General features: G+C 44.5%; 3 protein-coding genes, 1 long non-coding RNA gene and 10 other non-coding genes across 17 annotated transcripts; 2 read left to right on the top strand and 12 right to left on the bottom strand.

The window, feature by feature from the left end:
• Positions 1-30,434: 30,434 nt before the first annotated feature.
• On the bottom strand, positions 30,435-34,243 carry LOC115146846 (uncharacterized). 4 transcript variants are annotated; one of them, XR_010460016.1, is made up of 12 exons: positions 33,997-34,243; positions 33,641-33,706; positions 33,329-33,349; positions 33,066-33,116; positions 32,778-32,827; positions 32,506-32,544; positions 32,076-32,141; positions 31,731-31,779; positions 31,454-31,503; positions 31,192-31,242; positions 30,929-30,984; positions 30,435-30,718 (listed from the first exon to the last, which is right to left on the bottom strand). It is a non-coding gene; the product is annotated as an uncharacterized LOC115146846 (long non-coding RNA). The 4 variants fall into 4 exon arrangements; XR_003866232.2 differs by having other exon boundaries at positions 31,731-31,776; XR_010460018.1 differs by having other exon boundaries at positions 30,929-30,980; positions 31,731-31,776.
• On the bottom strand, positions 30,788-30,861 carry LOC115101509 (small nucleolar RNA SNORD65). Its single transcript, XR_003859313.1, has one exon. It is a non-coding gene; the product is annotated as a small nucleolar RNA SNORD65 (small nucleolar RNA).
• Positions 31,056-31,130, bottom strand: LOC115101508 (small nucleolar RNA SNORD65). Its single transcript, XR_003859312.2, has one exon. It is a non-coding gene; the product is annotated as a small nucleolar RNA SNORD65 (small nucleolar RNA).
• Positions 31,323-31,397, bottom strand: LOC115101514 (small nucleolar RNA SNORD65). The gene has a single exon (XR_003859318.1). It is a non-coding gene; the product is annotated as a small nucleolar RNA SNORD65 (small nucleolar RNA).
• Positions 31,607-31,681, bottom strand: LOC115101513 (small nucleolar RNA SNORD65). The gene has a single exon (XR_003859317.1). It is a non-coding gene; the product is annotated as a small nucleolar RNA SNORD65 (small nucleolar RNA).
• LOC115101498 (small nucleolar RNA SNORD49) lies at positions 31,861-31,928 on the bottom strand. Its single transcript, XR_003859302.1, has one exon. It is a non-coding gene; the product is annotated as a small nucleolar RNA SNORD49 (small nucleolar RNA).
• Positions 32,266-32,339, bottom strand: LOC115101496 (small nucleolar RNA SNORD49). Its single transcript, XR_003859300.1, has one exon. It is a non-coding gene; the product is annotated as a small nucleolar RNA SNORD49 (small nucleolar RNA).
• Positions 32,646-32,720, bottom strand: LOC115101511 (small nucleolar RNA SNORD65). The gene has a single exon (XR_003859315.1). It is a non-coding gene; the product is annotated as a small nucleolar RNA SNORD65 (small nucleolar RNA).
• LOC115101507 (small nucleolar RNA SNORD65) lies at positions 32,931-33,005 on the bottom strand. Its single transcript, XR_003859311.1, has one exon. It is a non-coding gene; the product is annotated as a small nucleolar RNA SNORD65 (small nucleolar RNA).
• LOC115101512 (small nucleolar RNA SNORD65) lies at positions 33,197-33,271 on the bottom strand. Its single transcript, XR_003859316.1, has one exon. It is a non-coding gene; the product is annotated as a small nucleolar RNA SNORD65 (small nucleolar RNA).
• LOC115101497 (small nucleolar RNA SNORD49) lies at positions 33,846-33,912 on the bottom strand. Its single transcript, XR_003859301.1, has one exon. It is a non-coding gene; the product is annotated as a small nucleolar RNA SNORD49 (small nucleolar RNA).
• Positions 34,244-35,825: 1,582 nt separating the features above from the next.
• Positions 35,826-40,473, top strand: rab34b (RAB34, member RAS oncogene family b). The gene is made up of 10 exons (XM_029689079.2): positions 35,826-35,898; positions 37,093-37,184; positions 37,269-37,334; positions 38,509-38,610; positions 38,735-38,799; positions 38,913-38,964; positions 39,104-39,185; positions 39,294-39,384; positions 39,592-39,699; positions 39,792-40,473. Exons 1-10 carry the CDS (start codon positions 35,851-35,853, stop codon positions 39,851-39,853), a joined length of 768 nt encoding a protein of 255 aa, XP_029544939.1. The 5' UTR covers positions 35,826-35,850; the 3' UTR covers positions 39,854-40,473.
• A 7,114-nt stretch (positions 40,474-47,587) lies between these two features.
• Positions 47,588-93,033, bottom strand: supt6h (SPT6 homolog, histone chaperone and transcription elongation factor). The gene is made up of 39 exons (XM_065004927.1): positions 92,914-93,033; positions 92,027-92,134; positions 91,694-91,861; positions 91,373-91,446; positions 90,868-91,069; positions 90,643-90,724; positions 89,727-89,985; positions 89,521-89,622; positions 88,746-88,859; positions 88,163-88,252; positions 87,847-87,989; positions 85,918-86,072; positions 85,537-85,647; positions 85,035-85,164; positions 84,492-84,642; positions 81,935-82,089; positions 80,339-80,534; positions 79,585-79,727; positions 79,326-79,443; positions 74,131-74,207; positions 73,793-73,928; positions 71,987-72,124; positions 71,680-71,847; positions 69,619-69,746; positions 68,557-68,764; positions 67,849-67,996; positions 62,774-62,916; positions 61,840-61,980; positions 61,433-61,628; positions 60,856-61,001; positions 60,245-60,337; positions 60,001-60,114; positions 59,289-59,413; positions 58,167-58,279; positions 56,644-56,721; positions 56,300-56,487; positions 54,695-54,924; positions 48,962-54,394; positions 47,588-48,865 (listed from the first exon to the last, which is right to left on the bottom strand). The coding sequence occupies exons 2-38, from the start codon at positions 92,121-92,123 to the stop codon at positions 54,205-54,207; spliced, it is 5,250 nt and encodes a 1,749-aa protein (XP_064860999.1). The 5' UTR covers positions 92,124-92,134; positions 92,914-93,033; the 3' UTR covers positions 47,588-48,865; positions 48,962-54,204.
• Positions 93,034-93,303: 270 nt separating this feature from the next.
• On the top strand, positions 93,304-97,540 carry sdf2 (stromal cell-derived factor 2). The gene is made up of 3 exons (XM_029655749.2): positions 93,304-93,541; positions 93,719-93,915; positions 96,667-97,540. The coding sequence occupies exons 1-3, from the start codon at positions 93,367-93,369 to the stop codon at positions 96,967-96,969; spliced, it is 675 nt and encodes a 224-aa protein (XP_029511609.1). The 5' UTR covers positions 93,304-93,366; the 3' UTR covers positions 96,970-97,540.
• The last annotated feature ends 15,585 nt before the right edge of the window (positions 97,541-113,125 follow it).

Genomic DNA, 113,125 nt, shown 5'->3' with positions numbered 1-113,125 from the left:
GACCATTCTTGAGACACACATGAAACTGTTGAGCGTGGAAAACCCCAGCAGCGTTGCAGTTCTTTACACACTCAAACCGGTGCGCCTCGCACCTACTACCATACCCCCGGTGCCCATTCAATTGTCTAAAGGCTTAAAAATCTGTCTGTAACCGCCCTTTTCATCTACACTGACTGAAAGTGGATTTAAAAAGTGACATCAATAAGGGGTCATAGTTTTCACCAGGATTCACCTGGTCAGTCTATGTTATGGAAAGTGCAGGTGTTCTTAATGTTTAGTACACTCAGTGACTCTATAGTTTACTTCTCATATTCTCACCCATGGCCATGACCCAAAATACAGAAATGAAGAGGCGCTGATAGAATGCAATTTATTTAATTATACTTTGGAATAGTAAACCTTGCTGCCTCCCTGTATTCCCTCTCACTATTCCTCCAGGGATTAAACCAGGCAGAATTGACAAGGCTAAGCAGGAATACTGATTATATTTGGAGGCTCCTCAGAGGACTCTGTAGGGTGGCACCATGGGGTAGCCGGAGGATGGCTAGTTTCTATCCTCTTCTGGGTACATTGACTTCAATACAAAACCTAGGAGGCTCGTGGTTCTCACCCCATTCTATAGACTTACACAGTAATGATTAATTATTAACTTCTGGAGGACGTCCTCCAACCTATCTGAGCTCTTAGAACATGAACTGACATGTTTCCCAGCCAATCAAAGGATCAGAGAATTAATCTAGTGCTGAAAGCACAAGCCACCGCTAGCTAGCACTACAGTGCATAAAATGTGGTGAGTAGTTGACTCAGAGAAAGACAATAGTTGAACAGTTTTGAACAAATTAATTTCTTTTAAAAAATGAAGGAGAATCGAGAGGAGAGAGAGCTACAGTTGAAGTCGGAAGTTTACAAACACTTAGGTTGGAGTCATAAAAACTTGTTTTTCAACCACTCCACAAATTTCTTGTTAACAAACTATAGTTAGGACATCTACTTTGTGCATGACACAAGTCATTTTTCCAATAATTGTTCACTTAATTCGCTGTATCACAATTCCAGTGGGTCAGAAGTTAACAAACACTAAGTTGACTGTGCCTTTAAACAGCTTGGAAAGTTCCAGAAAATTATGTCATGACTTTAGAAGCTTCTGATAGGCTAATTGACATCATTTGAGTCAATTGGAGATTTATCTATGGATGTATTTCAAGGCCTACTTTCAAACTCAGTTTCTCTTTGCTTGACATCATGGGAAAATCAAAAGAAATCAGCCAAGACCTCAGAAAAAGTGTAAGTGTAAAAAGTGTAGACCTCCACAAGTCTGGTTCATCCTTGGAGCAAAATCCAAATGGCTCAAGGTACCACGTTCATCTGTACAAACAATAGTACGCAAGTATAAACATCATAGGACCACGCAGCCATCATACGGCTCAGGTAGAAGACACATTTAGTCTCCTAGAGATGAACGTACTTTGGTGCAAAAAGTGCTAATCAATCCCAGAACAACAGCAAAGGACCTTGTGAAGATGCTGGAGGAAACCGGTACAAAAGTATCTATATCCACAGTAAAACAAGTCCTATATCAACATAACCTGAAAGGCCGCTCAGCAAGGAAGAAGCCACTGCTCCAAAACCCCCATAAAAAAGTCAGACTACGGTTTGCAACTGCACATGGGGACAAAGATCATACTTTTTGGAGAAATGTCCTTTGGTCTGATGAAACAAAAATAGAACTGTTTGGCCATAATGACCATCGTTATGTTTGGAGGAAAAAGGGGGAGGCTTGCAAGCCGAAGAACACCATCCCAACCGTGAAGCACGGGGGTGGCAGCATCATGTTGTGGGGGTGCTTTGCTGCAGGAGGAACTGGTGCAATTCACAAAATAGATGGCATCATGAGGCAGGAACATTATGTGGATATATTGAAGCAACATCTCAAGACATCAGTCAGGAAGTTAAAGCTTGGTCGCAAATGGGTCTTCCAAATGGACAAGCATACTTCCAAAGTTGTGGCAAAATGGCTTAAGGACAACAAAGTCAAGGTATTGGAGTGGCCATCACAAAGCCCTGACTTCAATCCTATAGAAAATTTGTGGGCAGAACTGAAAAATTGTGTGCGAGCAAGGAGGCATGCAAACCTGACTCAGTTACACCAGCTCTGTCAGGAGGAATGGGCCAAAATTCCCCCAACTTATTGTGGGAAGCTTGTGGAAGGCTACCCAAAACATTTTTATCCAAGTTAAACAATTTAAAGGCAATGCTACAAAATACAAATTGAGTGTATGTAATCTTCTGACACACTGTGAATGTGATGAAAGTAATAAAAACTTAAATAAATAATTATTTCTACTCTTATTCTGACAATTCACATTTTTAAAATAAAGTGGTGATCCTAACTGACCTAAGAGAGGGAATTTTTACTAGAATTAAATGTCAGGAATTGTGAAAAACTGAGTTTAAATGTATTTGCCTAAGGTGTATGTAAACTTCCGACTTCAACTGTACATTACTAAATCCATGTCACTTTCAATTAGATAGCGAATGCAGTTAGCTAGGTTAGCCTAGTCAAATACCCAGCTCAAACAGAGAGGAATGCTATGTTAGCTAGCTGGCTATAACAGAGGGATGCTATGTTAGCTAGCTGGCTATAACAGAGGGATGCTATGTTAGCTAGCTGGCTATAACAGAGGGATGCTATGTTAGCTGGCTATAACAGACGGATGCTATGTTAGCTAGCTGGCTAGGGCTATCCAACACTGGAACTCTTCCAAGTCAATGTAAGCTTTTTAAATTAATTCATTGCCACGGTGGACCGCCGGTGTAACTTCTAAACAGCTTGTTAGCTGTACACTGTACTGCATTATTGTAGCAGGTTTATTTTTTTTTACCTTGATTTAAACAGGGTGTCACATTGAGATTAAAAATCAATTTTACAAGAGAGCCCTGTACACATTAAAATAAAAACGGAATTTTAAAACAACATATACAGTCTTCCCAGCTCTGCAGATTTTGCTGTGAGGAGGCAGAGTCATTAGATCATTTATTTTGGTATTGTCCATATGTAGCTCGTTTGGTCACAGGTCCAGGAAAGGCTGAGGAATTACAACATTTGCCTTGAAGTAACGCTGCAGACAGCAATACTGGGTGATTTGAAAAACCATAGTCAATCATTCAATAATATAATTATTTTAGCAAAACAAAATATTTTTCATTTACAATCTGTAGAAGCTATGAGAAGAGGAAGGTTCAATTCTTTAGTGAAGCATCAACAGCACAGTTGAAAAATATATGGCAAATAGAAATCCAAAATGGATGATGTTGAGAGACAGATGGGAGGGGTTGAATGGAGCTGAAGGGTGGGACTAATAACAAGATAACCAATGTAAAACATACGGGGTCTGTAAAAGGTATATAGGTTCAGAACTTTTGTGAAATAGCACAGTTTCAAATAGAAATAAAACTGGATGGACATCAGAAATAGAGGAAGGACTAAAAATAAACAAAATATAAATATTGTAAAATAGATTGTGTCTGTAAAATGTGTATAAGATATATATACCGAAGGTAGAAGCCTAAGTGTTTGTTGGTTTACTCCAATTGGGGGAAGGGTGGTAGGTTTTGCGGGGAATAATAAAGGTATATATTTTTTAAAGTATGTCTATATAGGTATGTGTATATATGTGTATGCATGCGTGTATGTATATGGATATATATATATATATATATATATATATATATATATATATATATATTTACCCAAAAAATATGGGGGATTGGAAATGATGCAGACAATTACATTGCTGGAAGCAACATTCTTTCCGCAATATTAAGCTGATCCACCAAATGTTTTAAACCTAAATTGTACATTTTCATTCATAGGCTAGGTTGTAGCAACCTCATGATGGGAACAGGGAAAAGTAGAGTAACATGTAGTAGCCTAAACCTATCGCTGTTACATTGAGCTGGGTGAATGGAATATGAATGACAGTCATCCATTATGCTGTAATAGAAATAAGGCCATGCTCACACAAAAAAGGAAAACGTCCCCCGTCATCTTAAATGTCACCGACTGCCACTGATTTACACTAGGATATTTATTTAGCTGCCACTAGTACATAGAGATTGTCATCATAAAACCTAGTTTATTTTTATGGTTTATATTATACAGTATTGCAAAATGTAATAAAGTTTCATTGATGTAATAAAGTTTCATAGATAAGCAGACCTTATTAGGAGACGAGGTATTATAAACGTGTGTGTGTGTGTGTGTGCGTGCGCGCATCCTATTATCTTAAACTTCGGAATATGCACTAAAACATACACAAGGAGGCTCCTCTAGCTTTTTGGGGTGTTTTTAAACCACTTACAGTATCTACCATGCTGATTAACACACCAGGGGTCTAAAAGAGGACATAAAGGCAGGCTACACAGTTCTTTATGGCCTACAGAATACTGTATATCACCGTTTTATCGGATTTTATCCTATAGTTTATAATTCAAACCATTCTATCATTTTAAAATAAATCATTCCTTGTCTATTTTTTTTATTGAATTATAAAGAATCAATTGCAGTTAAGGCAGAATTATAAAATCAGCAAAAAAAAGAAAACGTGGATCAACTGGTGGCAGGGTATCCTAGTGGTTAGAGCGTTGGACTAGTAACCGAAAGGTTGCAAGTTCGAATCCCTGAGCTGACAAGGTCAAAATCTGTCATTCTGCCCCTGAACAGGCAGTTAACCCACTGTTCCTAGGCCGTCATTGAAAATAAGAATTTGTTCTTAACTGACTTGCCTAGTTAAATAAAGGTAAAACAAAAATAAATAAAAAACAAGAAACACACTGCGAACAGGACCAAGAATCACAACGACGGGCAGTGCAGGCACAGTTTTATTTATATTTATTTAACTAGGCAAGTCAGTTAGGAATAAATTATTATTTTACAATGGCAGCCTACCCCGGCCAAACCTTCCCATAACCCGGACCCATACAACGCCCGGACAACGCTGGGCCAATTGTGCCCTGTCCTGCCCTATGAGACTACCGATCACAGCCAGTTGTGATACGGCCTAGGATCAAACCAGGGTCTGTAGTGACACCTCTAGCACTGAGACGCAGTGCCTTAGACCGCAGCGCCACTCAGGAGAGTTAGCAAGCCAAAGAATGCAGGCTGAATACAACAACACGTTGTCCTGATGAAAGACCCACAACCTTCAACAGAAATACAGTTTTTGGATACTGGGTTGATCATTGCACTCTAAAACACCTTGGTAATCTGCCCAGCTCTATAATTAATGTCTTGCACATGTTCAAGGTCCCAAGTAGCAAAGCAATTCCACAGCATTAACCAACTATGTTTGATTGTAGGGAAAGAAAAAATATATATTTGAAGTTCAAATCAAATCAAATGTTATTTGTCACATACACATGGTTAGCAGATGTTAATGCGAGTGTAGCGAAAGTTGTGTAGTTGTGTAGCGAAAGTTGCTCTCCTTTGAAGGTTGTGGGTCATCCAGCAGGACAATGACTTATAGCACACATCCAAAAGCACCCAAGAATGGTTCAAGAAAAAATACTGGACTGTTCAAATCACATTTTATTGGTCACTTATGGAAGTATTCACACCCCTTGACTTTTCCCACATGCTATGTTACAGCCTGAATTTATAATGTATTGCATTGAGATTTTGTGTCAGTGGCAAACACACAATACCCTATAATGTCACAGTGGAATTATGTATTTATTTATTTTCACAGTAGAATTCTGATGTTTTATACTTCTGAACTTATTTAGACTTGCCATAACAAAGGAGTTGAAAACTTATTGACTGAAGACATTTCAGCTTTTCATTTTTTATTTATTTGTAAAAGTACATAATTCCGTATAATTCCACATAAATTGTGCAATAATAGTGTTCAACATGATTTTTGAATGACACACATACAGTTATCTGTAAGGTCAAAGACCAGGGAGGTTTTCCAATGCCTAGCATAAATGGGTACTTATTGGTAGGCATTGAATATCCCGTTGAGCATGGTGAAGTTATTAATTACACTTCGGATGGTGTATCAATACACCCAGTTGCTACAAAGATACAGGAGTCCTTCCTAACTCAGTTGCCGGAGAGGAAGGAAACCACTCAGGGATTTCACCATGAGGCCAATGGTGACTTTAAAAGAGTAACAGAGTTTAATGGCTGTGATAGGAGATAACTGAGGATGGATCATCATTGTAGTTACTCCACAATACTAACCTCAGTGACAGAGGGAAAAGAAGGATGCCTGTACAAAATTAAAAAATGTTCCAAAACATGCATCCTGTTTTCAATAAGGCACTAAAGTAAAACAGCAAAAAACTTTGTCTTGAATACAAAGCGTTATGTTTGGGGCAAATCCAACTGTTACGGATACAGTTATCCTGTGTGTGTGTCCTGTGTGTGTGTTTCTTTTCTCTCCTTCTCCCCTCACAGGTGAAAATCATCACTCCCCAATCAGTCAACAATCAATCATCAATCAGAAGACACACCTCCTCCTATTTCCTACCCTATCACAGTTCCTTCCCCATGGTTTAAAAACCCCATCATTTGTTTGTTCTAGAGCAATCTCTAGCTCAATCTCTCTGTAAATGCCATGTCTGTAGGTCTCTGTGTTTCACTCTCGCTTTGTGTCTTAACCTCTCTTTTGTTTGAGCACCTCCATAGCACTTTCATCACCTGTGAGTATTGTTTTTGGTTATGGTGTTTGTGGGAAAAGGGGGAAACCAAGACATGTCGCCCATGGGCATACACTACCCGTAGGTGAACTTTGTTAAATACACTAGTTAGAACTGGGCGGACCACCCACTGTATTTTTGGTTAGTTAGTTAGCTGTTGTTAAAGTAGGCTAGTCTAGCTTAGGGGTGTTTTGGATGCTTATTGTTTCTTTCCTTGGGTCCAGCTCAGCCCCTTTTCCTGCTCCCCCCATTACCGTGTGTTTATAAATAAACCTAGAGTTTGACGGTAGATTTCTGTTGTCGTGGTTATTTCGTGCACACTTTTACTTTGTCACAATAATAATTTGCATGAGTTATGTTACGGGTCTCATTACCATCCCCCCTAGACTGTCGGGCCAAAAGGGATTCGTAACATAAGTGGGGGCTCGTCCGGGATCTGTCATAACTGACACCCATGCCGCTCATGTAGATTGTTGTAGTGGTATAGTTCAGTGTTGAGCGTCATAGCTGAAGTAGCATTAGTGTTTGCTATTTTCTTTGGCACTTGTGAAGTAGTGTGAAATGACTACTTTTGATTTGAGATCCTTTTTGGATAACCCTTCGTGGGAGGTTTTTGACAAATGTCGTAGAGTTGATTTAATGACCTTGGCTGACCATTATTCAGTATCGATTCCGCAGAGTTTAGTTAAGGCGGAGGTTAAACAGCTAGTATTAAATGTATTGTTGGAAGAGCAGGTGCTTGTGTTACCGCTGCCTGAGCCTACTACCCCTGTAGGGGATGTTGCTGCTCCTGTGAGCCCATTGGTGTCTGATAATGAGGGCGAGGCTAAAACACCAGCCACATTGTCCCGTTTTGATCCACTCTCCCCACTGTCAAATGGTGATGCCAGGAGGGATGTCCGTTTAGCACAGTTCCAACTGGAGGTGGAAGAGAGCCCAAATTAGGCGAGAGACTCTCCAGTTGGAGATGTGCAAAATAGAGGCAGAAAAAGAACGAGAACAACGGCATTTGGAGATGTGTAAAATTGAGGCAGACAGAGAACAAAGGCAGTTGGAGTTCAAAATGCGCCAGATGGAACTGGAGGCAGAGACAGCGAGGCTAGCCTCCGGTCCTACTGTGCCTGTTTGTGAGCCGTCCTCACCTGCTGTGTCCTCAAACACGTTTGACATTAGTAGGCAGATTGCCTTAGTACCTTTGTTCAGAGAGTCAGAGGTTGACTCCTATTTTTGTGTATTTGAGCGTATAGCCGTAGCATTGAAATGGCCTGAAGAGGTATGGTGCCTATTACTTCAGTGTAAATTAACTGGTAAAGCCCAAGAGGTTTTGTCAGCGCTACCTCTGGAGGACAGTTTGAATTATGAAGTGGTCAAAGCTACTGTTCTTCGTGCCTATGAGCTTGTGCCTGAGGCATACCGACAGAGATTTAGGTCTCATAGAAAGTCTTCTAGTAAGACTTATGTGGAATTTGCTAGAGACAAGGGAAATCTGTTTGATAAATGGCATGCTGCTAGTAAGGTAACTGATTTCAACTCTCTCCGGGAGTTAATCTTGTTGGAAGAGTTTAAAAATTGCTTACCCGAACGCATTGTAGTTTACCTAAACGAACAGAAAGTATCCTCCCTGGCAGAAGCGTCTGTGTTGGCAGACGAATTTGTGTTGACGCACAAGCGTGTGTTTTCGGCTCAAACTGAGAGTAGAGCTACTGAGTTTCCTACCTTTAGCCCTAGTCGGCCAGCAGTAGTATATCAAGCACGCCAGAAGAATGAGCGTCCCTGTTTCTATTGTCATAAAGTAGGACATATGATTAATGATTGCTTCCTGCTTAAACGCAAACAAGGGATGCCTCTTCGTGCCAAGCCACCAACAGGTGTTGCTCTAATTCGTACGGTTGTGAGGTCTGCAACAAAACAGGTGCCTCAGGGTAACTGTAGTTTGAAAGTCTCAGTCCCCGACCGCAGTTATGAACCATTCATTTTCGAGGGGTTTGTGTCCCTAACGAATGACGAAGCGTCTCAGCGACCGGTTAAAATCCTTAGAGATACTGGTGCGGCGCAGTCATTTATATTGTCTGATGTGTTGCCCTTATCTGACGATACATACTGTGGTTCCAGTGTGATAGTGCAGGGTATTGAAATGGGTTTTGTCCCAGTGCCATTGCACTTTGTGAAAGTACACTCTGAGTTAATCAGTGGAATATTCAGAGTGGGGTACGCCCTATGTTGCCAGTGAAAGGTGTGACCTTTATAATGGGTAACGATATTGCCGGAGGAAAGGTAGTACCCGTATTGGAAGTATTGGATAAAAGTGACCACTCTCTCTCGAATGAGCTGGCACAGAGTTATCCACATGTGTTCCCCGCTTGTGCTGTCACTCGTGCTCAGGCACGACAAGAGGGTGACGTGATAGATTTGTCGAACACTGTTCTGTTCAAAGAGGTTGATCAAGAAGATGGATTGTGTGATACCTCTGAGAAGCTGATCACCTCTGACAAACAGCCCAGGAAAGAAGCAAAGAACGTTGAACTTATTGCTGATGCAATACAGTTACCAGTCACTCGTGAGCAGCTGATTGCTAACCAAAAGGTTGACAACAAGCTTGCTAAATGTTTTTCTAGTGTTGTCTCATTGGAAGATGTGAAGAAGAAGAACGTGGCTTACTTCATTGATGGTAATCTCCTCATGCGTAAATGGAAATCCCATGTTGACGCGGATGGAGATTGGAATGCTGTTTACCAAATAGTGATTCCTACAGCCTTTTGACAAAATGTGTTATCCCTTGCTCATGATCACCAGTGGTCTGGTCATTTAGGAATCACAAAAACTTATGATCGGATCCTTCGACATTTCTTTTGGCCGGGTTTAAAACAAGATGTGGCTCAGTTCTGTCGGACATGCCACACATGTCAGATAACAGGAAAACCAAATCAGGTTATTCCTCCCGCTCCTCTTTGTCCCATACCTGTCATAGGTGAACCATTCGAGCATGTGGTGGTTGATTGTGTCGGACCGTTACCAAGACAAAATCGGGTAACCAGTTTTTGTTAACGATAATGTGTATGGCTACAAGATACCCCGAGGCCATTCCTCTGAGAAGGATTACAGCCCCGGTAGTGAGTAAAGCCTTAATAAAATTCTTCACGACATTCGGGTTACCTAGGGTGGTACAAAGCGATCAAGGTACCAATTTCCTATCCAAGCTCTTCAAGCAGGTGTTAAAATCCTTGTCAATTACGCACCGTGTGTCAGCGCCTATCACCCAGAGTCTCAGGGTGCACTTGAAAGATGGCATCAGACACTGAAGTCTATGCTACGTAAATATTGTTTGGAATCTGAGAAAGATTGGGATGAGGGAGTTCCTCTAGTTTTGTTTGCTGCTCGTGAAACTGTGCAGGAGTCCCTAGGTTTCAGCCCGGCTGAACTGGTGTTTGGTCACACAGTGAGAGGACCAATGAAAGTCCTTAAAGAACAGTTCTTGTCCCAAGAGTTGTGTACCAGAGATGAGAATGTGTTGGACTACGTTAGTCGCTTTCGTGAGCGCCTACACCAAGCTTGTGCTCTCGCAAAGGAAGCTCTGTCTTCCTCACAGAGGAGCATGAAAAGACACTATGATAAAGAGGCTGTTTCTCATCCACTACAGCCAGGTGACCAAGTACTGGTGTTATTACCTGTTCCAGGATCTTCACTGTCAGCACGTTTCTCAGGTCCTTATTTAATTGAAAAGAAAATAAGTGAAACTGACTATGTGCTTCAAACTCCTGATAGACAACGCCAATCTCGTGTGTGTCACATTAACATTAACACACCCGACCCATCACACAGTTAGAGAGTTCAAAAACAGAGGAAGGTACTGCTGTCTCCTCTGCTACTACTGCTATGATAGTGGACTGTCATATTGATGATGTTGATGGCTTGGAGTTGCGCAATACTCAGCAGCAGTGTGTTAGATTGCCCAACTCAGAAATGTTGCTGTCTATCCAATCCGGTCTGGTTCATTTAACGGATGGACAGGCCAATGATATTGTGAGGCTACTACACAGTTTTCCATGTCTCTTTAATGACGTTCCTACTCGCACAAATGTGTTGGAACATGACATTAATGTTGGAAATGCTACACCTATCAAGCAACACCCATATCGTATCAACGCTTCCAAGAGGAAGATAATGAGGAATGAGGTGAAATATTTGTTGGAGAATGACCTGGCTAAGCCAAGTTCAAGCCCTTGGAGTTCTCCTTGCATTTTGGTTCCTAAACCTGATGGTACGTCCAGGTTATGTACGGATTATCGAAAGGTAAATTCTGTCACAATGCCAGATTCGTTCCCGTTACCCCGACTGGACGACTGTATCGACACTATTGGTGCTGCTAAGTATGTAACCAAGTTAGACCTCTTAAAAGGTTACTGGCAGGTTCCGTTAACTTCACGTGCTTCTGAGATTTCTGCCTTTGTGACCCCAGACAACTTCCTACAGTACTCAGTCATGGCTTTTGGGATGCGAAATGCACCAGCCACTTTCCAACGACTGGTTAACTCCGTATTAGCTGGCGTTCCTAATTGTAGTGCATACCTTGATGACCTAGTGATTTATTCGTCTGAGTGGTCAGATCATGTTGACTCGCTAAGGGTAGTATGTGAACGGTTGGCAGCTGCTTCTCTAACCCTGAACTTGGCAAAGTGCGAGTTTGGGAAGGCTACTGTTACCTATCTCGGTAAAGAGGTTGGCCATGGACAGGTGCGCCCTGTTGATGCCAAGGTCTTGGCTATAACTGCATTCCCTGCACCTACCACCAGACGAGAGCTACGCCGCTTTTTAGGGATGGTTGGCTACTACCGTAGCTTCTGTAAGAACTTCTCTGCGGTAGTTGCTCCATTGACCGATTTGCTTAGTCCAGCTAGATCATTTGTGTGGACCCCTGATTGTAAGAGAGCTTTTGAATCAGCGAAAGCACTCTTATGTAGTACACCTGTACTTGCTGCTCCAGATTTTGAACAACCGTTCAAACTTGAGGTAGATGCTAGTGCCAGAGGTGCTGGTGCTGTTCTACTGCAGCAGGACAAGAGTGGAGTGGATCATCCCGTTTGTTATTTTTCACGTAAATTTAATAAATGTCAAACAAACTATGCGACAATAGAACAAGAAGCTCTTGCTTTGTTGTTGGCTCTGCAATACTTTGAAGTATATATTGGTTCCAGTGCCCTACCCGTGATTGTATATACTGACCATAACCCCTTAGTTTTTCTCCACCGAATGTACAACCAGAACCAGCGCCTTATGCGTTGGGCGCTGATTGTACAAAATTATAATTTGGAGATCCGCCACAAAAAGGGTTCTGATAATGTGTTGGCAGATGCTTTGTCTCGTGTGTGAAAATTATTTCTGTATGTTTTGCAAGGTTGTTGCTTTGTGATGAGTATTCATTGACATACTGTAGTCGCAGCCCCTAGGGTTGCTCTTTTAAGGGTGGGAGTGTTACGGATACAGTTATCCTGTGTGTGTGTCCTGTGTGTGTGTTTCTTTTCTCTCCTTCTCCCCTCACAGGTGAAAATCATCACTCCCCAATCAGTCAACAATCAATCATCAATCAGAAGACACACCTCCTCCTATTTCCTACCCTATCACAGTTCCTTCCCCATGGTTTAAAAACCCCATCATTTGTTAGTTCTAGAGCAATCTCTAGCTCAATCTCTCTGTAAATGCCATGTCTGTAGGTCTCTGTGTTTCACTCTCGCTTTGTGTCTTAACCTCTCTTTTGTTTGAGCACCTCCATAGCACTTTGTCATCACCTGTGAGTATTGTTTTTGGTTATGGTGTTTGTGGGAAAAGGGGGAAACCAAGACAAGTCGCCCATGGGCATACACTACCCGTAGGTGAACTTTGTTAAATACACTAGTTAGAACTGGGCGGACCACCCACTGTATTTTTGGTTAGTTAGTTAGCTGTTGTTAAAGTAGGCTAGTCTAGCTTAGGGGTGTTTTGGATGCTTATTGTTTCTTTCCTTGGGTCCAGCTCAGCCCCTTTTCCTGCTCCCCCCATTACCGTGTGTTTATAAATAAACCTAGAGTTTGACGGTAGATTTCTGTTGTCGTGGTTATTTCGTGCACACTTTTACTTTGTCACAATAATAATTTGCATGAGTTATGTTACGGGTCTCATTACCATCCCCCTAGACTGTCGGGCCAAAAGGGATTCGTAACACCAACACACCACTGAGTACCACTCTTCATATTTTCAAGCATGGTATGTTTGAGGGGTATTTTATTAGCTGTTGCGAAAGCAGCAGAAAAAAAAGTTGGTGGTGGCTGCATCATGTTAGTTTTTTCCTTAGCTCTATTCCTAAATGGAATAGAGCTAAGCACATGCAAAATGATAGAGGAAAACCTGGTTCAGTCTGCTTTCCACCAGACACAGGGAAATTAATTCACCTTTCAGCAGGAGAAAAAAAACACATGGCAAAATATACACTGGAGTTGCCTACACTGGAGTTGCCTACTAAGACAACATTGTATGTTCCTGAGTGGAGTAGTTACAGGTTTGACTTAAATGGTCTTGAAAATCTACGGCAAGACATGAAAATGGCTGTCTAGCAATGATCAACAACCAATTTGACAGAGTTAAGGATTTTAAACGTAATAATGTACGAACATTGTACAATCCAGGTGTGCAAAGCTGTTTACATCTTGCCCCGCTACTGAATGGACAAGTGTGTTTGTAACGCAAGATGGAGGAGAGCCTGCTTCTCATGAGATGTTTTTGTTACTTTTTCCTCAACTTGTTTCTCTAACCTTATAGCAAGTCAAGCTAGTTGTACTGCAGTGCAGCTAGCTAGCTAGCTAGCTAAAAGCTAGGCTAGGTTGAAGATACCATTGTAGCTAGCTTGACCTGCAGGGGGTGTGACTACGTATGTAAATCGGATATTTCTGTATTTCATTTTCAATCAATTTGCCTATTTTTAAAAACATGTTTTCACTTTGTCATTATAGGTTATTGTGTGTAGATGGGTGAGAAAAAAATGTATTTAATCTATTTTGAATTCAACTGTAACACCTGAATAAGTCAAGGGGAATCAATACTTTCTGAAGGAACTGTACACTCTTAGAAGGTAGAACCATTTTTGGTTCTAGGTAGAACCCTTTTTGGTTTCATGTTCCACAGGGATGCTGGCCCATTTTGACTCCAATGCTTCCCACAGTTGTGTCAAGTTGGCTGGTTGTGGATCTCTACTCCATATATCTTGTTCCATCTCCTCCAACAGATGCTCAATATCTGGTGACTGGGCAGGCCAATGCAGTAAGCTAAATTCACTGTCATGATTGTGGAACCATTCCTGGACAATCCTAGCCTTGGGGCATGGGGCATTATCCTGCTGAAAAAAAATACATTTGCATATGGTTTCACTGTTGCCATGAAGGGGTGCACCTGATTGGCAATGATGTTCAGATATCTTGTGGCATGCAAACATTGCTCCACTTTTATCAAGGGGCCCAATGTGTGCCATGAAAACACACCCCACACCATCACATCACCACCAGCCTGCAATGTTGACATGCGGCATGATGGATGCATGTACTCGTGGTTTTCTCCATACCCTAGTCCTCCCATTGTTGTAAAACAGCAGGAACCGGGATTCTTCAGACCAGGCAATGTTTTTCCAATTCTCCAGTCTCCAGTGTTTTAGTTCCAAGGCCAATGTAACCACAGTGTCTTGTTTTTTGCTGAAAGAAGTGATACTCTGTCAGGTCGTCGGCTGTCACACCCCATTCGGGTCAGATACCACGAGTTGTGCATTCTTTTATGGGTCTTTGGACACCAATGTTGTACTGGACTGTCAGTTGACGAACTGTAGCCCGTCTGTGGCTCGGCACAATTCGTGTCAGCCTCCTTTGTCCTCTTTCATCAATTACCTATTTCTGGCCGGATGTTCTTTGGGTGATGGACCATTCTTGATACAAACGGGAAACTGTTGAGAGGTAAAACCCCACATACTGGTCCATGTTGACACCAATGCTTCCCACAGTTGTCTGAAGTTGGCTGGATGTCCATTGGGTGGGGGACCATTCTCGATACAAACGGGAAACTGTTGAGAGGTAAAACCCCACATACTGGTCCATGTTGACACCAATGCTTCCCACAGTTGTCTGAAGTTGGCTGGATGTCCATTGGGTGGGGGACCATTCTCGATACAAACGGGAAACTGTTGAGAGGGAAAAACCCAGCAGCTTGATACTTTTTATTTAACACTTATTTGACTGAGACATTCTTATTATCACTATGACCAGGGGAATAGTTACAGGGGAAAGGGGGGGGGGTGAATGAGCCAATTGGGCAAGACAAAATATTGAAGTGCCTTTGAAAGGCATATTGTACGATAATAGGTGCCAGGCGCACCGGTTTGTGTCAAGAACTGCAACGCTTTGGGGAAACTGTTGAGTGTGAAAAACCCAGCAGTGTTGCAGTTCTGACACAAACCGGTGCACCTGGCACCTACTACCATATCCCTTTCAAAGACACTTAAATATTTTGTCTTGCCCAATTGCCTCATTCATCCCCCCTCCTTTCCCCCTCTGAATGGCACACATACATAATCCATGTCTCAAGGCGTATAAATCCTTCTTTAACCCGTCTCCTCCCCTAACATCAATAAGGGACCATAGCTTTCACCTGGATTCACCTAGTCAGTCTATGACATGGATTTGAGGCTCTTCTGAGGGCAAAAGGTGGTGCAACTCAATATTAGGAAGGTGTTCCTAATGTTTTGTCCACAGTGTATATGTATATAATGGTGTGTGTATAGACAGGGTGGACAGTATATGAATAGGAAATGTGTGTACAGCCGTAGTTATATAGGATGAGCCTTGACTAGAATACAGTATATACATATGAAGTGCGTAGTGACCAGCAGTCTCTAAGGTGCAAGGTAGAGTAGCAGGTGGTGGCCAGCTTGTAACAGTGATTAATTTCAGGGCAGGGTACTGAGCGGAGACCTTGTAGTGGTGACTATTTAACAGTCTGTTGGCCTGGAGATAGAAGCTGTTTTTCAGTCTCGGTCCCAGCTTTGATGCACCTACTGTCTCCGACTTCTAGATAATAGCGGGGTGAACAGGCCATGGTTCGTGTGGCTGAGGCCCTTGATGATCTTCTTGGCCTTCCTGTGACACCAGGTGCTATAGATATTCTGGAGGGCAGGAAGTGTGCTCCCGGTGATGCGCTGGGCTGAGCCCTCAGGAGAGCCCTGAGGGTGGTATGGCAATTGCAGACGGTACAATGGCCGTACCAGGCAGTGATACAGCCCGACAGGATACTCTCAACGGTGCATCTGTAGGGTCTTAGGGGCAAAGCCGATTTTCCTCACCATCCTGAGGTTGAAGAGGGCTGTTGCCAGCTAACTAATCATATTTAAATGATTACACAAATATCTTGCAACCAATATAATGTTATATATATGGGGGATACAACCATCCCAGCTCTGCAGATTTTGCTGCGGAGAACCAGAATCATTAGATAATTTGTTTTGGTACTGTCCATATACAGTATAGCTTGTTTTTGGTCGCAGGTTCAGGAATTGCTGAAGAATTGCAACATTTACCTGGAGTTAACTCTGCAAATAGCACTGCTGGTTGATTTGAAAAGTCATCGTCAATCAATCAATAATATAATAATACATTTACCTGGAGTTAACTCTGCAAATAGCACTGCTGGTTGATTTGAAAAGTCATAGTCAATCAATCGCTAATATAATAATACTTTTAGCAAAACAATTGATCTTGAGAATAGAATGGTTCACACAGTTGAGAATAGAATGGTTCACACAGTTGAGAATAGAATGGTTCACACAGTTGAGAATAGAATGGTTCACACAGTTGAGAATAGAATGGTTCACACAGTTGAGAATAGAATGGTTCACACAGTTGAGAATAGAATGGTTCACACAGTTGAGAATAGAATGGTTCACACAGTTGAGAATAGAATGGTTCACACAGTTGAAAAATATATATGGCAAATAGCTGGCTCTAACTGGATGATGTTAAGAGATAGATGGGAGGGGATGAGTGAAGCTGAAGGGTGTGACTAAAAACAACATGATAACTAATATAAAATATACTCTCCGTAAAATGTATATAGGTTCAGAACCTTTGTGAAATAGCACAGTTAAAAATAGATGGCAAAAATACAAATATTGGCACTCTTGCACTTTTTTCAAATCACTCACAATTTTCCCTAAAAATAAGATGAAATTCACCAAATTCTTTATTTCACTGTTTAATATTACAGAACCTTTGTTTTTGATTCAGAACTTAATATATCAATTTAAATCGGAAAATCAACAGAAGTGACTAAATGATTGACAACCCAGACATAATAATTGGGAGCACACGCTTTGGTCAAATTAACTGCAATCAAGTGCATCCTATATTCATCGATAAGCTTCCTGTACCTCTGAACTGGCAGTTTGGTCCACTCCTCATGTTTCCCAGATTTTAAGGGTGCCTTCACCCAACTGCTGTTTTCAGATCTCTCCACAAGTTTTCAACAGGATTTAGATCTGGACTCAATGCTGGCCACTTCAGAACAGTCCAGCGTTTTGTCTTGAACCATTCCTTGGGTACTTTTTGAAGTGTATTTGGGGTGGATGGAGACCCAGCTTTCTGACACTGGGTCCGACATTACGCTCAAACATGCCCTGGTATTCTCCTGATTTCATGATGACATGTACACATTCAAGTCACCCATTGCCAGGGGCAGTGGGAAAGACACACTTGATTACCATGTGTAGATAAAACCAATGTCAATCAGATAGTGATCGGATCATTTTGATCTGATGACAACGAACACATGTTAATGCAAGGTGTAACCACAGTTAAAGACTAGCCAAATGGCTCGATCCCGGATAAGGATATTGACATTGCTGATTACAACATCTTCAGGTGTGACAGCCATATGAGGAGGAGGAGGGAGAGGGGAAGAGCTGAAAAAAAGTGTGACTTTGATAAAATAGTGCTTGATCAATCTAATGACTATGTAGTGTGTTTGGCATTGTCATCTTTGAAGGAGGAATAGAAGCAGCTGGGAGACTTGGAGAACTACTTGAATCAAAGAGTGCTGGTTCTCAATTACAACCCCCAAATCTGGTGCAGAAAAGTGGTTTCACTCCGGTAAGGTAACCACCCTAACCAGACAAACCATATGTCTGTTCCTGGACTTCAACAAATCATACAAAGTCTTGCATTCTGCATTGCATCAATTCCAGACAAACTCATCACTGCGTCCTCCATCCATGTCTATGAGAGAGGGACACTGTTAGGTCCCAAGTTTGAACTGCCATCAATGCCAGGTGTCCCCACCATCAAGAGTCTGGAGCATGACTGTGTCCATGTGCAAATATACCCTCCCAACCTTGGGGTCAAGTCTGTGAAGTCGTACCAGGTTTTGTACCAGGCTGTGCAGGCTGAATCTGAGTGGACAGAGGTCAAAGCTGATACTACCACTAACCAGGTCACCATCAGACGTTTGAACCCCTATAAAGACTACCGGTTCAGCTGCAGGGCGCAGTGTAGACCTGGCGTGAGCCTCTCCAGTGACTGGACATAATACTCCAGGACCCGGCCATGTAGCCACAGAGACAATAATAGAATCTGAAAGTATCAGAGTGAACTGGGACATTCCTACCATGGTGGGAGACAATGTTGAGGTCATAGGCTATGAGGTTGACAACAGAGAGTGTACAAAGGCTGTTGACAATAAGATGTGGCACACCATCAAAACCACCACCAGAGAGTGCACACTGGAAGGTCTAAAGCCTGAAACTGTGGTGAGGTAGTGAAGTTTGCTCAGTCCTGAGACTGAATTGAACACTGTCAGGATGTCTGACTCACCAAAAGTAAAACGTTTGACAGACGCAAAAAGTGATAAATTCCTGGACCAATCAGAGACGTTGCAGAAAGGCAACCTCTCAATCCATAAGCTTGCATTGAGGAAGATAAATGTGTTGATAAGAGTTTTCGCCAGTACATGTTTAGGAGGCAAGCGGAGAAAGTAAATAACAAGGTATTCCTGCTTTTGGGGTCCACAGGTGAAGAAAAACCACTCTGGTTTGATCAACTACATTCTCGGGGTAAAGTGGGAAGATCACTACCCCTTTAAGCTCATCCATGAGGTGACCAACAGGTCACAGGCTGAGAGCCAGACTTCAATCGTAACATCATACGAGCTCTACAACCAGCCAGGCTTTCAGATTTCATATTCGCTGACCATTATTGACACAACAGGGTTCGGAGACACCAGAGGGGTGGTGGAGAAAGTACTCAATTGTCATACTTGAGTAAAAGTCAAAGTAGATGCTATACGTCAAATTCCTTATATTAAGCAAACAAGACTGCACGATTATTATTATTATTACATTTTTTTACGGGCAGCTAGGAGCACACTCCAACACTCAGACATCATTTACAAACACAGTATTTGTGTTAGGTGAGTCTGCCAGATCAGAGGCAGTAGAAATGACAACACATTATTATTGATAAGTGCGTGAATTGGACCATAATTCCATCCTGCCTGAGCATTCGAAATGTAATGAGTACTTTTTAGTGTCAGGGAAAATGTATGGGTGTAAAAAAGTACATATTTTCTTTAGGATTGTAGTGAAATAAAAGTAAAAGTTGTCAAAAATATAAATAATAAAGTGAAGTACAGATACCCCACAAAACTACTTAAGTAGTAGTAGTATTTTTACTTAAAGGACAACTTCACCCAAAAACTATCTTTTTGTATTTGTTTCAATAGTCCATTATTGACATTGTCCCAAAATGTTTTGATTGTCAGCAATCAACTTTTCAAGATATGTAACTTTCAAAATACATAAATCATCCCCGTATGATGCATTTTGCGTCATTTGATGCTGCCTTTAGCTCTCATTCTTGAAAAGGTTGGAGACCCCTGCTTTGACCCAGATACAATGCTTTCGGTTTTAGATGTGTTCAAGACCAGTTTATTGTTAATTACCCATTCTGACACTGACTGTAACACCTTACTAAGAGTCTCAGTGAGCTCACTGACTGTAACACCTTACTAAGAGTCTCAGTGAGCTCACTGGCTGTAACACCTTACTAAGAGTCTCAGTGAGCTCACTGGCTGTAGGTGCTGATGTGTAGAGTGTTTAATTCCCCATTCTGACACTGACTGTAACACCTTACTAAGAGTCTCAGTGAGCTCACTGACTGTAACACCTTACTAAGAGTCTCAGTGAGCTCACTGACTGTAACACCTTACTAAGAGTCTCAGTGAGCTCACTGGCTGTAGGTGCTGATGTGTAGAGTGTTTAATTCCCCATTCTGACACTGACTGTAACACCTTACTAAGAGTCTCAGTGAGCTCACTGACTGTAACACCTTACTAAGAGTCTCAGTGAGCTCACTGGCTGTAGGTGCTGATGTGTAGAGTGTTTAATTCCCCATTCTGACACTGACTGTAACACCTTACTAAGAGTCTCAGTGAGCTCACTGACTGTAACACCTTACTAAGAGTCTCAGTGAGCTCACTGGCTGTAGGTGCTGATGTGTAGAGTGTTTAATTCCCCATTCTGACACTGACTGTAACACCTTACTAAGAGTCTCAGTGAGCTCACTGACTGTAACACCTTACTAAGAGTCTCAGTGAGCTCACTGGCTGTAGGTGCTGATGTGTAGAGTGTTTAATTCCCCATTCTGACACTGACTGTAACACCTTACTAAGAGTCTCAGTGAGCTCACTGGCTGTAGGTGCTGATGTGTAGAGTGTGCAATCATCAGCACACTCTATAGTAAAAAAAAAGCTTCTATATAGTGAGTTTTTTTCAATAACCAATTATGATCAATAACGTCAAAGGCTGCATTGAAATCTAACAATACAGCTCCAACTATCATCTTGTTATTTATTTATTTATTTTAGCCAATCATCAGTCCGTGTATCAGTCAATGCAGTACAAGTTGAGCACCCTTCCCTATATGCATGCTGAGACTGAGTAATTAACTTGTTCTTTAAAAAATATAATTGTATTTGTTCAAAGACAATTCTCTCCATCAGTTTACTAAGAACAGGCAGAAAAATAATTGGGCAGCTGTTAGAGCCAGCAAAGGGTGCTTTACTATTTTTAGGTAGTGGAATTATTTTAGCTTTCTTCCACGCCTGTGGACATACGCTCCTTTAGGTTTTGGTTAAAGACATGGCAAATAGGGGCGGCAATACAGTCTGCTACCATTCTCATCGTTTCCCATCTAGGTTGTCTATACCTGGTTGCTTACAGTGCATTTGGAAAGTATACAGACCTATTTGATTTTTTTTCCAGATTTTGTTACGTTACAGCTTTATTCCATCTATACACAATACCCCATAATGACACAGCAAAAACAGGTTTTTAGTTTTAGGAGGTATTGTGTGTAGATTGATGAGGGGGAAAAACGATTTAATCTATTTTAGAATAAGGCTGTAACGTAACAAAATGTGGAAAAAGTCAAGGGGTCTGAATACTTTACAAATGCACTGTATCATTATTGATGGATAACGACCGTTTTTCCACACCAACTTGTCCGAATTCAAAACGGCAATCCTTCTCTTTCATTATTAGATATTTAAATCACATCAAATTGTATTTGTCACATGCGCCAAATACAAAATGCTTACTTTCAAGCCCTTAACCATCAATGCAGTTCAAGAAATAGAGTTAAGAAAATATTTACTAAACTAAAGTGAGAAAAAAAAGAAAATAAAGAAAATTGCATAACAATAACGAGGCTATCGGGGTATCAGTACCGAGTCAATGTGCGGGGGTACAGGTTAGCCGAGGTCATTGTAAAGTGACTACACATAGAAAATAAACAGCGAGTAGCAGCAGTGTTAAAACAAAGGGGTCAATGTAAATAGTCCGGGTGGCCATTTGATTAATTGTTCAGCAGTTTTATGGCTTGGGGGTAGAAGTTATTGAGGAGTTTTTTGGTTCTAGACTTGGAGCTTCGGTACTGCTTGCCATGCGGTAGCAGAGAGAACAGTCTATGACTTGGGTGACTGGAGTCTATGACAATTTTTGGGGCCTTCCTCTGACACATTTGTTTTGTTAAGTTTAGTCACAACATTTCTCAATTATTTGACCCTGCTGGTCATCTATGAACATTTGAACATCTTGGCCATGTTCTGTTATAATCTCCACCCGGCACAGCCAGAAGAGGACTGGCCACCCCTCATAGCCTGGTTCCTCTCTAGGTTTCTTCCTAGGTTCTGGCCTTTCTAGGGAGTTTTTCCTAGCCACCATGCTTCTACACCTGCATTGCTTGCTGTTTGGGGTTTTAGGCTGGGTTTCTGTACAGCACCTTGAGATATCAGCTGATGTAAGAAGGGCTTTATAAATACATTTGATTTGACAATATGTCAACCAATCACCTGAGCAGGCTGACATGTTTGCCACTGTCACGTCCACTCCCCCTCTTTGGTCTACTAACCACCGGTCCTGGCAACCCATCCTTATGCACACCTGGCAACCTTTATTATGCACAATTGCGCCTCATTAGGCACACCTGGACTTCATCACCTCCCTGATGACTTCCCCTTTATCTAGCACTCTGTTGTTATCACCCACCAGGCTATATTGTTTATGTTTCCATGTTTAGACGATTTTCTTTCTTTGTCCTTAAACTCACTAATTGCACTTGCTTCCTGACTCACTGAGTCTACGTTACAGCATCCTTTCTTTGAAACATATGTTTCAATCAATGTTCTCACGGTTAGTTTCTTAACTGGTGCATGTTTGTCAACAATTGGTAATAATAATATTACAAATAATCAAAGTGGTGCATCTGGATTCTCCTCCTTATACACATCTTACATCTTTAACAAAACATTTTGTATGAATTCTTATAAATAACTTTAGTCGGTACTTTGGCTTTCCTTGTTATTGTCACAATGTTATGGTAAATGTTTCAACCCCTAAATTGACATTCAGTATTACTGAATCAAACATTGTGTGACGTGTCTATTCTTTATATTCAAAGATGACTTATTACTGACTAACATGATTTAAAACATTTTGTATTGACATAAACCTCTGACAAAATGTGCATATAGAAATAATACTATTGATTTCAATGACTGTAAGGAATGTTCTTAACTACATTGTTGAAAATGGGTTTATTTATTGCCAATTGAACATTTGTTCTTATGCATGTATTACTTCCACTGTCAATGTCCAAGTAAATTTTTTAGTATTTAAAAAAAAGGCCGATCACATAATTCATATCTTAGGGGAAGAACGGTGTGTGTTAAAAAGGTTCACCTCGTTCAATTTAAAATCTGTTTTAGAAAAAGAAGTTGGATTGATAATCATGTAACGTTGTCTAATACCTAGAAGGGATCAAAAGGGCCTTTATTTATTGGTTTACATACACAAAGCATCAAGACATGACGGAGACAATAGTTTGAATGTGCCGTCTGACTTGTGCAACCATAAATTGACTTAGCAGTCTCGACTTTCAGTCAACTGGGCCAAACCGAAGGTGATGAACTTCAGTCGAGACAAGCCACTCACTTCCTGGAATGTAGCGCCCTCTATGCTTCACCCAGGGGAATGCTACACAATAAGGGTAGGTCCCATGGTTTGGTGATTTGAGATCTGGGTCCTTTTGTATGAAGCATCTCAGTTGGAGTGTTGATCTAGGATCTCAGTTGAATTTCTGATTATAAACAAGATTACAATGGACAGAGGTGCCTGAGTCAAAAAAATAGTGAAACAATAAAAAATATATAATTTTCTAATCACATGTCACATGAGCCGAATACAACATTAATTACAAGCCCTTAACCAACAATGCAGTTTTAAGAAAATACCTGAAAAAGTAAGAGATAACAAATAATTAAAGAGCAGCAGTAAAATAACAACGGGGCTACCGGTACAGAATCAATATGTGGTGGCACCGGTGTACTTTTTAGATTCTCAATATGTTCACGTCACCAAATAATTGATTAAAGCACACTGTTTTGCAATTCAGGTCTACAGTACCCTCAACAGCACTCTCTGGGGTAGCCGGAGGATAGCTAGGTTCCGTCCTCCTTTGGGTACATTGACTTCACTACAAATGCTAGGAGTTTCATGGTTCTCACCCATTTCTATAGACTTACACAGTAATTATGACAACTTCCGGAGGACGTCCTCCAACCTATCAGAGCTATTGCAGTATGAGCTGACATGTAGTCGACCCAATCAAAGGATCAGAAAATGAATCTAGAAAGCACAAACTACAGCTAGCTAGCACTGCAGAAAATGTCGTAAGTAGTTGACTCAAAGAGAGTGAAAGACAATAGTTTAACAGTTTTTAATAAATAATTTTCTTTAAAAAATGAAGGATAATCGAGAGGAGAGAGAGAGCCATCTATATTTCCTTGTATTTTTCCCCCCTTTCACGCGAATGCAGCTAGCTAGTTTTGTCTACTCAAACACCCGGCTCAAACAGAGGGATGCTTTGTTAGCTAGCTGGCTAGGGCTATCCAATACTGGAACTCTTCCAATTCAAGGTAAGCTTTTGGTTGTATTAATTTATTGCCACCTGGGCCCGCCAGTGTAACTGCTAAACTGCTTACTGTACAAGGTTTATTAACGCATTAATTCTGGTAGCTAGCTATGTTGACGATGATGTTAGGTGACAACGATGTGGGCTGTGTGTAGGGGTTAGCGTTTATGGTTTGGAAAGGTTTTCTCACCTGTTCACAGACAACTGGTGTAGTCATCCAATATGCTGTAGTAGAAATAAGGCCATGCTCATAAAAGCAAAATAGTCCATCTTAAACGACACCGACTGCCACCAGTACACTAGCTCACAGCCCACCCATGAATAGCTCACCAAACAATTCTGAAAGTACTTGCAATTCTCACAAGTATCAGACACAGCAAGCTTCCACCTAGCAGCTATCTAATCAATGAAAAAATGACATTATCTCACCCCTGGTTAGCCACTGTAGGCTTAGAAAGCCAAACCTAACACAATGTATGCCAAGTAATTTCGAGCAATATTGCCTGTGTCTGTTGGTGTGGTGCTAGTCTTTGGCCAGTTTATGTGATAACCGTATTGTGGGTTGAAATAAATCCTTTCCCAAAACCTTGTCAAGTAAATGTTAACTGCAAAGTTGTCTTACCTGATGCCCCTTTAAAAAAATGTAGCTATTGTAGTCTTCAGATTAAAATGTACCAGTCCATTTCAGATGGATTTATTTACGAATTGCTTTCGAATAGTGTAACTTCATGATCAACCATAATACAAATATTGGGTGTATCACAAAGCATGACCACCAAGCTGCCCAGTAAAACCTTTAAAATGACCGTGATTATTCTAGTTCATAAAGCTACACTTTAAAATGTGTTGTGCGCGTATAGTCACCATACCCATTTCAAAAACTTCACACATGGATACTTAGGAACGTTCTCGCCAACTCCGAGACCCTGTTTTGTGACATCACTCCCATGTTGCCGGTAAGGAAAGAAGTAATTGCTCACCTGATATTGTTCCGAATTTAAAACTGGCCAATGAGGAGAAGTGCTGGATACAAAAGATAATGCGAACCGTTTCTACGACTTTAATTACAAACAACTGTGCACAGGGAGACTAAAAACGACACTGCTGCAAGGATCGTAATAATCTTCTCCTTCCAGAGGTAAAGCTGGCATATATACTCTTCCTCATCTGTTCGTCGTTTCATCCTTCCGTGCCTAGCTCCCTTGGGATTTTATAGACTATACATACAAATCATCCAAGTGCACAGAATGTGTGATTAGATACCGTAAACCCATAATAATCCTGCCCGACAGTCAGTGACCCTGAAGACACAATACACCAACGATGTATTAAACAGATCATGCATCATACTTCTAATCATCGTCATTGGATACATATCTCAGCAGTATTTCGGCTACAAATTTCTTCTCAGACATCCTAATCTCACGCGATAACAACGGCAACACTGTCCTTGGCCGTCCTTGTTTCTTCAGCAGTCTGACATCAATATTGAGTCTAACATTAGAATTAACTCAATTTAGCAGACACTGGCAGAACATAGATTTAACAGAAGGGATGTATAGTGTCTATGGAAAGTATTCAGACCCCTTGACTAGGTATCCCCTCTCCCATTCAGAAAGTATTCAGACCCCTTGACTAGGTATCCCCTCTCCCATTCAGAAAGTATTCAGACCCCTTGACTAGGTATCCCCTCTCCCATTCAGAAAGTATTCAGACCCCTTGACTAGGTATCCCCTCTCCCATTCAGAAAGTATTCAGACCCCTTGACTTTTTCCACGTTTTGTTACGTTACAGCCTTACTCAAAAAAATGATTAAATATATTTTTCCCCTCAGCAAACTACACACATTACCCCATAAATGACAACGTGAACCTGGTTTAGAACTCCGAGACAAGATTGTGTTGAGGCACAGATCTGGGGGAAGGGTACCAAAATAATTCTGCAGCATTGAAGGTCACCAAGAACACAACTTTGGAACCACCAAGACTCTTCCTAGAGCTGGCCACCAGGCCAAACTGAGCAATCGGGTGAGAAGGGCCTTGGTCAGGAAGGTGACCAAGAACCCGATTGACCTGGACAGGCTTACTCGCTGCCAAATGTGCTTCTACAAAATATTAACCTGGGGTGTAAGTGCTTATGTAAATCATATTTCTGTATTTAAATGTACAACTGTCTAAAACATGTTTTCACTTTGTGTGCACAATACCCTGTAATGACAGTGAAAACATTTTATACATTGAAAATGAAATGTGAGAGCTATTTAATCCATTTTGACTTCAGGCTATAACAACCAAATGTGGAATGCCAATGTGTCTGAATACATTCTGAAGGCACTGTACATGTGAAGTGCGTCTATAAATATTGGTTTTACATATGCATTTAAATATTACTGTTTTGCATCTATTTATCACTTTTCAGGCAAATCCATTGACACCACACTACCTACCAAGAGTTATCAATATTTTTTGTAGCTGCCTACATACCACAAACTGATGGAGGCACTAAGACACAACGCATCACCGGGGGCAAACTACCTGCCCTCCAGGACACCTACACCACCCGATGTTACAGGAAGGCCATAAAGATCATCAAGGACATCAACCACCCGAACCACTGCCTGTTCACCCCGCTATCATCCAGAAGGCGAGGTCAGTACAGGTGCATCAAAGCTGGGACCGAGAGACTGAAAAACAGCTTCTATCTCAAGGCTATCAGACTGTTAAACAGCCACCACTAACATTGAGTGGCTGCTGCCAACACACTGTCATTGACACTGACCCAACTCCAGCCACTTTAATAATGGGAATTGATGGGAAATGATGTAAATATATCACTAGCCACTTTAAACAATGCTACCTTATATAATGTTACTTACCCTACATTATTCATCTCATATGCATACGTATATACTGTACTCTAGATCATCGACTGCATCCTTATGTCACTAGCCACTTTAACTATACCACTTTGTCTACATACTCATCTCATATGTATATACTGTACTCGATACCATCTACTGTATGCTGCTCTGTACCATCACTCATTCATATATCCTTATGTACATATTCCTTATCCCCTTACACTGTGTATAAGACAGTAGTTTTGGAATTGTTAGTTAGATTACTTGTTGGTTATCACTGCATTGTCGGAACTAGAAGCACAAGCATTTCGCTACACTCGCATTAACATCTGCTAACCATGTGTATGTGACAAATAAAATTTGATTTGATTTGAGACCGCACTCAACGAGATGTATAAGGCCATAAGTACACAAAATAGTCACCCAGAAGGGGAACTCGGGGGCCTTAAAGCAGACACCCAATTGCTAACAGTATGTCACACGTGCAATGAGGGGGGGGGTCAGATGTGTAAAGCCCTCCCTCTGCCTCCATTTGGCAAATCTGACCTCTATAGGAGACGTGTCAGAGGAAGGCCCTAAAAATAGGCACTCCAGCCACACTATTCATACTGTTCTGCTACTGCACCAGCACACCAAGTCGAGGGTCTAATGACTTCATCCCCCAAGAATGCTCAACAGTGGTTAGCCTAGTGGTTAGAGTTGGACTAGTAACCGAAAGGTTGCAAGTTCAAATCCGAGTTGACAAGGTACAAATTTGTCGTTCTGCCCCTGAACAGGCAGTTAACCCACTTCCTAGGCAGTCATTGAAAATAAGACTTTGTTCTTAACTGACTTGCCTAGTTAAAGGTAAAAAAAATAATTTTCAAAAGCTGCCTGGACTATTTGCGTTCGATCCCTTAACGCTACTTCTCTGCCCCGTTTATTTATGCATTGTCACCTCACCCCTACATATTACCTGCATTGCTGGTTAAGGTCTTGTATGTCAGCATTTCATGGTAATAAGACACTCAGCATTTGACAAAATAAAATGTGATTCGAGTCCCCCTCCAAGATTCCGTCTCAATTGATGTCGACTCGACCTCATTCCTTGCTCCTCCCAAGTGCTGCAGCTGGCCTGACAGAAATACTAACTTTACATGCTAACTTTCCAGGGACCAAGTCCTCATCCACCCTTCATTGACCAACAGACAAGTAAATTAGTGACACGAGTAAGTATATTTCAAGCTCATAGCCAACAGGCTTAACGAGAACGCTGATCCAGTCTGTTCTATCACATTCATTAAATCAAAATTTGCTTCTGAAATCCAAGTGGTTCCCTCCTGCAGCAGCAACTGTGTTAGGACACCAGTACCTTTGTATTGAACGGGTTTGAGTCACCATCCAAAGCTAAATGACCTTAAAGGGATATATAACAGCTGTCTTAACCCATCCACCAACAGGTGGCCTTAGCCTCCATGTCTGTTTGAACTTGACTGAGGGACCTTACTTACAGAAAAGTGAGTGGGGGTAGAGATGAGGTAGTCATGCAAAAACATTAAAAGCTATTATGGCACACAAACTCATGCAACATCTGAATTACTAGGCAAATGTATTACTCCTAAACTTACAGGCTTCCGTAACGAAAGGGTTAATACATAAAGCTATAAACAGTCAATCACGGATTACAAAAAGAAAACCAGCCCCGTCACGGACCAGGGTGTCTTGCTCCCAGGCAGACTAAATCACTTTTTTGCCCGCTTTGAGGACAATACAGTGCCACGGCCCGCAACCAAAACATGCGGACTCTCCTTCACTGCAGCCGACGTGAGGAAAACATTTAAACGTGTTAACCCTCGCAAGGCTGCAGGCCCAGACAGCATCCCCAGCCGCGCCCTCAGACCAGCTGGCTGGTGTGTTTACGGACATAATCAATCCCTATCCCAGTCTGTTGTTCCCACATGCTTCAAGAGGGCCACCATTGTTCCTGTTCCCAAGAAAGCTAAGGTAACTGAGCTAAACGACTACCGCCCCGTAGCACTCACTTCCGTCATCATGAAGTGCTTTGAGAGACTAGTCAAGGACCATATCACCTCCACCCTACCTGACACCCTAGACCCACTCCAATTTGCTTACCGCCCAAATAGGTCCACAGACAATGGAATCTCAACCACACTGCCCTAACCCATCTGGACAAGAGGAATACCTATGTGAGAATGCTGTTCATCAACTACAGCTCGGCATTTAACACCATAGTACCCTCCAAGCTCGTCAAGCTCGAGACCCTGGGTCTCGACCCCGCCCTGTGCAACTGGGTACTGGACTTCCTGACGGGCCGCCCCCAGGTGGTGAGGGTAGGCAACATCTCCACCCCGCTGATCCTCAACACTGGGGCCCCACAAGGGTGCGTTCTGAGCCCTCTCCTGTACTCCGTTCACCCACGACTGCGTGGCCACGCACGCCTCCAACTCAATCAAGTTTGCGGACGACACAGTGGTAGGCTTGATTACCAACAAGGACGAGACTGCCTACAGGGAGGAGAGGGCCCTCGGAGTGTGGTGTCAGGAAAATAACCACACTCAAAGTCAACAAAATTAAGGAGATGATTGTGGACTTCAGGAAACACACCCCTATCCACATTGATGGAACAGGGCTGTATCACCGCCTGGTACGGCAACTGCTCCGCTCAAACGCAAGGCTCTCCAGAGGGTAGTGAGGTCTGCACAACACATCACCGGGGGCAAACTACCTGCCCTCCAGGACACCTACACCACCCAATGTCACAGGAAGGCCATAAAGATACAGGACAACAACCACCCGAGCCACTGCCTGTTCACCCCGCTATCATCCATAAGGCGAGGGCAGTACAGGTGCATCAAAGCTGGGACCCAGACTGAAAAAACCCCCCACTTCTCAAGGCCATCACTGTTAAACAGCCACCAGTAACATTGAGTGGCTGCTGCCAACACTGACTCCAGCCACTTTAATAATGGGAATTGATGTAAAATATATCAGTAGCAATGCTACCTAATATGTTTACATACCCTACATCTCATATGTATACGTATATACTGCATCTTTAAATACATGCATCACTAGCCACTTTGATTACGTACTCACATCTATATACTGTACCTTGCCTACGCCGCTCTGTACCATCACACCTTTATTTACATATTCTTTATCCCCTTACACTTGTCTATAAGGTAGTTTTGGAATTGTTAGCTAGATTACTTGTGGTTATTACTGCATTGTCGGAACTAGAAGCACAAGCATTTCACTACACTCGCATTAACATCTGCTAATCATGTGTATGTGAAAAACACATTTGAGCTCACATGTAATATTTTAATTATTCAACTGACACGGGGTACTGTGTGTAGGCTGGTAACAACCTCAATTTAATTCAAGCTGTAACAAATTGTGCAATAGAGTACAGGGGGTGTGAACACACACAGTTATACTTTACATCTTAAATAGGTGAAGTGTCACAGTATAACATTAACACATTTTTAAACACCACTTCAAGTTCAGAACTAAATATCACCACTGAACAAAACTCAGGAAAGGCTCCTCCAAATTGTGATCGGGTGACTGTGCACCTGAAGGGTAGGTTGGGGCTGGAAATCAGCAGGGGGCATCAGATGAGGAACACCTGAAATAAAACGACTGCCATTAGCTGAATAAAATGGGAAGTTAAGAAATGGTGAAGCGTGTACTAATGTCTCAGAAAACCGAATGTCACCACTATACAATCTGACGGTAATTCCAGCTGTTTCAGTTTAGTATTCATCATAGCATAAATATGCAATTATTCCTTCCAGCTGACCACAAGGCAGCTTGTTGCCAGGGTGAACAGCCTTACCCCAGTCGACATGTCCAGTTCTGAGACTGCAGGGATGTTTTGCAAAGGCAGCCTACCTGAAAAGTAAAAAAGCTTGAGTGAAAATGTACAATTTTATATAAGCAGATGACAACTCATAGCCAGTCATGTTCAGAAAACCGAATATCACCACTGTACAATCTGACGGTAATTCCAGCTATTTTCAGTTTAGGGTTCATCACAACCAGACAGCTACTCCAAGAATGGGCCAGGTGAGGTGTAGACTACAGGGGGGGGTCATGTACCTTTAAAGATGATGTCTCCACTCCAGCCACATCCTTTATTCAGTTCCACACCTGTTCAAAACCACTATTAGAATAGGCACACAAGCAACTGGAGTTCATAACAGTAGAAATTGAGAGTCACTGTCTGTCGTGTTCAGAAAACCGAATATCACCACTGTACAATCTGACGGTAATTCCAGCTATGTTCAGTTTGGGATTCATCACAACCAGACAGACAGCTACCCAGAGAATGGGACAGGTGAAGTGTGGGTTTTAGTCTGACCTTGGCAGATGGAGTCTCCATGCCATCAACTCATTGGGGCAGCTTCACACCTGTTAAATGGCATAGGGGTTTTGAAAATGAGTAAATGCAACTACTCATTAGCAGTTCTTAGAGAGAAACGCAACTAGAGACTTGAAAATCACGGCCTGTCGTGTTCAGAAAACCGAATATCACCACTGTACAATCTGACGGTAATTCCAGCTATGTTCAGTTTAGGATTCATCACAACCAGACAGCTAACCAGAATGAAAGTCTGAGGCTGGTGTGGGAGTTTTACCTTTTGAGGTGATGTCTCCACCAGTAAGTACTTTGGGTGGAGTCTCCTGCTAAAAAAAAACAATCATAGGGGTTATTAGAATCTATAAGCAGTAACCACCACTGTGCATGATGACCTAAACAGCTTTGTTACTCAGTAGTTGAATAAACTCATCAGTTGTCGCATCAAACTCTTCCTATTCAAGCTTTCATCACTGACAGAGCTGTGGCTATGGTGCCTCTGATCAAAGATTTGAACAGAGAACAAGATATGAAGTTCTTTAAATTAAACTCGTACTCAATTTGCCATTGAATACATTGCTAGTCAGGCCTAACTTTTTAAAATTATTTTTAAATATGTACTTGCCGTGCGTATGTCTTCATGTGTATGGTTCAGCCACAGGCCAGGCCACGAGGGAGTAGGCTCCCAAATCTAGAACAAAACATACAATTTCAGCAAAGTATTGTCAGGACCAGCATTTCAACAGTGTTGGCTAACTTAGAGGGCAATGCATCTATTAGGTGGCTTTCATTGTTTGTGGATCAGATGGCTAGCTAGTAAGCTAACCGTTTAGGAATCTTCGTCAGTTTCGCATCGGACGGCACTTCCTATATCGGTATCATCACATCCACAAACTGTCCAATTAAGCCACTTGTTACTGGCCAACTTCCACAAAGTCACAGCAGCATGGTCTAAGTCCCTAAATATCACCACTGTACTATTCACAGTAACTACAGCTATTGTCTGCTTAAGATTCATCACAACCAGCCTGCCAGGGTGTGTTAATGTGACGTACCTTTTCAGATGCCTCCACACCCTTGGTTCTGTTGCACACCTATTTAAACCACCATAAGTAAAAAGAATAGGAACACAATCAACTACAGTTCATTAAGGAATTGGAAATTGAGTATGAAAATTACATTCACTGTCTGTCCTGGTCAGAAAACCGAATATCACCACTGTACAATCTGACGGTAATTCCAGCTATTTTCAGTTTGGGATTCATCACATCAAGATTAGACAGCTACCCAGAGAATGGGACAGGTGAGGTGTGGGTTTTAGTCTGACCTTGGCAGATGGAGTCTCCATGCCATCAACTCATTGGGGCAGCTTCACACCTGTTAAATGGCATAGGGGTTATGAAAATGAGTAAATGCAACTACTCCTTAGCAGTTCTTAGAGAGAAACGCAACTAGAGAATTGAAAATCACGGCCTGTCGTGTTCAGAAAACCGAATATCACCACTGTACAATCTGACGGTAATTCCAGCTATTTTCAGTTTAGGATTCATCACAACCAGACAGCTACTCCAAGAATGGGCCAGGTGAGGTGTAGACTACAGGGGGGGTCATGTACCTTTAAAGATGATGTCTCCACTCCAGCCACATCCTTTATTCAGTTCCACACCTGTTCAAAACCACTATTAGAATAGGCACACAAGCAACTGGACTTCATAACAGTAGAAATTGAGAGTCACTGTCTGTCCAGTTCAGAAAACCGAATATCACCACTGTACAATCTGACGGTAATTCCAGCTATGTTCAGTTTAGGATTCATCACAACCAGACAGTTGCTTATAGTCAGTGTCTCAAACGATGGAGTGGGTGTGGCAGTCTTACCTTTAGCCACCCGGGCAGCGTCTGTTTAAAAAAAAAATCCTAGGGGTTACAATAATCTATAAAAGCAATAACCTAAACTTTATTCAAGAGACAGCCTCGCTGCTCAGAAGTACCCGAAATAATTAAATATTTTTTCAGCAAACTCCTATTCAAGCTTTCGTCACTGAAAGCACTGTGGCCATAGACAGTGACTATTCAATTATTTGATCAGACTAAATACCAGTTGACATAACAAATCTTAAGTGTGCCATGGAATAGCCAACCAGACATTAGTCAGGCCTAGCTAGCGGGGAAGATCCCAGTTGAATTTACCTGCCATGTGCGCAGTCATTGGCGAGTACGGCTTCAGTTCAGTCCACATAAGCAAGGTACAGACAGCTAGAACAAAATGTAAAATGTATTAATGCATCTGGACTAGCATTTTAAATAGTGTTAGCAAAAATGAGGGCACTGCATCTGCTGTGGTGGTAACTGGTTGGTTTTCCGTGATCGTGGATCAGATGGCTAGCTAGCAAGCTAACAGTTTAGGAATCTTCGTCAGTTTCGCATCGGACGGCACTTCCTATATCGGTATCATCACATCCATAAACTAACTAAATAAACCACTGGTTAACTCGAAAGCATGATCAGCAAGCTAACTAGTTAATATCTTCGCCTTGCAGACTTACCACGGCATGGTTTCAAAACGTTCAGAGTTGCCCACGTGCATGGTTCTGCAAGTCCCCATGCTCCAAAGTAGCTACGGTTAACTACTTAACTAATAACCAGGGCAAGACTTAAGGGACAGCACTATACCAATAAGTAGATACTAAAGAAGCATTTCTAATATATCATCTTCCATAATGCAGAGGACGTTCTGCTTCAGCAAGTCAACCACTGGACTCATCGGAGAGAAGAACGCGCGAGAGAGAGAGAATAAACGTCGCCAGTCAGGTATTTATAGTGCACCGGTGACGTACACCACAAATGCAGTCGGCTGAAGTTTACGTAAGGCACAACGCTAGTAGGACGTCATCCAATGTGTGTGTGTTCCCTTCCCAACCAATCACTGCACACTTTACCAAAAGTCATGTCAAGCGTGAGAATAATGAATATAAACATTTTATTCAAACTACTCTAGAGTGAAGCAGAGATAAGCATGGGTTAAACCTTCATCATATCAGCTGTCCCAAATAGTATGTAAATGTATTTTACTTGTATGTGGGTCAAATGAAAGCATCAATCATAAAAATAAAAATAATTTAATGGAAATATTGTACTTTTATTTTGTCGTTGATATAGTCTATTAAGGGGATTTGACTCTTGTATATGAAGTTCAAAATGTTCATACTTAAAATGTTTCACACAAGGCTAGCGCGCACTTCAGGACAGCTCACCCGCGCCTAGCTCTAGTCCAGGGCGTAGTACGTGTTTCTTAATCATGTAAGAACGGGCACTACGCCCTGGACTAGAGCTAACCCACTCATTGGGAGCCTACTGGAGAGGGTTAAGCTAAAACGAATGTCCATAATTTGAGTCATCTGTTTCCACTGCTGAGTTCGCAGCTCTGGTCTGCTGCTCACTAGCCGTCTTCGGGTGGATGTAGGCAGCCCTAGGAGACTTTCTATTAGCGAAAAATACGTAATATGAGTTTAGTAGAATATATAGTGTTCTACCGCAACCTATTGACGAATTGGAGTTTACTTTTCGCACTTTCAGTGCGCTTGCAAGGTAAAGTATTATTCTTTATAATTACATGATTTTCTATCATGCCAATGAAGCCTTGATGTAGCGATAGTCCATCTTCATGACAACACTATAATTTGAATTTAGTTTATTTTCACCAATTCTACATGTTGCTTTATTTTTTTTAGCTGTGCTACAGATAGTCTGTAATGATGATATAGGAGATTATGATACCATGATTTACTGCATAAACTTTCCTTTTCATCTCTCCTTCATGACCTTAGATGTGTAAACTTTATAAGGTAATGTGTTAAAGCCTAGAATGGTGACATGTTCAGTCCTTTGATCTGGCTGCAAGTGACATAAAGTCATGGAGACAAATAATGCCATGTAAGAGTCTCTACTTCCTTCCCCATAGCAGGGCTTGTATTTGGTTGCTACAGTTGCCAGGCCGATATGTAGGCAGTTTGTGAGTTTACTTTGATGTGCAGACAGCTGCCAGTGGACATTTGCATTGCGGTGTCACCTAGGAGATTCAGGGGACACTTTCTCTGTTGGTGTCAGACTATAGATTAGGCTACACATCAGGTTACATCATGTTCGGTTATTCCTTCTCTTTCAGCTGTTTGACATTTAAGCCTTTCCATGGAGAAGCCCCTATTCACTCTACTCTACATCTGTATGTGAGAGAGAGAGAGAGAGAGAGAGAGAGAGATAGATAGTGTTTCTGTGTATTTGTCCTGTCTGAGTGTGATTGTCTGCCTATGATTGTTGGAGCGTGTGCGACTGGGTCTCTTGTGTGATTGTGTGTGTGTCTATGTATAACCCTACCACCCCGTAACTTCCACTTGAAGAATATGTTGCCACCTGTGAGGAGAGACCGCATCATCGCTCAGCTTCCAGAGGTGACACACCTTTTTTACATTTTGGACGATTTTTTCTTGTGGGGATGGTCGGGTGCCTCAACACGATTACAAATCATTTCTAGACTGCAAATTGTCCGCAAGAAGCCCAAACAGATATAATATTTGACTAAAACATAATAATTTCAAAACTTGCATTTGTGTATGATCACATGTCTATTATGCATGGGAATACTTGGGAACAGATTTCACCAATTAAAATCAATTGGAGCTGATTTCCTGGTGTTTGTAAAACATTTTTATGTCCAACGATAACAAAAAATAAAATAATATTATTATGATTATTTTTGGATCAGAAAACATGGGGGAACAAATAAAAACCACCAGGCTGCCAGTTGGGGTCTTTTGTGTCACACGTACACACCACCTCAGATTCTAATCTAATAATGTGTCTCTGTAACACAGTGACGAACCCTTTCACAATTCTGGAACCCTGTAATGAAGCAGATGATTAGACAGTGCTGGGTGGTCATTTGCTGTTTATTAGTCTGTTTCACACACTTAATGTTCTTAGTTTTGTTCAGGACTCGGTCACTGGCTCTTGCTAATGTGCCAGAATTGAAGAGATTCCGTTCCATGTCCCCACAAGGCAGTTGTCCTTCTAGCCTCTGATTTATCTGGGATGCAAAGCTGACAAACTTTCTTGCTTTGAGTTGACACCTTGTTGACACCTTGTTTAAACCTCTCTCTCTCTCTCTCTCTCTCTCACCTCTGTCTCTCTCTCTCTCTCTCTCTCTCTCTGTCTTTTTCTCTCTCCTCTGTCGCTCTCTCACCTCTCTCTCTCTCACCTCTGTCTCTCTCTTTCTTTCTCTCTCTCTGTCTTTCTCTCTCCCTCTTTCTCTCTCTCTCTTTCTCACTCACCTCTCTGTCTCTCTCTCTCCCCCTCTCTCTCTCTCTCACCTCTGTCTCTCTCTTTCTTTCTTTCTCTCTCTCTGTCTTTTTCTCTGTCTTTTTCTCTCTCACCTCTCTGTCTCTTGCTCTCCCTCTCTCTCTCTTTCTCTCTCTCTCTCTTTCTTTCTCACTCTCTTTCTTTCTCACTCACCTCTCTGTCTCTCTCTCTCTCTCTCTCCCCCTCTCTCTCTCTCTCTCACCTCTGTCTCTCTCTTTCTTTCTTTCTCTCTCTCTGTCTTTTTCTCTCTCACCTCTCTGTCTCTTGCTCTCCCTCTCTCTCTGTAGTGTTTTACCCCAGCTGCAGCGCTACACATTAAAGATGTCTTCCACTCACAGGTCAAGGCTGCCTGTCAGGGGCAAAAGACGGGCGCAGTGGGGTGAGATGAACACACACACACACACACATATATATTTGTGTATTATCAGTGTTTGACTGGACTGTTCTCTTTATGTGTCTGTAGCTTTAACATCGCCAAGGTGATTGTGGTAGGGGATGTGGCAGTTGGGAAGACATGTCTAATCAGCAGGTAAGGAAACACTACAGTCTATGGCTGCATATGAAATGGCACCCTACTCCATATTTAGTTCACTACTGTTGAGAGAGTCCTATGGGCCGTTTGGGAAACAGTCTATTACAGATCTTATCCCCCGGGGGGCATGCTGATCTCCCTCAGGATGTGTACTTGCCAATTAAAAATACTACTGACCATTTCACTTCCTATTAGTCAGTTGTTGTCATGACACCCAGGTGAATCCACACACAGCAGAGCACCTGCCTCTTCAGAAATCACCTAAACTGTTACCCCTGCTCTCCCCAGCTTGGGATAATAGAGACTGTTTGTTGAGTAATTTGATTGACTTGTGGGTTTGATTATTGGCATATTGAAGTAAGTTAGTTCAGTGATCAAATCTCCCGAAAAGCTGCTATTTATAGTCATAGCTTTGGCTACATGAAGAAGTATACTGTATGCTAAACTCTTAATGTAGTAATATTTCCTCTCTATTCTGTTACTGTCCTGTTACTGTCCTGTTACTGTCCTAGTCCTGTTACTGTCCTGTTACTCTTCTGTTACTGTCCTGTTACTGTCCTGTTACTCTTCTGTTACTCTTCTGTTACTCTTCTGTTTCTGTCCTGTTACTCTTCTGTTACTCTTCTGTTACTCTTCTGTTACTTTTCTGTTACTCTTCTGTTTCTGTCCTGTTACTCTTCTGTTTCTGTCCTGTTACTATCCTGTTACTCTTCTGTTACTCTTCTGTTTCTGTCCTGTTACCCTTCTGTTACTCGTGTTACTGTCCTGTTACTCTTCTGTTTCTGTCCTGTTACTCTTCTGTTTCTGTCCTGTTACTCTTCTGTTACTGTCCTGTTACTCTTCTGTTTCTGTCCTGTTACTGTCATAGTTCTGTTTCTGTCCTGTTACTTTCCTGTTACTGTCATAGTTCTGTTACTGTCCTTTTACTCTTCTGTTACTGTCCTGTTACCGCTCTGTTAAGGTCCTGTTACTGTCCTGTTACTGTCATAGTTCTGTTACCTCCCTGTTACTGTCCTGTTATCATCCTGTTACCGTTGTGTTACTGTTATGTTACTGTTTTGTTGGTGTCATGTTACTGTCCTGTTACCGTCCTGATACTGTCTATATATCACCCAAGTGTAATAACGACATTGATTATGTAATGTCCCCCCCTCTCTCTGTCTCTACACAGGTTCTGTAAGGACTCGTTTGATAAGAACTATAAGGCCACCATCGGAGTGGATTTTGAGATGGAGCGGTTTGAGGTGTTGGGGGTGCCCTTCAGTTTACAGCTGTGAGTACTACACACGCACGCACGCACACACACACACACACACACACACACACACACACACACACACACACACACACACACCCTTTCCTCATCAATTGTCATCTGTTGCCTCTCTCTCTCTCAGGTGGGACACAGCGGGTCAGGAGAGGTTCAAGTGCATCGCCTCCACATATTACAGAGGAGCACAAGGTATGAAATCAAACACAGACGCATGTTAAAGGAAACCCTTAATAGATGTATTGTGGTGATGTCTGCAGCCTGTCTCTTCTCTAATGTGTGTTGTTCTCCTGGTTTCTCTCAAGCCATCATAGTGGTATTTGACCTGAGCTGTGTGACCTCTCTGGACAACGCCAGGTAAGAGATGTCAACACATTACATATTGATCACATCTGCAGCATCCAGATAGTATCTCAGCGGCCATCAGTCAATTTCTATGAAAGTCTACTTCATTGCATGTAATAGACACATTATGTGTGTCTGTACGCGCGTTCAGGCAGTGGCTGGAGGATGCTATGAAGGAGAACGATCCCTCCAGTGTTCTCCTGTTCCTGGTCGGAACCAAGAAGGACCTCAGTGTGAGTCTGATGGAGAAGATCCAACCTGACTAAAGACAGTACAAATGATCTGTCATTGATTGATTTAAAGATGAAGTATTTCAAACGGGGTATCTCTCTCTCTCTCAGTCTCCTGATCAGTTGGCCTACATGGAGCTGGAGGCCATTAGACTGTCAGAGGAGATCCGAGCAGAGTACTGGACTGTGTCTGCTAAGTCAGGTAGTGCTGGGAATACACACACAAACACAGACACACACATAACATCCTCTGGTTTACTCCCTCATGTGTCCCCCATCATATCCCATTCTATCTCTGTGTTTGTTTTGCTTTCTTCCTCCCCTCAAACACTTTCTTCCCCTCCTCGACTCTCTCTTTCTCTCTCTCCGTCCTCCCTCCATCCTCCCCTCCTCTCTCTCTCTCTCTCAGGGGAGAGTATCAGGGAGTTTTTCTTCCGGGTAGCGTCTCTAACCTTTGAGGCCAACGTGCTGGCAGAGCTCGAGAAGAGTGGGTCCAGACGTGTTGGTGACATTATCAGTAAGTGTATTTTATTACATGTAGGAGACAGTGGCAACGGCTTTCTACTTGCTCTCCTTTATTCTCACATTATAGCAAATTGTTTCCTGCAGGAATCACCGAGAGCACAGAAGAAGAGTACAAACCAACCAAGAGAAAAGCAACCTGCTGCTGATGGGGAAGGATACATTTCACTACACAGGACAACACAGGACAACACTACACAGGACAACACTACCCAGGACAACACTACACAGGACAACACTACACAGGACAACAGTACACAGGACAACACTACACAGGACAACACTACACAGGACAACACTACACAGGACAACACTACCCAGGACAACACTACCCAGGACAACACTACCCAGGACAACACTACCCAGGACAACACTACACAGGACAACACTACACAGGACAACACTACCCAGGACAACACTACCCAGGACAGCACTACAGAGGACAACACTACACAGGACAACACTACACAGGACAACACAGGATAACACTACACAGGACAACACTACACAGGACAACACTACACAGGACAACACTACACAGGACAACACTACACAGGACAACACTACACAGGACAACACTACACAGGACAACACTACACAGGACAACACTACACAGGACAACACAGGATAACACTACACAGGACAACACTACACAGGACAACACTACACAGGACAACACTACACAGGACAACACTACCCAGGACAACACTACCCAGGACAGCACTACACAGGACAACACAACACAGGACAACACTACACAGGACAACACTACACAGGACAACACTACACAGGACAACACTACACAGGACAACACTACACAGGACAACACTACACAGGACAACACTACACAGGACAACACTACACAGGACAACACTACAGAGGACAACACTACACAGTACAACACTACACAGGACAACACTACACAGGACAACACAGGACAACACTACACAGGACAACACAGGACAACACTACACAGGACAACACTACACAGGACAACACTACACAGGACAACACAGGACAACACTACACAGGACAACACTACACAGGACAACACAGGACAACACTACATAGGACAACACTACACAGGACAACACTACACAGGACAACACAGGACAACACTACACAGGACAACACATGACAACACAGGACAACACTACACAGGACAACACTACACAGGACAACACAGGACAACACTACACAGGACAACACTACACAGGACAACACTACACAGGACAACACTACACAGGACAACACTACCTAGGACAACACTACCCAGGACAGCACTACAGAGGACAACACTACACAGGACAACACTACACAGGACAACACTACACAGGACTACACAGGACAACACTACACAGGACAACACTACACAGGACAACACTACACAGGACAACACTACAGAGGACAACACTACAGAGGACAACACTACACAGTACAACACTACACAGGACAACACTACCCAGGACAACACTACACAGGACAACACTACCCAGGACAACACTACACAGGACAACACTACCCAGGACAACACTACACAGGACAACACTACACAGGACAACACAGGATAACACTACACAGGACAACACAGGACAACACTACACAGGACAACACAGGACAACACTACACAGGACAACACTAAACAGGACAACACTACACAGGACAACACTACACAGGACAACACTACACAGGACAACACAGGACAACACTACATAGGACAACACTACACAGGACAACACAGGACAACACTACACAGGACAACACAGGACAACACAGGACAACACTACACAGGACAACACTACACAGGACAACACTACACAGGACAACACTACACAGGACAACACAGGACAACACAGGACAACACTACACAGGACAACACAGGACAACACTACATAGGACAACACTACACAGGACAACACTACACAGGACAACACTACACAGCACAACACTACACAGGGAAACACAGGACAACACTACACAGCACAACACAGGACAACACTACACAGGACAACACTACACAGGACAACACTACACAGGGAAACACAGGACAACACTACACAGCACAACACAACACAACACACTGAGGATGACCACATGGGAAGATGAGAATAATACTGCTACACTCAATTCCCACAAAACAACTCTGAATACTGAAGTATGGGAGACTTGAATGCCAGAACACAATCACGCATCTGTGTGTTTGTACGATGTGAAAGTGTTGTCTCAGTGAGGACGATTCCAATTCCATGGACTGTCAGCTGAACGAGAGAAGAAGTAACAGCAACAGCAACAGCATTTATCCCCATCAATCCATGGACTGTCAGCTGAACGAGAGAAGAAGTAACAGTAACAGCAACAGCATTTATCCCCATCAATCCATGGACTGTCAGCTGAACGAGAGAAGAAGTAACAGCAACAGCAACAGCATTTATCCCCATCAATCCATGGACTGTCAGCTGAACGAGAGAAGAAGTAACAGCAACAGCAACAGCATTTATCCCCATCAATCCATGGACTGTCAGCTGAACGAGAGAAGAAGTAACAGCAACAGCAACAGCATTTATCCCCATCAATCCATGGACTGTCAGCTGAACGAGAGAAGAAGTAACAGTAACAGCAACAGCATTTATCCCCATCAATCCATGGATAACAGATTGGTCTTTAAAGCAGCTTAAGAGAAATAGGCAACACTTGCATGGTCTTTAAAGCAGCTTAAGAGAAATAGGCAACACTTGCATGGTTCTTTAAAGCAGCTTAAGAGAAATAGGCAACACTTGCATGGTCTTTAAAGCAGCTTAAGAGAAATAGGCAACACTTGCATGGTTCTTTAAAGCAGCTTAAGAGAAATAGGCAACACTTGCATGGTCTTTAAAGCAGCTTAAGAGAAATAGGCAACACTTGCATGGTTCTTTAAAGCAGCTTAAGAGAAATAGGCAACACTTGCATGGTTCTTTAAAGCAGCTTAAGAGAAATAGGCAACACTTGCATGGTCTTTAAAGCAGCTTAAGAGAAATAGGCAACACTTGCATGGTTCTTTAAAGCAGCTTAAGAGAAATAGGCAACACTTGCATGGTCTTTAAAGCAGCTTAAGAGAAATAGGCAACACTTGCATGGTTCTTTAAAGCAGCTTAAGAGAAATAGGCAACACTTGCATGGTTCTTTAAAGCAGCTTAAGAGAAATAGGCAACACTTGCATGGTCTTTAAAGCAGCTTAAGAGAAATAGGCAACACTTGCATGGTCTTTAAAGCAGCTTAAGAGAAATAGGCAACACTTGCATGGTCTTTAAAGCAGCTTAAGAGAAATAGGCAACACTTGCATGGTTCTTTAAAGCAGCTTCAGAGAAATAGGCAACACTTGCATGGTCTTTAAAGCAGCTTAAGAGAAATAGGCAACACTTGCATGGTTCTTTAAAGCAGCTTAAGAGAAATAGGCAACACTTGCATGGTCTTTAAAGCAGCTTAAGAGAAATAGGCAACACTTGCATGGTCTTTAAAGCAGCTTAAGAGAAATAGGCAACACTTGCATGGTCTTTAAAGCAGCTTAAGAGAAATAGGCAACACTTGCATGGTCTTTAAAGCAGCTTAAGAGAAATAGGCAACACTTGCATGGTCTTTAAAGCAGCTTAAGAGAAATAGGCAACACTTGCATGGTCTTTAAAGCAGCTTAAGAGAAATAGGCAACACTTGCATGGTTCTTTAAAGCAGCTTAAGAGAAATAGGCAACACTTGCATGGTCTTTAAAGCAGCTTAAGAGAAATAGGCAACACTTGCATGGTCTTTAAAGCAGCTTAAGAGAAATAGGCAACACTTGCATGGTCTTTAAAGCAGCTTAAGAGAAATAGGCAACACTTGCATGGTCTTTAAAGCAGCTTAAGAGAAATAGGCAACACTTGCATGGTCTTTAAAGCAGCTTAAGAGAAATAGGCGAAGCATGTGGACTGGAAGAAACCTCTATAATCACAAAACCAGGGTTTGGAGTCGAATGCTGCTCCTTTACGTGAAACCCTCTCCATAAACAACTGGAGATAGTGTAGGTCCCATAGCTTTGAGTTTTCACTGACCATGTAACCAGACCAGGAAAAACTAGACCAGTTTTTTAAGCTGCTTTAAAGAACCATGCAAGTGTTGCCTATTTCTCTTAAGCTGCTTTAAAGACCATGCAAGTGTTGCCTATTTCTCTGAAGCTGCTTTATTTCTCTTATCTATCCCCTTCACCAGAGCCCTATGCTGTGTAGTGTAGTATGGTACAATACATGTAGCTCTGGTCTAATGTAAAGTAGCTTTGGTCTAAAGTAATGTAGCTCTGGTCAAATGTAATGTAGCTCTGGTCTAATGTAATGTAGCTCTGGTCTAATGTAATGTAACTCTGGTATAAAGTAATGTAGCTCTGGTCTAATGTAATGTAGCTCTGGTCTAATGTAATGCTCAACACTCAGAGTTAGCTTGGTTCTCAAGATTTGGCCAGACAGATTCCTGCATTCTAGGTGAAGACGTCAGCAGCAACAGGCATGCAGACCTCCGTGCGTTGGCTGGTTTATTTTCCTCCTTCGCCCCCTCCTGTCATGTGCCTGGTCTGCTAATGGGATGAGTACGCTGCCTCCCATGACCACCCAACATCCCAACCACACCACAGCCACAATATAGACTCTCAGGGCTCCTAAAATACAGCGATTTTTTAATCACGAGAAAAGATGGAGAGAGAGTGAGAGCGATAGAGAGGGAGAGTGAGAGATAGAGAGAGAATAACATTTCATTTACATCTGATGATCTGGGACAAATTGAAGAGGGCAGAAGAAGCCCAGACATTTAGGTCTACTGCTTTACCATGTCCTGAAATGCTATGCCTCACTACTGATGATTGTATTGCATGTGATTTGTGATATTTTATGTACTATAAAATCAATATAGATGACTATCCTTCACTGTTAAAGATTGATTTCATTCTTCAGAAGAGTAATGGGAAGTTTATTACTATGGCCTACACAAAGAAACAAATGCCTGTATGTGTGTGTGTTCAATAACACTGTACCAGTGGAGGCTGGTGGGAGGAGCTATTTGTATTTATTATGGATCCTCATTAGTTCCTGCCAAAGCAGCAGCTACACTTCCTGGGGTCCAGCAAAATTAAGGCAGTTTATACCATTTAAAAAAACAAACAATACATTCACAGATTTCACAACACACTGTCTGCCCTCAGGCCCATACTCCACCACTACCACCACTACTCCACCACTACCACCACTACTCCACCACTACTCCACCACTACCACCACTACCACCACTACTCCACCACTACCACCACTACTCCACCACTACCACCACTACTCCACCACTACTCCGCCACTACCACATATCTACTGTTGAAGTCAGAAGTTTACACACACTTATGTTTGAGTCATTAAAACTTGATTTTCAACCACTCCACAAATTTCTTGTTAACAAACTAGTTTTGGCAAGTCGGTTTGGACATCTACTTTGTGCATGAAACAAGTCATTTTTTCAACAATTTTTACAGGCAGATTTTTCACCTATAATTAATTCACTGTATCACAATTCCAGTAGGTCAGAAGTTTACATACACTAAGTTGACTGTGCCTTTAAACAGCTTGGAAAATTCCAGAAAATGATGTCATAGCTTTAGAAGCTTCTGATATGCTAATTGACATCATTTGAGTCAATTGGAGGTGTAACTGTGGATGTATTTCAAGGCCTACCTTCAAACTCAGTGCCTCTTTCCTTGACATCATGGGAAAATCAAAAGAAATCAGCCAAGACCTCAGAAAACAAATTGTAGACCTCCAGTCTGGTTCATCCTTGGGAGAAATTTCCAAATGCCTGAAGGTACCACGTTCATCTGTGCAAACAATAGTACACAAGTATAAACACCATGGGACAACGCAGCCGTCATACCGCTCAGGAAGGAGACGCGTTCTGTCTCCTAGAGATGAACATACTTTGGTGCGAAAAGTGCAAATTTATCCCAGAACAACAGCAAAGGACCTTGTGAAGATGCTGGAGGAAACAGGTACAAAAGTATCTATATCCACAGTAAAACGAGTCCTATATCGACATGACCTGAAAGGCCGCTCAGCAAGGAAGAAGCCACTGCTCCAAAACTGCCATAAAATAGCCAGACTTCGGTTTGCAACTGCACATGGGGACAAAGATCATACTTTTTTGAGAAATGTTCTCTGGTCTGATGAAACATAAATAGAACTGTTTGGCCATAATGACCATCATTATGTTTGGGTGAAAAAGGGGGATGCTTGCAAGCCGAAGACCACCATCCCAACCGTGAAGCACGGCGGTGGCAGCATCATGTTGTGGGGGTGCTTTGCTGCAGGAGGGACTGGTGCACTTCACAAAATAGATGGCGTCATGAGGAAGGAAAATTATGTGGATATATTGAAGCAACATCTCAACACATCAGTCAGGAAGTTACAACGGTCGCAAATGGGTCTTCCAAATGAGGCATACAAGCATACTTCCAAATGGACAATGACCCCAAGCATACTTCCAAATGGACAATGACCCCAATCATACTTCCAAATGGACAATGACCCCAAGCATACTTCCAAATGGACAATGACCCCAATCATACTTCCAAATGGACAATGACCTCAAGCATACTTCCAAATGGACAATGACCCCAAGCATACTTCCAAATGGACAATGACCCCAAGCATACTTCCAAATGGACAATGACCTCAAGCATACTTCCAAATGGACAATGACTTCCAAATGGACAATGACCCCAAGCATACTTCCAAAGTGGGAAAAATGGCTTAAAATGGCTTAAGGACAACAAAGTCAAAGTATTGGAGTGGCCATCACAAAGCCCTGACATCAATCCTATAGAACATTTGTGGGCAGAACTGAAAAGCGTGTGCGAGCAAGGAGGCCTACAAACCTGACTCAGTTACACCAGCTCTGTCAGGAGGAATGCGCCAAAGTTCACCCAATTTATTGTGGGAAGCTTGTGGAAGGCTACCCGAAACATTTTCCCCAAGTTAAACAATTTAAAGGCAATGCTACCAAACACTAATTGAGTGTATGTAAACTTCTGACCCACTGGGAATGTGATAAAAGAAATAAAAGCTGAAATATATAATTCTCTCTCTACATTCTTAAAATAAAGTGGTTTTCCTAACTGACCTAAAACGGAATTTTTACTAGGATTAAATGTCAGGAATTGTGAAAAACTGAGTTTAAATGTATTTGACTAAGGTGTATGTAAACTTCCGACTTCAACTGTACATTACTAAATCCATGTGTATGTATAGTGCATTTGTTATCGTATGTGTGTGTATGCGTGTCTGTTTGTGTTGTTTCATAGTGTTTTTTAAATCTAAATTGTACTGCTTGTCCATGTAGTCATGGCTCTATGTAGTACTGTGGAATAGAGTTCCATGTAGTCATGGCTCTATGTAGTACTGTGGAATAGAGTTCCATGTAGTCATGGCTCTATGTAGTACTGTGGAATAGAGTTCCATGTAGTCATGGCTCTATGTAGTACTGTGGAATAGAGTTCCATGTAGTCATGGCTCTATGTAGTACTGTGGAATAGAGTTCCATGTAGTCATGGCTCTATGTAGTACTGTGGAATAGAGTTCCATGTAGTCATGGCTCTATGTAGTACTGTGGAATAGAGTTCCATGTAGTCATGGCTCTATGTAGTACTGTGGAATAGAGTTCCATGTAGTCATGGCTCTACGTAGTACTGTGGAATAGAGTTCCATGTAGTCATGGCTCTATGTAGTATATATATACATATATATATATACATATATACATAGATAGATAGATAGATAGATAGATAGATAGATAGATAGATAGGATGGAACAGTCACAGACTTCAATAACACAATGTGGGGACTGGGGCGTAAATAACAGAAACACTTTTATTAAAGGGATCACCGGTAGAAAAGGGTATCAGCAGTGTAATAACAGAGGCTAAACCTCTCCCTATCCCTTCATCTATCCCCAAGTCATCTTCTCCCACTGCCAACTACCACAGGCTTACTGAAGGTACAACATCTCATATTGCCAATAGAAAATACAAATCCACAAGTCAACCAATTAGTTTCCAAGCCCTAAATAAAACCTATACTCCCTGAACTAAACCATTGTTTACCAGGCAGGTTGATTCATCCTTATTTGCAATAATCAGCCTGAGCATTTTTAAATGAGACAATATATTGAACATGGTTTTTAGCCCAGGAGTAACCCTAGAACCCTTAGGAACACTCAAGAACATAAAGACCAAAACTGTATATCAGCAACCCATTTGACTGTATACCGATAGAGCAAATCACAATTGCAAAAACACATTTCCCAGAATACAACACTGTGATGTGTTTGAGTGACACTAGGCAGTGTCACTTAGAGATATATGCCATGTAAAAAATAAAAAAAAACCTGGGGAACTCGGAAATCTCAGACTTCCGACTTCAGTGCCTCTGACATCAGTGCGTTTAAGACAACTGGACATCCTGAAGAAGAAGAAAACGAGCTCCATCTGGGAAAAATCGCTTTGAAAAGATCATTTAACTGAGAATTCCAAGTCAGAAACTCCGGCAATCTTTCTAGAGCTCAGACTTTCCGACCTGAAGATCACAGACTTTTTGTTGTTGTCTTGGAAGCACTAATACACATGGTCTTTCACCACTGATATTAATCCTTATTATGATAATGATCTGTGGATCAGACAAAAGGTCTAATGTCTTCACATAACTTGACATTTTAGTCAGTAGCCTCCTCCCCCTTCCCTTAGGACCTAGTACTAGCCCGTTACGAGTTCACAGATCTGCACAGGTCTGGATAGATGGGACCTAGTACTAGCCCGTTACGAGTTCACAGATCTGCACAGGTCTGGATAGATGGGACCTAGTACTAGCCCGTTACGAGTTCACAGATCTGCACAGGTCTGGATAGATGGGACCTAGTACTAGCCCGTTACGAGTTCACAGATCTGCACAGGTCTGGATAGATGGGACCTAGTACTAGCCCGTTACGAGTTCACAGATCTGCACAGGTCTGGATAGATGGGACCTAGTACTAGCCCGTTACGAGTTCACAGATCTGCACAGGTCTGGATAGATGGGACCTAGTACTAGCCCGTTACGAGTTCACAGATCTGCACAGGTCTGGATAGATGGGACCTAGTACTAGCCCGAGTTCACAGATCTGCACAGGTCTGGATAGATCTGCACAGCCCGTCGAGTTCACAGATCTGCACAGGTCTGGATAGATGGGACCTAGTACTAGCCCGTTACGAGTTCACAGATCTGCACAGGTCTGGATAGATGGGACCTAGTACTAGCCCGTTACGAGTTCACAGATCTGCACAGGTCTGGATAGATGGGACCTAGTACTAGCCCGTTACGAGTTCACAGATCTGCACAGGTCTGGATAGAGGAACGCAACACGGCACATTAGAGCTCCACATCTCATCTTGAGGGTGGAATCATCTCCATAGTGATCACAGATATCCACTCTTTTGGACATCTGTGGACTTTAAGGGGGCAGGAGTGAGGAATAGAGGGACACATTTAAAAACAGACCACATGTAAAATGTCAGAATATCCAAGAGTGACGTAAAATGCACACATGATGATTGAAAGTCAAGGACAAAAGGATTTAAAGAAATGCTAAGTTCACAGACACAACCGTTAAAATATCTAGTTACACGTTAAGTAAATTCACAACAAATCTTCCTCTGCTTCAAACTACCAGCGGATGCTTTACACCACCAAAAATAACTTCACATGGAAAAAAGTTGTCACAGCAAAGCAAAGCTCAAGGCTAAAACCTAGTTCCTCCCTAACATACTGCCATCTCTTACACTCTAGTTCAGTTCACCTGGGACGTCGTCATGGTATCAGTTAAGAAGGTTACCGGTAGTACTACATCTTTTATTCCGTGGTTAGAACACAGAAACAAAGTCTAGCAGCTCACTCTGGTCTTCCAAAGAGATACATGACAGTAGAGTAGACCATGTTATATCCACATACCCCGTCCGTCTGTCTAAAACCTACAGTTTATCTCTGTTTGTACACTGACGGCAACACTAATAAACCAGTAGGTTTTTGACATAAGACCATATTAAATCTCACCAGTCTGTGTTGTTGGGGTTTCAATCATCCCCATCATCACATAGGTATCATTCACACATATTAAGATGGGAGTTTAAGGAGAGCGCTCTTCATATTCAATAGCAAACATTTCTCTCAATACCAGACTCATAAGCATGTGTGTGTACTGTCAGAGGTGTGTGTGTGTGTATACACACTACTGGTCAAAAGTTTTAGAATGCCTACACATTCAAAGGGTTGTTCTTAATTTTTTATTATTTTCTACATTGTAGAACAGTGAAAAAAATCTGAACTATGAAATAACACATGGAATCATGTAAAAAGTATTAAACAAATGAAAATATGTTATATTTGAGATTCTTCAAATATCAAGGCAAAGGTTGGCTAACAGCTTTGCAAACTATTGGCATTCTCTCAACCAGCTTCACCTGGAATGATTTTCCAACAGTCTTGAAGGAGTTCCCACATATGCTGAGCACTTGATGGCAAATTTTTGTTCACTCTGTGGTCCAACTCATCACAAACCATCTCAATTTGATTGAGGTCGGGTGATTGTGGAGGCCAGGTCATCTGATGCAGCACTCCATCATTATCCTTCTTGGTAAAATAGCCCTTACACAACCTGGAGGTGTAAGGGCTAAGCGCAAACCAGATTGGATGGAGAATCGCTGCAAAAGGCTGTGGTAGCCATGCTGGTTAAGTGTGCCTTGAATTCTAAATAAATCACTGACAGTGTCACCAGCAAAGCACCCCCACACCATCACACCTCCTCCTCCATGCTTTACGGTGGGAACTACACATGCAGAGATCATCCGTTCACCCACACCGCATCTCACAAAGACACGGTGGACTCCAGACCTAAGGACACATTTCCAACGATATAAATGTCCATTGCTCATGTTTCTTGGCCCAAGCAAGTCTCTTCTTATTGGTGTCCTTTAGTAGTGGTTTCTTGGCAGCAATTTGACCATGAATGCCTGATTCAGTCTCCTCTGAACAGTTGATTTTGAGATGTATGTTACCTGAACTCTATGAAGCATTTATTTGGGCTGCAATCTGAGGTGCAGTTAACTCAAATGAAAGCATTCTCTGCAGCAGAGGTAACTCTGGGTCTTCCTTTCCTGTGGCGGTCCTCATGAGATCGGGTTGCATCATAGCTCTTGATGGTTTTTGAGACTGCACTTTAACTTCTTGGTGACAGGGGCCAGTATTTTCACGTCCGGATGAAATGCATGCCCAAATTCAACTGCCTGCTACTCATCCCCAGAAGATATGCATATTATTAGTAGAGTATAACAGAACTTATTTAGCAGGCGAAACCCCGAGGACAAAACATTCTTTTTTTTAGGTCACTCTCTTTTCAATGAGTTGTCATTGGGAATCCAGATTTCTAATGGACCTTCTTGCAGTTCCTACCGCTTCCACTGGATGTCAACAGTCTTTAGAAATTGGTTGAGGTTATTCCTTTGTGTAATGAAGAAGTAGCCCTGTTCAGAACGAGGGTCCCTTGTAGTGTACTGTTAGATAGAGGTGCGTGACCAGAAAGCTAGCTAGTTTGTTTTCCTCCTGTATTGAACACAGATCATCCAGTCTTCAATTTTATTGATTATTTACGTAAAAAAAATACCTAAAGTTGTATTACAAAAGTAGCTTGAAATGTTTTGACAAAGTTTACAGGTAACTTTCGAGATATTTTGTAGTCACATCGCGCAAGTTGGAACCGGTGTTTTTCTGGATCAAACGCGCCAAATAAATGTACATCTTGGATATATATCGACGGAATTAATCGAACAAAAGGACAATTTGTGATGTTTATGGGACATATTGGAGTGCCAACAAAAGAAGCTCGTCAAAGGTAAGGCATGAATTATATTTTTATTTCTGCGTTTCGTCTCGCGCCTGCAGGGTTGAAATATGATTTCTCTGTTTACAGATGTGCTATCCTCAGATAATAGCATCCTTTGCTTTCGCCGAAAAGTATTTTTGAAATCTGACATGTTGGCTGGATTCACAACAAGTGTAGCTTTAATTTGTTATCTTACATGTGTGATTTCATGAAAGTTTGATTTTTATAGTAATTGATTCGAATTTGGCGCTCTGCATTTTCACTGGCTTTTGGCCAAGTGGGACGCTAGACTCCCACATATCCCAAGAAGGTTAAGAAACTTTCAATGTTCTTGACATTTTCCGGATTGACTGACCTCCATGTCTTAAAGTAATGATGGACTGTCGTTTCTCTTTGCTTATTTGAGCTGTTCTTACCATAACCTGGACTTTGTCTTTTACCAAATAGGGAGCAGGCGTTCTGTATTTTATTTTTTATTTGACCTTTATTTAACTAGGCAAGTCAGTTAAGAACAAATTCTTATTTTCAATGACGGCCTAGGAACAGTGGGTTAACTGCCTGTTCAGGGGCAGAATGACAGATTTGTACTTTATACCACACACCTGTTAATTAAAATGCATTTCAGGTGACTACCTCATGAAGCTGGTTGAGACAATGCCAAGCATGTGCAAAGCTGCCATTAAGGCAAAGGGTGGCTATTTGAAGAATCTCAAAATATATTTTTATTTGTTTTAACACTTTTTTGGTTACTACATGATTCCATGTGTTACTTCATAGTTGAGGTCTTCACAATTATTCTACACTATAGAAAATAGTAAAAAATAAAGAAAAACACTTGAATGAGTAGGTGTTCTAAAACTTTAGACCGGTAGTGTAGGTTTGACAGACCATGTGAGGAGTGCAGGGTTATAGGGTTCATACTGAAAACAGTGTCTTTATTCATTTTGATGCATCAATACAAAAACGCAGACAAGCTTCCTGATTGGCTCGGAAAAACGCTCGTTAGGCTGCCTCTCGCCACAACCCGCCAATCACCAAGAGGGTAAGGGGCAGGTCTATGCAGCCAAAGGGACATTACATTACCAGCCTACCACGGCATGAGACAACCCGCGAACCAATCAGATGCTTTCGGCAGCATCTCCTAATCTTTTTATAGATTTTTTAAAAAATCAAACAGGAAAAAGAAAATATAACCCCATGTTATTAAAAGAAACCGACAACGGTTGTCATGACAACCAAACAATCATTTCTCCATTAGGTCCATGTCCTATTACATCTATGTCAGCGGTTTGTTTCAAGTGTTTGGTGGTCTGTATCGACATCTCTGCCTGCCTGACATACAGAGTTAATATCCTTACTAAATAAAATACTGGACTATGTCGCCGGCAAAAATACAGTGAGGAAAGAGAGAGGGATAGACGGAAGGGAAGATGTGCCGGGAGAGAAACATGGCTAGATACACAGTAGCTAGAAACAGAATCCAATGGGACACAAGAAGAGGGGGAGCAGGATTAGTTTAGTAGGCTGGGAGGAGAGGTGGAGCAGGGTTAGTTTAGTAGGCTGGGAGGAGAGGTGGAGCAGGGTTAGTTTAGTAGGCTGGGAAGAGAGGTGGAGAAGGGTTAATTTAGTAGGCTGGGAGGAGAGGTGGAGCAGGGTTAGTTTAGTAGGCTGGGAGGAGAGGTGGAGCAGGGTTAGTTTAGTAGGCTGGGAGGAGAGGTGGAGCAGGGTTAGTTTAGTAGGCTGGGAGGAGAGGTGGAGCAGGGTTAGTTTAGTAGGCTGGGAGGAGAGGTGGAACAGGGTTAGTTTAGTAGGCTGGGAGGAGAGGTGGAGCAGGGTTAGTTTAGTAGGCTGGGAGGACAGGGAGAAGAGGGGAGCAGGGATAGTTTAGACTGGGAGGAGAGGGAGAAGAGGGGAGCAGGGTTAGTTTAGTAGGCTGGGAGGAGAGGGAGAAGAGGGGGAGCAGGGTTAGTTTAGTAGGCTGGGAGGAGAGGGAGAAGAGGGGGAGCAGGGTTAGTTTAGTAGGCTGGGAGGACAGGGAGAAGAGGGGAGCAGGGATAGTTTAGACTGGGAGGAGAGGGAGAAGAGGGGAGCAGGGTTAGTTTAGTAGGCTGGGAGGAGAGGGAGAAGAGGGGGAGCAGGGTTAGTTTAGTAGGCTGGGAGGAGAGGGAGAAGAGGGGAGCAGGGTTAGTTTAGTAGGCTGGGAGGACAGGGAGAAGAGGGGAGCAGGGATAGTTTAGACTGGGAGGAGAGGGAGAAGAGGGGAGCAGGGTTAGTTTAGTAGGCTGGGAGGAGAGGGAGAAGAGGGGGAGCAGGGTTAGTTTAGTAGGCTGGGAGGAGAGGGAGAAGAGGGGGAGCAGGGTTAGTTTAGTAGGCTGGGAGGAGAGGGAGAAGAGGGGAGCAGGGTTAGTTTAGTAGGCTGGGAGGACAGGGCGATCTGAATGGTATGTGACTGGTCTGAGGGGGCATGCAAGTAGGCGGATGGATGGAAGGATGAGTTGATGAGAGTAAGGGGGGGTATATTTGGGGAGGAGGGGGGTATAGTCGCCCCCCCCGGCCTCTCCTATCGGTCCATCTCGTCCAGAAGGGGCGTGGCGTCTCCAGCGATTGACATAGGCGTGCTCTGGATCATGGGGCTGGGGGAAGGTCGCGGGGTCATCCTGGGGGTCTTCTGCTTCTTCCTCTCCGCCTCCTTCTCCTGGAGCCACTGCTCCGCTACCTTGCCCCAGTCCACCGCCGTGCTGCCGCTCGACCTGCAGGGGGAGACAGTAGGGGCGGGGGGTTACGTACAGGCCAGTTAGGATGTTGTAGTCAAAAACCACCTCTGAAAGTCTGCAATCAAGTATTTAATCTCATTCACTATAAACATTCAGAACACAACTTCTTCATTCCAGATCGACCCGTTGCCCAGAATACATAGGCATTTCTTCAATAATTATTCTGACATTCTAAATACTCCTAACTACTTTAAAAAAAACATTTTCCATCAACTGACTCATTACACATTCAACATCAAACACACAATCCGTCTGTCTCTCTCCGTCTCAACTTACTTAGGCTGCTGCTGCGGAGTGCGTCCTCTGGAGGAGGATGAGGGAGTGTTGGACGAGGGTCCCTGGTGGCTGCTGTGGCCCTGGTTGCTCTGTGTGTGTCCATGGGAGTGGGAGGACTGGGGGGTGGAGGGGTACTGCGGGGTACCCATGGTCTGCTGGCTGGGGGTGGTGTATGAGTAGCTGGGGGTCATCATGGGTGTCGCCATCGGCTGTTGGGGCGTCGCAAACACCTGGAGAGAGAGAGAGGGGAAGGAGAGAGAGAGAGAGAGGGACGGAGAGAGAGAGAGAGAGGGATGGAGAGAGAGAGAGAGAGGGACGGAGAGAGAGAGAGAGGGACGGAGAGAGAGAGAGAGGGAGACGGAGGGACGGAGAGAGAGAGAGAGAGAGAGAGAGAGGACGGAGAGAGAGAGAGGGACGGAGAGAGAGAGAGAGGGACGGAGAGAGAGAGACGGACGGAGAGAGAGAGAGAGGGACAGAGAGAGGGACGGAGAGAGGGACAGAGAGAGGGACGGAGAGAGGGACAGAGAGAGGGACGGAGAGAGAGAGAGAGAGAGGGACAGAGAGAGAGAGAGAGAGAGAGGGACGAGAGAGAGAGAGAGAGAGAGGGACGGAGAGAGAGAGAGAGAGAGGGACGGAGAGAGAGAGAGAGAGAGGGACAGAGGGACGGAGAGAGGGACAGAGGGACGGAGAGAGGGACAGAGGGACGGAGAGGACAGAGAGAGGGACGGAGAGAGAGAGAGAGGGACGGAGAGAGAGAGAGAGGGACGGAGAGAGAGAGAGAGGGACGGAGACGGAGAGAGAGAGGGACGAGAGAGAGAGAGAGGGACGGAGAGAGAGAGAGAGGGACGGAGAGAGAGAGAGAGGGACGGAGAGAGAGAGAGAGAGAGGACGGAGAGAGAGAGAGAGAGAGGGACGGAGAGAGAGAGAGAGGGGAGAGAGAGAGAGAGGGACAGAGGGAGAGAGAGGGACAGAGGGAGAGAGAGGGACAGAGGGACGGAGAGAGGGACAGAGAGAGAGAGAGAGGGACGGAGAGAGAGAGAGAGAGAGAGAGAGAGAGAGAGGGAGAGAGAGAGAGAGAGGGACGGAGAGAGAGGGACGGAGAGAGAGAGAGAGGGAGGAGAGAGAGAGGGACGGAGAGAGAGAGAGAGGGACGGAGAGAGAGAGAGAGGGACGGAGAGAGAGAGAGAGGGACGGAGAGAGAGAGAGAGGGACGGAGAGAGAGAGAGAGGGACGGGAGAGAGAGAGAGGGACGAGAGAGAGAGAGGGACGAGAGAGAGAGAGGGACGGAGAGAGAGAGAGGGACGGAGAGAGAGAGAGGGACGGAGAGAGAGAGAGTGGGAAGGAGGAAGAGAAGTGGTTAAAACGAAGCACTATTTACACATTGTGGCCAACAGCAGCAGAGAAAGAGAACATTCTACACCTCATTATTCACTTCACATCTCTCCAATGTGACAAAGACCAACGATGGATGTTTCTGCCACAACAAGCTTCCTTAGTATCACCTAGGTGGTTGCTACACACTGGCAGTGGATGGAGGTTACCTTCATCTGACCCCAATACAAAACCATTGGATCATCGGTAAAGCAATGCTAAAAATCCACTCACGTGATAGGCTGAGGAGCTGCCTCCCCCGCCCCCACTGCTGCCCCCGGTGTAACCGTATTGGCTGGAGTTCCACTGGGCAGGTGTAGTGTTCGCGTTCTGGCCCTGCCCCTGCCCCGTCACCGCGGCGATGGCACTGAACATTTGAGAGGTCATGTTGCGTGGGAGAGCGCTGACCGCTCGCGTCAGGTCTGAAAGAGACGGAGAGAGAGAAGAAAGGTTTAACCCTAAAGTAGCATCAGACATCCACCAGAGTTACTAAAGTGGATATTTGACTGGATAAAATGCTTATCAACTTTAGGATTGATACATTTTGATGGGGATGAGTGAGAGAGAGAGAGACTGACCTGCGATGTTGATGTTAGCTGGTGTAGCGTTGACAGAGGCAGGTGTCCGTGTTCGACTGCTACTGCTGGGGGTGATGCCTGAGGGAGACAAGGAAACAGACATTGTAACCACAGGATAGGACAGTTGTCACCAACCAGTCGATCTTCAAGGCATTCCTAGTCGATCACCAAACATTTCTGTAGAAAATCCAACGTTAAAGGCTGTGATAAAGGCTTGCGATCCTTCTTTTAAATTCATGTTGGCAAGAGGTGCGCTTGATTTGAGAAGCCCTGCGCACCGGGTAAGCAAAGTGTTCCCCATTTTGAACCATTTCAGTTGTCTGAAAAGTTGAACTGGGAGATCTGTGGCTAAATCGAGTGCGCCTACTCGGGCGGCCAATCTGATATATCAAATCACAGTGCCTAAAGAGCTTCCACGACCCCAGGCCATAGCAAAGTTTGATACTAGCCCAACTTAGATGTAATAACTTGTAAAACCATAACCACAGAGAGACTCAAAGAATACAGCAAAGAGCTGCTCTTTTTTAGGAGCGAGTTCACGTTTAAAGTTTTTAATCAACACTATTACAAAACATAAAACAGCTTCTCAGTACTTCCATTGCTGCAGTGAATGAGCCAAGCGTATCGATGGCCCGGCGCTTTTAGGTTTATTAGAAGCTCGTCATGGATATTTTAATACTGAGGAGTATTTCACTTTCTCTGGTCATTGGAACAACATGAATTTGTGCCTGACTAATGCAGATGTGGTGCGATTCGAGCCTCGACCACCAGGTGAAACTGTGTTCCCCTTTCTGGTCAAGTCTAACCAGAGGAAAGGAAGGAGAGAGCAGAGACCGTGAGAGGCAGACCCTCTGCTGCTCTCTCCCTCCCTCCGCGGAGACTAATGCTGTGTTCAAAACAACTGGGAACGTAGAAATATCAGACTTCCGAGCATTCCAAGACAAATGGGAACTCTGGGGGACGGGGACGGGACAGCCATCCAACTTTCTGGAGCTCTGATTTTTCAACCTGAAGATCACCGATGTCATGATTTGACCTTTGTTTTGTTTTCCGAGTTCTCAGTTGTCTTGAAAGCACCACGACCATCAGATACAGGTACCATCAGTCCAGTAAAATAAAAAATCATTATTTACATGGCAGTGCCTCGCAAATGCTGCACCAACTGATCTATTTAGTTATCAAAGCTCGAGTTTTGATATATAATATAGTCTGAGAAGGCCAATATTGTCAGGCCAGGCATACAGCCAATATTCTATGATAACGAACTACGCTTATCACTCAAACATCATTCCTACAAAACTGTTCATGTCACATGTTTTAAGTTATTATATATGAGCGGTCGATCTCGGTTTGCTTTTTGACTGCAAAAGTGATGTTGACTAAGAAAGGGTTGATGACCACTAGGAGATAAAAAAACAAAAACCTTTACAACCAATCTAATCAACATAGCACAACTATAGCAGTGGCACACAGGTCTAAGAGAGATTGACAGGTGTTCTAGCCAATGGGCAGGCAGTGTGTACCTGGTACCGGTTCCTGGAAGTGGTCTTTGAACCAGCGGAACAGTCCGTTAACGGTGGGGAACATCTGGGACCGGTACCGGAAGCCGTCAGGAGAGATGGTCACGTACTCAACACTGCAGACACAGAGGACATCTTCAAAACCAAACCATAACTCTACTACTCTGAGCTCTGTCATGATCACACACTAATTCCATTGTCAACACAATGATGCTGAACAATCCTTCTAGGATTTGTATAGATGTTATTGTTACTCATTGTGTATTTATTCATTGGTGTTATTGTCTATTTTGCTCTGAATTGTTGGGAAAGGCACTGTTAGTCTACACCTGTTGTTTACAAAGCATGTGACAAATAACATTTATTTTGATTTAAGGACGTGTGGAGAGACTCTAGTATTTCTATGGGAGAGATGAGGTCAGGGACAAGGTCCACACAATAGAAATAGAATGAACGGAACCTCCAACCCTGGCAATTTGACTGGTAAACTCGTGGGTACACTCGCAATGGCTGCATGGTATTGTGTAGCAATAATTTCCATGGTAATGTAGAATATTCATTTAAATTATGTTAACTGATGTGGCTCATGCAATGAAATATATTTTTTGTAAATAAAAGCAGATTGAGGGGTACATGTCCTGCTTTTACTTCCTGCTTTGATCCTATGGGTACACTCAAAATGGCTGCCAGTCCACCCATTATGGCATCATTTACTTGGAGACACCCCTTCTATTCATTCTATTTCTATGGTCGTCAACCATTCACCATGGTTAGGGGTTAGTTAGCTGTGGTCATGGTAACTCACCATGGTTTGGGGTTAGTTAGATGTAGTCATGGTAACTCACCGTGGTTAGGAGTTAGTTAGCTGTAGTCATGGTAACTCACCGTGGTTAGGGGTTAGTTAGCTGTAGTCATGGTAACTCACCATGGTTAGGGGTTAGTTAGATGTAGTCATGGTAACTCACCGTGGTTAGGAGTTAGTTAGCTGGAGTCATGGTAACTCACCGTGGTTAGGGGTTAGTTTGCTGTAGTCATGGTAACTCACCATGGTTAGGGGTTAGTTAGATGTAGTCATGGTAACTCACCGTGGTTAGGAGTTAGTTAGCTGGAGTCATGGTAACTCACCGTGGTTTGCCACGAGGCTGGTATCCCAGTATGAACTTCCCTGGCAGGTCTTTACAGGCTGAGACAAAGTAGGGTATGAACGTAGGCTTCTCCTTCTTAGACCTGATCAACAACTCCTCCATTTTCTACCAGACAGACAGGGACGGGGAGAGACAGGGTGATGAGGGGATGAATAGAAAGGAGATATGTAGCTCTATAAATAAAGGAAATAATAGAGACAAACTATGGTCACTGGAGAGATCAAACATGTTTTCTAAACAGGAAGGAGGTTATTTTCTTTGTAAAAATAAATATTCTGTCAGAGGCTTTTGAAGTGAATCAAAATAAACACTTCTGTAATAGTGTCACATTCTGTGGTTAAGACAACATCCCCCCGTACCTTCCTGTCCCCTCCATTATTCCCCCACCCCCGTACCTTCCTGTCCCCTCCATTATTCCCCCCACCCCCGTACCTTCCTGTCCCCTCCATTATTCCCCCACCCCCGTACCTTCCTGTCCCCTCCATTATTCCCCCCACCCCCGTACCTTCCTGTCCCCTCCATTATTCCCCCCCCACCCCCGTACCTTCCTGTCCCCTCCATTATTCCCCCCCCACCCCCGTACCTTCCTGTCCCCTCCATTATTCCCCCACACCCCGTACCTTCCTGTCCCCTCCATTATTCCCCCACCCCCGTACCTTCCTGTCCCCTCCATTATTCCCCCACCCCCGTACCTTCCTGTCCCCTCCGTTACAGTCCTGGAAGTACTTGTGTCCCAGCAGGTCACGAGCGAACGCTGCCATTGGCTGAATATAACGAGCTGTGATCTCATCAAGATCCTCAAACTCCTAGAGAGAGACGAGGGACAGAGAGAAAGACAGAGAGAGAGAGGGGAGGAGGGGGAGAGAGATTAGTTTGAGTTGTGGAACAGACATGTGGACAACCCATCTCTCACACACACACACACACGGTCCTCACCTCAGTGTTGATCCAGAGTGTGTGTCCCAGGCTGAAGGCGTTCTCCTTGCCCTCCTCTCTCACATCAACATGCTGGTAGATGCCATCAGCTACCTACACATAACACATCTGATTAGCATCTAACGACAAATTCATCCACCTGTCAGTCAACATACATTAACGGTTCATTGAATGAGGGAATTATTTTATAAAGACGAACAGTATTTGGTTGTAATTGAAATGTTGCAGGTAGGCCAACCTCCCTCCAGGAGATTCCAGGAGAGCTACTGAGCATGCAGGCTTTTGGTGCAGCCCTGCTCGGACAACCAACATTGTAAGAAGAAAATCTGCAGTTCCAACAGGACCTTGATAAGCTGACTGGTGTTTGATCAGGGTTAGATCAAAAGCCTGCACAGCCAGTAGCTCTCCAGATGGAGGGTTGACCTGTGTTTTATACAGTAGCCTATCAGGGCACTATTTTACTGTGTGTGTGTGGGGGGGGAGGGGGTTACGCACCCATCTACATCTCCTCCCCTCTCCAGACGCCCCCGCCCCTCTCCAGACGTCCCCTCCCCTCTCCAGACGTCCCTTCCCCGTGACAACGTCTCCCTGACCTATCACCCCCTCCATACCTTCCAGGTGACAGTAAGGTGGTTCTCTCCCTTGCTGCTGGGCCTGATAACAACATCTCCCTGGTCCATGGACTCCATCATCTTCTCAGCCTGCTTGAAGTTGATGTTGTGGAAGGATGGGTGTGCAATCACACGTTTTATATAGGCTGGAGAGAGAAGAGAGGGGGCAAGAGGGTGAATGGAGGGAGGAAAAAGAGGGAGGATGGGAAAGAAAAGGGGAGGAGAGAAAGAGGAGAGGAAAGTGAGAAACAGAAGAATAACTTTAAGAAAGAACATTGAAGTCTTGTTTTATTCACAAAGTTTAATATAAACATATTTCAGCCCTGACCCTGACCCAGTGTACTAACTGGTTCTCTATATAATACTGTTTACTAACTGGTTCTCTGTATAATACTGGTTTACTGGCTGTTTACTAACTGGTTCTCTAAATGATACCGTTTACTGGCTGTTTACTAACTGGTTCTCTGTATAATACTGTTTACTGGCTGTTTACTAACTGGTTCTCTGTATAATACTGTTTACTGGCTGTTTACTAACTGGTTCTCTGTATAATACTGTTTACTGGCTGTTTACTAACTGGTTCTCTGCTGTTTCTTCTTGCGTTCCTCCTCTGTCTTGGTGTCCTCTGTCTCCGTGTCGAAGTCGTAGTAACTGTCTTTAGGGAGCTTCCACTCGTTGTTTTTATCCATCAGGTCAGACGTACGACATGTCAGGTCCACGTTGAACTTCTCAATGTCAATCTTCATGATGCGACAGTGTACCGTCATACCCACCTGGGAGAGGAGGAGTTAGGTGAACACTTGTACAGGTACTGAAACAGCTGAACCAACTTCAGTCACCAACAGATCGAGGCCTGAAGAGAGAGAGCTAGAAGATGGGGAATCAAAGCCTTGGTGGGTGTGCTCTAAAGGACCAGAGTAGTATGTGTGTGTGTTGGTTTGTGTGACAGTGAGACAGTGTGTATGGCAGGTCTGTGTGTCTCACCTTCACCCTCTCCTCGGGGTGTTTGACCACCTTATCACTGAGGAACTTGGTGGGGATGAAGCCCTGGACACCGTTGTCCATCCGAGCCCTCACACCTATAGCCTGGCCAGGACACGAACCACTGTCAAAATGGTTCCACACCTAGCAGAGAGAGAGAGAGGGGGGGGAAAGAGAGATGAGAGGAATAGAGATGAGGAGAGGAAGAGAGAGAGGAAGAGAGAGAGGAGAGGAAGAGAGAGAGGAGAGGAAGAGAGAGAGGAGAGGAAGAGAGAGAGGAGAGGAAGAGAGAGGAGAGGAAGAGAGAGGAGAGGAAGAGAGAGAGGAGAGGAAGAGAGAGAGGAGAAGGGAGAGGAAGAGAGGAGAAGGGAGAGGAAGAGAGGAGAAGGGAAGAGAGAGGGGAGAGAGGAGAGGAAGAGAGAGAGGAGAGGAAGAGAGAGAGGAGAGGAAGAGAGAGAGAGGAGAGGGAGAGAGAGAGAAAGAGAGAGAGGAGAGGAAGAGAGAGAGGAGAGGAAGAGAGAGAGGAGAGGAAGAGAGAGAGGAGAGGAAGAGAGAGAGGAGAGGAAGAGAGAGGAGAGGAAGAGAGAGAGGAGAGGAAGAGAGAGAGGAGAAGGGAGAGGAAGAGAGGAGAAGGGAGAGGAAGAGAGGAGAAGGGAAGAGAGAGGGGAGAGAGAGGAAGAGAGAGAGAGGAAGAGAGAGAGGAGAGGAAGAGAGAGAGGAGAGGAAGAGAGAGAGGAGAGGAAGAGAGAGAGGAGGGGAGAGAGGAGAGGGAGAGAGAGAGAAAGAGAGAGAGGAGAGGAAGAGAAAGTTGGAGGAGAATGTAAAGGTAGGCAGAAAGCAAGAGCAAATAAATCATTTAGAAAGAAATAATCCATCATGTGGAGATATTAGAACACATCAGAGAGACGTCAGAGTCCTGGGGAACATGACTTCTCACCTCGCTGAGTTCAGGGAAGTTGTCCTGTTGACAGAAGGGGCACTGCCACAGCCCTGTAGCGTCGTTCCTAATGGCCTGGTCATAACTCTCCCCCTGGGGGCGCCGGTGAGCTATACCGGTCACAACACTGGTGATCAGCTTACCTGGAGACAGAGACGGGGCAACTGTAGAATCTGACAGAATCTGAGAGTGTGTGTGAAGGCAGTGTGAGTGAATTAGGGTGGCTTTTATACCTATATAGAATACCTACATAAAGGTGTGTATACCTATATAGAAGGTAGAGGCGTGTATACCTATATAGAAGGTAGAGGCGTGTGTGTATACCTATATAGAAGGTAGAGGCGTGTGTGTGTATACCTATATAGAAGGTAGAGGTGTGTATACCTATATAGAAGGTAGAGACGTGTATACCTATATAGAAGGTAGAGACGTGTATACCTATATAGAAGGTAAAGGCGTGTATACCTATATAGAAGGTAAAGGCGTGTATACCTATATAGAAGGTAAAGGCGTGTATACCTATATAGAAGGTAAAGGCGTGTATACCTATATAGAAGGTAAAGGCGTGTATACCTATATAGAAGGTAGAGGCGTGTATACCTATATAGAAGGTAAAGGCGTGTATACCTATATAGAAGGTAAAGGCGTGTATACCTATATAGAAGGTAAAGGCGTGTATACCTATATAGAAGGTAAAGGTGTGTATACCTATATAGAAGGTAAAGGTGTGTATACCTATATAGAAGGTAAAGGTGTGTATACCTATATAGAAGGTAAAGGTGTGTATACCTATATAGAAGGTAAAGGTGTGTATACCTATATAGAAGGTAAAGGTGTGTATACCTATATAGAAGGTAAAGGTGTGTATACCTATATAGAAGGTAGAGGTGTGTATACCTATATAGAAGGTAGAGGTGTGTGTGTGTATACCTATATAGAAGGTAGAGGTGTGTGTGTGTGCGTGTATACCTATATAGAAGGTAAAGGTGTGTGTGTGTGCGTGTATACCTATATAGAAGGTAAAGGTGTGTATACCTATATAGAAGGTAAAGGTGTGTATACCTATATAGAAGGTAGAGGTGTGTATACCTATATAGAAGGTAGAGGTGTGTGTGTGTGTGTGTATACCTATATAGAAGGTAGAGGTGTGTGTGTGTGTGTGCGTGTATACCTATATAGAAGGTAGAGGTGTGTATACCTATATAGAAGGTAAAGGTGCGTATACCTATATAGAAGGTAGAGGCGTGTATACCTATATAGAAGGTAGAGGCGTGTATACCTATATAGAAGGTAGAGGCGTGTATACCTATATAGAAGGTAGAGGCGTGTATACCTATATAGAAGGTAGAGGCGTGTATACCTATATAGAAGGTAGAGGCGTGTATACCTATATAGAAGGTAAAGGTGTGTATACCTATATAGAAGGTAGAGGTGTGTGTGTGTGCGTGTATACCTATATAGAAGGTAGAGGTGTGTATACCTATATAGAAGGTAGAGGCGTGTGTGTATACCTATATAGAAGGTAGAGGCGTGTATACCTATATAGAAGGTAGAGGCGTGTGTGTATACCTATATAGAAGGTAGAGGCATGTATACCTATATAGAAGGTAAAGGTGTGTATACCTATATAGAAGGTAGAGGCGTGTATACCTATATAGAAGGTAAAGGTGTGTATACCTATATAGAAGGTAGAGGCATGTATACCTATATAGAAGGTAAAGGTGTGTATACCTATATAGAAGGTAAAGGTGTGTATACCTATATAGAAGGTAAAGGTGTGTATACCTATATAGAAGGTAAAGGTGTGTATACCTATATAGAAGGTAAAGGTGTGTATACCTATATAGAAGGTAAAGGTGTGTATACCTATATAGAAGGTAAAGGTGTGTATACCTATATAGAAGGTAAAGGTAGAGGTGTGTATACCTATATAGAAGGTAAAGGTGTGTATACCTATATAGAAGGTAGGTGTGTGTGCGTGTATACCTATATAGAAGGTAAAGGTGTGTATACCTATATAGAAGGTAGAGGTGTGTATACCTATATAGAAGGTAGAGGTGTGTGTGTGTGTGTGCGTGTATACCTATATAGAAGGTAGAGGTGTGTGTGTGTGTGTGCGTGTATACCTATATAGAAGGTAGAGGTGCGTATACCTATATAGAAGGTAAAGGTGCGTATACCTATATAGAAGGTAAAGGTGCGTATACCTATATAGAAGGTAGAGGCGCGTATACCTATATAGAAGGTAGAGGCGCGTATACCTATATAGAAGGTAGAGGCGCGTATACCTATATAGAAGGTAGAGGCGTGTATACCTATATAGAAGGTAGAGGCGTGTATACCTATATAGAAGGTAGAGGCGTGTATACCTATATAGAAGGTAGAGGCGTGTATACCTATATAGAAGGTAGAGGCGTGTATACCTATATAGAAGGTAGAGGCGTGTATACCTATATAGAAGGTAGAGGCGTGTATACCTATATAGAAGGTAGAGGCGTGTATACCTATATAGAAGGTAGAGGCGTGTATACCTATATAGAAGGTAGAGGTGTGTATACCTATATAGAAGGTAGAGGCGTGTATACCTATATAGAAGGTAGAGGCGTGTATACCTATATAGAAGGTAGAGGCGTGTATACCTATATAGAAGGTAGAGGCGTGTATACCTATATAGAAGGTAGAGGCGTGTATACCTATATAGAAGGTAGAGACGTGTATACCTATATAGAAGGTAGAGACGTGTATACCTATATAGAAGGTAGAGACGTGTATACCTATATAGAAGGTAGAGACGTGTATACCTATATAGAAGGTAGAGGCGTGTATACCTATATAGAAGGTAGAGACGTGTATACCTATATAGAAGGTAGAGACGTGTATACCTATATAGAAGGTAGAGGCGTGTATACCTATATAGAAGGTAGAGGTGTGTATACCTATATAGAAGGTAGAGACGTGTATACCTATATAGAAGGTAGAGGCGTGTATACCTATATAGAAGGTAGAGGCGTGTATACCTATATAGAAGGTAGAGGCGTGTATACCTATATAGAAGGTAGAGGCGTGTATACCTATATAGAAGGTAGAGGCGTGTATACCTATATAGAAGGTAGAGGCGTGTATACCTATATAGAAGGTAGAGGCGTGTATACCTATATAGAAGGTAGAGGCGTGTATACCTATATAGAAGGTAGAGGCGTGTATACCTATATAGAAGGTAGAGGCGTGTATACCTATATAGAAGGTAGAGGCGTGTATACCTATATAGAAGGTAGAGGCGTGTATACCTATATAGAAGGTAGAGGCGTGTATACCTATATAGAAGGTAGAGGCGTGTATACCTATATAGAAGGTAGAGGTGTGTATACCTATATAGAAGGTAGAGGTGTGTATACCTATATAGAAGGTAGAGGCGTGTATACCTATATAGAAGGTAGAGGTGTGTATACCTATATAGAAGGTAAAGGTGTGTATACCTATATAGAAGGTAAAGGTGTGTATACCTATATAGAAGGTAAAGGTGTGTATACCTATATAGAAGGTAAAGGTGTGTATACCTATATAGAAGGTAGAGGTGTGTGTGTGTGCGTGTATACCTATATAGAAGGTAAAGGTGTGTATACCTATATAGAAGGTAAAGGTGTGTATACCTATATAGAAGGTAGGTGTGTGTGCGTGTATACCTATATAGAAGGTAAAGGTGTGTATACCTATATAGAAGGTAGAGGTGTGTGTGTGTGTGTGTATACCTATATAGAAGGTAAAGGTGTGTATACCTATATAGAAGGTAAAGGTGTGTATACCTATATAGAAGGTAAAGGTGTGTATACCTATATAGAAGGTAAAGGTGTGTATACCTATATAGAAGGTAAAGGTGTGTATACCTATATAGAAGGTAAAGGTGTGTATACCTATATAGAAGGTAAAGGTGTGTATACCTATATAGAAGGTAAAGGTGTGTATACCTATATAGAAGGTAAAGGTGTGTATACCTATATAGAAGGTAAAGGTGTGTATACCTATATAGAAGGTAAAGGTGTGTATACCTATATAGAAGGTAAAGGTGTGTATACCTATATAGAAGGTAAAGGTGTGTATACCTATATAGAAGGTAGGTGTGTGTGCGTGTATACCTATATAGAAGGTAAAGGTGTGTATACCTATATAGAAGGTAGAGGTGTGTGTGTGTGTGTGTATACCTATATAGAAGGTAGAGTGTGTGTGTGTGTGCGTGTATACCTATATAGAAGGTAGAGGTGTGTATACCTATATAGAAGGTAAAGGTGTATACCTATATAGAAGGTAGAGGCGTGTATACCTATATAGAAGGTAGAGGCGTGTATACCTATATAGAAGGTAGAGGCGTGTATACCTATATAGAAGGTAGAGGCGTGTATACCTATATAGAAGGTAGAGGCGTGTATACCTATATAGAAGGTAGAGGCGTGTATACCTATATAGAAGGTAGAGGCGTGTATACCTATATAGAAGGTAGAGGCGTGTATACCTATATAGAAGGTAGAGACGTGTATACCTATATAGAAGGTAGAGACGTGTATACCTATATAGAAGGTAGAGACGTGTATACCTATATAGAAGGTAGAGACGTGTATACCTATATAGAAGGGTAGAGGTGTGTATACCTATATAGAAGGTAGAGACGTGTATACCTATATAGAAGGTAGAGGCGTGTATACCTATATAGAAGGTAGAGGTGTGTATACCTATATAGAAGGTAGAGGTGTGTATACCTATATAGAAGGTAGAGGTGTGTATACCTATATAGAAGGTAGAGGCGTGTATACCTATATAGAAGGTAGAGGCGTGTATACCTATATAGAAGGTAGAGGCGTGTATACCTATATAGAAGGTAGAGGCGTGTATACCTATATAGAAGGTAGAGGCGTGTATACCTATATAGAAGGTAGAGGCGTGTATACCTATATAGAAGGTAGAGGTGTGTATACCTATATAGAAGGTAGAGGTGTGTATACCTATATAGAAGGTAGAGGTGTGTATACCTATATAGAAGGTAGAGGTGTGTATACCTATATAGAAGGTAGAGGCGTGTATACCTATATAGAAGGTCTCTGGTGTCTCCTTGGTAAGCAGGTTAAACACCTCCTCGGTGTTAGGAGCTCTGTAGGGAACTCTCAAGTCCTTATACCTGCAGCTCAACTCAGCACGGATATCATACAGGGTGATGCCCTTGTTACCATAACCCTACAACCACAGGAAAACACAGGTTAGTGTGTCAAAATGATATGCCCTTGTTACCATAACCCTACAACCACAGGAAAACACAGGTTAGTGTGTCAAAATGATATGCCCTTGTTACCATAACCCTACAACCACAGGAAAAACACAGGTTAGTGTGTCAAAATGATATGCCCGTGTTACCATAACCCTACAACCCTATTCCTGGAGAGATACCCTCCTGTAGGTTTTAACTCCAACCCTGTTCCTGGAGAGAGACCCCCCTGTAGGTTTTAACTCCAACCCTGTTCCTATAACAGCTATAACACCTATGACAGCTATAACACCTATGACAGCTATAACACCTATGACAGCTATAACACCTATGACAGCTATAACACCTATGACAGCTATAACACCCATGACAGCTATAACACCCATGACAGCTATAACACCCATGACAGCTATAACACCCATGACAGCTATAACACCCATGACAGCTATAACACCCATGACAGCTATAACACCTATGACAGCTATAACTATAAAACTGTGTGCTACACACAACCCCTTGTCTCTTCCTGTACCTGTCTCTCCAGCTCCTCAGCAAAAGCATCCAGGTCCAGGTCTTTGAGGCGCTCCGGGTTTTCCAGGATTTCCTCCAGCGCTCCGGCCGGGTTGGCGTCCTCCGCTGACTCGTCGTATTCCAGAGCGTCCACCGCCATCTTTCTGGCCCACTCATACGTCTCCGGGTGCACCCGGGACCCATCCAGAACCTCGATGTATGAGTCAGTACTGGAGAGAGGAGAGAGAGAAGTGAGGGGGGAGAGGAGAGAGAGAAGTGAGGGGGAGAGGAGAGAGAGAAGTGAGGGGGAGAGGAGAGAGAGAAGTGAGGGGGAGGGGAGAGAGAGAAGTGAGGGGGAGAGGAGAGAGAGGGAAGTGAGGGGGAGAGGAGAGAGAGAAGTGAGGGGGAGAGGAGAGAGAGAAGTGAGGGGGGGAGGAGAGAGAGAAGTGAGGGGGAGAGAGAGAGAAGTGAGGGGGAGAGAGAGAGAGAAGTGAGGGGGAGAGGAGAGAGAGAAGTGAGGGGGAGAGGAGAGAGAGAAGTGAGGGGGGGAGAGAGAGAGAAGTGAGTGAGGGGGAGAGAGAGAGAAGTGAGGGGGAGAGGAGAGAGAGAGGTGAGGGGGAGAGAGAGAGAGAGGTGAGGGGGGAGAGGAGAGAGAGAGAGGTGAGGGGGGAGAGGAGAGAGAGAGAGGTGAGGGGGAGAGGAGAGAGAGAGAGGTGAGGGGGAGAGGAGAGAGAGAGAGGTGAGGGGGAGAGGAGAGAGAGAGGTGAGGGGGGAGAGGGAGAGAGAGGTGAGGGGGAGAGGAGAGAGAGAGGTGAGGGGGAGAGGGAGAGAGAGGTGAGGGGGAGGGAGAGAGAGAGGTGAGGGGGAGAGAGAGAGAGAGGTGAGGGGGAGAGGAGAGAGAGAGGTGAGGGGAGAGGGAGAGAGAGGTGTGGGGGAGAGGAGAGAGAGGTGAGGGGGAGGAGGAGAGGGGAGGGGAGAGAGAGAGGTGAGGGGGGAGAGGAGAGAGAGCACCAACAACATACAGGGGACAATGGATACACCACGGATAAATATTCATACCCTCCTGGCACAGCCAACCACGTACCTGTCTCCGAGAGAGGCGGTGTCTATCTTGATGAATCCGGCACAGTTGATGAAGACCTTGGGGCCCATGTGACACATAGTGACCAGCTGAGTCCTGTTCTCCAGACGAGTGTTGTTCTGCTTTAGGATCTGGACCAGGGGAGGAGAGAAACATTACAGACCATGTACAGGGATGAAGCACCACACACACACACACACACAGAGAGAGAGAGAAGGGTAGGAGAGACAATATAATAATAATAGTGTAAAAATGTCTAATTCTACTCTTGAAACACAGGACATGGGTCAAGATAAACATGACACAGGACTCAACAGCGGAGAGAGACAATACAGACCATGAAGAGGTGTGGAGCAAACACTAAGGAACAACAGACATACTGAACAAGGCTCTGACTCAAAACCTGCACTGGCCGAGAGCGAGACAGACCGAGACAGACCGAGACCGACAGACAGACACCGAGACAGACACCGAGAGAGAGAGAGACAGACACCGAGAGAGAGAGAGAGAGAGACAGACACCGAGAGAGACAGACACCGAGAGAGAGAGAGAGAGAGAGAGACAGACACCGAGAGACAGACACCGAGAGAGAGAGAGACAGACACCGAGAGAGAGAGACAGACACCGAGAGAGAGAGAGACAGACACCGAGAGAGAGAGAGAGAGACAGACACCGAGAGAGAGAGAGAGAGACAGACACCGAGAGAGAGACAGACACCGAGAGACAGACACAGAGAGACAGAGAGAGAGACAGACACGAGAGAGACAGACACCGAGAGAGACAGACACCGAGAGAGACAGACACCGAGAGAGACAGACACCGAGAGAGACAGACACCGAGAGAGACAGACACCGAGAGAGACAGACACCGAGAGAGACAGACACCGAGAGAGACAGACACCGAGAGAGACAGACACCGAGAGAGAGAGAGAGAGACAGACACCGAGAGAGAGAGAGAGACAGACACCGAGAGAGAGAGAGAGACAGACACCGAGAGAGAGAGAGACAGACACCAAGAGAGAGAGAGAGAGAGACACCGAGAGAGACAGACACCGAGAGAGAGAGAGAGAGAGACAGACACCGAGAGAGAGACAGACACCGAGAGAGAGACAGACACCGAGAGAGAGACAGACACCGAGAGAGAGACAGACACAGAGAGAGACCGAGAGAGACAGACAGAAAGAGACCGAGAGAGACACAGACAGAAAGAGACCGAGAGAGACACAGACAGAAAGAGACCGAGAGAGACACAGACAGAGAGAGACAGACCGAGAGAAAGAGACAGACAGACAGACCGAGAGACAAACCGAGAGAGAGAGAGACAGACAGATCGAGAGAGACAGACAGATCGAGAGAGACAGACAGATCGAGAGAGACAGACAGATCGAGAGAGACAGACAGACAGACAGATCGAGAGAGACAGACAGACAGATCGAGAGAGACAGACAGACAGATCGAGAGAGACAGACAGACAGACAGATCGAGAGAGACAGACAGACAGATCGAGAGAGACAGACACCGAGAGAGAGAGAGAGAGAGAGAGAGACAGACACCGAGAGAGAGAGAGACAGACACCGAGAGAGAGAGAGACAGACACCGAGAGAGAGAGAGAGAGACACCGAGAGAGAGAGAGAGACACCGAGAGAGAGACACCGAGACACCGAGAGAGAGACACCGAGAGAGAGAGAGACAGACACCGAGACAGAAAGAGACCGAGAGAGAGACAGACAGAAGGAGACCGAGAGAGACAGACAGAAGGAGACCGAGAGAGACAGACAGAGGGAGACAGACAGAAGGGAGACCGAGAGAGACAGACAGACAGAGAGAGAGAGACAGACAAAAAGACAGACGCAGACAGACCGAGAGACAAACCGAGAGAGAGAGAGACAGACAGATCGAGAGAGACAGACAGACAGATCGAGAGAGACAGACAGACATAGACAGACGAGAGAGACAGACAGACAGATCGAGAGAGACAGACAGACAGACAGATCGAGAGAGACAGACAGACAGACAGATCGAGAGAGACAGACAGATCGAGAGAGACAGACAGTGAGACACAGACCTTGAGCAGGTGGGATCCCTTCCTGAGTCCGAGGCCACAGACGAACTGAACCAGGCTCTGTGTGTAGGGGTGAGAGATGGCTCTGTTCACATCCACCCCCACTTCGTTGACCCGGTTTATAAACTCACAGTACAGAGCACTCAGCAGGTCCTCCTTAACTACATGCTCCTGGAGGGAGAGGGAAAGTGTTCAAGCAACATCAAATAATGTCCCCTTCAGTATCTGCAAAGGCCACTCAAAAGGACAATTCCAACCCAAAATGGCATTGATCAGACGAAGCCTCCCCCCCGTTCACACACACTCTGACCTGTAGAGGGTGTAGTTTGAGGCAGAGGATGTCTTCGTCGGAGCTGCAGACCTGAGCGTACTCCACTAGAGGATCCTGAATCTTCCTGGCTACTGACACAGCCTGGCGCAGCAGGGGAGGGTAGTCACGGAACTCAGTCTGGGGGGAGGGGGATAGAGAACAGAGAAACATGGTTAGATTAGTGTGACAAATATTCATTTTCACAAAGTCTGCTGCCTCAGTTTGTATGATGGCAATTTGCATATACTCCAGAATGTTATGAAGAGTGATCAGATGAATTGCAATTAATTGCAAAGACCCTATTTGACATGCAAATCTCCCCAAAATAATTTCCACTGCATTTCAGCCCTGCCACAAAAGGACCAGCTGACATCATGTTAGTGATTCTCTCGTTAACACAGGTGTAAGTGTTGACAAGGACAAGGCTGGAGATCACTCTGTCATGCTGATTGAGTTTGAATAACAGGCTGGAAGCTTCAAAAGGAGGGTGGTGCTTGGAATCATTGTTCTTCCTCTGTTAACCATGATTACCTGCAAGGAAACACATGCTGCCATCATTGTTTTGCACAAAAAGGGCTTCACAGGCAAGGATATTGCTGCCAGTAAGATTGCACCTAAATCAACCATTTATCGGATCATCAAGAAGTTCAAGGAGAGCAGTTCAATTCTTGTGAAGAAGGCTTCAGGGCGCCCAAGAAAGTCCAGCAAGCACCAGGACCGTCACCTAAAGTTGATTCAGCTGCGGTTCGGGGCACCACCAGTACAGAGCTTGCTCAGAAGTGGCAGCAGGCAGGTGTGAGTGCATCAGCACACACAGTGAGGCGAGGACTTTAGGAGGATGGCCTGGTGTCAAGACGTGTAGCAAAGAAGCCACTTCTCTCCAGGAAAAACATCAGGGACAGACTGATATTCTGCAAAAGGTACAGGGATTGGACTACTGAGGACTGGGGTAAAGTCATTTTCTCTGATAAATCCCCTTTCCGACGGTTTGGGGCATCCGGAAAAAAGCTTGTCTGGAAAAGACAAGCTGAGCGCTACCATCAGTCCTGTGTCATGTCAACAGTAAAGCATCCTGAGACCATTCATGTGTGGGGTTGCTTCTCAGCCAAGGGAGCGGGCTCACTCACAATTTTGCCTAAGAACACAGCCATGAATAAAGAATGGTACCAACACATCTTCCGAGAGCAACTTCTCCCAACCATCCAGGAACAGTTTGGTGACGAACAATGCCTTTCCCAGCATGATGGAGCACCTTGCCATAAGGCAAAAGCTCGGGGAACAAAACATCAATATTTTGGGTCCATGGCCAGGAAACTCCCCAGACCTTAATCCCATTGAGAACTTGTGGTCAATCCTCAAGAGGCGGGTGGACAAACAAAATCCCACAAATTCTGAAAAACTCCACGCATTGATTATGCAAGAATGGGCTGCCACCAGTCAGGATGTGGCCCAGAAGTTAATTGACAGCATGCCAGGGCGGATTGCAGAGGTCTTGAAAAAGAAGGGTCAACACTGCAAATATTGAGTCTTTGCATCAACTTAATGTAATTGTCAATAAAAGCCTTTGACACCTATGAAATGCTTGTAATTATACTTCAGTATGCCATAGTAACATCTGACAAAAATATCTAAAGACACTGAGGCAGCAGACTTTGTGAAAATTCATATTTGTGTCATTCTCAAAGCTCTAGGCCACGACTGTAGAAGCAGCTATGTATTCATGCTGCAAGTGTCCAACTTGATTTCTTGGAGTTCATGTGGACTGTGTGTACAGTATGTGTTTAAGGAGTGTGTGTGTGTGTGTACCTGAGATTTGGTACTGTTCATATACAGCATGGCCAGTTCGTTGTCTACCAGCTCCACTCCCACAGCAGGCAGAGAAGACTCCTGCTCCAACTCACTCACTGTCCTCTTAATGTCCTCCATTATCATGTGGGCGTCCCTACACACACACACACACACACACAATTAGTATCTAGGCAACAAACAGAACATGCACAGGGAACTGAGGAAGTTTGTTCTGAAAATGTCCAATAGAAAAGAACAGGCCAGGTGTCCCGGTGACAGGTGTCCCGGTGACAGGTGTCCCGGTGCTTTGCTTCCAGGAGGGTATGAAAGACAGGTAGAGGAGTAGCGGAACTCACCTATTCTCCCCGGCAACAGCCACCACGTGAGGCTTCTTACTGGTCAGGAACTTCTTCAGGTTCTCAATGTCCTGGAGCTGAGGAGACCAAACACACCATCAGATCACTAGAATACAGGTAGCGGTTAAGAGCGTTGGGCCAGTCACCGAAAGGTTGCTGGTTTTGAATTTCCGAGTCGACTAGGTGATAAATCTGTCGATGTGCCCTTGAGCAAGGCACTTAAACCTATTAGCTCCTGTAAGTCGCTCTGGATAAGAGCGTCTGCTAAATGACCCCAATATAAATGCGGTACAGCCTCAAAATCAAACACACTGAGATCAGCAACAAGGTTATCCCCATAGCAGCCTATAGGCCAGCTGACATCAAAGTGCTCAATCGAAACCAACTGTAGCCAAATGATTTAGGAGGCAACAGAGATACGCTACTTAATGGAAGGCGAAACACTGGAAAAAACACTTCCTACAACAACATCAATGACGAGGTGATGATTATAACTGCTAATGCATGTTGAATGATACGACGGGATGACAAGGGAGGAGAGACGGGTTGGAGCGAGCGGTCGCATTCGCACTTCGGCCCGCAGGTAGTATAACTTTTCATTACATTTCACTATAGCACAACGGTTTGATTTGTCTAATCTTAGCAATTTCTTCTTAGCTAGCTACATAGCAGTCTTTGTATCAAAGATAATTGCGTAATTATCGTATTTCGTCGTCCTAACGTAGTCTACACTGCTATCTGCCCAGCAGCTAGCCAGCTAGCTAACGTCCACCGAATAGCAGCACTGTAAAAACTATTACACTCAACTGAACGACTTGATTAGTGTAGTGTTAGCTAGCTACATAGTTGTCTTTGCTGTCTTCGTATCCAAGATAATTGTGTAGTTTAGAGTGTGTAGTCTTAGGGTGATTATCTTAATTTACCGAGGTTAGCTAGCCAGCTATTTGTCGTCCTTAACGTAGGAGACACTGCTAGCTAGCCAACAGCTAGCCAACGTCTACCGAATAGAACTTCCTCACTCAACAACCCGGTCGCATTCCGCTTCGCTCCACAGGTAGTATCACATTTTCATTTCATTTCATTTCATTACAGTACAACGGTTTGATTTGTTTGATCGTAGCTAGCTACATAGCCGTCTTTGTATCAAAGATAATTGTGTAGTCTAGAGCGATTTTCTAGGTTTGCTAGCCAGCTATTGTCGTTCTTTTAACGCAACGTAACGTAATCAACACTGCCAGCTAGCCCCCGAATAGCAGCACTGTAGCACTGTCTCTCACACTCAACGGAACGACTTGTTTAGTGTAGTGTCAACAAAGCAGCCACTGCCAGCTAGCCTACAAAGTCAACAACGCAGCCACTGCCAGCTAGCCTACTTCAGCAGTACTGTATCATTTTAATCATTTTAGTCAATAAGATTCTTGCTACGTAAGCTTAACTTTCTGAACATTCGAGACGTGTAGTCCACTTGTCATTTCAATCTCCTTTGCATTAGCGTAGCCTCTTCTGTAGCCTGTCAACTATGTGTCTGTCTATCCCTGTTCTCTCCTCTCTGCACAGACCATACAAACGCTCCACACCGCGTGGCTGCGGCCACCCTAATCTGGTGGTCCCAGCGCGCACGACCCACGTGGAGTTCCAGGTCTCCGGTAGCCTCTGGAACTGCCGATCTGCGGCCAACAAGGCAGAGTTCATCTCAGCCTATGCCTCCCTCCAGTCCCTCGACTTCTTGGCACTGACGGAAACATGGATCACCACAGATAACACTGCTACTCCTACTGCTCTCTCTTCGTCCGCCCACGTGTTCTCGCACACCCGAGAGCTTCTGGTCAGCGGGGTGGTGGCACCGGGATCCTCATCTCTCCCAAGTGGTCATTCTCTCTTTCTCCCCTTACCCATCTGTCTATCGCCTCCTTTGAATTCCATGCTGTCACAGTTACCAGCCCTTTCAAGCTTAACATCCTTATCATTTATCGCCCTCCAGGTTCCCTCGGAGAGTTCATCAATGAGCTAGATGCCTTGATAAGCTCCTTTCCTGAGGACGGCTCACCTCTCACAGTTCTGGGCGACTTTAACCTCCCCACGTCTACCTTTGACTCATTCCTCTCTGCCTCCTTCTTTCCACTCCTCTCCTCTTTTGACCTCACCCTCTCACCTTCCCCCCCTACTCACAAGGCAGGCAATACGCTCGACCTCATCTTTAATAGATGCTGTTCTTCCACTAACCTCATTGCAACTCCCCTCCAAGTCTCCGACCACTACCTTGTATCCTTTTCCCTCTCGCTCTCATCCAACACTTCCCACACTGCCCCTTACTCGGATGGTATCGCGCCGTCCCAACCTTCGCTCTCTCTCCCCCGCTACTCTCTCCTCTTCCATCCTATCATCTCTTCCCTCTGCTCAAACCTTCTCCAACCTATCTCCTGATTCTGCCTCCTCAACCCTCCTCTCCTCCCTTTCTGCATCCTTTGACTCTCTATGTCCCCTATCCTCCAGGCCGGCTCGGTCTTCCCCTCCCGCTCCGTGGCTCGACGACTCATTGCGAGCTCACAGAACAAGGCTCCGGGCAGCCGAGCGGAAATGGAGGAAAACTCGCCTCCCTGCGGACCTGGCATCCTTTCACTCCCTCCTCTCTACATTTTCCTCTTCTGTCTCTGCTGCTAAAGCCACTTTCTTCCACTCTAAATTCCAAGCATCTGCCTCTAACCCTAGGAAGCTCTTTGCCACCTTCTCCTCCCTCCCGAATCCTCCTCCCCCTCCCCCCCCCTCTCTGCAGATGACTTCGTCAACCATTTTGAAAAGAAGGTCGACGACATCCGATCCTCGTTTGCTAAGTCAAACGACACCGCTGGTTCTGCTCACACTGCCCTACCCTGTGCTCTGACCTCTTTCTCCCCTCTCTCTCCAGATTAAATCTCGCGTCTTGTGACGGCCGGCCGCCCAACAACCTGCCCGCTTGACCCTATCCCCTCCTCTCTTCTCCAGACCATTTCCGGAGACCTTCTCCCTTACCTCACCTCGCTCATCAACTCATCCCTGACCGCTGGCTACGTCCCTTCCGTCTTCAAGAGAGCGAGAGTTGCACCCCTTCTGAAAAAACCTACACTCGATCCCTCCGATGTCAACAACTACAGACCAGTATCCCTTCTTTCTTTTCTCTCCAAAACTCTTGAACGTGCCGTCCTTGGCCAGCTCTCCCGCTATCTCTCTCAGAATGACCTTCTTGATTCAAATCAGTCAGGTTTCAAGACTAGTCATTCAACTGAGACTGCTCTTCTCTGTATCACGGAGGCGCTCCGCACTGCTAAAGCTAACTCTCTCTCCTCTGCTCTCATCCTTCTAGACCTATCGGCTGCCTTCGATACTGTGAACCATCAGATCCTCCTCTCCACCCTCTCCGAGTTGGGCATCTCCGGCGCGGCCCACGCTTGGATTGCGTCCTACCTGACAGGTCGCTCCTACCAGGTGGCGTGGCGAGATTCTGTCTCCTCACCACGCGCTCTCACCACTGGCGTCCCCCAGGGCTCTCTTCTAGGCCCTCTCCTATTCTCGCTATACACCAAGTCACTTGGCTCTGTCATAACCTCACATGGTCTCTCCTATCATTGCTATGCAGACGACACACAATTAATCTTCTCCTTTCCCCCTTCTGATGACCAGGTGGCGAATCGCATCTCTGCATGTCTGGCAGACATATCAGTGTGGATGACGGATCACCACCTCAAGCTGAACCTCGGCAAGACGGAGCTGCTCTTCCTCCCGGGGAAGGACTGCCCGTTCCATGATCTCGCCATCACGGTTGACAACTCCATTGTGTCCTCCTCCCAGAGCGCTAAGAACCTTGGCGTGATCCTGGACAACACCCTGTCGTTCTCAACTAACATCAAGGCGGTGGCCCGTTCCTGTAGGTTCATGCTCTACAACATCCGCAGAGTACGACCCTGCCTCACACAGGAAGCGGCGCAGGTCCTAATCCAGGCACTTGTCATCTCCCGTCTGGATTACTGCAACTCGCTGTTGGCTGGGCTCCCTGCCTGTGCCATTAAACCCCTACAACTCATCCAGAACGCCGCAGCCCGTCTGGTGTTCAACCTTCCCAAGTTCTCTCACGTCACCCCGCTCCTCCGCTCCCTCCACTGGCTTCCAGTTGAAGCTCGCATCCGCTACAAGACCATGGTGCTTGCCTACGGAGCTGTGAGGGGAACGGCACCTCAGTACCTCCAGGCTCTGATCAGGCCCTACACCCAAACAAGGGCACTGCGTTCATCCACCTCTGGCCTGCTCGCCTCCCTACCACTGAGGAAGTACAGTTCCCGCTCAGCCCAGTCAAAACTGTTCGCTGCTCTGGCCCCCAATGGTGGAACAAACTCCCTCACGACGCCAGGACAGCGGAGTCAATCACCACCTTCCGGAGACACCTGAAACCCCACCTCTTTAAGGAATACCTAGGATAGGATAAAGTAATCCTTCTCACCCCCCTTAAAAGAGTTAGATGCACTATTGTAAAGGGGCTGTTCCACTGGATGTCATAAGGTGAACGCACCAATTTGTAAGTCGCTCTGGATAAGAGCGTCTGCTAAATGACTTAAATGTAAATGTAGACGGGGGGAAGGGAGAGACGGGGGGAAGGGAGAGACGGGGGGAGGGAGAGACGGGGGGAGGGGAGACGGGGGGGGAGGGAGAGGGGGGGAGGGAGAGACGGGGGGGGAAGGGAGAGACGGGGGGAAGGGAGAGACGGGGGGGAAGGGAGAGACGGGGGAGGGAGAGACGGGGGGGAGGGAGAGACGGGGGGAAGGGAGAGACGGGGGGGAAGGGAGAGACGGGGGGAAGGGATAGACGGGGGGAGGGATAGACGGGGGAGGGAGAGACGGGGGAAGGGAGAGACGGGGGAGGGAGAGACGGGGGAAGGGAGAGACCGGGGAAGGGAGAGACGGGGGGAAGGGAGAGACGGGGGGAAGGAGAGACCGGGAAGGGAGAGACGGGGGGAAAGGGAGACCGGGAAGGAGGAGAGACCGGGGGGGGGGGGGAGAGACGAGGGAAGGAGAGACGAGGGGAGGAGAGACGAGGGGAGGAGAGACGAGGGAAGGAGAGACGAGGGGAGGAGAGACGAGGGGAGGAGAGACGAGGGAGGAGACAGGGGAAGGAGGGCAGAGAGAGAGAGGAGAGACAGGAGATTCTTGTCGTCCGTCTGTCTGTACCTTTTTGTCTCTCTCGTCCTCCTTCCATGCGTTCCTCCTCTTCAGGAAGTAGGGCAGACGGAGGAAGTCCACAACCTCTCCCTCTCCATTGATCAGTGAACAGAACACTGGCGTGTCTCTATGGTAACAGAATTACAACGTTTAGTTATCACTCATTGAAACATATCACAAATAATTTATGGTGGCTGTTTATTGAGTGGTACAAAATACAAGGATGGAAGACACCTTATGAATCTTTGACACACACACACACACACACCTGCTGTCTGCGAAGGCCACTCCCAGGACTCTGATGCCTTTTCCTTGACTCTCATCCATCAGATCATCATCCTCCTCCTCCGCCTGCTGGTCTGGTCTGTAAGGAGCCACCTTCAGCCAGTTATACAGCCTCCTGCAACACGACTGGACCAGACAATATCACAGGGTAAACAACCCTACACCTTCAGCCAGTTATACAGCCTCCTGCAACACGACTGGACCAGACAATATCACAGGGTAAACAACCCTACACCTTCAGCCAGATATACAGCCTCCTGCAACACGACTGGACCAGACAATATCACAGGGTAAACAACCCTACACCTTCAGCCAGTTATACAGCCTCCTGCAACACGACTGGACCAGACAATATCACAGGGTAAACAACCCTACACCTTCAGCCAGTTATACAGCCTCCTGCAACACGACTGGACCAGACAATATCACAGGGTAAACAACCCTACACCTTCAGCCAGTTATACAGCCTCCTGCAACACGACTGGACCAGACAATATCACAGGGTAAACAACCCTACACCTTCAGCCAGTTATACAGCCTCCTGCAACATGACTGGGGTCAAAGGTGAAGAGGAATTAGACACCACGTGACCTAATTTATGCTTGAAACACTTATTCACAAGACGTGCTGGAACAAGTGGAATTCACAAATCTCCAATGATCGGGTCATGTCAACTCACCATCCTATGGGATACAGAGAGTCCTGGAAGTAGCTAGGTTTGTTGTAACATGGTCTACCTTGATGATGTTTTCCTTGGCCTCCGCGATGAGTTTGTTCTTGAGTTCCTTGGCCATCTGAGGGTAGAGGAACTGTGTGAGGGAGCGTTCGATGGCCAGGGTCCTCTGTCTGTTCCACTCCTGCACCTGGTGACTGAACTCATCTCTGTAGTAAAACTGCTTGATCTCATCAAAGTATGTCTGGTCACCTGCAACCCTGGGGAGAGGGGGGTGGCAGAGAGAGAGATGGAGAGAGGAGAGAGAGGGGAGAGGGGGGGTGGCAGAGAGAGAGATGGAGAGAGGAGAGAGAGGGGAGAGGGGGTGGCAGAGAGAGAGATGGAGAGAGGAGAGAGAGGGAGAGGGGGGTGGCAGAGAGAGAGATGGAGAGAGGAGAAGGGGGGTGGCAGAGAGAGATGGAGAGAGGAGAGAGAGGGGAACGGGGGAGATGGCAGAGAGAGAGATGGAGAGAGGAGATAGAGGGGAACGGGGAGATGGCAGAGAGAGAGATGGAGAGGGGAGAGAGAGGGGAGAGGGGGTGGCAGAGAGAGAGATGGAGAGAGGAGAGAGAGGGGTGGCAGAGAGAGAGATGGAGAGAGGAGAGAGGGGAAAGGGGGGGTGGCAGAGAGAGAGATGGAGAGAGGAGAGAGAGGGGAAAGGGGGTGGCAGAGAGAGAGATGGAGAGAGGAGAGAGAGGGGAAAGGGGGTGGCAGAGAGAGAGATGGAGAGAGAGAGAGAGGGGAAAGGGGGGTGGCAGAGAGAGAGATGGAGAGAGGAGAGAGAGGGGAAAGGGGGTGGCAGAGAGAGAGATGGAGAGAGGAGAGAGAGGGGAAAGGGGGGTGGCAGAGAGAGAGATGGAGAGAGGAGAGAGGGGAACGGGGGAGATGGCAGAGAGAGAGATGAAGAGAGGAGATAGAGGGCAGAGAGAGAGATGGAGAGAGGTGAGAGAGAGAGATGGAGAGAGAGGGGAGAGGGGGTGGCAGAGAGAGAGATGGAGAGAGGGGAAAGGGGGTTGGCAGAGAGAGAGATGGAGAGAGGAGAGAGAGGGGTGGCAGAGAGAGAGAGATGGAGAGAGGGGGGTGGAAGTGAGGGATGGAGAGGAGAGAGGGGGGAAGGGGGTGGCAGAGAGAGGTGAGAGAGAGGGATGGAGAGGTGAGAGAGGGAAGGGGGGGTGGAAGTGAGGGATGGAGAGAGGGGAAGGGGGTTGGCAGAGAGGGATGGAGAGAGGAGAGAGAGGGAGGGGGTAAGTTTGACCATTCAGAGAGACAAACTTTAACTCGTGAGTTTGGCCCATAGAGATAGATAGAGGACTCATCTTTGCATCTGTGCCATTAGAGCGGCTGTGACAGCATGGGCAGCGCCATTGAGGCTATTCTGAAGTAGTCCATTTTCTTCTTCACGATTGGCTGATCCTTCCTAATGACCCGGTTGTACATGACTCCAACAGGGTCACCAGGAGGCATCAGCCAATGAAGTTGGGAGTCCTACCCAGTTGACTACATTAAAAAGGTGGAAGCCCTCAATGGTGCTGCCCATGCTAATACAACCTTTCATTCTCTATGGTTTGGCCCTCTATCTTACCCATCGACCCCTATGGAGGTCAATGCCTCCGCGCCTTACCCTTTGACCCCTAGGAGGTCAATGCAGATGTCTATGGTGAGAAGCCCCTCCTCCTCAGCCTGGCACATCTTTAAGAACTGGTCTCCGTTCAGTTCCTTCACTGGCTTGTTCTTCAGGTACTTGAAGGAGTAGCCAAAGTGGGCCTCGTCCATGTCCTATAACAAACCAGAGTCAACATGGCATGAGGACAACTTAAACCAGAGTCAGGTCAACATGGCATGAGGACAACTTAAACCAGAGTCAGGTCAACATGGCATGAGGACAACTCAAACCAGAGTCAGGTCAACATGGCATGAGGACAACTTAAACCAGAGTCAGGTCAACATGGCATGAGGACAACTCAAACCAGAGTCAGGTCAACATGGCATGAGGACAACTTAAACCAGAGTCAGGTCAACATGGCATGAGGACAACTCAAACCAGAGTCAGGTCAACATGGCATGAGGACAACTCAAACCAGAGTCAGGTCAACATGGCATGAGGACAACTCAAACCAGAGTCAGGTCAACATGGCATGAGGACAACTTAAACCAGAGTCAGGTCAACATGGCATGAGGACAACTCAAACCAGAGTCAGGTCAACATGGCATGAGGACAACTTAAACCAGAGTCAGGTCAACATGGCATGAGGACAACTCAAACCAGAGTCAGGTCAACATGGCATGAGGACAACTTAAACCAGAGTCAGGTCAACATGGCATGAGGACAACTCAAACCAGAGTCAGGTCAACATGGCATGAGGACAACTCAAACCAGAGTCAGGTCAACATGGCATGAGGACAACTTAAACCAGAGTCAGGTCAACATGGCATGAGGACAACTTAAACCAGAGTCAGGTCAACATGGCATGAGGACAACTTAAACCAGAGTCAGGTCAACATGGCATGAGGACAACTTAAACCAGAGTCAGGTCAACATGGCATGAGGACAACTTAAACCAGAGTCAGGTCAACATGGCATGAGGACAACTCAAACCAGAGTCAGGTCAACATGGCATGAGGACAACTCAAACCAGAGTCAGGTCAACATGGCATGAGGACAACTCAAACCAGAGTCAGGTCAACATGGCATGAGGACAACTCAAACCAGAGTCAGGTCAACATGGCATGAGGACAACTTAAACCAGAGTCAGGTCAACATGGCATGAGGACAACTCAAACCAGAGTCAGGTCAACATGGCATGAGGACAACTTAAACCAGAGTCAGGTCAACATGGCATGAGGACAACTCAAACCAGAGTCAGGTCAACATGGCATGAGGACAACTCAAATCAGACATTTCTACACCATTTGTTGTAGGAGTCAAGTTAATAGGACACGGTATTCTACACACTTACACGAACGCTAAACGGTATAAGATCAACATGCTGTTGTTTCGTTGTGTTTGTTATGTTGGCTGTGGTCTAAAGACAGATCTCACAGAGTTTGTTATGTATGTTAGTCCAGCACTGGATCCCAGGTTAGTTCCTTCTCAGTTAAACAATAGTAATGGAATGGTGATACACAGCAAAGTTCCCACAGCCTGTCTACCTACCATCAATAACATTACACAGCCTGTCTCTACTCTGGAGACCTACCATCAATAACATTACACAGCCTGTCTCTACTCTGGAGACCTACCATCAATAACATTACACAGCCTGTCTCTACCTACCATCAATAACATTACACAGCCTGTCTCTACTCTGGAGACCTACCATCAATAACATTACACATCCTGTCTACCTACCATCAATAACATTACACATCCTGTCTACCTACCATCAATAACATTACACAGCCTGTCTACCTACCATCAATAACATTACACAGCCCGTCTCTACTCTGGAGACTTACCATCAATAACATTACACAGCCTGTCTCTACCCTGGAGACCTACCATCAATAACATTACACAGCCTGTCTACCTACCATCAATAACATTACACAACCTGTCTCTACTCTGGAGACCTACCATCAATAACATTACACAACCTGTCTCTACTCTGGAGACCTACCATCAATAACATTACACAGCCTGTCTCTACTCTGGAGACCTACCATCAATAACATTACACAGCCTGTCTACCTACCATCAATAACATTACACAACCTGTCTCTACCCTGGAGACCTACCATCAATAACATTACACAACCTGTCTCTACTCTGGAGACCTACCATCAATAACATTATACATCCTGTCTACCTACCCTCAATAACATTACACATCCTGTCTACCTACCATCAATAACATTACACAGCCTGTCTACCTACCATCAATAACATTACACAGCCTGTCTCTACTTTGGAGACCTACCATCAATAACATTACACAGCCTGTCTACCTACCATCAATAACATTACACATCCTGTCTACCTACCATCAATAACATTACACAGCCCGTCTCTACTCTGGAGACCTACCATCAATAACATTACACATCCTGTCTACCTACCATCAATAACATTACACAGCCTGTCTCTGGAGACCTACCATCAATAACATTACACAGCCTGTCTCTGGAGACCTACCATCAATAACATGAACACGGTTAATGCAGTGTCTTGGTTCCCGTACCTTCTTTCCCTTCTTGGTGGGCTTGATGTTGATCTTGGCTCTCTCCTGGAACGTCTGTCTGAGGACGTGTCTGACCAGAGGCTCCCTGGCAATCTGCATCGCAACCATGTAACGGGTCCCCTCCAACACCACCTCAGGGCTGTTAAACTGGCTACACACACACAGAGGGAGAGCTAGGGGGGTCCGTGTGTATGTGTGGTTAACTGCAGACATATTCTTTGGCCAACTCTACAGAGTTAAGCGATTTACCCTGCTCTGTGTGTGTGTCGTTACGTTTTACCCTGCTCTGTGTGTGTGTCTTTACGTTAAGCGTTTTACCCTGCTCTGTGTGTGTGTCGTTACGTTAAGCGTTTACCCTGCTCTGTGTGTGTGTGTGTGTCTTTACGTTAAGCGTTTTACCCTGCTCTGTGTGTGTGTCGTTACGTTAAGCGATTTACCCTGTTCTGTGTGTGTGTGTGTGTCTTTACGTTAAGCGTTTTACCCTGCTCTGTGTGTGTGTCGTTACGTTAAGCGATTTACCCTGTTCTGTGTGTGTGTGGTTACCTGCAGACGTAGTCTTTAGCCAACTCTACAGGCTCGGCAGGGAACTGCTCTGTCTCGTGACGCTGGTAGCTGTCTCTCAGATTCTCTCCAAACTGCTCTGGAGTCAGACCAAACTTCTTAGCCAGGCCATCTGTGTGTGTGTGTGTGCGAGCGAGAGAAAAATAAACAGAAGCTGTTAGCTCCTGATGTGATGCGTCGTGACATTAACAGAGAAGCTGTTAGTTCCTGATGCGTCGTGACATTAACAGAGAAGCTGTTAGTTCCTGATGCGATGTGTCGTGACATTAACATGTCCCAGTGCATTCATAATGTAACACGTCAGCCTCTGCAGAATTGGAAAAGGATGAGACAGATTGCCAGAAGTAATGTCTTGAGGCAGAGCAGGGAATATTTTCTTCACGTTTCACATGTCAAGCCCCTTTCAGCAGTCACAAGCACAATGAAGTCAAGCTTAGGTCCCACTCCGTACAGATAAACAGACGAGAGGTCAGAGGTGACTCACCGAGCCCAGCGCTCTGACAGATGCTGTACATGTCTCTACGAGATGCCAGCTTCAGGTCCGGCCCCTTCTCTTCCTCCACCTCCTCCTCTTCCTCCACCTCCTCCTCCTCACCTGAAAGGAATGGGAAAAGACATGTGTAGAGGGGTGGAAATCACACAAAAAAAAAGAGTCAAAACAGGGTTGTTGAAAAGGTGGTTATTTTACTTTATATAACAACAACACCTTGCTTTGATATTTTAGCCTCAGGGTTTCAAAGAAATAAGGAAACACAGAAATCCTCTTGGCAGCCATTTTGATCTCCTTATCAAATAATTTCTGGGTTAACAATATAGTTATTCACTATTATAGTAATCAGTTATAATTGTCCACATGGCCTCCAACCTTCCTCGTTGACCTCAATCTTCTTCTTCTTCTTCTTCTTCTTCTTGCTGGCAGCTTTGGCTGCGTTCTGCATCTTGGGGATGTCTCGGCCATAGTACAGAAGGAAGTGACTATACACATCACTCAGCTCATCTATGGACTGGACATCTTTCAGTCTGCAGGGGGTAGAGGAGGGGCAGAGGAGGAGGGAGAAGGGGGTAGAGGAGGAGGGGGTAGAGGAGGAGGCAGGGGGTAGAGGAGGGGGTAGAGGAGGAGGGAGAAAGGGGTAGGGGAGGAAGCAGGGGGTAGAGGAGGAGGCAGGGGGTAGAGGAGGAGGGAGAAAGGGGTAGAGGAGGAGGCAGGGGGTAGAGGAGGGGAAGGGGGTAGAGGAGGGGAAGGGGGTAGGAGGGGGTAGAGGAGGAGGCAGGGGGTGGAGGAGGAGGAAGGGGGTAGAGGAGGAGGCAGGGGGTAGAGGTGGGGAAGGGGGTAGAGGTGGAGGCAAGGGGTAGAGGAGGAGGCAGGGGGAGAGGAGGAGGCAGGGGGTAGAGGAGGAGGCAGGGGTAGAGGAGGGGAAGGGGGTAGAGGAGGGGAAGGGGGTAGAGGAGGAGGCAGGGGGTAGAGGAGGGGAAGGGGGTAGAGGAGGAGGCAGGGGGTAGAGGAGGGGAAGGGGGTAGAGGAGGAGGCAGGGGTAGAGGAGGAGGAGGGGGTAGAGTAGGAGGGAGAAGGGGGTAGAGGAGGGGAAGGGGGTAGAGGAGGAGGGAGAAGGGGGTAGAGGAGGAGGAAGGGGTAGAGTAGGAGGAGAGGGGAGAGGAGGAGGGGGTAGAGTAGGAGGGAGAAGGGGGTAGAGGAGGGGAAGGGGGTAGAGGAGGAGGGAGAAAGGGGTAGGGGAGGAGGCAGGGGGTAGAGGAGGAAGGAGAAAGGGGTAGGGGAGGAAGCAGGGGGTAGAGGAGGAGGCAGGGGGTAGAGGAGGAGGGAGAAAGGGGTAGAGGAGGAGGCAGGGGGTAGAGGAGGAAGCAGGGGGTAGAGGAGGGGAAGGGGGTAGAGGAGGGGAAGGGGGTAGAGGAGGAGGCAGGGGGTAGAGGAGGAGGCAGGGGGTAGAGGAGGAGGCAGGGGGTAGAGGAGGGGAAGGGGGTAGAGGAGGAGGCAGGGGGTAGAGGAGGAGGCAGAGGAGGAGGCAGGGGGTAGAGGAGGAGGAGAGTGGAGAGGAGGAGGCAGGGCGTAGAGGAGGGGAAGGGGGTAGAGGAGGAGGCAGGGGGTAGAGGAGGAGGAGGAGAGGAGGGGGGTAGAGGAGGAGGCAGGGGTAGAGGAGGAGGCAGGGGGTAGAGGAGGAGGCAGGGGGTAGAGGAGGAGGAGGAGAGGGGAGAGGAGGAGGCAGGGGGTAGAGGAGGAGGCAGGGCGTAGAGGAGGAGAAGGGCGAGGGCAGCGGAGGAGAGGATTGGAGAGGGGAACAGTAAGAGTAGCTGGACTTTACTAAATGGGTCCTGGCTTCTGTGAAGACATGGGGCTATGAGGCTTCTGGACTTTGATGTGCTACATTGTTATGGGAAGTCTTGACCTTCTAGACACAGACTGAGCCCTGAGAAGAAAACACATCTCTATGCTTCATCTGTATCCGGGAAACTGGCCCTTAGTGCATTACAACACTTGAACACACGTTGTGGGAAAGCCATCATCATCAAAAAATTATTCCCGAACTTCCTTTATTTGTCCTTTTAGACCTGTTGCTATAAAAAGTTGACACAATGTACAGGACTGAGCTTGTCAATCACGGGTCCCATTGACCGTCTTAATACCACTGTTCTCCTACGGCCCTGTGTTGGGACCACCTCTCCATGGATACTTATTCTGGTCTAAAGTAGTGCACTATGTAGGGTTCCATAGGGCTCTGGTCTAAAGTAGTGCACTATGTAGGGTGCCATTTTGGAAGCAGTCCCCTGTGTGGAACCGTACCTCTCCATATCAGCAGTGTCCAGGGGCCTGATGCCGTCAGCCAGGGGCTTGTCGGGGTCGGCAGAGATCTGCTCATACTGGTACCCCTGCATCCTCCGGAACAGACGTGTCAGGTTCTGCTTCCTGCTCTTCAGCTGGCACCACTGAGGTCAAGGGGTCGAGGGACAGGAAGTGGGTCAATACGAGGAGAATCAACAATGGAACGAGGCTTTGAGATTGCTTTTAGGTTGTATCAACTGTAAAGGTTACTAGGTGGTAAACGCAGAGGTGTGTGAGCCTCGTGGTCTTATGTCACATGTCAAAGGTCATTCTTTACCTTCTCGTCCCACTGCCAGACCTTCCACAGGTCGTTGATGTTGAGCTCCGGTTCTACGTACTCCTTCCTGTAGAACGCGATGAATGGAACCTGGAGGAGACGGAGAGAGAGACACACACACACACTGTTAGAGCCTTAGCCACCACACACACACACAGTTTAAGCCTTAGCCACCACACACACACACAGTTTAAGCCTTAGCCACCACACACACTGTTAGAGCCTTAGCCACCACACACACACACAGTTTAAGCCTTAGCCACCACACACACACACAGTTTAAGCCTTAGCCACCACACACACTGTTAGAGCCTTAGCCACCACACACACTGTTAGAGCCTTAGCCACCACACACACTGTTAGAGCCTTAGCCACCACACACACTGTTAGAGCCTTAGCCACCACACACACACACATATTAGAGCCTTAACCACTACACACACACTGTTAGAGCCTTAGCCACCACACACACGTATTAGAGCCTTAACCACTACACACACACACACATTAGAGCCTTAGCCACTACACACACACTGTTAGAGCCTTAACCACTACACACAGCGTTAGTATCAGGGCAGTGTACCTCAAAATGCTGATTCCTCATGAAGTTGAGGGCCTCCTTAATCTTGGCGATGGTGCTGGGGCCCTTCCTGCTAAAGTTAGTGGTGGCTCCTCTGTCCAGGTAATCTGTACTCTCCTGAACACACAGACAACAGTTGTTTTAAAAACAAAGTAAAAATAGTATGATTAGTGGACTGAGAAGGTATGGTCTGTGCTGAGCTGTTCATGTGTTTCAGCTGTATGATAATAGTAAGGGTAATGAGCTGTTCATATGTTTTACGATTTCACGAAAACCCCCTAAATTCATGTTCCTTCTTTGTCCTGGTTTCATATGGAATCACTCTCCACAGCAGGTCATACAGGCTCAAACCTGTATAGAAATTACGGGGGTGGGTGGGCTGAGGTAGTGTGTTAGTAGTCAATTTGTGTATGGGTAGTCAGTATGTAGTCAGTGTGTGTGTGTGTGTAGTCAGCGTGTGTGTATGGGTAGTCAGTGTGTAGTGTGTGTGTAGTCAGCGCGTGTAGTCAGTGTGTGTGTAGTCAGCGCGTGTAGTCAGTGTGTGTGTGTAGTCAGCGTGCGTGTGTGTGTAGTCAGCGCGTGTAGTCAGTGTGTGTGTGTAGTCAGCGCGTGTAGTCAGTGTGTGTGTGTAGTCAGCGTGTGTAGTCAGTGTGTGTGTGTAGTCAGCGTGCGTGTGTGTGTAGTCAGCGTGTGTAGTCAGTGTGTGTGTGTGTGTAGTCAGCGTGTGTGTGTAGTCAGCGTGTGTAGTCAGTGTGTGTGTGTGGTCAGAGGTTCCTACCTGCATGGAGATGGTGGGGGTCGAGAAAGCGTTTCTGTAGATCCACTCTGCCTCTTCCTCCAACTCATCATCCTCAGCAGGCTTCACTGGGATGGAGCGCAGCTACGGGGTAGAGCACGGACGGAGTGTGAGACGCACGCGGCTTCATTAACATATCACAACTAGATTCAAGGACACAGGAGGGTGAAACAGACACACAACCCTACCTGGAACCTCTCTGGCATGTCTGTGGAGCGGATCTCGTTGTCCTGGTCAGTCATGTGACTACTCTCCAGCTCGCTGGGCTCGTAGAGCTCGAAGATGCTCTTCCTCCCCACCCTCCTCTTCGTTGGCTTCTTGGGCCGGTCCCAGCCCTCTTCATCCTGGTCCTCCTCCTCTTCCTCACCCTGTTCATAAGCACCGTCGGCGTCGAACTCCGCAAAGTCAAAGTCGCCCCCGAAGATCTCCTGAGCTTCCTGGAGGGCTCTGTAGACGGGGACAGAGGAACAGAGGGGACACGTGTGAAAACATTCTGCTCTCAATGGTTGTTCAGCATTACCTGGAAGGAAACCACTAGGATGGATGGGATCGTATACAGGTCTGTCCACACTAACCCCGAGGAGGCGAGTGAACATTATCCCCAACCCTGAGGAGGAGGTGAACACTATCCCTAACCCTGAGGAGGTGAACACTATCCCTAACCCCGAGGAGGAGGTGAACACTATCCCTAACCCTGAGGAGGAGGTGAACACTATCCCTAACCCTGAGGAGGAGGTGAACACTATCCCTAACCCTGAGGAGGTGAATACTATCCCTAACCCTGAGGTGGTGAACACTATCCCTAACCCGAGGAGGAGGTGAACACTATCCCTAACCCTGAGGAGGTGAACACTATCCCTAACCCTGAGGTGGTGAACACTATCCCTAACCCTGAGGAGGTGAACACTATCCCTAACCCTGAGGAGGTGAACACTATCCCTAACCCTGAGGAGGTGAACACTATCCCTAACCCCGAGGAGGTGAACACTATCCCTAACCCCGAGGAGGTGAACACTATCCCTAACCCCGAGGAGGTGAACACTATCCCTAACCCTGAGGAGGTGAACACTATCCCTAACCCTGAGGTGGTGAGTGAACACTCACGCATCTGTGTATCCTGAGAACTTCTTGCTTCTCCTCTTGGTGATAGGCTGGCCATCGTCGTCCACGATAAAGTCATCAATATCTGAGGAAATACGTGATTATCAGAGCCAGGAAGTTTTCAGACAATTTTTTTGTCCTGTAATATGTTTATATTTGCATATATAGAACTGAGTTTCTCAAAAAGTATTTCAGGTATTAAATGTGTAACATTATCATCAAAAGTACCCGACTCCTCCTCTCCCTCCTCTTCCTCTTCTTCGTCGAGGCGTTCACCATGGCGACGTAGGGGCGGGTCGACTGTCTCTCCCTCCTCCAGCTCCCCCTCTCCGTCCTCGTCATCTCCTCTGTGGAAGATCTCGTCTGCGATCTGGTCCTTCTCGTCATCTTCATCATCATCCATAGTCTTCACACGGTCATACTTCTTCTTCTGTCAGGACAACAGAGGACGGAGAGAGACGTTTAAACTGGGGTCCATGTCCTCATAGAGGATGGCGAGGAGGGGGAAAGATGTTTAAACTGGGGCCCATTTCAGGTTATGCATTTGTATGATACTTGAATACATTATCATGACTCATTTGAATCACAAAGCATCTCAGTGTAGGAGTGCTGATATAGGATCAATTTAGCCTTTTTGATAACAATTACATGATTATAATTGAAGTGATTGCTTACCCTAACCCAGACAGGAAGGGACTGCTAACCCTAACCCAGACAGGAAGTGACTGCTTACCCTCCTCTTGACTTTGACTCCCAAGTTCTCCTCAATGAGGTCCAGATCATCATCATCCAGGTAGTCATCATAGTCTGGGGAGGAAGGGAGTGAGAGAGAGGGGGAAAGAGGGAGGGAGGGTAGAAAGAGGGTGAGGGAGGAAAGGAGTGAGAAGGGGGGGGGGGGTGAGATAGAAAGGCAGGTGAGGGAGGAAAGGAGAGATAAAGGGAAAAGTGTGACAGAGAATAAATTTGTTTACATAAAATTTCTTTCATTTATCTACTAGGCAAGACTGTCAATTTTGGGGGAATGAAATCTCACAGCCCTGAAGACCAAACTTACTGCGTTTCTTGCGTCTGTGTCTGACTTCATCATCTGAGTCGCTGCCGCTGCCTGCTCCTCCGCTTTTCTTCTCCTCTTCCTCATCTTCATCCACATCATCGTCGATGAGCCCCATCAGGTTCCCGTGCTCATCCTGGTCCTCTGTGTTTAACTCTTCCTCCTCTTCCTCTGTTGGAGGAAGAATTAAACACACATGCAAACATTTGCTCATAAACTAAACACACTGATGAAGACATGATATAGGAATTGCATGGGCAGAGAGACATTCATGCATCACACTCACACCTTCTGACGAATCCATACGAAATCAGTACATTGTAATCATGTGCTCACCATCATCCATAAACGCCTGGGTCTTTTTAGGCTTCAGGTCTTTCTCTTCAAACTCCTCCTCCGACTCCTCAGCCTCGCTATCGATGAAGTCAGACATGTCTGCAAGGCCTGGACACACACGCTACAGGTTAACACAAGGATCGCACTAAAAGAGAGAATTTGTATCATATATTCAGAGAATATTAGTCTCAGAGTTGCTTTAACAGTCCTGCTGTCAGTTTAAAAAATGCACTAAACCAGGAAAGCTAGTAATGCACTCGATCCCGCATAACAACGTTCAGAATAGAGAATCGTGGACGGATTGAGAACCGTAACGAGTTGCGCGACTCTGGAACAACACGTTCACACAGATGACGGACGTCTCACGTACACAAAACACCAGTGAACAGAAAAGACACATTTAGATGCTACGGTACCTAGCTAGTTAACGTTAGGTACGGTTAATTAAGAAACCAATGTTGCGCTGATTTTCTAGCCAACCATCTCTGTGGTTTTATAGGACGCTTACATAACTAGCTAACTATGCTTTTTCTTAGTTTTGAACTTCGTATCTCAGTAGCTAATTAGCTATATACCCATGCTAACTGGCTAGCAAGCACAAACACATTAGCTCGCGAAGTTAAACGTGAAGGGCTTTCGTTAGCCATGTGGCGACTTTCAGTTGTTATATTACCAAGACACGTTGATAATGAACTCTGAATTGTGTATCCTTGACTTCAGTTAGCAATATGTTTTGTTGCTAAAAATCAAGATACTGGGAGACAACAACAAGGCCCCTGTAGTTAGTTAACTTAGCCAGGAGGACTACAGTCAATGCTATTGTTCCCATGTTGTTGGCGCGGGATTATTTCACTGGACACCAAACACATTTTGTTAAAATAACTTACTTCTCCCTGCGACGATACTTGACCTAAATCCTTGAAATGTAGAAGGATATGTCGCTATGCTATATCTTCGCGCAAGCTTGTAATAATAAAAATGGCTGATGAATAGCGGCGTGTTGAATTCCGGTGGTGAGGAAACTTCCGACTCCGTGTGAAGTGGTTTGTTCTCGTGGAGCCCAACCACTCCCTCTGGTGGACAATATTATAACGTCAAGTCCTGCGACCACGTTCCGCAGCGATAAAAAGGAAAATAACGAACTAAGTATTGATTTCAACGTAAAAACAAACGAAGTAGACTCATAAGTACTTCAAATTTATAACAAATGCCACATTACTTTGAATCTGAAATGAGTCTTCCGCGCCAGCAGGGGGCGCTCTCCTTCCCCATGGTACCATTTCCATGACGTAGCAGAAACTAATGAACATCGCGGAGTTGAGTGGCAGCTGCGAGCGGTAATGGATAACTGTACTGGTCATTCACACTTTTTATTGAGCGCTTTCTTGTTGACATGTTTATTTGGGCTATCGCTCGGGACGGAGCTGAGCTTTGTGACTTGCGGCTCGGTTGTAAAGCTGTTAAATGTAAAGCACAATGTCAGACTGCACTCTCACGACGTGCGCTACGGCTCCGGTGAGTCTTGATTCTTGCTATCTAGCCAACTGCCAGCGTCTACTAGTAGCTAACTATAGCTTGGATACAGAGAAATGGAAAAACAGCTTGACTTGATTATATTCTCTCTCTTCTCCATTGTTCTCACTCATGTTTCTGTTTGCCTGACGGTGTATTTGACTCTCTCTGTCCTGCCAGGCAGCGGACAGCAGTCAGTAACAGGCGTGACCACGGTGGAGGACAGTAACAGCTACTGGAGTGTACGGGGCACCAACGGGGCCCAGTGTCACCGGGGGACTCCTATTAAGTGTGGTCAGACCATCCGCCTCACACATGTCAACACTGGACGCAACCTGCACAGCCACTACTTCTCTTCTCCGCTTTCCTCCAACCAGGTCAAGGGAAACATCATGTGTGTGACCCAAATGACACCCTATTCCCTATTTAGACCAGAGCCCATATAGCTATAGTTAAAAGGGCCCATAAGGTTCTGGTCAGAAATAGTGCTCTGTATAGCGCAGAGGTACTCAACTCATACCCCAGAGGTCTGGAGCCTGCTGGTTTTCTGTTCTACCTGATAATTATTTTGCACACAACTGGTGTGACAGGTTTCAATCAGTCCCTGATTAGGGGAAACAATGAAAAAAGGCAATGGAACTGTCTTCGAGGTCCGGAGTTGAGTTTGAAGGGTATAGGGAATAGGCTGTCATTTGGGGTGAAAGTCTATGTCAATATGACTTTATTCTGTTTTGAAACACTTTAGCCTGGCTCACTGTGTGGAGATAAGTGTATCACCATGTTTCACAAGAGGTCTGGACTAGTGGTCGACCGATTAATCGGAATGGACAATTTTAATTAGGGCCGATTTCAAGTTTTCATAAAAATCAGAAATCGGTATTTTTGGGCGCCGATTTGCAGATTTATTTTTTTATTTTATATATATATATATTTTTTTTTTATCTAGGCAAGTCAGTTAAGAACACATTCTTATTTTCAATGACGGCCTAGGAACGGTGGGTTAACTGCCTCGTTCAGGGGCAGAATGACAGATTTTCACCGTGTCAGCTCGGGGGATCCAATTTTGCAACCTTACAGTTAACTAGTCCAACGCAATAACGACCTGCCTCTCTCTCGTTGCACTCCACAAGGAGACTGCCTGCTACGCGAATGCAGTAAGCCAAGGTAAGTTGCTAGCTAGCATTAAACTTATAAAAAAACAATCAATCATAATCACTAGTTAACTACACATGGTTGATGATATTACTAGATAATATCTAACATGTCCTGCATTGCATATAATCTGACTGAGCATACAAGCATACAAGTATCTGACTGAGCGGTGGTAGGCAGAAGCAGGCACGTAAACATTCATTCAAACAGCACTTTCGTGCGTTTCGCCAGCAGCTCTTCGTTGTGCGTCAAGCATTGCGCTGTTTATGACTTCAAGCCTATCAACTCCCGAGATGAGGCTGGTGTAACCGAAGTGAAATGGCTAGCTAGTTAGCGTGGTGTGCGCTAATAGCGTTTCAAACGTCACTCGCTCTGAGACTTGGAGTAGTTGTTCCCCTTGCTCTGCATGGGTAACGCTGCTTCGAGTGTGGCTGTTGTCGTTGTGTTGCTGGTTCGAGCCCAGGGAGGAGCGAGGAGAGGGACGGAAGCTATACTGTTACACTGGCAATACTAAAGTGCCTATAAGAACATCCAATTGTCAAAGGTTAATGAAATATAAAATGGTATAGAGGGAAATAGTCCTATAATAACTACAACATAAAACTTCTTACCTGGGAATATTGAAGACTCATGTTAAAAGGAACCACCAGCTTTCATATGTTCTCATGTTCTGAGCAAGGAACTGAAACGTTAGCTTTCTTACATAGCACATTTTGCACTTTTACTTTCTTCTCCAACACTTTGTTTTTGCAATATTTAAACCAAATTGAACATGTTTCATTATTTTGACATCAGTGACATCGGCGATGTCATCTATAAAATAGCCTCCAACACTCTACTCAGCAAACTGGATGTAGTCTATCACAGTGCCATCCGTTTTGTCACCAAAACCCCATATACTACCCACCACTGCGACCTGTACGCTCTCGTTGGCTGGCCCTTGCTTCATACTCGTCGCCAACCCCACTGGCTACAGGTTATCTAAAAGTCTCTGGTAGGTAAAGCCCCGCCCTATCTCAGCTCGCTGGTCACCATAGCAGCACCCACTCGTAGCACGCGCCCCAGCAGGTATATCTCACTGGTCACCCCCAAAGCCAATTGGTCCTTTGGTCGCCTTTCCTTCCAGTTCTCTGCTGCCACTGACTGGAACGAACTGCAAAAATCACTGAAGCTGGAGATTCCCATCTCCCTCACTAGCTTTAAGAACCAGCTGTCAGAGCAGCTCACAGATCACTGCACCTGTTCATAGCCCATCTGTATACAGCCCATCTATCTACCTCATCCCCATACTGTATTTATTTATTTTGCTCCACAGTATCTCTACTTGCACATCCATCTTTTGCACATTTACCATTCCAGTGTTTAATTGCTATATTGTAATTACTTCGCCACCATGGTCTATTTATTGCCTTAACTCCCTTATTTGCACTCACTGTTTATAGATTTTATTTTCTTTTTTTCCTACTGTATTATTGACTGTATGTTTTGTTGTATGTGTCGAACTGCTATGCTTTATCTTGGCCAGGTTGCAGTTGCAAATGAGAACTTGTTCTCAACTAGCTTACCTGGTTAAATAAATAAAATAAAATACATTATTTACTTGAGGCTAAATTGATTTTATTGATGTATTATATTAAGTTAAAATAAGTATTCATTCAGTATTGTTGTAATTTTCATTATTACAAATAAATAAATAAAAATCAGCCGATTAATCGGTATCGGCTTTTTTGGTCCTCCAATAATCGGTATCGACGTTGAAAAATCATAATCGGTCGACCTCTAGTCTGGACCTTTATGGCACAGGAGGTTGTAGGGTGTGTTGTCCTTGATGCTGGATTGAACCCCTGCTCTCTGTTGCCCTCAATCACTAACTACAATACTAAAAAGATATATCATTGTATAATTGTTCATGCTTTCTCTGATCCTCTTTCTTTCTCCCTCCCCCGTGCTCTCTCTCCCTCTCCCCCCTCTCTCAGGAGGTGAGTGCGTTTGGTGAGGAGGGCGAGGGGGACCACCTGGATGAGTGGACGGTGCAGTGTGGAGGGGCGGTGTGGCAGCGCGAGGAGGCTGTCCGCTTCCAGCACGCCTCCACCGATGCGTTGCTATCGATTACGGGGGAGCAGTACGGCCGGCCCATCCACGGGCAGAGGGAAGTACACGCCATGATGGGCCCCAGCCAGCACAGCCTGTGGAGGGCCATGGAGGGGGTTTATATGAAGCCCAGTGAAAGCCCACTAGGGAACAAGGACTACAGCCACCCTCTACACACAGAGTTCTGATTCAATCGGACTACAGCCATCCTCTACACACAGACTGACTACAGCCATCCTCTCCACACAGACTGACTACAGCCATCCTCTACACACAGACTGACTACAGCCACCCTCTACGCACAGACTGACTACAGCCACCCTCTACGCACAGACTGACTACAGCCATCCTCTACGCACAGACTGACTACAGCCATCCTCTACGCACAGACTGACTACAGCCACCCTCTACGCACAGACTGACTACAGCCACCCTCTACGCACAGACTGACTACAGCCACCCTCTACGCACAGACTGACTACAGCCACCCTCTACGCACAGACTGACTACAGCCACCCTCTACGCACAGACTGACTACAGCCACCCTCTACGCACAGACTGACTACAGCCACCCTCTACGCACAGACTGACTACAGCCACCCTCTACGCACAGACTGACTACAGCCACCCTCTACGCACAGACTGACTACAGCCACTGCACAGACTGACTACAGCCACCCTCTACGCACAGACTGACTACAGCCACCCTCTACGCACAGACTGACTACAGCCACCCTCTACGCACAGACTGACTACAGCCACCCTCTACGCACAGACTGACTACAGCCATCCTCTACACACAGACTGACTACAGCCATCCTCTACACAATAGTTTTGATTATCAATCAACCTGACCTGGCTCTATATACCATTTTCTTCCCTGTTGTCTCTCTCTCTCGCCCCCCCCGGACCCAGAGTTGTGATCTCCCTGTATCCAACCCAACTTAGTTGTCTGCCTACCTGTCTCTTACTCAACTCCCTCTGTTTTGAGGACACTCTCACGCACAGTGGATCTAATCTGCGGGTTGCCAGGACAACTACAGAACTCTTTGACCAATCCAATCTCTGTCACCTGACCTTATCAACAGAGACTATTTGATACACTAAACGAATGCTGCTACAAAATGTAGTAAATACTATTTTCTATTTCCCCTCCACACACCTCGTCCCAAAGTGGTACTTCAACATAGACATGCAAAGGTATGTGAGACACCAGAACAAAAACAGCTAGTGATTGTATTATTCTGTATGTCAGAGGTAGCCATTTTGCTAGATCCTCTAAGATGGTGCGCCGCCCCGTGTCTGACTGGTTATAGAATAGGGTAAATATGACTTCATTGGTCCCCTGATATGATCAACAACAGACTACGGTCCATATCAATTCTGCAGGTTTGTGTTGATTGTGCACAGAAACGCTAAATGGAGGCCAGTGGGAAGAGTGTTTATTAAAAAAAAATTTTTTAAAGTCTTGTGCATCTACAAACTTATGAAAAACAACCAGCCTTGTTACGGTGCCTTTTATTACATTATCGATGTCCCTCTACTATTCAAACAAGTGTCGTATCAATAAAGAGGAGCAGTTTGAACCGTTTTAAAGGAACATTTGAATCCTAGCACACTGCCTATCCCCACAATTCTCTTCTTTACCATGAACAAGTAGGGTTTCTTTGTTTGACTTGATTTCAGTTTAAGTCCCATACAGTATTACATATCCCTTCTATTGACTAAGCTGAAACATGAAGAGTACCATAATTCTCTGTCCACTACAGTATTATGTCACAGTCAGTGGTAGGAGTAGATTCCATTCAGGAAATTCAGAACCTGAATCACAATTCCAATTGAGGAACGGAAAGGAACGTCCCCAGTTGAAAATGCAAGGCACTTTGAGTCTAGAATTTCTCAATTCACCTTCTAGAACTAACATAATTGGATTGGATTTGACCCCAGCGACGCTGTCATTGTCCCAGGGGTTGACAGCTACAGCCTGTCTGGTCTGACGTGGGTCTTACAAAGTGTTTTCTATCAGCTGTCTGTGAGTGTTCATTTCCACAGGACTTGTACATTATTGTAATAGATACCTCAGATTAAATGGATGTTTTGTGCTAACCAGTGTTATGTTCTCTGTCTGTCCTTGGTTGATGACATAACTCGTCTGTATCGTCACATCAGAAAAGGGCTTCCCTCTTCACATTTCTACCCTCGTCATCAATGTCTCTTAATACTTTTTATTACAGAGACATAACATTTAAAGTGACGCTCCAGAGAGTTTGTATAATTTCAGCCAGAAGGTTTGAAAGTGGTGCTCATGTCACAAGCCAAAACAGGTCCCTGGAAATTGTGCACTACTAGTATGATATGTTAGGTCCTGCAAAAAATAATTATTTTATATATATATACACACACACACTACTGGTTCAAAAGTTTGGGACCACTTAGAAATGTCCTTGTTTTTAAAAGAAAAGCACATTTTTTGTCCATTAAAATAACATCAAATTGATCAGAATTATAGTGTAGACATTGTTAATTTTGTAAATGACTGTTGTAGCTGGAAAAGGCTGATTTTAAATGGAATATCTACATAAGCGTAGAGAGGCCCACTATCAGCAACCATCACTCCTGTGTTCCAATGGTGTTAGCTAATCCAAGTTTATAATTTTAAAAGGCTAATTGATCATTAGAAAACCCTTTTGCAATTATGTTAGCACAGCTGAAAACTGTTGTTCTGGTTTAAAGAAGCAATTAAACTGGCCTCCTTTAGACTAGTTGAGTACCTGGAGCATCAGTATTTGTGGGTTCGATTACAGGCTCAAAATGGACAAAAACAAAGAACCTTATTCTGAAACACGTCAGTCTATTCTTGTTCTGAGCAATGAACGCTATTCCATGTGAGAAATTGCCAAGAAACTGAAGATTTCGTACAAAGCTGTGTGCTACTTCCTTCACAGAACCGAGAAAACTGTCTAACCAGAATAGAAAGAGGACTGGGAGGCCCCGGTGCACAACTGAGCAAGAGGACAAGTACATTAGAGTGTCTAGTTTGAGAAGCAGCTTCATTAAATAGTATCCGCAAAACACCCGTCTCAACGTCAACAGTGAAGAGGCGACTCCCGGACGCTGGCTTTCTAGGCAGAGTTGCAAAGAAAAGGCCATATTTCAGACTGGCCAATAAAAAGAAAAGATTAAAATTGGCAAAAGAACACAGAAACTGGACAGGAACTCTGCCTAGAAGGCCGTATCCCGGAGTCGCCTCTTCACTGGTGACGTTGAGACTGGTGTTTTGCTTCGTGAATCTTCATGAATCAGCCTTTTAAAATGATAAACTTGGATTAGCTAACACCATTGGAACACAGGAGTGATGGTTGCTGATAATGGGCCTCTGTATGCCTATGTCGATATTCCATTAAAAAATCTGTTTCTACAATGGCTACAATAGTCATTTACAACATTAACAATGTCTACACTGTATTTCTGATCAATTTGATGTTATTTTAATGGACAAAAAACAGTGCTTTCCTTTTAAAAACAAGGACATTTCTAAGTGACCCCAAACTTTTGAACGGTTGTATGTGTATATATATATAAACTCAGCAAAAGGAACGTCCTCTCACTGTCAAAACTTATCATGTGTAAATATTTGTATGAACATAACAATAACAATATTCAACAACTGAGACATAAACTGAACAAGTCCCAAGCTCAGTCCGATGATGCTGTGACACACCGCGCCAGACCATGAATGACCCTCCACCTCCTATTCGATCCCGTTCTAGAGTACAGGCCTCGGTGTAACGCTCATTCCTTCGATGATACACGCAATTCCCACCATCACCCCTGGTGAGACAAAACCGCAACTCGTCAGTGAAAAGCACTTTTTGCCAGTCCTGTCTGGTCCAGCGACGGTGGGTTTGTACCCATAGGCGACGTTGTTGCCGGTGATGTCTGGTGAGGACCAGCATTACAACAGGCCTACAAGTCCTCAGTCCAGCCTCTCTCAGCCTATTGCGGACAGTCTGAGCACTGATGGAGGGATTGTGTGTTCCTGGTGTAACTCGGGCAGTTGTTGTTGACATCCTATAACTGTCCCGCAGGTGTGATGTTCAGATGTACTGATCCTGTGCAGGTGTTGTTACATGTGGTCTACCACTGGGAGGACGATCAGCCTTCCATCCTGTCTCCCTGTAGCGCTGTCTTAGGCGTCTCACAGTACGGACTTGCAATTTATTGCCCTGGCCACATCTGCAGTCCTCATGCCTCCTAGCAGCATGCCTAAGGCACGTTCATGCAGATGAGCAGGGACCCTGGGCATCTTTCTTTTGGTGTTTTTCAGAGTCAGTAGAATGGTCTCTTTAGTGTCCTACGGTCACAGTTTTCATTACTGTGACCTTAATTGCCTACCGTCTGTAAGCTGTTAGTGTCTTAACGACCGTTCCACAGGTGCATGTTCATTAATTGTTTATGGTTCATTGAACAAGCATGGGACACAGTGTTTAAAACCTTTACAATGAAGATCTGTGAAGTTATTTGGATTTTTACTAATTATCTTTGAAAGAGTGCTGAAAAGGGGACGTTTCTTTTTTTGCTGAGTTCATATAAATGTATTTTTTTGCAATTCGTATTGACATGTTAGGAATTCCAATTTATACAATATGTTACGAATTGGTCAGTGCTTTAGATCCTGGACTGTATCTTTAATGTTCAATGCCGTGGAGATTGTGAGAGCTGAAACTCTGTAGCTACAGGTAATACACAACTGTTTACATTATGTACTTCAATGTAACTACACAGTGTTGGAGCAACTTGCCTCTATTCAATCTGGATCAGATAGCGTAATTGAAAAGCAAAGTTAATTTCCCATTGAGCCGACATATGAGGGATATATGCACTGTTTTACCATGAATGCAGTCTTGGCTAACTTGGCAATCACGCTGCAATGCTGAACTTCTGCGATACTGATTGAATATAGAGCCCTTGACAGAGTTTGACTATTCATTATGCATACACACGTTTGAGTGAAAGACGAGAATTGTATTGACCCAGACTCACAGTGACAGAGGTAGACTTCACCGTACCAGTGGAATATTCTCCTCACAAAGACTGGCCAACAGGTAGATGTGCTCCTTGGCCCACTGGTAGTGCACAGAAGAAACACTCTGGACATAGAACTCAAATGTGACATAGAACTCAAGAACCTGATATAGAACTCCATGAAATGACATAGAGCTGTGTGTGTGTGTGTGTGAGTGCGTCTGTGTGTGTGTTCCCCACCTTGGGGTGTGTACAGTCATAGCGGGTGTGTCTGTAGTGCTCTAGGACCTGTGTGTAGAGTATGAAGGAGGAGATGTGAAAGAAGTGGGCTGTCTGAACCCGAAGAGACTGTTCCTCAGACATAATATACACTGAGGAAATGATTGGGGTTGCCTTAGTAATGTTGACATGAACCAACAGCAATATGTTTTGCATGTTGTATATTGTCCTCCTTGAGGTGTTTCTAGACAAAATTAGACAGCCTTAACTATAATATTTAATGCATTGTTCAACAAATCCCTCTTGTAACTAATGTGTATTATGTTATGTCATGCATATGAAAGTGTTTAGTGGCCTTTATAACAATGTTAAGTAGCTTCAATGTTATGGGAGTCCAATACCAGTAGCTCATCCCTCTCCTCGGGGCTAGCTGCTGATTGGCTGTGTCTCTGCAGTGCGGTCATCTCTCCATGTAGTCTCTGGGTTACATGACTCACCTGTGATGTAATGTAAACACCTGGACAAGGTAAAGGTGATACAAGGTAAAGGTGATACAAGGTAAAGGTGATACATGTTGTAAACACCTGGACAAGTTAAAGGTGATACGTGTTGTAAACACCTGGACAAGTTAAAGGTGATACGTGTTGTAAACACCTGGACAAGGTAAAGGTGATACGTGTTGTAAACACCTGGACAAGGTAAAGGTGATACATGTTGTAAACACCTGGACAAGGTAAAGGTGATACATGTTGTAAACACCTGGACAAGGTAAAGGTGATACATGTTGTAAACACCTGGACAAGGTAAAGGTGATACATGTTGTAAACACCTGGACAAGGTAAAGGTGATACATGTTGTAAACACCTGGACAAGGTAAAGGTGATACATGTTGTAAACACCTGGACAAGGTAAAGGTGATACATGTTGTAAACACCTGGACAAGGTAAAGGTGATACGTGTTGTAAACACTTGGACAAGGTAAAGGTGATACGTGTTGTAAACACTTGGACAAGGTAAAGGTGATACAAGGTAAAGGTGATACAAGGTAAAGGTGATACATGTTGTAAACACCTGGACAAGGTAAAGGTGATACATGCTGTAAACACCTGGACAAGGTAAAGGTGATACATGCTGTAAACACCTGGACAAGGTAAAGGTGATACATGCTGTAAACACCTGGACAAGGTAAAGGTGATACATGCTGTAAACACCTGGACAAGGTAAAAACACTGTAAACACCTGGACAAGGTAAAGGTGATACATGCTGTAAACACCTGGACAAGGTAAAGGTGATACATGCTGTAAACACCTGGACAAGGTAAAGGTGATACATGCTGTAAACACCTGGACAAGGTAAAGGTGATACATGCTGTAAACACCTGGACAAGGTAAAGGTGATACATGCTGTAAACACCTGGACAAGGTAAAGGTGATACATGCTGTAAACACCTGGACAAGGTAAAGGTGATACATGCTGTAAACACCTGGACAAGGTAAAGGTGATACATGCTGTAAACACCTGGACAAGGTAAAGGTGATACATGCTGTAGACACCTGGACAAGGTAAAGGTGATACATGCTGTAGACACCTGGACAAGGTAAAGGTGATACATGTTGTAAACACCTGGACAAGGTAAAGGTGATACAAGGTAAAGGTGATACATGTTGTAAACACCTGGACAAGGTAAAGGTGATACAAGGTAAAGGTGATACATGTTGTAAACACCTGGACAAGGTAAAGGTGATACAAGGTAAATGTGATACGTGTTGTAAACACCTGGACAAGGTAAAGGTGATAGAAGGTAAAGGTGATACAAGGTAAAGGTGCTACATGCTGTAAACACCTGGACAAGGTAAAGGTGATACAAGGTAAAGGTGATACATGTTGTAAACACCTGGACAAGGTAAAGGTGATACGTGTTGTAAACACCTGGACAAGGTAAAGGTGATACAAGGTAAAGGCGATACATGTTGTAAACACCTGGACAAGGTAAAGGTGATACAAGGTAAAGGTGATACATGTTGTAAACACCTGGACAAGGTGCAATTCTCGTCTTTCACTCAAACGTGTGTATGCATAATGAATAGTCAAACTCTGTCAAGGGCTCTATATTCAATCAGTATCCCAGAAGTTCAGCATTGCAGCGTGATTGCCAAGTTAGCCAAGACTGCATTCATGGTAAAACAGTGCATATATCCCTAAACGGCTCAATGGAAATTAACTTTGCTTTTCAAGGTAATCCAGATTGAATAGAGGCAAGTTGCTCCAACACTGTGTAGTTACATTGAAGTACATAATGTAAACAGTTGTAATTACCTGTAGCTACAGAGTTTCAGCTCTCACAATCTCCAGCATTGAACATTAAAGATACATCCAGGATCTAAAGCACTGACCAAGGTAACCTATTGTATAAATTGGAATTCCTAACATGGTGCAAAAAAATACATTTATATGAACTCAGCAAAAAAGAAACGTCCCCTTTTCAGCACTCTTTCAAAGATAATTAGTAAAAATCCAAATAACTTCACAGATCTTCATTGTAAAGGTTTTAAACACTGTGTCCCATGCTTGTTCAATGAACCATAAACAATTAATGAACATGCACCTGTGGAAGGGTCGTTAAGACACTAACAGCTTACAGACGGTAGGCAATTAAGGTCACAGTAATGAAAACTGTGACCGTAGGACACTAAAGAGACCATTCTACTGACTCTGAAAAACACCAAAGAAAGACAGGGTCCCTGCTCATCTGCATGACAAGCTAGTAGGCATGAGGACTGCAGATGTTGTAAAGTCCACTTGAGACAAGGTACAGGGAGACAGGATGGAAGGCTGATCGTCCTCCCAGTGGTAGACCACATGTAAAACACCTGCACAGGATCAGTAATCTGAACATCACACCTGCGGGACAGTTATAGGATGTCAACAACAACTGCCCGAGTTACACCAGGAACAACAATCCCTCCATCAGTGCTCAGACTGTCCGCAATAGGCTGAGAGAGGCTGACTGAGGACTTGTAGGCCTGTTGTAATGCTGGTCCTCACCAGACATCACCTGGCAACAACGTCGCCTATGGGTACAAACCCACTGTCGCTGGACCAGACAGGACTGGCAAAAAGTGCTTTTCACTGACAGTTGCGGTTTTGTCTCACCTGCGTTGTATCATCAAGGAATGATACACCGAGGCCTGTAAGAACGGGATCGAATAGGAGGTGGAGGGTCATTCATGGTCTGGCGGTGTGTGTCACAGCAACGGACTGAGCTTGGGACTTGTTCAGTTTAAGTTGTTGAATATTGGTTATGTTCATACAAATATTTACATGATAAGTTTTGACAGTGAAGGACGTTCCTTTTGCTGAGTTTATATATATAAACACATACAACCGTTCAAAAGTTTGGGGTCACTTAGAAATGTCCTTGTTTTTAAAAGGAAAGCACTGTTTTTTGTCCATTAAAATAACATCAAATTGATCAGAAATAAGTGTAGACATTGTTAATGTTGTAAATGACTATTGTAGCCATTGTAGAAACAGATTTTTTAATGGAATATCGACATAGGCATACAGAGGCCCATTATCAGCAACCATCACTCCTGTGTTCCAATGGTGTTAGCTAATCCAAGTTTATCATTTTAAAAGGCTGATTCATGAAGATTGAAGCAAAACACCAGTCTCAACGTCACCAACTCCGGGATACGGCCTGGCAGAGTTCCTGTCCAGTTTCTGTGTTCTTTTGCCAATTTTAATCTTTTCTTTTTATTGGCCTGTCTAAACATGGCCTTTTCTTGGACAAGCCTAGAAAGCCAGCGTCCGGGAGTCGCCTCTTCACTGTTGACGTTGAGACGGGTGTTTTGCGGATACTATTTAATGAAGCTGCTTCTCAAACTAGACACTCTAATGTACTTGTCCTCTTGCTCAGTTGTGCACCGGGGCCTCCCAGTCCTCTTTCTATTCTGGTTAGACAGTTTTCTCGGTTCTGTGAAGGAAGTAGCACACAGCTTTGTACGAAATCTTCAGTTTCTTGGCAATTTCTCACATGGAATAGCGTTCATTGCTCAGAACAAGAATAGACTGACGTGTTTCAGAATAAGGTTCTTTGTTTTTGTCCATTTTGAGCCTGTAATCGAACCCACAAATACTGATGACAGGTACTCAACTAGTCTAAAGGAGGCCAGTTTAATTGCTTCTTTAAACCAGAACAACAGTTTTCAGCTGTGCTAACATAATTGCAAAAAGGGTTTTCTGATCAATTAGCCTTTTAAAATTATAAACTTGGATTAGCTAACACCATTGGAACACAGGAGTGATGGTTGCTGATAAACTCTCTACGCTTATGTAGATATTCCATTTAAAATCAGCCTTTTCCAGCTACAACAGTCATTTACAAAATTAACAATGTAAACACTATAATTCTGATCAATTTGATGTTATTTTAATGGACAAAAATGTGCTTTTCTTTTAAAACCTGGACTAAGTGGTCCCAAACTTTTGAACCAGTAGTGTGTACATGTGTATACATGGACAATATATATATATATATATATATATATATATATATATAAATAATTAAGGACCTAACATATCATACTAGTAGTGCACAATTTCCAGGGACCTGTTTTGGCTTGTGACATGAGCACCACTTTCAAATGCTGAAATTATACAAACTCTCTGGAGCGTCACTTTAAATGTTATGTCTCTGTAATAAAAAGTATTAAGAGACATTGTAAACACCTGGACAAGGTAAAGGTGATACGTGTTGTAAACACCTGGACAAGGTAAAGGTGATACAAGGTAAAGGTGATTGTTAAACACCTGGACAAGGTAAAGGTGATACAAGGTAAAGGTGATACGTGTTGTAAACACCTGGACAAGGTAAAGGTGATACAAGGTAAAGGTGATACGTGTTGTAAACACCTGGACAAGGTAAAGGTGATACAAGGTAAAGGTGATACGTGTTGTAAACACCTGGACAAGGTAAAGGTGATACATGTTGTAAACACCTGGACAAGGTAAAGGTGATACAAGGTAAAGGTGATACATGTTGTAAACACCTGGACAAGGTAAAGGTGATACGTGTTGTAAACACTTGGACAAGGTAAAGGTGATACGTGTTGTAAACACTTGGACAAGGTGAACGTGTTGTAAACACTTGGACAAGGTAAAGGTGATACAAGGTAAAGGTGATACATGCTGTAAACACCTGGACAAGGTAAAGGTGATGCATGTTGTAAACACCTGGACAAGGTAAAGGTGATACAAGGTAAAGGTGATACAAGGTAAAGGTGATGCATGTTGTAAACACCTGGACAAGGTAAAGGTGATACAAGGTAAAGGTGATACAAGGTAAAGGTGATACAAGGTAAAGGTGATACATGCTGTAAACACCTGGACAAGGTAAAGGTGATACATGCTGTAAACACCTGGACAAGGTAAAGGTGATACATGCTGTAAACACCTGGACAAGGTAAAGGTGATACATGCTGTAAACACCTGGACAAGGTAAAGGTGATACATGCTGTAAACACCTGGACAAGGTAAAGGTGATACATGCTGTAAACACCTGGACAAGGTAAAGGTGATACATGCTGTAAACACCTGGACAAGGTAAAGGTGATACATGCTGTAAACACCTGGACAAGGTAAAGGTGATACATGCTGTAAACACCTGGACAAGGTAAAGGTGATACATGCTGTAAACACCTGGACAACATAAAGGTGATACATGCTGTAAACACCTGGACAAGGTAAAGGTGATACATGCTGTAAACACCTGGACAAGGTAAAGGTGATACATGCTGTAAACACCTGGACAAGGTAAAGGTGATACATGCTGTAAACACCTGGGTAAACACCTGGAAAGGTGATACATGCTGTAAACACCTGGACAAGGTAAAGGTGATACATGCTGTAAACACCTGGACAAGGTAAAGGTGATACATGCTGTAAACACCTGGACAAGGTAAAGGTGATACATGCTGTAAACACCTGGACAAGGTAAAGGTGATACATGCTGTAAACACCTGGACAAGGTAAAGGTGATACATGCTGTAAACACCTGGACAAGGTAAAGGTGATACATGCTGTAAACACCTGGACAAGGTAAAGGTGATACATGCTGTAAACACCTGGACAAGGTAAAGGTGATACATGTTGTAAACACCTGGACAAGATAACGGTGATACAAGGTAAAGGTGATACAGTGATACATGTTGTAAACACCTGGACAAGGTAAAGGTGATACATGCTGTAAACACCTGGACAAGGTAAAGGTGATACATGTTGTAAACACCTGGACAAGGATAAAGGTGGTGATACATGTTGTAAACACCTGGACAAGGTAAAGGTGATACAAGGTAAAAGGTGGACAAGGTAAAGGTGCTACATGTTGTAAACACCTGGACAAGGTAAAGGTGATACGTGTTGTAAACACTTGGACAAGGTAAAGGTGATACGTGTTGTAAACACCTGGACAAGGTAAAGGTGATACGTGTTGTAAACACCTGGACAAGGTAAAGGTGATACGTGTTGTAAACACGTGGACAAGGTAAAGGTGATACAAGGTAAAGGTGATACATGCTGTAAACACCTGGACAAGGTAAAGGTGATGCATGTTGTAAACACCTGGACAAGGTAAAGGTGATACAAGGTAAAGGTGATACATGCTGTAAACACCTGGACAAGGTAAAGGTGATACAAGGTAAAGGTGATACATGTTGTAAACACCTGGACAAGGTAAATGTGATATGTGTTGTAAACACCTGGACAAGGTAAATGTGATATGTGTTGTAAACACCTGGACAAGGTAAATGTGATATGTGTTGTAAACACCTGGACAAGATAAAGGTGATACAAGGTAAAGGTGATACATGTTGTAAACACCTGGACAAGGTAAAGGTGATACAAGGTAAAGGTGATACATGTTGTAAACACCTGGACAAGGTAAAGGTGATACAAGGTAAAGGTGATACAAGGTAAAGGTGATACATGTTGTAAACACCTGGACAAGGTAAAGGTGATACATGTTGTAAACACCTGGACAAGGTAAAGGTGATACGTGTTGTAAACACCTGGACAAGGTAAAGGTGATACGTGTTGTAAACACCTGGACAAGGTAAAGGTGATACGTGTTGTAAACACGTGGACAAGGTAAAGGTGATACAAGGTAAAGGTGATACATGCTGTAAACACCTGGACAAGGTAAAGGTGATGCATGTTGTAAACACCTGGACAAGGTAAAGGTGATACAAGGTAAAGGTGATACATGCTGTAAACACCTGGACAAGGTAAAGGTGATACAAGGTAAAGGTGATACATGTTGTAAACACCTGGACAAGGTAAATGTGATATGTGTTGTAAACACCTGGACAAGGTAAATGTGATATGTGTTGTAAACACCTGGACAAGGTAAATGTGATATGTGTTGTAAACACCTGGACAAGATAAAGGTGAAGGTGATACAAGGTAAAGGTGTTGTAAACACCTGGACAAGGTAAAGGTGATACAAGGTAAAGGTGATACATGCTGTAAACACCTGGACAAGGTAAAGGTGATACATGTTGTAAACACCTGGACAAGGTAAAAGGTGGACAAGGTAAATGTGATACATGTTGTAAACACCTGGACAAGGTAAAGGTGATATGTGTTGTAAACACCTGGACAAGGTAAATGTGATACATGTTGTAAACACCTGGACAAGATAAAGGTGATACAAGGTAAACACCTGGACAAGGTAAAGGTGATACATGTGTTGTAAACACCTGGACAAGGTAAAGGTGATACATGCTGTAAACACCTGGACAAGGTAAAGGTGATACATGCTGTAAACACCTGGACAAGGTAAAGGTGATACATGTTGTAAACACCTGGACAAGATAACGGTGATACAAGGTAAAGGTGATACAGTGATACATGTTGTAAACACCTGGACAAGGTAAAGGTGATACATGCTGTAAACACCTGGACAAGGTAAAGGTGATACATGTTGTAAACACCTGGACAAGGTAAAGGTGATACATGTTGTAAACACCTGGACAAGGTAAAGGTGATACAAGGTAAAGGCGATACATGTTGTAAACACCTGGACAAGGTAAAGGTGATACAAGGTAAAGGTGATACAAGGTAAAGGTGCTACATGCTGTAAACACCTGGACAAGGTAAAGGTGATACATGTTGTAAACACCTGGACAAGGTAAAGGTGATACATGCTGTAAACACCTGGACAAGGTAAAGGTGATACATGTTGTAAACACCTGGACAAGGTAAAGGTGATACGTGTTGTAAACACGTGGACAAGGTAAAGGTGATACAAGGTAAAGGTGATACATGCTGTAAACACCTGGACAAGGTAAAGGTGATGCATGTTGTAAACACCTGGACAAGGTACAGGTGATACAAGGTAAAGGTGATACATGTTGTAAACACCTGGACGAGGTAAAGGTGATACAAGGTAAAGGTGATACAAGGTAAAGGTGATACAAGGTAAAGGTGAGACAAGGTAAAGGTGATACGTGTTGTAAACACCTGGACAAGGTAAAGGTGATACGTGTTGTAAACACCTGGACAAGGTAAAGGTGATACAAGGTAAAGGTGATACGTGTTGTAAACACCTGGACAAGGTAAAGGTGATACAAGGTAAAGGTGATACGTGTTGTAAACACCTGGACAAGGTAAAGGTGATACATGTTGTAAACACCTGGACAAGGTAAAGGTGATACAAGGTAAAGGTGATACATGTTGTAAACACCTGGACAAGGTAAAGGTGATACGTGTTGTAAACACTTGGACAAGGTAAAGGTGATACGTGTTGTAAACACTTGGACAAGGTAAAGGTGATACGTGTTGTAAACACTTGGACAAGGTAAAGGTGATACAAGGTAAAGGTGATACATGCTGTAAACACCTGGACAAGGTAAAGGTGATGCATGTTGTAAACACCTGGACAAGGTAAAGGTGATACAAGGTAAAGGTGATGCATGCTGTAAACACCTGGACAAGGTAAAGGTGATACAAGGTAAAGGTGATACATGCTGTAAACACCTGGACAAGGTAAAGGTGATACATGCTGTAAACACCTGGACAAGGTAAAGGTGATACATGCTGTAAACACCTGGACAAGGTAAAGGTGATACATGCTGTAAACACCTGGACAAGGTAAAGGTGATACATGTTGTAAACACCTGGACAAGGTAAAGGTGCTGTAAACACCTGGACAAGGTAAAGGTGATACATGCTGTAAACACCTGGACAAGGTAAAGGTGATACATGCTGTAAACACCTGGACAAGGTAAAGGTGATACATGCTGTAAACACCTGGACAAGGTAAAGGTGATACATGCTGTAAACACCTGGACAAGGTAAAGGTGATACATGCTGTAAACACCTGGACAAGGTAAAGGTGATACATGCTGTAAACACCTGGACAAGGTAAAGGTGATACATGCTGTAAACACCTGGACAAGGTAAAGGTGATACATGCTGTAAACACCTGGACAAGGTAAAGGTGATACATGCTGTAAACACCTGGACAAGGTAAAGGTGATACATGCTGTAAACACCTGGACAAGGTAAAGGTGATACATGCTGTAAACACCTGGACAAGGTAAAGGTGATACATGCTGTAAACACCTGGACAAGGTAAAGGTGATACATGCTGTAAACACCTGGACAAGGTAAAGGTGATACATGCTGTAAACACCTGGACAAGGTAAAGGTGATACATGCTGTAAACACCTGGACAAGGTAAAGGTGATACATGTTGTAAACACCTGGACAAGATAACGGTGATACAAGGTAAAGGTGATACAGTGATACATGTTGTAAACACCTGGACAAGGTAAAGGTGATACATGCTGTAAACACCTGGACAAGGTAAAGGTGATACATGTTGTAAACACCTGGACAAGGTAAAGGTGATACAAGGTAAAGGTGATACATGTTGTAAACACCTGGACAAGGTAAAGGTGATACAAGGTAAAGGTGATACAAGGTAAAGGTGCTACATGTTGTAAACACCTGGACAAGGTAAAGGTGATACGTGTTGTAAACACTTGGACAAGGTAAAGGTGATACGTGTTGTAAACACCTGGACAAGGTAAAGGTGATACGTGTTGTAAACACCTGGACAAGGTAAAGGTGATACGTGTTGTAAACACGTGGACAAGGTAAAGGTGATACAAGGTAAAGGTGATACATGCTGTAAACACCTGGACAAGGTAAAGGTGATGCATGTTGTAAACACCTGGACAAGGTAAAGGTGATACAAGGTAAAGGTGATACATGCTGTAAACACCTGGACAAGGTAAAGGTGATACAAGGTAAAGGTGATACATGTTGTAAACACCTGGACAAGGTAAATGTGATATGTGTTGTAAACACCTGGACAAGGTAAATGTGATATGTGTTGTAAACACCTGGACAAGGTAAATGTGATATGTGTTGTAAACACCTGGACAAGATAAAGGTGATACAAGGTAAAGGTGATACATGCTGTAAACACCTGGACAAGGTAAAGGTGATACAAGGTAAAGGTGATACATGTTGTAAACACCTGGACAAGGTAAATGTGATATGTGTTGTAAACACCTGGACAAGGTAAATGTGATATGTGTTGTAAACACCTGGACAAGGTAAATGTGATATGTGTTGTAAACACCTGGACAAGGTAAATGTGATATGTGTTGTAAACACCTGGACAAGATAAAGGTGATACAAGATAAAGGTGATACATGCTGTAAACACCTGGACAAGGTAAAGGTGATACATGCTGTAAACACCTGGACAAGGTAAAGGTGATACATGTTGTAAACACCTGGACAAGATAAGGTGATACAAGGTAAAGGTGATACATGTTGTAAACACCTGGACAAGGTAAAGGTGATACATGCTGTAAAACCTGGACAAGGTAAAGGTGATACATGTTGTAAACACCTGGACAAGGTAAAGGTGATACATGCTGTAAACACCTGGACAAGGTAAAGGTGATACATGTTGTAAACACCTGGACAAGGTAAAGGTGATACATGTTGTAAAAGGTGATACAAGGTAAAGGTGCTACATGTTGTAAACACCTGGACAAGGTAAAGGTGATACATGTTGTAAAC

The sequence above is a fragment of the Oncorhynchus nerka genome, linkage group LG19 (genome assembly GCF_034236695.1).
Source record: "Oncorhynchus nerka isolate Pitt River linkage group LG19, Oner_Uvic_2.0, whole genome shotgun sequence".
Lineage (NCBI taxonomy): Eukaryota > Metazoa > Chordata > Actinopteri > Salmoniformes > Salmonidae > Oncorhynchus > Oncorhynchus nerka.
This window is presented reverse-complemented; position numbering and strand designations above follow the sequence as displayed.

Excerpts from the sequence above, each read along its gene's own strand:
- rab34b (XM_029689079.2), top strand. The coding sequence starts at position 35,851 with ATGTTGCCACCTGTGAGGAGAGACCGCATCATCGCTCAGCTTCCAGAG. Across the intron at positions 38,800-38,912 it reads ATATTACAGAGGAGCACAAG|CCATCATAGTGGTATTTGAC; the intron begins GTATGAAATCAA and ends GTTTCTCTCAAG. Across the intron at positions 39,186-39,293 it reads GAACCAAGAAGGACCTCAGT|TCTCCTGATCAGTTGGCCTA; the intron begins GTGAGTCTGATG and ends TCTCTCTCTCAG.
- supt6h (XM_065004927.1), bottom strand. The coding sequence starts at position 92,123 with ATGTCTGACTTCATCGATAGCGAGGCTGAGGAGTCGGAGGAGGAGTTT. Across the intron at positions 88,860-89,520 it reads CCCCCACCATCTCCATGCAG|GAGAGTACAGATTACCTGGA; the intron begins GTAGGAACCTCT and ends CTGTGTGTTCAG. Across the intron at positions 85,648-85,917 it reads GATTGAGGTCAACGAGGAAG|GTGAGGAGGAGGAGGTGGAG; the intron begins GTTGGAGGCCAT and ends CATTCCTTTCAG.
- sdf2 (XM_029655749.2), top strand. The coding sequence starts at position 93,367 with ATGGATAACTGTACTGGTCATTCACACTTTTTATTGAGCGCTTTCTTG. Across the intron at positions 93,542-93,718 it reads CGACGTGCGCTACGGCTCCG|GCAGCGGACAGCAGTCAGTA; the intron begins GTGAGTCTTGAT and ends CTGTCCTGCCAG. Across the intron at positions 93,916-96,666 it reads CTCCGCTTTCCTCCAACCAG|GAGGTGAGTGCGTTTGGTGA; the intron begins GTCAAGGGAAAC and ends CCCCTCTCTCAG.